This window comes from Peromyscus californicus, unplaced genomic scaffold (genome assembly GCF_007827085.1).
Source record: "Peromyscus californicus insignis strain IS unplaced genomic scaffold, ASM782708v3 Scaffold_6__1_contigs__length_162567912, whole genome shotgun sequence".
NCBI classification, from domain to species: domain Eukaryota; kingdom Metazoa; phylum Chordata; class Mammalia; order Rodentia; family Cricetidae; genus Peromyscus; species Peromyscus californicus.
This window is the reverse complement of record NW_026294584.1, coordinates 97,452,763-97,596,941: the sequence shown is the minus strand read 5'-3', so window position 1 is coordinate 97,596,941 and position 144,179 is coordinate 97,452,763. Positions and strand designations below refer to the sequence as shown.

At 45.6% G+C, this 144,179-nt stretch overlaps 3 protein-coding genes and 1 pseudogene across 3 annotated transcripts; 2 read left to right on the top strand and 2 right to left on the bottom strand.

The window, feature by feature from the left end:
* Nucleotides 1–2,744: 2,744 nt before the first annotated feature.
* On the bottom strand, nt 2,745–4,646 carry LOC128099704 (sperm motility kinase 2B-like). The gene has a single exon (XM_052721538.1). It carries the CDS (start codon nt 4,644–4,646, stop codon nt 2,745–2,747), a length of 1,902 nt encoding a protein of 633 aa, XP_052577498.1.
* A 27,916-nt stretch (nt 4,647–32,562) lies between these two features.
* LOC128099703 (sperm motility kinase 2B-like) lies at nt 32,563–34,464 on the bottom strand. The gene has a single exon (XM_052721537.1). The coding sequence runs from the start codon at nt 34,462–34,464 to the stop codon at nt 32,563–32,565; it is 1,902 nt and encodes a 633-aa protein (XP_052577497.1).
* A 2,223-nt stretch (nt 34,465–36,687) lies between these two features.
* LOC128099702 (uncharacterized) lies at nt 36,688–62,648 on the top strand (annotated as a pseudogene).
* An 8,415-nt stretch (nt 62,649–71,063) lies between these two features.
* Nucleotides 71,064–76,382, top strand: Pole4 (DNA polymerase epsilon 4, accessory subunit). The gene is made up of 4 exons (XM_052721073.1): nt 71,064–71,345; nt 71,793–71,877; nt 72,526–72,567; nt 75,640–76,382. Exons 1-4 carry the CDS (start codon nt 71,130–71,132, stop codon nt 75,651–75,653), a joined length of 357 nt encoding a protein of 118 aa, XP_052577033.1. The 5' UTR covers nt 71,064–71,129; the 3' UTR covers nt 75,654–76,382.
* The last annotated feature ends 67,797 nt before the right edge of the window (nt 76,383–144,179 follow it).

Here is a 144,179-nt window from a genome sequence, read left to right as displayed (position 1 = left end):
TTAATACACCTGTCAGGGAATGAAAGCCAATTTCCATCTTTGGTTGTAGGTGGAGTGTGTTTCCTTAGCATGCTTCTGTGAGACTGTTATTATTAGGGTGGGTCATTCAAGGTTTTATATGTATTATTTTTTGGTTGGTCGGTTTTAATATCATGTATCTCTTTCAATCAATTGCAATTTTTATTTCATGTTTGCATTTTGGGTTTGCTGTTTATAGCAATCTTCAGTGTTTGGTGATTCTCTAGGGGGTCCAAGTTTAAGACAGAACAGCTGACCTGCCTGGAAGTTGTTCGTGTAGAAGAGAGACAGAGAGAGAAAGAGACACACAAAGACAGAGACAGAGACAGAGATACTCACCAGTGCCTTTATATTTCTGGGGATGGGGGCAGGAGAACAATACAGTTGTCTTAGGGGGATCACAATGTGAGAGGACAGATCTCCCTCCCACATTGGCCAGAGTTGCCTGAGAAGTCCTCCTCAGTTTTTTCTGAGCAGATCCAGTGGCTGAGGCCAGCAAAGGATCCTTTGCAATGTACTTTCCCAGAGTTGTTGTCGGTGGGTTGAGAAGCATGGGGTTCTGGGGTGCTCTTCCCACCCCAGAGTGGAATAAGGTTCTCTTTTCTTTTCAGATTGAGCACATTAAAATGTCTGTCCTAGGAGCTTAGTGGTGCTCAGAGGACAGAACAGATGTGGCAGATGTGTTCTCCTAGTGCTGGAACACTATCAAGACACGCTGTTGGACACAGAAGCCAGCAGAGCATGATTATCATCCCAGGACCCTTGTTTCCATGTCACATTAGGGAGACACATAGACAGATGTACCATCCACATCAGTCACACAGACTTTTCTGTGTCTCATGCTGTGGCATGTTGGCACCGTCTAAGCAGAAAGAATAAACGAGATGAGACCTTACCAATGTGACTGTGGGATGGACAGGGGAGGCTTCCAGGAAACTCGCCCAAAGGATGTGCAAAAGCCTGCTTACCTGTATAAGAACAAGTGACCTTAGGGATATGGCCCTCTGAGTGCAGACTTGGGCTGGCACGAGGCAGAGCCCACAGCAGGTTGCTGCCGCCTCATAAGGGTTCCTGTTTCGATCCATATCACGACACCTATCACTGCCTCTTGGTGTGGCACGTGGTGGTGAGTGTGAAATCCAGTTCCCAATGGGAATGGTGGCCTTGAAGGAGCAAGCATGGAGAGGCAGCGGGTGAGTAACTAGAAGGCAGAGTTGGTGGAGAGAGAAGACTCAGCCGGCCCTGGAGTCACTCCCCAGTAGAGATTGTCCCAAGCTTTGCTCTGAGTTGGGTCTGAGGACTCAAGCAATGTACCTTGCTGTGATGACTTTTGGGGGTTCTTGCAAAAGGTTGGCAGGAGGCTACCTGTAGCATGAATCTTAAAGAGTCTTATTAATAAAAACAAACCCAGAGCCAGGTATTGGGGTGAATGCTGGAAGATCAGAGAAGCAGAACAAGCCACAGCTACCTCGCCTTGCCAGTTCCTCAGCTGATCCCGTTTCCTCAGACTGGCAGCCTCTGAGTTCTCATCCAAATAGATCTCAGCTGATCTGTTGCTGAAAAGCCTAAAAGCTTAACCTGCCTAGTTCCTGGCCCTCATGCCTTATATACCTTTTTGCTTTCTGCCATCACTTCCTGGGATTATAGGCTCACTTTCCGGGATTAAAGGCGTGAGTCACCATGCCTGGCTGTTTCCAGTGTGGCTTTAAACTCACAGAGATCCAGATGGCGTGTGCCACCATTTTTTGGGCTCTATGTCTGGTGGCTGTTCTGTTCTCTGACCCAGATAAGTTTATTAGGGTGCACAATATTTTGGGGAACACAATATCGCCACAGCTACCCTCTATTGGAGCCCTACAGGGCTGCTTGCTGGTCACATTCTGAACCTGGGAACCCGTTTTAGGGCAGGTAGTTCAGGCTGACTAGAAATACTCTCCCTGGGGAGAGAAGTCTCACCTCATGGATAAGACCATGTTCTCTGCCCAGAGACAGAGAGCAGAGGACAGTCACTACCCAGAGGGCCATCTCTGATGTTTAGCCAGGCAGGGGGAGAGGGCAAGGGGCTATTGTTCCATGAGACATCTTAGGGCCCCTTTGCACCTCAGCCCTCCCCTCTGAGCAAGACCCTGTGAAAAGTCTGTCCTTCCTGCCTGGGATTTTACCTGGAGAGATCTGCGCTGGGGTGGACAGCTCTCCTTCCGCAGGAGGGGCCTGTGTCCACACTGCCTCCCGGACATCTGGCCTGGCTCCCCATGGGGCTGTCCGATTCTCAGCCAGATGGGTCCCCAACCTGTGGCTCACAAGCCATGGAGCTGGGGCTTGACCTCTTGAGGACTTCAAAGCAGAAAGACACAGGAAGGAGACTCTTAGTGGCTTTGGAACACACAGGACTTACTGTGCTGGCCCTGCAGTGTCTAAGCACCCCACTGGTCCTCCATGGGATCTTTGCCTCCTTTGGCCTTGCCCCGCCTCCTGCTCTCCCTGCTCTCATCAGCATCTCTGCTGTCCACTTGTAGCTCAAAAAGCCTGAGGTCACACTTGAGGGGATTCTCTGGGATTGGTCTCTCTGAGGTGACAGGTTGTTAAGTTCACGAGTGTGCCACGAGTGGGCACAGGCATCATTTATCACAAGGGACAGGAGGAGAAGCACAAATAAAATGAAGTAAGTGTACCCACCTGGTTCTGGGGGCGACTCCATGATCCCTTCCCTTTGGAGCCAGGTTGTTTCAGGAGGCATGGCCTCTCTCTGCAGGAGGCAGGCAGCAGCAGCAGCAGAGGTTTCTGAGGCAGTTCATGATTGTTTTCTTGACCCTCTTCCAGCTGTGGCGCCTCCAGGTTCGGGAAGAAGCTGGGCCTGCATCCTGGGACTGGCCATGGGTGATGGCCACTTCCTGGGTCATGGCCACATCCAGAGTGATAGCCTCTTCCTGGGTCTCAACTTGGGTCATGGTGGCTTCTGGGATGATGTTTGCCTCCCGAATGATGGCCTCTACGATCATGATGTTCATTTCCTGTGATATGGCTTCATCCTGGAACATGGTCCCTTCAAGGTTCATGGTCATTTCCCGGGTCAAGATAGCATCATGGGTGATGGCCTCATTCTGGGTTATGGTCTCTTCCTGCAATGTATCCTGAGAAGAGGAGCCTGTGGGGGTTAAATAGTGAGATGCCTCCTGGGAGCTCCAGAGTTCCTCTTGGGGACTGCAGGAGGACATGTTGTCTGTGTCACCTCTAGTCTCACTCTGGTGTGGCGTAGGAGAGGATGTGTCCAGAAAGAGAGGTGGCTGGACACTGGCCATGTGATCACCGAATGACCTAATCTCGGACTGTGTGAAATACTCAATGCTTTCCAGGCTGCTGCTTGTGAAGGAATCAGTCATAGGACAGAACAGGTGGGATAGATAAGGATAGATCCTCTCTGGCTGGCAGAACAGAGCGGCAGGCATGCTGTGACTTGTGCCACCCTGCCTGACATTCTTCTCATCTTTCTCCTTGGTCTTAGATGGCAAGGTGAAGGTGGGGGGAGCAGGCTCGGTAGCTCTCCCTAAGGACACAGGGAAAGTGCGAAGATCTGCCAGGTTGAGGACAAGGCCTGGCTGCATGGCTCTCACGGTTTTCTCCTGGTGATGGTAGCAGTCTCCCCCAGGTAACTGGTGCTGTAGAATTAGGTAAGTGGCCATCACCTGGTTGTATTTCTGGTCTCTCAGAGACTCAACGATTTCTTCAGATTTGTACCCCATGACTGTCATGGCCTTGACAATGCTAGGGCTCGGGGTGCCTGGGAGAGACTGGGTGGAAGTAGGTGGTGAACGAGCCTCACTCTTCCTGACCATGGGGCGCCTCATGATTTGGCCTATGGTGGGCCTCCTGCTAGGGTTGATGATCAGCAGTTCGACGATGACATTGAAAATGTCGATGGAAACATGTGGAGGCACCTTGAAGTTTGCGGCAAGGATCTGCTGTTTCACCCCTGCAACAGAGCTAGCTCTGAAGGGAAAGTGCCCGGCGACCATGAGGAAGAGGAGCACACCTAAACTCCAAATATCAGTGGCACGGCCATCATAGGCCTCCTCTCCAAAGAGTTCCGGGGCACAGTAATATAGAGTACCACAGAAACCACTAAACTTCTGCTCAGGGATGACCTTAGCCGAAAGGCCAAAATCGCCCAACTTGGCATTACCCCTGCAGTCCAGGAGGATGTTCCCAGCCTTAATGTCTCTGTGAGCAATAGAGTTATCGTGACAGTACTGCACTGCATGCAATATCTGGATAAACAACCTTCGAGCCTCGCTCTCCTCTAAGGACCCCAGTTCCAGGACGTGATGCAGGAGGTCTCCCTCTGATGCATGCTCCATCACCAGGTAGGTGGTCTCCCTGGTCTGGACCACATGAAACAATTTAATGATGTTGGCGTGGGCAAGGGATTTCATGATGTTGACTTCACTGTTGATAAATGAGGCATACTTCTTCTTGTTTCTAAGAATTTTTACAACCACACAGGATACTGTGGGCACGTGAAAGGCCAATTTGACCTCTGAAAACAGTCCTTGGCCCAGGGTCATCATCATCTTATAGTCAGCGGTGAAGGTCTCCTCAGCAGAGCAGTGGGCCTCCCTGCCCTGCTCCATGGTCAGGTCCTCGTTGATATTGCTAGAACCAAACCCTCAATGGGGAATTTTCTACAGTCCAAATCAGGCCCAGACTGTTTATAAATACACATTCCTACATCCAAAAGGAAAAGAAAGTCAGAGATACTTTAGACAACCTCACCGGGACTCAATGCTCAGGAAGAGAAGAAAGCACCTTCCAAAGCAGCAGACAGCAGAATAAGACACAGATTGGATTGTTAGGAATCAGTCAGAAACAGAGAATAAAACAAGGGGTCACAGAAGCTAAGAGCCATTTCTTGGGAAGGATAATCATCCTCTTACCCGAACTCAGCACTCACTGAGAGAGAAGGCACTAATAAAATCAGGTGCAAGAGCAGTTGATATGACAACAGACACCCCCTAACCCAGAGTGCCCGGGTAGGCAGATGGCTCAGGAGTTCAGAAGACCTGTATGTGGTTCTTAGGACCCAAGTCAGGCTGCTCACAACTACCTTAACTCCAGCTCTAGGTGAGCCTACACCTCTGGCCTCTGAGGGCATCCATACATATGCATGCATGTGCCCATGTGGGCAGACTTGCACAGACATATGCACACTCAAGGGTGCCAACACGCACACTCACAGGTAGTACAAATAACTTAAAATACTGATACTTTTTGTATTATTTCTTTTCTATGACCTAGAAGGCCCGAAGTGGTCATCAGATCCCTTGGAAGTGGAGTTTCAGGCAGTTATGGTGTGTCATGGGAGTGCTGGGAGGCAAACCTAGGTCTTCTGTAAGAACAGTACGTGGTCCTATCTGCTGGGCCATCTCTCAAACCTACCCCACCCCAATATTAGTCTGTGTTTTAAACCCAGAGGGTTCTTCTCATTGATTGGAAAATGTGGATGAAATTGAGAAATTTCTAGATACAAATTCAACTTTAGAAGAGATGATAAACAAAAAGGTTGAAGTATTTATGAAAAATGACTCTGCACAGAAAAGCCCAGGACCAGGCACTTACTGATGAGTCATTCCAGCCCCTAAAGAACAACAAATGTCAGCACTTCTCCAAACTGCACAAAACAGAAAGGACTTAACAGTTCCAAACTCATTCATGCCAAAGCCAGGGAAGGACACTATTAAGAAAAAAAAGGCTGTTTCCATGATGAACATGGATGTGAAAGTCCTTAATAATAGTACTAATACTTCTCACCAAATTCCACAACACATTAATAAGGCCATACTTGATGGTTAAAACACACTCACAAGGATCCTTGCAAGGATTGCTCTGCATGCTTAGAGGACAAACGACACAATATAGAAACGGAATGAAGGGCAAGAGTGCCACGGTCAAGCCATGGGAAGCCATCCAGGATGAAACTGGGGCTCTCAACAAGGACAGACTGGGAAAAGCCAGTCGTCCAAATGTGCCGCTTGTTTTCTCTCCTCTGTGGGGTTTGGGAGCAGGAGGGGGTCGTCAACTTAAAAAGGGGCTACTAGGAAAGTGGAGGAGGAAGTGGGAGAAGAAAGCATAACAGCACAGGTTAATCACATGATTAATGTGATCAAAATGCATTACAGGTGTTCCTGTGATTGTCATAACTAAATCGCTTCTATGTGCTGTATTCAGTACCAAGAAAAGATTTGAAATAGGAGAAATAAATCAAGGAAAACATGACAAAAATACATGAAGAGGTAAAGATAAACACCGAGGGGCTGGAAAGATGATTTAGTGTTTCAGAGCACCTCCTGCTCTTTCATAGAACCCCGGTTAGGTGCCCTATGTGAGCCGGTTAGGCTCACAACCACCTGTGACTTGAGTTTCAGTTAATCTGTCTCCTTCTTGTGACCTCCACGGGTACCAGGCTCATGGTGCACAGACGTTCATGGAGACAAAATACTCACACCCATAAAATAAAAGTATCAAAATATTCTACCTCAGTAAACATAGCCTAAAAATGAATAAAAACTGGTGGGCAGTGGTGGCACATGCCTTTATTCCCAGCACTCAGGAGGCAGAGACAGGCAGATCTCTGAGTTCAAAGCCAGTCTGGTTTACAGAGTGAGTTCCAGGAAGGCTAGAGCTACACACAGAAACCCTGTCTTGAATTACCCCATACACACCAAAAAGAATGAAAAGTCAAATAGAAGATAATAAAGAACATGAAAAAGTAAGTGCAAAAATAAAACAAGCCAATAGACAAATTTACTGAGAACAAGAAACCAAATAAAGTCAACAGACTTGGAGAGAAACTCACAATGTCGGGGTCCAACAGCTCCCGAAAGTCCAAGTCGACTCTTTCTTTCACCAGTGCCGAACACCACCTCTCCAACCAACTGACAGCTCCTGCACTGTGAGGACAGGAGGCAGCCTCAGCCAGAGCTGTGAGTGCTCAAGTGTCTGTCATTGTGACATCACAGCAAGAAATGGACCAATGAGGGCTCGGCACAGCTCACTGGTCTGGCCAGTGGGGCAGTAGGGGCCTGAGGAGCCTGGTTACACTCAAATGGCTGTCCTCAGTGTTGCCCAGTGACCCACCTCTTCCTGCTAGGTCACTTCCCGAGATCCAAAAATTCCCCAAATGGTGTCACCTGGTGGGACCAGTGTCCAAACACTCGATTCTTGGTGGGGCATTGACACCCAAACCTTAACAAGGACCCTTCCACTTTAATAATAAAACAAGGAGTCATAAGAATGACAACGGCTCCAGAGCATTGGCCCTGCCTCGGTTACAGACTGATAGTCTCCCCTTAGTAGGTGGAGAGTGTTTTGCTCTTCATTTGGACCCTAGCCTTCGGTGACAAGTTTGTAATAACTCATCATGTCTACTCTCAAAGAATTCAACTTATTTTTCTTTAACTCAGATTGATGGGTCCTATAGGATGACAGCTCCTGACTACATTGGGATATTGTGAGAAAATACTGTTTTCCATGGCACCCCAGGACTTAGGACTAACATCTGTGGGGCTGAGAGAAAGTTGACACCATTTGTCTCATGGTTCCCATTGTTCCTAAAACTTCTCAACAAAGTCCAGGATTCCAGAAGACAGTGGCCTGATATGTTCAATATGGTCAAGAAAGTACTTGTCAGCCAGAACCCTATAGACAACATGTGTAGGAGATGGAGCCCTATCCTGGCACCCCAGTCCTTCTGCTCTCAAACAAAATGTCTTAGTTTGTCCCTTATAAACAACAGAAATCGGTTGCTTGTGTATCTTTTGTTTGGCAAAGCAAGATCAAGATACCAACAGATTGAGTGTGTAACAGGGCTGCTTTCTAACTCTAATTGGTACTTTGTATGTATTCTCACGTGGTCAAGGAAAAGCATGGACTCAGTCTATCAAAGCCCTTTTCTAAAGGCCACATGTTCTGCTGTGTGGCAAGTCTTTAGTGCTTGTGAGTCCCCAGATCTTTTTTTTGTTTTGTTTTGTTTTTTGAGACAGGGTTTCTCTGTGTAGTTTTACACCTTTCCTGGAACTGACTTTGTAGCCCAGGCTGGCCTCGAACTCACAGAGATCCACCTTCCTCTGCCTCCCGAGTGCTGGGATTAAAGGCATGGGCCACCACCGCCCAGCTTTTTTTTTTTTTTTTTTTCCAGGCAGGGTTTCTCTGTGTAGCTTTGTGTCTTTCCTGGAACTCAGTTTGGAGACCAAGCTGGCCTCGAACTCACAGAGATCTGCCTGTACCTCCTGAGTGCTGGGATTAAAGGCGTGCTCCACCACCGCCCGGCCGAGTCATCAGATCTTAATACTTTTGTTTTGTGACTGATGCTTCAACAGAGACTTGGCAGGACACAGACACAGACTCACACTTATATACACACTACACACACACACACACACACACACACACACACACACACACACACAGAGTACACACACACACACACACACACACACACACACACACACACACACCCCTCACAATTAGATATGATACAACTCGCTGTGTCCAGCCTGAGAGGAGTACTTCAGGGTTCTGATGTATATTATATAGGAGCTCAATTGGAAAAAAAGAAACAGGAAAGTATTATGGGATATTTGATAGCACTGAGAAACTTAGAGACTGGTAATAAAATTAACCTTGGGTCACAGGGTGGAGCCAGCAACTAGTTGATAGGAATTAGCCACAGAGAGGAAGGAGGAACCAGGACTATGGATAGAGAGATGCCCAGGAAGGAGGAGGGAGGGACTTAGAGATTTTAGGTCTTTTTGGTTTAGGACAAGTGTAGAGAAACTTTTCTCCTTGGGTCTCTGGTCACAAAGGAAGGTCTTCTGGTTGCTTCTCCGCCTCTCTCATCTAGCAGGTTTTGTCCCCAACATCTGATTCCTGAGTTTTGTAATTGTGGAAAGGGGTAAATCAACGTGAAAATGAGAGATCAAGGAAGAATATAAAATAAAGTGGGAGATTATAAAGAAAAGTAAGAGTAAGGACAATCATTCCTGAAACCAATAAATGAATAAATAAACAGAAAAGCTACAAATGCCATGGCCTCAGAAGGGAACTCACTCTGCTGAGGTTCAACAGATGTGCAGAGTCCTCGTGGAGCTCACCAGTGTGGAGATCCACCAACCGACAGCTACCACACTGTATGGACAGAAACCAGGCCTAGTGCGTTCTGTATATGGCCAGATGTCTATCATTCCTCACAATGGCTTCTTGTGACATCCCAGCAAAAGATGAACTAATCAAGTCTTTGCACAAATCATGCTGATTTCCTCAGTTTCTGCACTCAAGGATAGGGATGGCTTGGTAGCAGGAAAAGCAGGGATCTAGGGCAGTAGGAACCTGAGGAGGCTGGTTACATCCAGTTCTCCCCTGTTGCCAGTGACCGACTTCTTCTGGCAAGACCCCATTCCTAAGATGTACACCTTCCCCAAACAGTGACTCCTGTTCAAACATATGATTCTTTGTGGGATATCTGCCATCAAAACCATAAGAAGGATACTTTCCACTTTAATAATAAAAGAAGGAATGGTGGTCATGCCAGCAACAGGCTCCAGAGTGTTGTCCTTCAGTGGGTTGTGGACACTGATATTCATCTATTAGTGGACAGGCAGCATGGTTCCTTTTCCACTTGCTTCCTAACACTTTAATAACTATCTACTTATAAAGTTCATCATATACACACTCGAGAAAGTCAATTCCCTTCTCATTAGACTCAGACTATTGAGAAATGGATGGTGGTCTCTGGATGACGTTGGGATGCTGTGATGGCTAATCTTGTCAACTTGAGTATATTAGGAATTAACTGGAACCCAGGCAGTTGGGCACACCTGAGAGGAATTTTCCTTGGTTGAATTATTTGAGGTGGAGATTCTCCCTAATTCTGGGTCATATGAGTCAGTAGATCCACCCTACATCCGGCCCACACCTTCAGCCTGCTGAAGGAAGCTTGTGCTTTCTCTGTCTGCTTGCCCTCACTCTCACTAGCAAGTTCATCTAGTCTGAGCCTTCCTTAGCCAGTGTTAGAACCCACTTCTTCTGGATTCCAGTGTGGACTGAAAACTGGAAGCTCTTTAGGATCTTCCTGGGACTCCAGCACCAGACTGGGTCTGCTAAGTCACCCAGTGTCTTGGTTATTGTTCTACTGCTGTGAAGAGACACTATGACCAAGGCAGTTTGTAAAAGAAAAGCATTTAACTGGGGACTTGCTTACAGTTTCAGAGGGTTGGCCCATGACTGTCATGGCAGGGAACATGGCAGCAGGCAGGCATGGAGCTAAGGCAGCAGCTAAGAGCTTACATTCTGATCTGCAGGAAAGGGAGAGAGAGAGAAAGAGAGAGAGAGAGAGAGAGAGAGAGAGAGAGAGAGAGAGAGAGAGAGAGAGAGAGAGAGAGAGAGAAGATATTTAGCCTGGCATGCACTTTTGAAACCTCAAAGCCCATCCTCAGTGACATACCTCCTCCAACAATGCCACACCTCCTAATCCTTACTAAACAATATCTTAGAACCAAATACAAAAACTCAAACATATGAGTCCCTGATGGGCACCTGCGCTCTCGTTCAAATAATCATTCTTATTATCCCAGTGAGTTGATAGTTGATATATTGAAAATGAGCAAGAAAAACAAATTTGCTGAGTGGTTGGTCCCCCCCACTTTAATCCTAGCACTTGGGAGGCAGAGGCTGGCGGATCTCTGAGTTCAAGAATAGCCTGGTCTACAGAGTCAGTTTCAGGACATCCAGGGCTACATAGAGAGACCCTGTCTTGAAAAACAAAAACAAACAAACAAAAAAGTCAACCAGAATTATCTATACAGCAAATCATTCTTCCCAGAGCTGTGGGTGATGGAGCCATATCCAGGCATCTGTTTTCTTCCTTATATCCAAAAATTCCTGAGTTTTGGTAAGTTATAAAAAAAATAGAAATTGATTACTTGTGTTTTTGAAGGTTGGTGAGTCAAGATTAAGGCACCAGCAGATTGTGGGTGGAGTGAGGACTGCTTTCTCCATCTACTGTGGTTCCGTGTTGTATTTTCCCACATGGTTAAGAGAGAAATTAAATTTAGTCCTTCAAGATCTTTTTAAAGACTGCATATTCTATAACTCTTCAAAAACTAGCCTCATGTGAATGTAATGTTTTCCCCTCTAAGTCCCAAATCTCCCTCAAAAGTTCCAATTCCTGTGTCTTAATGCTAACCCCCAACATAGGAGCCTTTCTAGTCACTGCAAGGATGTTCCTTATTTGTCAAGCCAGCCATAAAACAACTGAGGGAAAACTTGGTCATGGAGGAACTTCTGGAATCTGGATTTCCCAGCTTAGCATGGTAGCTAAATTCCTATGTAAGGCCTTGAAGGAACCTGAGGATGAACCATTAGCTGGAACCCCAGAGACTGACACAGGCCATAAACCTCCTAAAACAAGCATATCCCTGCACCCTAGTGTTGGCAACCCTGACTCTACTAAACCCTTTCTAGCACTGGGAGTTTATTGTTTTAGGGGCTATCACTGGAAGTTTATTATTTTAATTTATTTTTATTTTATGTGTGTGAGTTTTCAGGTCCAAGGGAAACTCCATGTCCCCAAATACCGGAAGGGACATATGGCTCTCTGCAGAGCTGGAGTTATGGTGATAAAGCAGTAAGCACTCTTAACCACCGAGTCACCACTACAATACCATAAGACACATTTTCTGCATTAAAATGATGAAAATGGAGTCTAAGTCAAGTAGCCTCTGATGCTGTGCCCTACACAAGCACTGGAAAAGGACCAGCCTGGTGTTCGTGTGCACCCAACATTAATCATCCGTGAAACACAGAGCACTAAAGACAGGAAAAAGTGCAGAGTTTTATTATGAAAAATCCAGGGGAGTCTGTTTCAGAGAGTAACAGGGATTTGTTAAGGTAATAACGGGGGTAGATACAGTCACACACACAGAACCAAGTGAACAGCCGTCGTCCATTCTGCCGGGGAGCAAATGGATCCAGCCTTCTGAATCCACCCCAAGAAGTGTCAGCTCTGCGGTATGACCTGCACCTTGCTGTGTAGACCAGGCTGACAATGAACCTGTGGCAATCCTGCTTATCCTACCAAGAACTTGGAGCACAGGTGTGAGCCACTATAAGCACCTGGATTAGACAGGTGACAGGAGAGCTGAGGAGCTGAGCAATGGGGAGACTGATGAGGTGCTATGCACTTGTGACCCCAGGGCTGGGGAGGCAGACCCGGATGGATCCCTGAAGTTCACTGGTCAGCAGGCTTAGCTTACTCAGCAAGTTCCAGGCCACTGAGAGACCCTGCCTCAGAAAACAAGGTGGACAGCTGAGGAAAGACAGCTAAGATCTGTGTGTGTGTGTGTGTGTGTGTGTGTGTGTGTGTGTGTGTGTGTGTGTGTACGTGTGTGTTTTACAATCTAACTGTACATTGCCTTAAAAATGTAGTAAGTTTGACAAGATAGTTCAGTGGAAAGAAGAGCTGTCATAGTGGTTAAAATGTCTGCTCTTCCAGAGGTCCTGAGTTCAAGCCCACCAACCACATGGTGTCTAACAACCATCCATAATGGGATCTGGTGCCCTCTCCTGGTGTGCAGGCATGTAAGCCGACAGATTACTCACACATAAATATATCTTAGAGAGGAGAGCTTGATAGGCAAGACTGGAGCCCACCATAGAAGAGAACTGACTCTCACAAGTTGTCCTCTGATACACACACACACACACACACACACACACACACACACACACACACACACACACACACACACGGGTGGAGGGGGAATTTGTATCCTACTCTGAATTAGAGTCCAAAATCTAGGTGGGACGGGGTTAGGTTGTTGATGCATGGATCCTGTTTTCCCTTCCTTCCAGCCTTGTTTGGTGAAGTGCATGCCAAACTTCAGGAGTTGAGGATGACCTTGAACTGATCCCCCTGCCTCCACTTCTCCAGTGCAGGAATCCCATGCATGTGCCACCACTCCAGCTCATGAGCCTGTTTGGCTTTACAGAGCAGAGTCTCCACTCTGGGCCTCTGAGTGTTGCATCTGGCTTGGTCCTGTCTGCAATCAGCCATACTGCTCATCACAGTGTGGGCACCTCTCTCCCCAGGTCATTGTGGCCTGTCTGGCAGCATGAGGGAAAAGCTTGTTACTTGTTACTTCCCATGGGGGTTGCAGGGAAGGCTCCAGGGTGGGCACAGACAGCTCCCCACAGATCCTGAAACTGGATGAGTGGGGAGGTTTTACTTTTTTAGCGTAATTTACGGTACATTTCCATGCTGTGAGGCTCTCAGTGTCCCAGCTAGCACATGCTCACCCCTTCCTCAGGCTGCCCCCCTGCCCAGTCCCACATCCTTTATCCCACCCAAGGAAAAATGACTCCTTCAAGCAAGCAGGCTGTCTCTGCTCAAGCTGCTCACAGCTTGGAAGTTTTCTCCTATCCAGACACTTTGGAGTCCTGGAATGCTCTTTCAACCTCCCCTAGGCCAACTGTAACCCTGGCGACCCTAACCATTTTGAGTGTCTCTCCCCAACTTTCCTTCTGCCTAGGCTGAGATCTTTACCGCCGCTCACCTGGAAGACTGCTGGTCTCCTAACTCAACTCTCTGCCTTCCCCTTTGCTCCCTTCACATTTTCCAGTGACACAGTTCTAGCTGCGTCTTTGCCATGCTTCCAGTGGTCACCCCGCCACTCTCCATAGCTTTCACAGTAAAGCACCGACTCTTAGCAAAGTGCTCAAGGCTGGCCTTGAATTTTCAGAGGATTAAATTTCTCATTCCACAAGTAGGACTGGAAGCATGTTATTTTCCCTACCTGATTTCTAAGAGGTAGGTGAATAGAGGCATGTGATCATGCTTCCTTCAGATGGTGGAGGAAGCCTTAACAGGACACTGGGTTCCAGCTCTTTCATTGAAAAGAAGGGTGTGGAATTAGCATGCACACCAACAGCAGAGGTGTAGCTAGAGATTTCCTGCCTGGCCCACAGTCAGGACAAATCTCTCTCACCTGCCAGTCCCACAGCCGCTCAGACCCAACCAAGTAAACACAGAGACTTATATTGCTTACAAACTGTATGGCCGTGGCAGGCTTCTTGCTAACTGTTCTTACAGCTTAAATTAATCCATTTCCATTAATCTATACCTTGCCACATGGCTCGTGGCTTACCGGCATCTTCACATGCTTTTTGTCATCAAGGCGGCTGGCAGTGTCTCTCTGACTCAGCCTTCCACTTCCCAGCTTTATTCTCCTCCTTGTCCCACCTATACTTCCTGCCTAGCCAATGGCCAAACAGTGTTTTATTTATTGACCAATCAGCAACACATTTGCCATACAGAACATCCCACAGCAGCAGAGGTGCAGTCAGGAAGGCCTTGCTGTCCAGTGAGGCCATAGAACCACCTCATCATCAGGTGCTGGTGGGGACTGACCCACAGACGAAGGCTGGGCTCTATACTCCAAAGTTGTTACAGAGCATCTGTCTTTCTCTCTTTTGAAAGATTGATTTTAGTGTGTGTGTCTATGTGTGTATGTGTAGGGGTTCCCACAGAGGCTAGAAGGGGATGTCAGGTCCCTCGGAGTTGGAGTTACAAGAGTTTAGTTACCACCCACTGTTCGTCCTCTGATGGAACAGTAAGCCCTCTTTACCACTAAGCCGGCTCTTCAGCCCAGAACTTCTTCAGGGAGCTAGCTTAGTGAAGTCTTAACTCTTTAAAAATATTTTTAATTTAATTTTACTTTGTGTGTGTGACTGTTTTGTCTGCATCTATATTCGCATGCCACATGTGTGCCTGATGTCCATGGAGGTCAGAAGAGGGTGTCAGATCCCTTGGATCTGGAGTTACAGACAGCTGTGAGCTGCCATGTGGATTCTGGGAATTGCCCAGGTTCTCCTGAGTGCAGCCAGTGCTCTTAACTATTGAGCCATCTCTCCAGACCCTAGTCTTAACTCTCTTAAGAGAGGCTGGGCAGCCAGTAGATGGCTGTCTGATAGAGTTTGAATTGCCCTCAAATACCCATCTATTTGAGAACTACACTCCCAGCCTGTGACATTACTGGGAGGGGAATGGACTCTTGAGGAGTTGGGACCTACTGGAAGGAAGTTAGATCATTGGGGATGTGCCCTTGAAGGAGGATAGTAGGACTCTGGCCCCTCTTGTTTCTTTCCCTGCTTCATGGCTGTCTAGACATAAATAGACTCTTCCTCTGCCATGTACCATTACCATGATGGACTGGTCACCCCTGGCCAACAGCAACAGGACCAAGAGTCCTTTGACTGAAACCTTTGGAGCTGTGAGCCAAAATCAAGCATTCCTTCTTTTTACGTTGATCATCGGGGTGTTTCATCATGTCATGGCAGCTTGCTAATAGTCCACCCTGTAAACACAGACACTGGGCTCATATTTGTATTAAATATAGTGTTAAAGCCCAAGTCCAAACTCTTGTCACACCATTTCAGCGAGATTTATGACCTTTCTGTTCTGACGATTCTGAGGGTGAACCCTCCAGATTCTCTAAGGGTTCCTGTATGGATCAAATGAGACTTTTGTTACACTTTTTTTTTTTTAACAAAAATAAAAGGCAGAATTGCTCAAAGTAAGAATGTCTGAAGGGGAAAGGTCTGGCTAGCTGTGTGATTTCATTTGTTCAATTCTTTAATGAAAATACAGAGAAGCTGCTGAGGCCAGGGGCTGTTCCGGGTACTTGGGAGATACAAAACCAAGCCAAGTGTATAGATCCTTACTGAGAAGGGGATGATGGGAAGCCAGATAGGAAGAATATCAGAACCACAAATGACAAAACACAGTGTGTTCCCAAGGACACACATCTGTCATTCCATGTATGTCAAGTCAGATCTAATCTGGGATGTTAGAGTCACAGTAGAAGTTCTATAGAAGGAGAGACCATGAAGCAGGCTTCTGGAGGCTTCTTGATTCACAACACATGGGCTGTGATCATTTACTGACGCATTCAATAAATAAACACAAAAACATAGAATGTATATACTTTGTTATTGGCATCCTGTGCTTGAATTAAGTTATTTATTTATTTATTTTTTAAAATTAATTTATTTATTTAATGCCGAATGCTGTTTATTGAAGGAGGTAAGAGGTCTTAAATACAGGCTTATAACACAATGGGAGAACCCCGGAGGGCAGAAGTTCGATGCAGATGTTTTACAATCTTGCATCTAAGCTGTTAACGCCCATTATGCAGGATACACAGACAAGGAACTTCCCTTAAGCATTCAGGATTATGGAACCTGGCAGGGAATTAGCATAGGGAGGATATCAAGATCAAGGTCAGCAAGCAAGGCAACAGTTACCCAAAACGGGGGGGCCAGGACCCTATAGGTCCCCCTTTTACTAAAAAATGAGCTTCTGACTTAGGTTGTGTGGGATGTTAGCAGGTCACCTTATCTGTCATGGAGTCGCCTGCCCAGGCCACACAGGCGCTCTGTCTTAGGTTGGTGAGCACACCCCAGATATTACCCGTCTCTGAATGCTCATTATCATACAGGCTCAGTCGAGTGTGAGCTGCAGAGTTAACTGCTGCCAAAGATCTCAAAGTGGCCCTGGGTTTGCAATCTGTGTGTTCGACACAGAAAAGACCAACAGAGGTCCTATCCTACCCATAGCCAGTAGGCTAAAGGCAACTGAGCCATTCCCTTCCTTAACGAGCCTTACTGCAAATTGGAGTCCTTGTAAGATGGTATCCCAAAAGCAAATGGAACTTGAGTTTATAAATTTATAATTTTCAAAGTCAATCGAAATGTATATAACTATTGAATTAAATTTACCATGCCCAATAGAATGAAAGATTAACTAACTGTGGTAGCTACTTTTGCTGCCAGGGTCTCCACTGTGCTAGCTGTAGTAAGCAATTATGAAATGGTAATCCCAGACACAGTAGCAGTGGTGGCCACCACTGCTATAACAGCAACAACAGCAGCAACAATGTCAAATTCTCTTCTGGAGCATGTGGACATCCATTGGCATGGACACAACTCCAGGAACACGAACCACCAAGGCCCATTTTTCTTGATCCCAGCATGACTTAAGCTGGCATTTCTGCAAAAGAATAACTAAGAACCATAAAGAAAAAAACAAGCAGCTCATAAGGAGCATAACTAATGCTCTTATAATGGCTACATTCAGGCTCATAAATTTTAAGGTATCTTCAAAGGGGGGCTAAATGAATTTCAGGAGGCCAATAAGTGTTGCACAGAGCCAATGCTGGAAAGTAGGTACTACACCAGCTTGAAGAGGATTGTGAAAATGAAAAGGCTTAGCTGGCATGCTACTGTTAACAAATGGAGGTCAGTGACCTTCAGGGTTATCCTTAATCTCCAAGGTGTCTGGGTGACACATTCTCAAACATACTTGAAAAAGCAGTTACCATACATGACCTTCTGGAGAATCCAACCACATGGCTACAGTTCCTAGGCTTACATTAATGCTTGCCAAAGCTGGCCATATTGAGCTCTCAATCCCCAATGGCATCAGAAGGGGAGAGTTTTTCATGAAGGCCCAATAGGTCTCTCATGTTGGGCTTCAGCAGCAGCTATAGGGTGCACAGAGCGTTCAGGAACCCAAAGAGGAACCTCATTGTCCTGAGAAAAGATATAAACAGAACCCCGGGCCCATACCAACACCAGATTGGGTCTCCTCCAAGTGCCAGTAGAAAGATCCTTCCATTGCTCCAGAGGGTGATTTGCAACAGGAGACCTCCAGTGCTTATCTGCTGCAGATACTCCAGCAGAATCCACCGATAAAAAATTTTAAATATATAAAACAAGGGAAAGAATAGAATGTGGAGAGGAATGATGAGTCCCTAGTTCCCCCTTTTTTTACTTTAGTAAAATATGTTTGTTTGTTTTTTTTAATAGTTTAAATTTTTCTTTTCTTTTTTCTTTTTAAAAATTAATTAATTAATTTATTTTTCTATTATCAGCTTGATACAGTATGTATTCTTATCTTAAAAGTGAAATGTTTCATTGAGGCTTGCTCAGTAATTGAGTAAAACCAAAACTTATTATAAACCACAGTCGTTCTAGGGTCCCCCATGCTATATATATAGCCTCCACGGTTCTGTGGGTTGTAGTCTGATTGTTCTTTATTTTATATCTAGAATCCACTTATGAATGAGTACATACCATGTTTGTCCTTCTGGGTTTGGGTTACCTCACTCAGGATGATTTTTTTCTAGTTCCATCCATTTGCCTGCAAATTTCATCATATCATTGTTTTTCTCTGCTGAGTAGTACTCCATTGTGTATATGTACTGCATTTTCTTAATCCATTCTTCAGTTGACAGGCACCTAGGTTGTTTCCAGGTTCTGGCTATTACAAATAGTGCTGCTATGAACATAGTTGAGCATGTATCTTTGTGGTATGATTGAGCATTCCTGGGTATATGCCCAAGAGTGGTATGGCTGGGTCTTGAGGTAGATCAATTCCTAATTTTCTGAGAAACTGCCATACTGATTTCCACAGTGGTTGTACAAGCTTGCATTCCCACCAACAGTGGAAGAGTGTTCCCTTTGCTCCGCATCCTCTCCAACATTGACTGTCATTAGTGTATTTGATCATAGCCATTCTGACAGGTGTAAGGTGGTATCTCAGAGTCGTTTTGATTTGCATTTCTCTGATGATTGAGGATGTTGAGCATTTCTTTAAATGTCTTTCAGCCATTTGTGATTCTTGTTTTGTGAATTCTCTGTTTAGCTCTTTAGCCCATTTTTTAATTGGATTGTTTAGTATTTTAATGTCTAGTTTCTTGAGTTCTTTATATACTGTGGAGATCAATCCTCTGTCAGATGTGGGGTTGGTAAAGATCTTTTCCCATTCTGTAGGCTGTCTTTTTGTCTTATTGACGGTATCTTTTGCCCTGCAAAAGCTTCTCAGTTTCAAGAGGTCCCATTTATTAATTGTTGTGTTCAGGGTCTGTGCTGTTGGTGTTATATTTAGGAAGTGGTCTCTGGTGCCAATGCGTTCAAGAGTACTTCCTACTTTCTCTTCTATTAAGTTTAGTGTAACTGGATTTATGTTGAGGTCTTTGATCTACTTGGACTTGAGTTTTGTGCATGGTGATAGATATGGATCTATTTGTAATCTTTTACATTTTGACATCCAGTTATGCCAGCACCATTTGTTGAAGATACTTTCTTTTTTCCATTGTATAGTTTTGGCTTCTTTGTCAAAAATCAGGTGTTCACATGTGCATGGATTAATGTCAGGGTCTTCAACTCGATTCCATTGGTCCGTATGTCGGTTTTTGTACCAGTACCAAGCTGTTTTTATTACTATAGCTCTATAGTAGAGCTTGAGGTCAGGGATGGTGATGCCTCCAGAGGTTGCTTTATTATATAGGATTCTTTTAGCTATCCTGGGTCTTTTGTTTTTCCATATGAAGTTGAGTATTTTTCTTTCCAAGACTGTGAAGAATTGTGTTGGGATTTTGATGGGATTGTATTGAATCTGTAGATTGCTTTTGGTAAGATTGCCATTTTTACTATGTTAATCCTACCTATCCATGAGCATGGGAGATCCTTCCATTTTCTGATATCTTCTTCAAATTCTTTCTTTAGAGATTTAAAGTTCTTATCAAAAAGGTCCTTCACTTGTTTAGATAGTATTGAATTCAAGGTATTGAATTTTTAAAAACAGTAAGAATAGTTATGAAGAATATTTTTTAGATTTTTTTATTTTTATTTATATTTCTCACTCTGTGTGTGCACAAACACATATGTGTGCAGGTGGTCACTGAGGCCAGAAGAGGGTGTCAGATCCCCTGGAGCTGGAGTTATAGGCAGAAGAGGGTACCAGATCCTCTGGAGGTGGAATTATAAGTGACTGTAAACCTCCTGTTGTAGAAGCTTTCAACCAAACTCCAGTTCTCTGAAAGACAGGCAAGTGCTCTACTGATGAGCCATCTCTCCAGCCCTCAGAATAGTTTTTATGCAAATGCAAATTAGTGCTGGATGTGGAGGCATTTTACAAGATAACTCAGGCATGACCCAAACAATCTATCCCTGTGTGTTTCTCAGTGATATTTAAATGCTGTGCTCAAGTCCTTGGTGCGTATGCTCAGCGAGTATAAAATAATTGAATTCTAAGTCAACCAACCAAGCAACCAGTAAGCATCTATTAAGCGACATTGACACCATCTGTTAGGTTCTGTTGGGAGCACACACCAAAACCATGATGTCATTCCAGCCTCAAGGGACTTCATGTTTTGGGGAAGACCCAAGTGAGACATACTACCTAGGATCTCAGGTTCTGCTATGACTTCTAAAAATGAAAAGAATCCAAAGTCACTTGACCGGGAGAAAGTTATGGGGGTCGGGAAAGTGAACAAAACAACTTCTTCAATTCCTGTCCACTAGTATGATTCATTGTTTGGTTTTCCTTATTAAAATCTAGATATATTTTTAAAAAAGCTGAAGAGGGCCTTGAGAGATGGCTTAGTCAGTAGTAGAAACACAAGGTCCTGTGTCTGAGCCCCAGCACCCACATAAAAAAGCCAGATGTGACAGCATGTTCTTGTTATCTCAGCACTGGGGAGACAGGGACAGGTAGATTCCTGAGGTCCATTGGCCAGCCAGCTTAGCCTCATCAGCAAGCTCTAGGTCCCAGTAAAAGCGTCTGTCTTAAAAAACAAGGTGAACGGCTCCTGAAGAACAGTACAAGAGAATGAAACCGAAGCTAAGGTAATGGAGGAACACTGCTTCACGGCTTTGTCTCTCCTGCCCTGCTCAGCCTGCTTTTTTACAGCACCCAGGACCTCCTGCCTAGGGCTGGACCCTCCCATCATGTGTGTACACATTTATCTACACATACACAATGTGAGGGACAGTGGAACCGGTCATCAGGGGATGTAAGTGCGAGGGAAATCAGATAAAGGAAGAACTTGGCAGTTGCCATGGGGAAAGGGATGATTAGGTAAATGATGGTCTAGTACAATGGGTTGACCAGCAGCAATGAGACGCAGGAAGGAGCAATGACTGAAATACTGGAAAGAGCTGTCAAGAAAGCATGCTAGGGGCCCGTGAGATGGCTCAGTAGGTAAAGGTACCTGGTTCAGAGCCTGAAGACCTGAGTTTGATCCCTAGGACCCACACGGTAGAAGGAGAAAATTCTCAGGTCATCCTCTTACCTCCTAAGGGTCCTCATTTCTCCATCTCTACTCCCTGACCACGCCCATGAGGAGTGCTTTAGAGTTTGATAGTCTCAGCCTCCACAGCTTTGGTGGCCTTTTCTCCATATGATACTAGAACCTTCCGAGTCTTCCTGCTCCTGAGAAACTTGGGTTTCAGTCTGGACTTGACTTTGTACTCTAAGAGGAGACAATTATCACAGAGAGAGGGGTTTCTTAGTTAGATTTCCACTGCTGTGACAAAACATGATGACCAACAGCAACTTGGGGAGGAAAGGGTTTGTTTATCTGGCTTACATTTCCACATTGCAGTCCATCATGAAGGAAGTCAACAGGAACTGGAGGCAGAAACTGAAGTGAAGGTAGGACCATCTACCTAGGGGGGAGGGGCACCACCACAATGGCCTGGACCTTCCCACCTCAGTCAGTTATAAAGAAAATGCACTAAAGAACTGGAGAGATGGTTCAGTGGTTAAGAGAACTGGCTGCTCTTCCAGAGGTCCTGAGTTCAATTCCCAGCACCCACATGGTGGGTCATAACCATCTATAATGAGACTTGGTGCCCTCTTCTGTTGTGAAGGCATGCATGTAGACAGAGCAGTCACACATAAAATATAAATAAAATTTATTAAAAAAAAAGGAAATGCACTACAAACTTGCCCTCAGGCAAATCTTTTTTATTTGAAATTGGAAAATATTTTCTCTGTAGAAAATAGTAAAAATGATAACATTCCCAATCAGCCCTTTTAAGCTGAATAATAGCTGAATTATACATATAAATATTGGTTAGATTCTGGAATACAGAAGAAACCTATCTTCATCTGTTCAGAGAGCTATGTTTTACTTAAGTTGTGTAAGTGAGATTCCTATGCATCTTCCCCTTCAGTGTTTGATTTATGACAGACATTTTTCTATAGGCTAATCCATAATCTAAAAAGATTTTAGCCTTTCTTCCTGAAAGTACAGTCAGCATATTCCTTCATCAGCTTGATATAGTACAAATTCTTATCCTAATAGTGAAATGTTTCACTAAAGGTTGCCCAGTGATTGGGCAAAACCAAAACTTACTATAAGCCACAGTCATCATAGGGTTCTTCCTGCTAGGTAGCCTCTCTGGTTCTTTGGGTTACAGTCTAATTGTCCTTTGCTTTATATCTAGTATCCACTTATGAGTGAGTACATACCATGTTTGTCCTTCTGGGTTTGGGTTACCTCACTCAGGATGATACTTTCTAGTTCCATCCATTTTTCTGCAAATGTCATGATGTCATTGTTTTTCTCTGCTGAGTAGTACTCCATTGTGTATATGTACCACATTTTCTTTATCCATTCTTCAGTTGACGGGCATCTAGGTTGTTTCCAGGTTCTGGCTATTACAAATAGTGCTGCTATGAACATAGTTGGGCATGTGTCCTTGTGGTATGATTGAGCATTCCTTGGGTATATGCCCAAGAGTGGTATGCCTGGGTCTTGAGGTAGATTGATTCTCAATTTTCTGAGAAACCAGCCCTTAGGCAACTCTTATGGAGACACTTTCTCGATCTATAGCACCTCTTCCCAAATGACTCTAGCATGTACCAAGTTGACATAAAACTAATGAGGACAGGTGGCAACTATACTATGTAATAACTGAAACTTTTTTAATGTGTGTGTGTGTATGTGTGAACATCCATGTATGTATATGTGTGTGCCAGTTTGTGGGCTTGCAGGTACTTGTGTATGTGAGTGCACATGTGGGCACATGTGTGTGGAGGCCAGAAGACAACCTGGGTATCACCGAAGTGTTTAATTTTTTTTTTTTTTTGACAGAGGCTGTTTTTGGCCCGGACTGGTAGGCTGGCTGACCAGTGAGTCCTGGTGATCCAACTGTGTATGTCTTCCTAGGTCTGGGATTACAAGTGTGTGTGCATCCACACACATGCACACAAAATGCAGGGCAGTGGGGCAGTCCTTTGAGATGTAGGCTGGGCAGGAAATCAGTAGAGCAAGAGCTTAGGTAGTGGCCACAGGGGAAGCTGTGGTTAAGTGGATCACAGACAGCTTTTCCTCATGTGGATTCTGGGGATGGATCTTGGCTCCCCATGCTTGCTGAGCCGTTCTCCCAGCCCTAGGGCAAATTTTCATTAGAATTTCATTTATTTTGAATAATTTGTTCTGTATTTCCACGGGAACATCTTTAAAGGGACATTTTATTTTTAGTCTTGTGGATGAGGGTTTTGCCTGCACACAAGTATGTGTACCATGGGCATGCCCAATGCCCATGGTTGATAACCACCAGTGGGTGCTGTTTCCAAACCCAGGTCCTCTTGCAGGAGCAGCAATTGCTCTAAACCACTGAGCTATCTTTCCAGTACCTAAAGAAAAAAATTAAATGCAAATATTATCTTCTCTAGAGGTATGAGAATTGTTAATGAGATCTTAAGGAGAGAGGTTGCAGTGAGGTTAATATCCATGGAATTCCCACTTCAATGTTCATATTATTCATGTTTCTACCACACACGATGATACATCTCTGCACAAAGTGGCTAATCCATTCAGTGCTGTGGGCTCTGACTTAGAAGAGTAAGAGGCATCTTCAAGGGAACTTGAGATAATTTGCTCTAAGATTTCCTGTTCTCAAGGCCATCAAGTCAGTGGAGTTGGCACAGACTGCTGCCTGTAGAGGTATTTATCTTCTCATTCACTCAGGGCAAGGTCAGCCGTGTTACCCCTCCAGTGACATTATGACAATTCAGCATCCTCCAGCATGTTGGTGTGGTCTGGAAAGAGAGGGGATGTGTTTTGTCTCCATGGTCTTTGACCTGGGTGGGCATATCTACTTACTGGGTGTGTCTTCGGGTACACAAATGCAAAGCGATCCCCGCATTTCTTCATCATGTTTATTATTTGTACGTGGAGGGAGCCACATGCCTCGGTGCATGTGTGGAGGTCTGACAGCTTTGGGAGTCGGTTTTCTCCTTACATCTGTGGGTTCTGGACATCAAACACAGGACCTTGGGCTTGGTGGCATGTGCCTTTATTCACAGAGCCCTGTTGCTATACCTGTCACTCTTTATATATCATCTTGTCTTTAAAATTTTATCATGAAAAAATTTCATTCTTTTTCAAGTTAATTTTATTATTATTTTTAAGGTAATAAAAATGGCATGCATTTACTGTAACCAGAGAGACAGCGCTAAGATCTGTAGAGGAAAATTTAGTAATTCCAGCCTCCCTCAACTCTCTCTGTTCCCATCCCCTTGAAGCTATAACAATTGGGCAGTAGCTTCATGAATAATTTTGTACAATTTTCATATTTCACAGTCATCTCATATACAAAAACTCACATATACACAAACATGTATACACACACACACACACACACACACACACACACACACACACACACACACCACACACCACACCACCCCACCACACACCCATGGGTGAGAAATGACTAAAGGGAAGAGATCTTCTTTAATTCTGTGAGAAAATGGCTACATTTAAAGTCACTCAGTTTTCTGTATCCAAAGATTCCATGGTCTTCTGCTCACATTTTTTAAGTTTTAATTGTTATTTATTCTTCTCTCATATAACATATCCTGACCACAGCTTCTCCTCCCTTTACTCCCCAGGTCCCCCCTCCTTACCTCCCCTCTCCCCCAGATCTGCTGCTCCCTTGTTTCCCTTCAGAAAAGAACAGGCCTCCCAGGGATACCAACCAAACATGGCATAACAAGATGCAATAAGCCTGGGCACAAACGGTCATATCAAGGCTACAGTGTGGCGGCCCAGGTTTGTGATATGAGCATGAAGGAGGCCATATGAGAGGATCAGGAGTTCAGGATAGCCTCTGCTACATAGCAAGTTCGATACCAACCTAAAACACATGTGACCCTATATAAGAGCCATGAAACAAAACCAGGCCTATAAGAAGCAGGCAGTGATGAGGCACACCTGTGATCCCAGCCACTCGGGGAGCCGAGGCACACTGCCTCAAATTTCAGGCCAGCATGGACTACACAGTACCAGGCCAGGCAGAGCTACATAAAGACCCTGTCTTAAAACAACAAAAAGCTCATTTAACAATGCCATTTTATTTCCAACATAGAAAACATATTGCAATGATTTGGGAGAGGGGGCATTAATGTCAGTAGAATTGATCAAGGTGGCCTTTGCTCCCGAGTGCAGGGCCATCCTCCTCAGCTTCTGAGAGGCGCCTCGTCTCGTGCTGCAGAGAGGTGAGACATCCAGGTGACCCACAGTGCTAACAAAGCTGGCATCACCTTGTCAGCCCACCAACTGGATTCTACTCAGCAATAATAAGAGTCTCCAAAGCTTGGCTTGCTGGGCTCCATCAACCATAGAGCATCCAGAGAGGACCACCCCAGTGTTCTCAGCAGCATCACCCTGTCTCATTCTCCTAGGTCTTGCTGACCAGGAGCTCCTGCACAGAAGGTCAGGTTTTCCAAAAAGCTACCTGGTTCTGCAAGTAACTTTGTGCTTCTTTATCACTATTTTTGCTTCAGTGTGTGTGCAGATCACTCACACATTATATGTTTACACTTATGGGCTTGTACATGTGTGTCCTTGAATACATACACGTGTATGCTCCAACTTGTAGGTATGTAGCACATGTATTCCCTCAAATGTCAATTCACAGATGCTGTACAAATTGTGGTTTGGACACAGGCTTTCTCAAGGCCAGCAAGATTGATGCACCTTCATCAAATGGAAGTGGTGGTGGAGCATGCCTTTGATTCCAGCACTCGGGTCAGAGAGGAAGGCAGATATCTGTGAATTCAAGGCCAGCCTGGTCTACAGAGCCAGGGCCAAACAGAGAAACCCTGTCTTTGGGAAAACAAAACCCAAACATAAATCACAACAGCAAAACAAAACAAAAAGGAGATGCACCTCTGTCCATCTCCAAGTGCTGGGGTGACAAGCTTCAGCAAGCCTGCTCGCCCTTTGTCTTGCATCCTGGGGAACGAACTCCTATCTCACAAGGAAAGCAGGTAATGTAAAATCAGACAGTCACTGTCCCGGTCCTCTTGTGCTTCTGAATCTCACCCAGAGTGTCGATTCACACTCTTGACTCGCTGCCCAGTCGTCTAGCCTAATAAAGAACAGGGCTAGGAACAGCAGTGTGTGTCTATGCAATTTCTTCAAGGCCATCTCCTGGTCAGCAGAGCTATGAAGGGTATTTGGTTCCTTTATTATGATAATGGGGAAAAGGAATGAAAGAAGGAAGGACAAAATCATGTTAGATGGGTATAGCGGTGCAAGCCTACCCCCACCCCACCCCACCCACAAACCCACCCAAGCACCCCAGTGGTTGGCACAGGTGAAGCAGGGGTCCTCAGCCAACCAGGTGCACTAACGCAGAACTGGTATAGAAGTGCCACAAGGGGGCAGCACAACACCAGAGTTTCTGACAGGTTGCAGGGACAGCAGCCTTCCTGCCTTTCCTATTGGCACAGGTGGGGGTCTCCATGCTCTCCAAACCTTCCTCCTGACTGCCCCCCACAGGATCAACAGGGAGTACTACTCACACAGCTCCCCAGCGCCTCCCACAGGGCCAGCAGAAAGTATTTGTTGAATAGCTCTTCAGTGCTGTGCACAGGGGATGAACTCAATGCTCAGGCCAGTTCCAGATGTGAGTCACAGGGAAAAAAATTACTGCACTGCACATCTAGATGCCCGACTTTCTTCTCTCTATCAGAAAGGTCTTCTGATTCACACGGAATAGGTGGTTGTTATGGGCTGCCATGTCACTGTTTTCTCAGATTTGGGCATTAAGATTTCGGGTGAGGGGTTGTTTGCTTTTAAAATAGCGTCATTCCTTCTAGACTGACCTCCAACTCTCCATGTTGGAAGATGACCTTGACCACCTGATCCTCTTGTCTCCACCCTCCAATACTGGGATTCCCAGCATGCTCCATCTGGTTTTATTTTATGCTGGGCAAGAACCCAGGGCCAAGAACCAGTGTGCATGCAAGGCACACGGAACACTAGTCCTGTTGTTCACCTTCTGTGTTAGAGAGAGAGAGAGAGAGAGAGAGAGAGAGAGAGAGAGAGAGAGAGAGAGATTGAGAGAGAGAGAGAGAGATCTCACAGTGTCACCAAAGCTAGATAGACTGCTGCTCCTTATATAGCCCAGGCTGGCCTTGAATTTATGGCTAGTCTCCTGACTAAGCCTCCAGAGTCCTGGGATTATAAGCATACACCTTCACCCTGGCTAGTCTTAAGAAAAATGCACAAACTCCCTAGAACTGGCTAAATGTGAGGGGTGTGAGATCTCCCGAGGGGTGAGGGGACTAAACCTTCAAGCAGTGGGGGTGAGGCTCCATCTCATAGTGTCATCAGCTGCAGTTCTGGACATGGGCTGGTTGAGGCTTGTGCCTTCCATCCTGTCCCACGGAGCTGCATAGAGAGTTAGATGAGACCAACTTGAGGGCCGCTAGTCAGAACATCCTTCAAAGCTGCCCGGCTACACAGGGGACAGTCCAGGGACTGCTGCATACTGACCTGAGTGTCCTTGAGAGGGCATGGGGTGGGACAGCCTCCTTTCCCCCCCTCCTGCCCAGATCACAGCTCACCAGCTTCAGAAGAAGAGCAGCATCCGGATACAGCTCATGTTTGTGGCACTCCAAAAGACTCTCAATAAAAAGACTAGGTCATCTAGAAAGGTTAAAAGAAAAAGAGAGCGGAAAAAATTCAGGGTCAATGTTGTAGATCTGTAATTCCATCAGGAGGTCTTCCTCAGCTACATAGTGAGTCCCAGGCTAGCCTGAGCTACAGGTGTGACTCAGCTCTTGCCCGGCATGCAGGGGGCCCTGGGTTTGGTCCCCAGGACCAAATAAACCAGGCTTGGTGGGGAATTCCTGTAGTCCCTACATTTGGTAGGTGGAGGCAGAGGATTAAAAGTTCAAGGTCATCCACCGCTACATAGATAGTTTAAAAAACAAAACCCCTCAAATGCACTAAGACCAGGTGCACACCTGGATCCCCTCCAATCAGTTGGCTGAGGGCAGGAGGGTCTCCAGTCCTTGGCAGCCTGGACTACAGACAGAAAACCAGAGTCAAAACAAGAGGAGAGAAAAAAATGAGAGGATTCCTCATTAGAGGGGACTGGTAGTTATGTCACCGTGGGGTTTAAGAGTCATGTGCTTTGGCAAAGAAAAGAAAAGGCCATGAGTATAAGGAATAGACAGTAGTGAGGGGGAACAGGTAAGGACAGGGTTGGAGAACTCTGCACAAAGAGTGTGTGTGTTTGTGCATGATGCATGCGTGACCACAGGTGTGTGTGTGTGTGTGTGTGTGTGTGTGTGTGTGTGTGTGTGTGTGTGTATGTGTGTGTGTGTGTGTGTGTGTGGATGTGTCTGTCTGTCTGTTCTAACCCTTTGAGCACACATGTAGACCAGGAATACTCATCAGATGCTTTTGCACCTTAATTCTTTTTGTTTGTTTTTGAGACAGGGTTTCTCTGAGTTTACCTGGCTGTCCTGGAGCTGGCTCTCTAGACCAGCTGTCCTTGAACGCACAGAGATCTGCCTGCCTCTGCCTCCCAGCCCTGGGATTAAAGGGGTATTCCACCACCACCGGGCTTTCACCTTCATTTTCGAGACAGGGTGTCTTTTTTTTTTTTTAAGGTTTATTTTATTTTTATTATGTATACAGTGTTCTGCCTGCATGTGTCTTTGCAGGCCAGAAGAGGGCACCAGATCTAATTGCGGGTGGTTGTGAGCCACCTTGTGGTTGCTGGGAATTGAACTCAGGACCTCTGGAAGAGCAGTCAGTGCCCTTAACCTCTGAGCCATCTCTCCAGCCCCGAGACAGGGCGTCTCACTGACCTCAGGCCAGCAAGCTCCCACACTCGCCTCTCTTCAGCACCAGGCCTCAGGTGACATAAGGACACGGCCACATCCTGTTTTCACACAGTCCTTCCTTTCTCTGTGGCGCTTTAGCCATTCCCCCATCTCCCCAGCCCGGGTCCAGCTCTGAGAGTTCAAAATGTTCAGAATTTCCATGTTCTTTTTGAGATGGGATTCCACTCAGCCTGCAACTCACTCCTGCCTATACTGCCCTTGAGCTTTTCATACTTAACAGGGCAGAGTGGCTCAAAACTGGAATTTCTGCCTTGGGGAGTTAGAGACAAGAAGATGAGGATCCTGCTCAAGGTCATCTTTGGCTACAGAGTGGTCTGCCTGGGATATATGAGACTTTGACTGAACCACAAATGCTAACAGTGTTCCAGTGCACCTAAGAGGAACTGAGGCAGCAGGATCCTCAGGAATTTAAAGCCAGTCTGGACTACATACTGAATTCAGTCGAGCCTGAGTTATAGGGCAATACTCTGTATAAACACATAAACCAGCAGAGGAGCTGGGCGGTGGTGGTGCACGCCTTTAATCCCCGAACTTGGGAGGCAGAGCCAGGCAGATCTCTGTGAGTTCAAGGCCAGTCTGGTCTACAGAATGAGATCCAGGACAGGCACCAAAGCTGCATAGAGAAACCCTGTCTCCAAAAACAAACAACACACAGACAAACAAACAAAATAGCAGATGAAAACAGTTTGTAGCAAAGTAGACAGAACCAAATGTCTGAAAATAAAATGGAAGTGTGCGTGTGACACCTTAATACACCTGTCAGGGAATGAAAGCCAATTTCCATCTTTGGTTGTAGGTGGAGTGTGTTTCCTTAGCATGCTTCTGTGAGACTGTTATTATTAGGGTGGGTCATTCAAGGTTTTATATGTATTATTTTTTGGTTGGTCGGTTTTAATATCATGTATCTCTTTCAATCAATTGCAATTTTTATTTCATGTTTGCATTTTGGGTTTGCTGTTTATAGCAATCTTCAGTGTTTGGTGATTCTCTAGGGGGTCCAAGTTTAAGACAGAACAGCTGACCTGCCTGGAAGTTGTTCGTGTAGAAGAGAGACAGAGAGAGAAAGAGACACACAAAGACAGAGACAGAGACAGAGATACTCACCAGTGCCTTTATATTTCTGGGGATGGGGGCAGGAGAACAATACAGTTGTCTTAGGGGGATCACAATGTGAGAGGACAGATCTCCCTCCCACATTGGCCAGAGTTGCCTGAGAAGTCCTCCTCAGTTTTTTCTGAGCAGATCCAGTGGCTGAGGCCAGCAAAGGATCCTTTGCAATGTACTTTCCCAGAGTTGTTGTCGGTGGGTTGAGAAGCATGGGGTTCTGGGGTGCTCTTCCCACCCCAGAGTGGAATAAGGTTCTCTTTTCTTTTCAGATTGAGCACATTAAAATGTCTGTCCTAGGAGCTTAGTGGTGCTCAGAGGACAGAACAGATGTGGCAGATGTGTTCTCCTAGTGCTGGAACACTATCAAGACACGCTGTTGGACACAGAAGCCAGCAGAGCATGATTATCATCCCAGGACCCTTGTTTCCATGTCACATTAGGGAGACACATAGACAGATGTACCATCCACATCAGTCACACAGACTTTTCTGTGTCTCATGCTGTGGCATGTTGGCACCGTCTAAGCAGAAAGAATAAACGAGATGAGACCTTACCAATGTGACTGTGGGATGGACAGGGGAGGCTTCCAGGAAACTCGCCCAAAGGATGTGCAAAAGCCTGCTTACCTGTATAAGAACAAGTGACCTTAGGGATATGGCCCTCTGAGTGCAGACTTGGGCTGGCACGAGGCAGAGCCCACAGCAGGTTGCTGCCGCCTCATAAGGGTTCCTGTTTCGATCCATATCACGACACCTATCACTGCCTCTTGGTGTGGCACGTGGTGGTGAGTGTGAAATCCAGTTCCCAATGGGAATGGTGGCCTTGAAGGAGCAAGCATGGAGAGGCAGCGGGTGAGTAACTAGAAGGCAGAGTTGGTGGAGAGAGAAGACTCAGCCGGCCCTGGAGTCACTCCCCAGTAGAGATTGTCCCAAGCTTTGCTCTGAGTTGGGTCTGAGGACTCAAGCAATGTACCTTGCTGTGATGACTTTTGGGGGTTCTTGCAAAAGGTTGGCAGGAGGCTACCTGTAGCATGAATCTTAAAGAGTCTTATTAATAAAAACAAACCCAGAGCCAGGTATTGGGGTGAATGCTGGAAGATCAGAGAAGCAGAACAAGCCACAGCTACCTCGCCTTGCCAGTTCCTCAGCTGATCCCGTTTCCTCAGACTGGCAGCCTCTGAGTTCTCATCCAAATAGATCTCAGCTGATCTGTTGCTGAAAAGCCTAAAAGCTTAACCTGCCTAGTTCCTGGCCCTCATGCCTTATATACCTTTTTGCTTTCTGCCATCACTTCCTGGGATTATAGGCTCACTTTCCGGGATTAAAGGCGTGAGTCACCATGCCTGGCTGTTTCCAGTGTGGCTTTAAACTCACAGAGATCCAGATGGCGTGTGCCACCATTTTTTGGGCTCTATGTCTGGTGGCTGTTCTGTTCTCTGACCCAGATAAGTTTATTAGGGTGCACAATATTTTGGGGAACACAATATCGCCACAGCTACCCTCTATTGGAGCCCTACAGGGCTGCTTGCTGGTCACATTCTGAACCTGGGAACCCGTTTTAGGGCAGGTAGTTCAGGCTGACTAGAAATACTCTCCCTGGGGAGAGAAGTCTCACCTCATGGATAAGACCATGTTCTCTGCCCAGAGACAGAGAGCAGAGGACAGTCACTACCCAGAGGGCCATCTCTGATGTTTAGCCAGGCAGGGGGAGAGGGCAAGGGGCTATTGTTCCATGAGACATCTTAGGGCCCCTTTGCACCTCAGCCCTCCCCTCTGAGCAAGACCCTGTGAAAAGTCTGTCCTTCCTGCCTGGGATTTTACCTGGAGAGATCTGCGCTGGGGTGGACAGCTCTCCTTCCGCAGGAGGGGCCTGTGTCCACACTGCCTCCCGGACATCTGGCCTGGCTCCCCATGGGGCTGTCCGATTCTCAGCCAGATGGGTCCCCAACCTGTGGCTCACAAGCCATGGAGCTGGGGCTTGACCTCTTGAGGACTTCAAAGCAGAAAGACACAGGAAGGAGACTCTTAGTGGCTTTGGAACACACAGGACTTACTGTGCTGGCCCTGCAGTGTCTAAGCACCCCACTGGTCCTCCATGGGATCTTTGCCTCCTTTGGCCTTGCCCCGCCTCCTGCTCTCCCTGCTCTCATCAGCATCTCTGCTGTCCACTTGTAGCTCAAAAAGCCTGAGGTCACACTTGAGGGGATTCTCTGGGATTGGTCTCTCTGAGGTGACAGGTTGTTAAGTTCACGAGTGTGCCACGAGTGGGCACAGGCATCATTTATCACAAGGGACAGGAGGAGAAGCACAAATAAAATGAAGTAAGTGTACCCACCTGGTTCTGGGGGCGACTCCATGATCCCTTCCCTTTGGAGCCAGGTTGTTTCAGGAGGCATGGCCTCTCTCTGCAGGAGGCAGGCAGCAGCAGCAGCAGAGGTTTCTGAGGCAGTTCATGATTGTTTTCTTGACCCTCTTCCAGCTGTGGCGCCTCCAGGTTCGGGAAGAAGCTGGGCCTGCATCCTGGGACTGGCCATGGGTGATGGCCACTTCCTGGGTCATGGCCACATCCAGAGTGATAGCCTCTTCCTGGGTCTCAACTTGGGTCATGGTGGCTTCTGGGATGATGTTTGCCTCCCGAATGATGGCCTCTACGATCATGATGTTCATTTCCTGTGATATGGCTTCATCCTGGAACATGGTCCCTTCAAGGTTCATGGTCATTTCCCGGGTCAAGATAGCATCATGGGTGATGGCCTCATTCTGGGTTATGGTCTCTTCCTGCAATGTATCCTGAGAAGAGGAGCCTGTGGGGGTTAAATAGTGAGATGCCTCCTGGGAGCTCCAGAGTTCCTCTTGGGGACTGCAGGAGGACATGTTGTCTGTGTCACCTCTAGTCTCACTCTGGTGTGGCGTAGGAGAGGATGTGTCCAGAAAGAGAGGTGGCTGGACACTGGCCATGTGATCACCGAATGACCTAATCTCGGACTGTGTGAAATACTCAATGCTTTCCAGGCTGCTGCTTGTGAAGGAATCAGTCATAGGACAGAACAGGTGGGATAGATAAGGATAGATCCTCTCTGGCTGGCAGAACAGAGCGGCAGGCATGCTGTGACTTGTGCCACCCTGCCTGACATTCTTCTCATCTTTCTCCTTGGTCTTAGATGGCAAGGTGAAGGTGGGGGGAGCAGGCTCGGTAGCTCTCCCTAAGGACACAGGGAAAGTGCGAAGATCTGCCAGGTTGAGGACAAGGCCTGGCTGCATGGCTCTCACGGTTTTCTCCTGGTGATGGTAGCAGTCTCCCCCAGGTAACTGGTGCTGTAGAATTAGGTAAGTGGCCATCACCTGGTTGTATTTCTGGTCTCTCAGAGACTCAACGATTTCTTCAGATTTGTACCCCATGACTGTCATGGCCTTGACAATGCTAGGGCTCGGGGTGCCTGGGAGAGACTGGGTGGAAGTAGGTGGTGAACGAGCCTCACTCTTCCTGACCATGGGGCGCCTCATGATTTGGCCTATGGTGGGCCTCCTGCTAGGGTTGATGATCAGCAGTTCGACGATGACATTGAAAATGTCGATGGAAACATGTGGAGGCACCTTGAAGTTTGCGGCAAGGATCTGCTGTTTCACCCCTGCAACAGAGCTAGCTCTGAAGGGAAAGTGCCCGGCGACCATGAGGAAGAGGAGCACACCTAAACTCCAAATATCAGTGGCACGGCCATCATAGGCCTCCTCTCCAAAGAGTTCCGGGGCACAGTAATATAGAGTACCACAGAAACCACTAAACTTCTGCTCAGGGATGACCTTAGCCGAAAGGCCAAAATCGCCCAACTTGGCATTACCCCTGCAGTCCAGGAGGATGTTCCCAGCCTTAATGTCTCTGTGAGCAATAGAGTTATCGTGACAGTACTGCACTGCATGCAATATCTGGATAAACAACCTTCGAGCCTCGCTCTCCTCTAAGGACCCCAGTTCCAGGACGTGATGCAGGAGGTCTCCCTCTGATGCATGCTCCATCACCAGGTAGGTGGTCTCCCTGGTCTGGACCACATGAAACAATTTAATGATGTTGGCGTGGGCAAGGGATTTCATGATGTTGACTTCACTGTTGATAAATGAGGCATACTTCTTCTTGTTTCTAAGAATTTTTACAACCACACAGGATACTGTGGGCACGTGAAAGGCCAATTTGACCTCTGAAAACAGTCCTTGGCCCAGGGTCATCATCATCTTATAGTCAGCGGTGAAGGTCTCCTCAGCAGAGCAGTGGGCCTCCCTGCCCTGCTCCATGGTCAGGTCCTCGTTGATATTGCTAGAACCAAACCCTCAATGGGGAATTTTCTACAGTCCCAATCAGGCCCAGACTGTTTATAAATACACATTCCTACATCCAAAAGGAAAAGAAAGTCAGAGATACTTTAGACAACCTCACCGGGACTCAATGCTCAGGAAGAGAAGAAAGCACCTTCCAAAGCAGCAGACAGCAGAATAAGACACAGATTGGATTGTTAGGAATCAGTCAGAAACAGAGAATAAAACAAGGGGTCACAGAAGCTAAGAGCCATTTCTTGGGAAGGATAATCATCCTCTTACCCGAACTCAGCACTCACTGAGAGAGAAGGCACTAATAAAATCAGGTGCAAGAGCAGTTGATATGACAACAGACACCCCCTAACCCAGAGTGCCCGGGTAGGCAGATGGCTCAGGAGTTCAGAAGACCTGTATGTGGTTCTTAGGACCCAAGTCAGGCTGCTCACAACTACCTTAACTCCACCTCTAGGTGAGCCTACACCTCTGGCCTCTGAGGGCATCCATACATATGCATGCATGTGCCCATGTGGGCAGACTTGCACAGACATATGCACACTCAAGGGTGCCAACACGCACACTCACAGATAGTACAAATAACTTAAAATACTGATACTTTTTGTATTATTTCTTTTCTATGACCTAGAAGGCCCGAAGTGGTCATCAGATCCCTTGAAAGTGGAGTTTCAGGCAGTTATGGTGTGTCATGGGAGTGCTGGGAGGCAAACCTAGGTCTTCTGTAAGAACAGTACGTGGTCCTATCTGCTGGGCCATCTCTCAAACCTACCCCACCCCAAAACTAGTCTGTTTTTTAAACCCAGGGGGTTCTTCTCATTGATTGGAAAATGTGGATGAAATTGAGAAATTTCTAGATACAAATTCAACTTTAGAAGAGATGATAAACAAAAAGGTTGAAGTATTTATGAAAAATGACTCTGCACAGAAAAGCCCAGGACCAGGCACTTACTGATGAGTCATTCCAGCCCCTAAAGAACAACAAATGTCAGCACTTCTCCAAACTGCACAAAACAGAAAGGACTTAACAGTTCCAAACTCATTCATGCCAAAGCCAGGAAAGGACACTATTAAGAAAAAAAAGGCTGTTTCCATGATGAACATGGATGTGAAAGTCCTTAATAATAGTACTAATACTTCTCACCAAATTCCACAACACATTAATAAGGCCATACTTGATGGTTAAAACACACTCACAAGGATCCTTGCAAGGATTGCTCTGCATGCTTAGAGGACAAACGACACAATATAGAAACGGAATGAAGGGCAAGAGTGCCACGGTCAAGCCATGGGAAGCCATCCAGGATGAAACTGGGGCTCTCAACAAGGACAGACTGGGAAAAGCCAGTCGTCCAAATGTGCCGCTTGTTTTCTCTCCTCTGTGGGGTTTGGGAGCAGGAGGGGGTCGTCAACTTAAAAAGGGGCTACTAGGAAAGTGGAGGAGGAAGTGGGAGAAGAAAGCATAACAGCACAGGTTAATCACATGATTAATGTGATCAAAATGCATTACAGGTGTTCCTGTGATTGTCATAACTAAATCGCTTCTATGTGCTGTATTCAGTACCAAGAAAAGATTTGAAATAGGAGAAATAAATCAAGGAAAACATGACAAAAATACATGAAGAGGTAAAGATAAACACCGAGGGGCTGGAAAGATGATTTAGTGTTTCAGAGCACCTCCTGCTCTTTCATAGAACCCCGGTTAGGTGCCCTATGTGAGCCGGTTAGGCTCACAACCACCTGTGACTTGAGATTCAGTTAATCTGTCTCCTTCTTGTGACCTCCACGGGTACCAGGCTCATGGTGCACAGACGTTCATGGAGACAAAATACTCACACCCATAAAATAAAAGTATCAAAATATTCTACCTCAGTAAACATAGCCTAAAAATGAATAAAAACTGGTGGGCAGTGGTGGCACATGCCTTTATTCCCAGCAATCAGGAGGCAGAGGCAGGCAGATCTCTGAGTTCAAGGCCAGTCTGGTTTACAGAGTGAGTTCCAGGAAGGCTAGAGCTACACACAGAAACCCTGTCTTGAATTACCCCATACACACCAAAAAGAATACAAAGTCAAATAGAAGATAATAAAGAACATGAAAAAGTAAGTGCAAAAATAAAGCAAGCCAAGAGACAAATTCACTGAGAACAAGAAACCAAATAAAGTCAACAGACTTGGAGAGAAACTCACAATGTCGGGGTCCAACAGCTCCCGAAAGTCCAAGTCGACTCTTTCTTTCACCAGTGCCGAACACCACCTCTCCAACCAACCGACAGCTCCTGCACTGTGAGGACAGGAGGCAGCCTCAGCCAGAGCTGTGAGGGCTCAAGTGTCTGTCATTGTGACATCGCAGCAAGAAATGGACCAATGAGGGCTCGGCACAGCTCACTGGTCTGGCCAGTGGGGCAGTAGGGGCCTGAGGAGCCTGGTTACACTCAAATGGCTGTCCTCAGTGTTGCCCAGTGACCCACCTCTTCCTGCTAGGCCACTTCCCGAGATCCAAAAATTCCCCAAATGGTGTCACCTGGTGGGACCAGTGTCCAAACACTCGATTCTTGGTGGGGCATTGACACCCAAACCTTAACAAGGACCCTTCCACTTTAATAATAAAACAAGGAGTCATAAGAATGACAACGGCTCCCGAGCATTGGCCCTGCCTCGGTTACAGACTGATAGTCTCCCCTTAGTAGGTGGAGAGTGTTTTGCTCTTCATTTGGACCCTAGCCTTCGGTGACAAGTTTGTAATAACTCATCATGTCTACTCTCAAAGAATTCAACTTATTTTTCTTTAACTCAGATTGATGGGTCCTATAGGATGACAGCTCCTGACTACATTGGGATGTTGTGAGAAAATACTGTTTTCCATGGCACCCCAGGACTTAGGACTAACTTCTGTGGGGCTGAGAGAAAGTTGACACCATTTGCCTCATGGTCCCTATTGTTCCTGAGAGTCCTCACCAAAGTCCAGGATCCCAGAAGACAGTGGCCTGATATGTTCAAAATGGTCAAGAAAGTACTTGTCAGCCAGAACCCTATAGACAACATGTGTAGGAGATGGAGCCCTATCCTGGCACCCTAGGCCTTCTGCTCTCAAACAAAATGTCTTAGTTTGTCCCTTAAAAACAACAGAAATCGGTTGCTTGTGTATCTGGAGTTTGGCAAAGCAAGATCAAGATACCAACAGATTGAGTGTGTAACAGGGCTGCTTTCTAACTCTAATTGGTACTTTGTATGTATTCTCACGTGGTCAAGGAAAAGCATGAACTCAGTCTATCAAAGCCCTTTTCTAAAGGCCACATGTTCTGTTGTGTGGCAAGTCTTTAGTGCTTGTGAGTCCCCAGATCTTTTTTTTGTTGTTTTGTTTTTCGAGACAGGGTTTCTCTGTGTAGTTTTACACCTTTCCTGGAACTGACTTTGTAGCCCAGGCTGGCCTCGAACTCACAGAGATCCACCTTCCTCTGCCTCCCGAGTGCTGGGATTAAAGGCATGGGCCACCACCGCCCAGCTTTTTTTTTTTTTTTTTTTCCAGGCAGGGTTTCTCTGTGTAGCTTTGTGTCTTTCCTGGAACTCAGTTTGGAGACCAAGCTGGCCTCGAACTCACAGAGATCTGCCTGTACCTCCTGAGTGCTGGGATTAAAGGCGTGCTCCACCACCACCCGGCCGAGTCCTCAGATCTTAATACTTTTGTTTTGTGACTGATGCTTCAACAGAGACTTGGCAGGACACAGACACAGACTCACACTTATATACACACTACACACACACACACACACACACACACACACACACACACACACACACCCCTCACAATTAGATATGATACAACTCGCTGTGTCCAGCCTGAGAGGAGTACTTCAGGGTAGCTGATGTACATTATATAGGAGCTCAATTGGAAAAAAAGAAACAGGAAAGTATTATGGGATATCTGATGGCACTGAGAAACTTAGAGACTGGTAATAAAATTAACCTTGGGTCACAGGGTGGAGCCAGCAACTAGTTGACAGGAATTAGCCACAGAGAGGAAGGAGGAACCAGGACTATGGATAGAGAGATGCCCAGGAAGGAGGAGGGAGGGACTTAGAGATTTTGGGTCTTTTTGGTTTAGGACAAGTGTAGAGAAACTTTTCTCCTTGGGTCTCTGGTCACAAAGGAAGGTCTTCTGGTTGCTTCTCGGCCTCTCTCATCTAGCAGGTTTTCTCCCCAACATCTGATTCCTGAGTTTTGTAATTGTGGAAAGGGAAAATTCAAAGTGAAAATGAGAGATCAAGGAAGAATATAAAATAAAGTGGGAGATTATAAAGAAAAGTAAGAGTAAGGACAATCATTCCTGAAACCAATAGATGAATAAATAAACAGAAAAGCCACAAATGCCATGGGCTCAGAAGGGAACTCACTCTGGTGAGGTTCAACAGATGTGCAGAGTCCTCGTGGAGCTCACCAGTGTGGAGATCCACCAACCGACAGCTACCACACTGTATGGACAGAAACCAGCCCTAGTGCGTTCTGTATATGGCCAGATGTCTATCATTCCTCACAATGGCTTCTTGTGACATCCCAGCAAAAGATAAACTAATCAAGTCTTAGCACAAATCATGCTGATTTCCTCAGTTTCTGCACTCAAGGATAGGGATGGCATGTTAGCAGGAAAAGCAGGGATCTAGGGCAGTAGGAACCTGAGGAGGCTGGTTACATCCAGTTCTCCCCTGTTGCCAGTGACCGACTTCTTCTGGCAAGGCCTCATTCCTAAGATGTACACCTTCCCCAAACAGTGACTCCTTTCAAACATATGATTCTTTGTGGGATATCTGCCATCAAAACCATAAGAAGGATACTTTCCACTTTAATAATAAAAGAAGGAATGGTGGTCATGCCAGCAACAGGCTCCAGAGTGTTGTCCTTCAGTGGGTTGTGGACACTGATATTCATCTATTAGTGGACAGGCAGCATGGTTCCTTTTCCACTTGCTTCCTAACACTTTAATAACTATCTACTTATAAAGCTCATCATATACACACTCAAGAAAGTCAATTCCTTTCTCATTAGACTCAGACTATTCAGAAATGAATGGTGGTCTCTGGTTGACGTTGGTAGGCTGTGATGGCTAATCTTGTCAACTTGAGTATATTAGGAATTAACTGGAACCCAGGCAGTTGGGCACACCTGAGAGGAATTTTCCTTGGTTGAATTATTTGAGGTGGAGTCTCTCCCTAATTCTGGATCATATGAGTCGGTAGATCCACCCTACATCCGGCCCACACCTTCAGCCTGCTGAAGGAAGCTTGTGCTTTCTCTGTCTGCTTGCCCTCACTCTCACTAGCAAGTTCATCTAGTCTGAGCCTTCCTTGGCCAGTGCTGGAACCCACTTCTTCTGGATTCCAGTGTGGACTGAAAACTGGAAGCTCTTTAGGATCTTCCTGGGACTCCAGCACCAGACTGGGTCTGCTAAGTCACCCAGTGTCTTGGTTATTGTTCTACTGCTGTGAAGAGACACTATGACCAAGGCAGTTTGTAAAAGAAAAGCATTTAACTGGGGACTTGCTTACAGTTTCAGAGCGTTGGCCCATGACTGTCATGGCAGGGAACATGGCAGCAGGCAGGCATGGTGCTAATGCGTTAAGAGCTTACTTACACCCTGTTCTTCCGGACAGGGAGAAAAAGAGAAAGAGAAAGAGAGAGAGAGAGAGAGAGAGAGAGAGAGAGAGAGAGAGAGAGAGAGAGAGAGAGATATTTAGCCTGGCATGCACTTTTGAAACCTCAAAGCCCATCCTAAGTGACATAACTCCTCCAACAATGCCACACCTCCTAATCCTTACTAAACAATATCTTAGAACCAAATAAAAAAACTCAAACATATGAGTCCCTGATGGGCACCTGCGCTCTCGTTCAAATAATCATTCTTATTATCCCAGTGAGTTGATAGTTGATATATTGAAAATGAGCAAGAAAAACAAATTTGCTGAGTGGTTGGTCCCCCCTCCCTTTAATCCTAGCACTTGGGAGGCAGAGGCTGGCGGATCTCTGAGTTCAAGAATAGCGTGTTCTACAGAGTCAGTTTCAGGACATCCAGGGCTACACAGAGAGACCCTGTTTTGAAAAACAAAAACAAACAAACAAAAAGTCAACCAGAATTATCTATACAGCAAATCATTCTTCCCAGAGCTGTGGGTGATGGAGCCATATCCAGGCATCTGTTTTCTTCCTTATATCCAAAAATTCATGAGTTTTGGTAAGTTATAAAAAAAATAGAAATTGATTACTTGTGTTTTTGAAGGTTGGTGAGTCAAGATTAAGGCACCAGCAGACTGTGGGTGGAGTGAGGACTGCTTTCTCCATCTACTGTGGTTTTATGTTGTATTTTCCCACATGGTTAAGAGAGAAATTAAATTTAGTCCTTCAAGATCTTTTTAAAGACTGCATATTCTAACTCTTCAAAAACTAGCCTCATGTGAATGTAATGTTTCCCCCTCTAAGTTCCAAATCTCCCTCAAAAGTTCCAATTTCTGTGTCTTAATGCTAACCTCCAACATAGGAGCCTTTCTAGTCACTGCAAGGATGTTCCTTATTTGGAAAGCCAGCCATAAAACAACTGAGGGAAAACTTGGTCATGGAGGAACTTCTGGAATCTGGATTTCCCAGCTTAGCATGGTAGCTAAATTCCTATGTAAGGCCTTGAAGGAACCTGAGGATGAACCATTAGCTGGAACCCCAGAGACTGACACAGGCCATAAACCTCCTAAAACAAGCATATCCCTGCACCCTAGTGTTGGCAACCCTGACTCTACTAAACCCTTTCTAGCACTGGGAGTTTATTGTTTTAGGGGCTATCACTGGGAGTTTATTATTTTAATTTATTTTTATTTTATGTGTGTGAGTTTTCAGGTCCAAGGGAAACTCCATGTCCCCAAATACCGGAAGGGACATATGGCTCTCTGCAGAGCTGGAGTTATGGTGATAAAGCAGTAAGCACTCTTAACCACCGAGTCACCACTACAATACCATAAGACACATTTTCTGCATTAAAATGATGAAAATGGAGTCTAAGTCAAGTAGCCTCTGATGCTGTGCCCTACACAAGCACTGGAAAAGGACCAGCCTGGTGTTCATGTGCACCCAACATTAATCATCCGTGAAACACAGAGCACTAAAGACAGGAAAAAGTGCAGAGTTTTATTATGAAAAATCCAGGGGAGTCTGTTTCAGAGAGTAACAGGGATTTGTTAAGGTAATAACGGGGGTAGATACAGTCACACACACAGAACCAAGTGAACAGCCGTCGTCCATTCTGCCGGGGAGCAAATGGATCCAGCCTTCTGAATCCACCCCAAGAAGTGTCGGCTCTGCGGTATGACCTGCACCTTGCTGTGTAGACCAGGCTGACAATGAACCTGTGGCAATCCTGCTTATCCTACCAAGAACTTGGAGCACAGGTGTGAGCCACTATAAGCACCTGGATTAGACAGGTGACAGGAGAGCTGAGGAGCTGAGCAATGGGGAGACTGATGAGGTGCTATGCACTTGTGACCCCAGGGCTGGGGAGGCAGACCCGGATGGATCCCTGAAGTTCACTGGTCAGCAGGCTTAGCTTACTCAGCAAGTTCCAGGCCACTGAGAGACCCTGCCTCAGAAAACAAGGTGGACAGCTGAGGAAAGACAGCTAAGATCTGTGTGTGTGTGTGTGTGTGTGTGTGTGTGTGTGTGTGTGTGTGTGTGTGTGTGTGTTTTACAATCTAACTGTACATTGCCTTAAAAATGTAGTAAGGTTGACAAGATAGCTCAGTGGAAAGAAGAGCTGGCATAGTGGTTAAAATGTCTGCTCTTCCAGAGGTCCTGAGTTCAAGCCCACCAACCACATGGTGTCTAACAACCATCCATAATGGGATCTGGTGCCCTCTCCTGGTGTGCAGGCATGTAAGCCGACAGATTACTCACACATAAATAAATCTTAGAGAGGAGAGCTTGATAGGCAAGACTGGAGCCCACCATAGAAGAGAACTGACTCTCACAAGTTGTCCTCTGATCCACACACACACACACACACACACACACACACACACACACACACACACACGGGTGGAGGGGGAATTTGTATCCTACTCTGAATCTGAGTCCAAAATCTAGGTGGGACGGGGTTAGGTTGTTGATGCATGGATCCTGTTTTCCCTTCCTTCCAGCCTTGTTTGGTGAAGTGCATGCCAAACTTCAGGAGTTGAGGATGACCTTGAACTGATCCCCCTGCCTCCGCTTCTCCAGTGCGGGAATCCCATGCACGTGCCACCACTCCAGGTCATGAGCCTGTTTGGCTTTCCAGAGCAGAGTCTCCACTCTGGGCCTCTGAGTGTTTCATCTGGCTTGGTCCTGTCTGCAATCAGCCATACTGCTCATCACAGTGTGGGCACCTCTCTCCCCAGGTCACTGTGGTCTGTCTGGCAGCATGAGGGAAAAGCTTGTTACTTGTTACTTCCCATGAGGGTTGCAGGGAAGGCTCCAGGGTGGGCACAGACAGCTCCCCACAGATCCTGACACTGGATGAGTGGGGAGGTTTTACTTTTTTAGCGTAACTTACGGTACATTTCCATGCTGTGAGGCTCTCAGTGTCCCAGCTAGCATATGCTCACCCCTTCCTCAGACTGCCCCCCCTGCCCAGTCCCACATCCTTTATCCCACCCAAGGAAAAATGACTCCTTCAAGCAAGCAGGCTGTCTCTGCTCAAGCTGCTCACAGCTTGGAAGTAGCTTTCCCAGCCTCTGCCTGCTGCCACCCAGCCTCCTTCTATCTCTCTTTGTTGTTTTGTTTTCTGTAGCTGGGCCCCAGGTGCAGAAGGCTGAAATACAGGCACTCCCCCTGCTCAGAGAATTTTCTAGTCTTTGCACAAACCCTTCTTGCTTTTCTGTTTTCTTACTCCCCTTTGAGCCTCTCCTTTCTGGTTCTTCCCTCCCAATTGCCAGTCTTTGCTGCTTGAGGCCAGCTCATTTTTTTTCGCGTCTGGATGAAGCATCATTGTGTTGTGCAGTGTCTGGTTTTCTTTATTTCTTTTTTCTAATGAAATGGGGAAAGGCGGGGTCTTGCACACGCTAGGCATATGCTCTACCCCTAAACTGTCGGCCCTGGGCCCCTTGTGATGCTTTAAAAATGTACAAGACCGTTAGCTAAAAGCCTCTCCTTGCCTACACCCACCAAGCAGGATTCTTTAATGTTTATTATTAAGTGTGTGTGTGTGTGTGTGTGTGTGTGTGTGTGTGTGTGTGTGTGTGTGAAGGTCAGAGGGAAACTTGGAGTCAGTTTCCTCCTTCCATCATGTGGGTCCCAGGATCAAACTCAAGTCATTAGATCCATAGGTAGGTGCCTCTACCCACTGAGCGATCCTGTCAGTCTAACACATCTAAAGGCCCACAGACTTTGTTGTGTTTATATCTATTTCACTGCTTCTAGTAGATACAAGTGTCTCATTTTGTGTACACTCTGTATCCCATCTTTTTTCTCATGGGTGTACTAGGACCCTGACTCACTCAACTGGCTGCACCAACACCATGGCTTTGAGCCCTTGTAATGGCTAATCTTGGTGGTTTCCTCTGCTGTATCTGGAAACAACTAAACCCCAAGATTCTGGGCACTCCTGTGAGGCAGGAAGACCCACCTTCTGGTGCAGCCTACGGGTGAGGGCCGGCAGCAGGCCTTCCTTTTGGCCTGCTGTCCCATTCTCACTGACAAGTTATTTACACTGTTGCTGCAGCCAGAACTAAATCAACTCTTCAGGATTCCAATGTAGACTGAAGATCAGCAGCAGCCCTCCAGGATTCCCCAGGACTCCAGTGTCAGATTGGGACTACTGAGACGTTTAGTCCCGAGGTCAGAACAACTGTCCAGAGCACTGGCCTTTCGGCTGTGTGACAGCCATTGTTGGACCACTGAGACTACAGTCTTTGGAAGTGTGATCTCTCAGCTTCATGGCTGTCTGTTGCCATGCTGTCCCTGTTGTGACGGACTCTAACCCCCTGGAACCATGATGAAGTCCTTGAGAAACCTTTCTTCTGATGGAGGTGCAGGGCAGAGAACTTTATCACAAGCGGAATTCTTAACAAAAGAGGAGGTTCACCAGGAACATACTTGCCCGCTATCAAGATCCGTAATCTATCTTGCTTTTCCAAGACAGGGTTTCTCTGTGTAGCACTGGCTGACCTGGAACTCACTTTGTAGATCAAGCTGGCCTCGAACTCACTGAGATCCATCTGCCTCTGCCTCCCAAGCGCTGGGGTGTAAGGTGTGTGCCACCACTGCCTGGCTTTGTTTTTTATTATTATTATTATTATTATTATTATTATTATTTCGCTTGTTTGCTCCCTTGCTCTTGTCTCACTTTCTCAAACTCACACTGAAAGCTATCTCTGAAGTTACAAATGTCTGGATCCTTGTTGCTTTCTAAGGTCTAGCAATTCTGATTCACACCTATTTATGGAATACACATTTTAGGCTGCTCTAAACATGATTTCCACTATGTTGGCTAAACATGATTTCCACTATGTTGGCTAAACATGATTTCCAGTATGTTGTCTAAACATGATTTCTGGTATGTTGTCTCATCCTCCTTCTTTGTCTTCATTACTATTTTTCTTAAATTTGCTACTCTCTCGTTTTATTTCCAACAGTATGTTCTATTAACTAGCTGTTTGCTATGCATTTGTTCCAAGGAAGCAACCCACATTGACCTCTGGGAGCTAACTGATCAGGTGCTCCTTTGTAGCCTGGTACATAGAATGCATTGCGATCCACTCCCGAAAGACTGATTTTTATTTATGTATGTGTTTGTGTGCATGTCTGTATGTGTGCCACATCTACGTAGAGTGGACTCTTTTGGACCTGTAAAGTCCAAAAGAGGCCATTTGACCCTCTGGAGCTGTTGGGAACAATTGTGACCTGCCCACAGTGGTCCTGGGAACCAGAGTCGGGTCCTCTGCAAGAGCAGCCAATGCTTGTAACTGCTGAGCTCTCCGTAACTGCTGAGCGCTCTCCGGGTCTGTTGTAGGCCTGCTGTGTGCACTTGAAGACCATCCTGGCACTGAGCTAAAGAGAGCGGAAGGGACAAGCCCTGAGGCGGAATGACTGTGGCTATATTCTGGAGTATTAGCAAACTAGTTCTGAGTTTTTGAATGGTGGAATTTCAGGTAATTCATTATATTTTTCCTTTTATTGAAAATAGATTCTTTTCTCACATGATATATCCTGGTTGCCATTTCCCCACCTCTAGTCCCCCCAGATCTTCTCTCCCTCTTCTCTCATCTGGAATGGCTCCCTTTCTGTCATCAGGAAAGAATAGGCTTCTAAGAGACAATAATAAAATATAACAAAATAAAATATAATAAGATTAAAAACTTACTATATTCTTTTTTTGATGGCAGTAGTGTTTTTGTTGCATGTTTTGGTGTGTGGTGTGTCTGTGAGTGTGTTCACATGTGTGTACATGGTGTATGCATGTGCTGGGGTGTTTGAACAGGCACTGTGGAGGCCCTGGCTTGATGTTGGGGTGTCTTTTTTTTTTGAGATAGGGTTTCTCTGTGAACCTGAAGTTCACTGGTTCAGCTAAACTGGCTGACCAGCTCCAAGGATCCTCCTGTCTCCACTCCCCAACACTGGGGTTACAGTGCCTGGCTTTTATAAGGGCTTTGGAGATTTGAACTCAGGTTCTCATGTTTACACAGCATACTCTTTACCCACTGAGCCATCTCCCTGAACTTCATTTACCTACGTTTGCAAACATTTTTGAGAACTATCTCCGAGATTTTGAAAGAGGGATGATTTGGACCAGGGCTAACATTCACCGTTGAAGATCACCTTGGTGGCCATTGTTGTAATGGAGTACCAGAGTCTGGAAACCTCATATAGAGAAAAAGCTTATTTCGCAAACAGTTCTGGCAGCTAGATTGAGTGACCACACCTGCCAAAGGGCTCCGCTGGGTCACAGCTTGGGGATGGCATCATACAGTAGGAGCATATACAAAAGACCAGATGGAGAAAGAGGGAGTAAGGGGCAGGGAGGAGCTGAGCATCTTCTTTTCTGCCAGTCCAGCCCAGAGTGTACTAATCCCTTCTGGGGGTACTTCCCTAATCACCTAATCCCCCTCACTCTTGAAACTCCTCCATTTTTTCTGTGTCGTTTCATTGGGGACCATTAACCATCTCCAAAGCGTCTTCCAAGTCTGTCGTCCTGAGCTATAAAAACAAGGGTGTTTGAGCTCCTCTTCTGCTATTTGTAAGCCCCATCTGCTGTGGGAGTATTTACCTGAAGATTAGGGAATTCTGGGATGTGGTCCAGCTGCTGGGAGCCAGCAGGCAGGAACTATCTATCACAAAGGCTGCTTCAGATGCAGTGTGTGGTGCTGCCCAAGCCTGAGCAAGTAGGGATTGAGACTTTCCCTGTTGGGTGCTCAGGAGCTGACTTGGCCTCTCCCGGGTCAGCAATAACCACAGTTCTCACTCCATGCTCAGTCTTCCAGGCTGAGCGCCCATTTCCAGGGCAAGTGGGCAAGAAACACAATCAGAGCATTGAAATAAATAGAAATTTTGATTCCCCAGCGGCTCCTGGACCTTGGGTCCTGTGAGGGATAAACATCTACTGTGTTTTATCAAATGTTTTCCATCTTAATAAGTACTAGGGAATGCCAGAACCATTTGTAACTTCCTGCTAACCCTGGGAACTGGGAAGGCGGGCACTTGGGGCCTCTGAATAGGTATTTCCCCACTGCTAAGTGGTGCTCGAAATGGCTTTACCCTGAGGCTGCAGAGTCGTTCTAGGAGACCAGCTCTGCAGTCTACTTCCGGCAGCACCAGCTGTCTCCTTTCTTGGCAGTGGTCTACACGTTTCTAAGCCCCAATGCTGCCTGGAGGGCATTTGCTCACGGGCCATAGAGCGAAAATATTGAGAAAGCGCGCATGTTTTATTCTGTTTGTATATATTACCCAGGAGGTGAGTATATGGTTGCTGCACAAACAATCGGATGCAAGGAATGCGACAGAGAAGAGATCGGGTTAAATCTAGTTTTGAGCCCTTACTCACACATTATTCATGATGGAGCGGGAACCCCCAGGGAAGGACATGGACCAGAGGCAGTTGAGAAAGGGGCTCCAGTCCAGAGCCTATTGGGGCCCTACCACTTTCCAAGCCCGGCTGTCGGAGAGGAGAGCACCCCAGGCCTGCCAGCCTGAGTGCCCCATCCTCCCACCCCATCTGCAACCCTTGGCCCAGAGATGTGGAGAGATGGCGCCTCTGCAGGCGGCAAGTGGCGTCACAGTGGCATCGCTGGGATCCTCGGTAGCTCTGTCTCAGAGGCTCCCTCCGATGGCGTCTGGTGGACACTGCATCACTGTCCCTGGTCCCTGACAACCCCTGTGGCTGAGTCACCGGAAGGCAGGAGACCGCCCTAGTCTTGTATACTACGAGATCTTTTTCCATTTAGATTCCTAAAACAAATAGACTGGTTTAAAGCCATGCGTGCTTCCTAAGGTTAGACAATGTTTGAAGGGAAGAGGGATGGAAAAGAGGGAAGTGGAGGGAAGAAAAACTGAAACTAGGAAGGGAAGGGGGGTGGGGACGATGGGACATGGACAAGGCAGGAGAGGAGAGATACAAGTTGTAAGAGAGCTGACTTACCCTTTTAGAGCAGCGGTTCTCAACCTTCCTAACGCTGCCACCCTTTAATACAGTTCCTCATGTTGTGGTGACCCCCGTCTCCCAATCACAAAATTATTTTCGTTGCTACTTCATAACTGTGATTTTTTTTTTTTTACTATTATGAATCGTAATGTAAATATCTGTGTTTTCCCATGGTCGTCGACTCCTGTGAAAGGGTGGTTGAACCCCAGTGGGGTCTCGGCCCCCAGGTTGAGAACCGCTCTTTTAGAGGGAGAGGCAGGAAGCAGTGTGTTGGTGGGTGTCTTCAGTCCACCCCCACCTGTTGGGCTCTCCTGTCACGATATGTAACGGGACTGCTCATGCTGTGTGCCTGCTGTTCAGGTGCTAGGCTGGTTCCCAAAGTTAAAGAATTGAACTCCCAGTGACAAAACCCCCAAAGGCTCAGAAAGGTGAAAATAGGCATTTAACAGGGCCAAAAGCAAAGAGCAGAAACACCCCGTTGGGAAGCTCGGAGTCTCGAGAGCAGGCAGATCACCCAGTGGACTCCAGGCTGATCTTTCACAGGGCCCCTGGACTCTCCTCTCCTTGGACCCCCCCTTTTCTTTCTCAAGTCCCTCCTCCCTGCTCCTGTCACTCCCTCTCCTCGGATGGTGTAGCTCTTGCTTCAGGAAGGTGGGCGAGCTCAGGGAGGTTGTATCCCAGCTACAGAGTTCAGCTGATATGAAGGAACGCCATTTTTCACCGCAGCCTCTTTCCTAGCTGCCTCTTCCCTATATCTCTTCACACTTCTGCATAGATGACCCTCGAAAGCCCCAAATCTACCGGCTAGGAAGATGGCTCAGCTGCTAAAGTGGGTAAAGTGTCTGTCGCACAAGCGTGAGGACCAGAGTTCGGGTCTCCATCACCCATACAAAAGCCAGGTAATTCGAACCTGTATTCCCAGCACTGGAGATGTGGAGATAGGAGGGCGCCTGGGGCATGTTGGCTAGTCTAGCTCAACCAGTGAGCTCCAGGTCAATGGAAGACTTTGTCTAAAAACAAAACAGGTGGAGCTCAATTGAGGATACTTGACATCAGTCTCTGGCCTCCGCATGAACACGTGTCCACATGTGAACACACACAGACAAAGTTCCAATCTACCTCTAGAGGGAGCTCAAGGTCTAAAGAGATGGCCGTAAATTGTCTCTCTGACTGGAGGGAAAGCTGCTGTCCTTCAGGCTCATTGTGAAGCAGTCACTGACTGCCTGTCTGAGCTCTGCATGGGAAGAGGTCGGGCTGGGAGGAAGATGTGCCTGTGCACCTCAGCCCTCTCCTGGATGCTCAGGGGCTTTGCTGGCTGGGACTGGCATCCCTGCCAGTGGCAGGGGCTTCTGAGCTCTGCTGTTTTCTGATGTGACTCATTTCTCATGTCCTCAGGAATAGGTGTTCTTGCCTATGGTTCAGGGCTGACTCCTGCCTGTAAATTGGATGAGGAAGGCTTGCCAGAAGACAAGGAGCAACCACTCACCACAGACTGGGACGGTATATCCCCCCTGGTACCGTCTCTCCAGGTGAATGAGGTCAGAGATCAAAACCACCTTTTGAAGCTAAAAAAGAGTTCTCCAGCCCCCTGACTTCCTGGCAGGCACCCATATTTGGGCAGTGGCCAGTCCAAACAGTTGAACCCAGGCTTCAGACCATTGGGGCCAGCGCCTTGCCCTGCTTAGCATGAGCAGGAAGCCCAGAGGCTTCTTTCTTACAGCATAGGCATCCTCAGATTGAGCTATTTTTTCCCCCACACAGTATCTCATGTAGCCCAGGCTGGCCTTAAACTTACAGTATAGCTGAGGTTAACCTTGAACTCCTGATCCTCCTTCCGCTACCTCTTGAGTCCCAGGATTATAGACATGTATAACCATGTCTGGTTTATGTGGATTGAACCAGGACTTCTTGAGTGCTGGACAAGCAGTGAGTTACCTCACAGCGAATGCTGAGCTTTCTCCCCTGATCTCATCCCACATAACTCTCCTCCCCTCAACCTCCCCCGGGAATGCAACAAACAAACTGCTCTAGAAGCCCAAATCCGCTATGGTGTATCTAAAGTGACCCCTACCACCACCACCCTACCCCAGGCTTGTTGAGCAAAGATACAGCTCTCACCTCACAGGGAATAAGAGATGGTTTATTCTTGAGCCAAGCAGGAGTGACCATGGCTTATGAACATGGATTTGGGTTTTCCCAAATAATGTCCTCCCATGTGGAAAAGGCTTCATTAAGTTTTTATAGTCACGGAGCAAAGAAAGTCACAAATCGAGGCAGCTTTCAAACACACCGGTGGAAATACCAGCTAGGCTAGGGTATTAGTTACTTTTTTGTTGCTGTTGCTGTGTGTGGTCAAATGCCCGATGAGAAGCATCTTCAGGGAGGAGGGTCAGGGTAGGAACTGCTTGCCAGCTTGCTCATGGGCTCTGGCTTAGCTAGCTTTTTATTACAGCCCAGCATCACCTCTCAGGGAATGGTGCTGTCCACAGTGGGCTGGGCCCCCCTATATCAACTAACCATTGAGACGACCCCACAGACATGCCCACAGGCCAATTTGATCTAGGCCTTTTGATCACTCGGTTCAGACCCCTTCTCAAGTGACTCTAGGCTGCATCAAGTTGACAGTTAAAGCTAATTAGGGCAGGATGCATCATGGAGGGGTAGGCATAGGTGGCAGGCGGCTCCAGGTTACAGGAACCTGCCGCTGAGACTGCTCCGTTCATTTTGTGGCAGACAGGAAATAGAAATCGGGCTGGAAGAGGGCCAGGCTGTATGACCTGAGGATGTGTTCCTAAGGTCCTCCTGAGTGCTGGGATCAAAGGAGTGTACCACCACTGTCCGGCTTTGTAGTCTTGCCCTCAACTCTAGCCTCTTCTGCATCAGGTCACTTTTGATCAACAGCGGCTTGCCTCTGGTCAGGCTTGCCTAACTGCTGGTTGGGCCCCTCTGTCCTGCAGGAGGACACTGTCATAGCCCCTGGCTGATTTGGCTTTAACCTATCTAGAATCTGGTGGGAACTTGATGGCTGCCTGCTCCGAAGGAGGCAAGTACGTGACTTAGGCTGTACTGTCTCTTGGTAAAACTGGGCTAATAATTTCTTATCTCCTTGACCCACTTAGAGGACTAAAATAATAGTGGGTGCTGCAGGGTGTGGAGTACATGTCTGCAATCCCAGCCTTTGGAAAGTGGAGGCAGGAGAATTGGGAATTCAAAGTAACCTTATCTGGTTACATACTGAGTTCAAGGACAGCCTGATTCCATAAGACATTGTTTCAAAAAAAAAAAAAAGAAGGAAAAAAATAGTCGGGAGTGGTGAGCCTTTAATCCCAGCACTTGGGAGGCAAAGACAGGAGAGTCTCTGTGAATTTGAGTTCCACCTGGTCTAAATAGTGAGTTCTAGGCCAACCAGGGATACATAGAGAGACTCTGTCTCAAGATAAATAAAGTGGGTGTCAAGTACCCAGCACTACAAAGGTCTCAAGTCTCTACTCTAGACTCCCTAATAGTGTTCCCTATGCTTGTGAACAAGGTCACACTATTACAAAAGTCCACTGATTTCTGTGTGCGTTTGTACTTGTGAACAAGGTCAAACTATTTCAAAAATCCATTGATTTCTGTGTGTGCTTGTGTGTGCGGGGTGTGTATGTGCAGGCATGTTTGTGGGTGTTGGATAAACATGTTGTCAGGAGGGAGGTTGGGGAGTGGGGGCGGGGTGGGGGTGAGGTGAGGGGGGGCGGTGCTGCCACCCACAGGCCCCTTTAAGAGGCAGCTAAATTTCAGCCAACAACTGTGGGAAAACACACATGCCTTTCCTTACGAGCCCTCAACCTCTCGGTCAGCTGGCTCTGCCCTCTCTTGGCATATCCAGGAAGCCTTCAGGAATTCACAGTGGGCAGGTGGTGCCAGGACAGAGACCAGCGTGAAACTAACGCTCAAGGACCTTGATTGAAACATTAACAAATTTTGAGCTGGAGAGATGGCTCAGTGGTTAAGGGCACTTAGGTCACTTGCACAAGACCTAAGTTCACTTTCCAGCACCCACACTGGGTTATAACCACCTGTAACTCCAACTCCAGGGGACCTGACACCTTCTGGATTCTGTCAGGAACTACACACACACACACACACACACACACACACACACACACACACACACACACACACACACACAAATAGACCTTTTAAAAAGATTTTTTTAAATTTTTTTTTATTTTTTGTGTATGAGTGATTTGCCTGTATGTGTGAATGTACATTTGTGTACCAACCACGTGCATGTAGTGCACACAGAGGCCAGAAGAGGGTGTGAGATCCCCTGGAACAAGAGTTAGAGATGTTGTGATCTGCCTTGTGGTCACTGGGAATTGAACCCAAGTCCTCTGGAAGAACAGCAAGTGCTCTTAACTGCTGACTCATCTCTCCAGCTCTAAAAGAAATCTTTAAAAAAAAAAAAGTTTCATAATTCCCATCCTGTTGCAGTGACACATGCTTGTCATCCCAGCACCCTGGAGGTGGAGACAGGTGAATCTTGCGCTCTCCCAGGCTAGCCTTTCTAGCCTGTGGTGTTTCCGAAGCCAGCGAGAGACTCTGTCTCAAAAAGCAAAGCGAGGCCTTGGGGATGGTTCAACAGCTGTTGCCACCAAGCCCGGCAGCCTGAGTTCTGTTCCCAGAACCCCCGTGCTCGAAGGGGAGAACTGACTCCTGCAAGTTGTCCTCTGACCTCTGAGCACATGTGCACACAAGAAATAAATGTAAAGAAAGATTATAAAACAAACAAACAAAACAACAAAACAAAAACAAGGCAGCAAGTAACCGGGGAACACCTGAGGTTGATCTCTGGCATCCACAGCCACATAGTCATGTGCTTGCACATGTGTGCACATGAAACACACACACACACACAACACACACACACACACACACACACACACACACACACACACACACACACACTTTAAGATAATTTCCTGGTGCTGAGAGCCTGTGTGATGGTACAGGTCACACACCCAGGAAGTCTTTGTATCTGATCATACATGGTCTTCTCACAGTGTCCAGGGCTGTCTGGTCACCTTCTGCCCTTTGTGTCACCTCCGTGGACCTGTCACCTCTGCTGTCCTCAGCTCTCTTGGCTTCCCCCGTAGCCTTGCCTGCAATCTGTAGTCTTTCTGGAAGATTGGAGTGCCTGCCCTGTTATGGCTGTCTGGAACATGTGGTGTGGTCGATGGAGTCTCTGATGTGGGAGAGCCCCTCTGTGGGTGCTCCCCCCCTTTTGCTGTGGGTTCTGGGCATCTAACTTAGATTCTCATGCTTGTAAGGAAAGCACTTTCCCAGATGAGCATCTCCCCAGGCCTCTGTTTATCTTGATTTTCCCCTTTGCCTTTCCAGTGCCGGCTTAACCAACAGCCTAGATTAAATCCTTTTTCTTGAAGTAAGCTAGGCCACTCTTGTTTTCCTAGCTACTCCTGACTAACCAGTAGACCTAAGACCAATACGTGCTCTTGAAGGCATGACCTGAGAATCATGCCAGGGTGCAGCTTCCCTCATGGGATGTTTCAAGGAGCCCAGTCTCAGAAATGTTGCTGGAATCTCCAGCACATCAGTTTCCAAGGTAAAGGAAATCCTCGCCCAAGACAGTTCCCCAGTCTGAAACAGTGTATAGGAGCATGGAAGGAATGTTTAATTTGAGAAAGCCAGTAGAGACCCTTTGTCTTTTTATCCCAATCACAGCTGTCAGGGCTAGTTAGCATCAGAACCAGTCAAGTGTCTCCAAAAAAGCTGCTGTGTGTACAGCAGCTATCCGGTCACCAAGGAAACCACGCATCAGTGAAAAGGGCCCCCAGGAACCAGCTAGAAACTCAGCTGCCTGACAAGTCTGTCATTAGCAACCGGGCCCAAGTGTAGAAGGAACAATTCTCTGAAACTTCTCCAGGCCAATCCCTTGCAGTCTTCAGCTTCCCACACTGAAAATCTGCTCACCTCGGAAAGACATGTTCTGGCAGGCATGACCAACAGCAGGAAGAGTGCTTGCTTACTTCCCAACAAATAAGACAGGCTGACTGCTATGTGGGTCTGGGACTAGCATCCTTAGAGCATACCAACCCAGGCCCCGGCATCTTCTGGTCATCTGGCCTCTAACCAGAGCTCACTGAGTCTGCTCAACATCTCTGGGCATCAATAACCAAGAAGCTTGTTTCATAATTACTCATTACCCTTCTTTTTCTCAAAATTGGTTCTCTCTCTCTCTCTCTCTCTCTCTCTCTCTCTCTCTCTCTCTCTCTTTCGAGCGCGCGTGCCTCTCTCTGTTCTGTTTCTTTTTTTTAAAGTGTTATCATTATTTTCATTTTACATGTATGTGTGCATCTGTGTGTATGTTTCTGAGGAGGCCAGAAGAGGATCCTCAGGGGCTGGAGTTACAGGGGGTTGTAAGCCACTGGACATGGGTGCTGGGAACTGAAGTGGGGTGCTTTGCAAGAGCAGCATGTGTTCTAAAGCGCCAAACCATCTCTCTAGTCCCCTCTGTTCTGTTTCTTTGAGATAGGGTCTCATGTAACCTGACTGGCATCACACTTGCTATGTAACCAGGGGTGCTCTTGGATTCCTGATCCTCCTGCCTCTACCTCCCAGGTGTTAGATTACAGGCAGGCACTACCGTATCTGGCTTGAAATGGTGACTGCTACTATCACCGCATTATTAAACAAACTCCCAGCCTATTAATGATGCTAATATGACAAGAGGATTCATTCATTTGTGCAGCCAGTCTACAAATATTCGAGTGCTTCCTGTTTGCCAGGCAGCAGGCTCAGTGCTGAGGTTAACTGAGACAGTAGGTTGTAGCTGAAGCCAGGGAGAAATTAGATAGGATGGTGGGGGAGAGCAGTTCTGAGATGGGGACTCATTGGCTGTGTTCCAGATATTTATTGCTATGTAGCAAACCGCCCCCAAACTTAATGACTTCATTTGACCATGGTGGTTATTTCCTCCATGAATTTTCAACTCAGGCAGGGAGAATGGAGACAGAGTGTCTCTGTGAAAGACCCTAACCCTTCAGGCTTACACCCCCAAGCCCCAGGAGAATAAGGAACTAAAAAGAAAACTAGTTCCAAGGGCAAGCTGACTCAATCATTATTCAACCACCCCTATAACAATATAACAATGTAAAAAGATCTCTGTTAAGAGATGTGCTCAACTGTGACTGGGATAGTTGCAAGTGTTCCAGAAAGGACCACTGTGACCTTTGTGTAAACTCCACTCCCGCCCTGATACCCTGCCCCCCCTTGAGGTTTCAGAAAAAAAATGTACATGCGGACGTGACTGTACTCACTCTGTGATCAGACCATGATTTTGTGAAACGAAATTGTATGTGAATTGTAATCTTATGGCTTTTATGGGTTTTTCCTTTAAAAGCACCCATGTGGCTATAGTAAGATGCGACTCTTGCTCTCAGGACAAGAGTAGCCCGTCTGTACAGTCGCTTCAATAAAAACCTCGTGCTGTTACATCAACTGGACTGGAGTCTGGGTTCTTGGGGCGCCCACTTGAGACCCTAAACTTTGGGGTCTAACATCTGGTCCACCCAGAGTCAACTGAAGGGGCAACGGGAAACATCTGAGGGCTATCCCCTTGTAAGTTTAGTAGTTGGTGTGTGGGAGCCCACAACTGACTCAGTTTCCCAGTTTGAATCTGAAGTCTATTCTGAGTCAATAGAGTTCAAGCTTGTTTGCTCCAGGGCTGTGAGAAAGTCCTGATTAGCACATGGAAAGGAACACACTATCTAGCTAGATGCAGGCTGCTGATGCAGCCGGAGGTACATTGAGCTAGAAAATGAAACTACCTGCTCCTTGACGCAAGGCAGGATAGATAGTGGTTGAATGCCTGCGCTGTGCATTGTTCTACCTCTGTCCTTCAAGACTGTATACAAGCTGACTGTGAAATAAACTCGAGGCTGTCCGGCATTGACCGGCAGACCTCTCGACTCTTTTCTGTCTTCTTCATTGTCTCCACAGTCCGCACACCTCCACCCAGCTGCCCAGCGGACTGTCGGCTGGCTCTGACATTGGTAGTGGCCGGTTGACAGGGTCTCAGGTAGAGAGTGTCAATTGAGACACCGGCAGGCAGCTTTGTGTCTGTGTCACAGCATGGTGGCTGAGTTGTAGGCATGGGTCTTCCAAGAGAGAGCCACATAGAAACCACACAGCACCTTTTAGTCTTAGAAATCACCCGGCATTTTATTTGTGAAGTTACTCAAGATGGGGCACCGTCAAGGGGAGAGGTGCTAGACGATACCTTTTGATAAGATAAATCCAAGGAATGTGAGGGCATATTCCAAAGCCGCTTTTGCCTATGACCTGAAAAGAGGTTGGTGGGACACCATTTCAGGAAGAGATTGCTAAACAAGGTCTCTGAGGGTAGACAACGAGTGACGAGTCTAAGGAAGGAGAGGGCAGCAAGGCTGGGGTACGGCAAGCAAAGAGGAACATCCGAGATGATGTTAGAAGTGGTTGGAAGCCTGGATTTTATTTTGTGTGAAGTGTGTGTGTGTTGGGGGGTGGGGGGCCCGCATTGAGAGATTAAAGGTTTATATTTGTATCTTACTGTTTGTATTTTCATTGTGCATGGTGCTTGTTTTGCATGAGTGTGGAAACACGTGTGTGAGTAGGAAACACACGTGGGCGTATTTGAATGTGGAGGCCCAAGGTTAATGTCTGGAATCATCCTCGGTTGCTCGTCTGTCCACCTTACTTACTGAGGCAGGGTCTTTCAATCAAACCCAGAGCTCACTGATATGGCTTGTCTCATTAGCCAGCTTACTCCAGGATCCCTTGTCTCTGCCTTCCAAGGCTGGAACTGCAGCTGGGCTGTCACATCCACCTGGCATTCAAGTAGGTTCTGGGGGTCCAAATGTAGGTCTTCATTCTTGGGTGGCAAACACTTAATCACTGAGCCTTTCCCCAGCCTGCTATTCATATCTTGAGAGGATTGTTCCAGCTGCTGTGCTTAGACTGACTGGAGATGAGGTAGGAATCCCAATTGGAGCGCTCCAAAAGAGAGTCAGTGATGGCTTGGACAAGAATGTTGGCCTTGGAGATAAAGTAAGGAGGATGGACTGGTATGGTGGTTTGAAAGAAAATGGCCCCGAAGTCTCTTCTGAGATGCCAGGCGATGTCTTAACTGTAGCCCGCTGTAAGATTAACAAAAAAAAAAAAAAAAAAAAAAAAAAAAGCAAATTACATGCTTCCTACCTAAACTTCAGTCTGAATATTTTCTGGGGGAGGGGAGACACAATTCAGTCTACAGCCCCTTGGATTACTATCGCAGAGAAGCTAGGAGAGAGGAGAGAGGGCCCCCAACACCCACAACGGAAGCGCCTTCTGAATGGATAAACAACTCCCACTGAGTAGAAGGAAGGTGCACTTCTTCCAGTCCAGGACACGATGGATTTATTCCGAGGTTCCCCAGACAAGGAATGCAATCAAAACCAAACCAAACCAAAACACCAACCAAACAAGCCAGTTGTCACCAAAGGAGCAATACCTTGCAGCAAGAGCGCAGGTACGCAGGCTCCAGGGACCATGGTTGCCCTGGTTACTCTTTTCAGGGGCCGGCTGGGACACAGCGGAGGCCCCGTGGGTTCTCAAATGAGAAGTTCACGAGCTTCTCCACCGGATGCTCACACGGCAGGAGCTGCTGGGATCAATTTTTTTATCCCAACGGGGAGCTATGCTTCCAGGTTTGGCTGAGAATTAGGTTCATGGGAAAGAATAGACAGTTCAGAAGAACAAATTAAGCAAGTTGGTGGGAGACTGTTCTGCGCCACGCCCGAACTTTGAAAATGGGCCCCACAAAATAACTACAGTGGGCAAAGAACATGGAGGAAATCGCACAGAAGCCAACCGGAAAGAGTGTCCTTTGTCTCCTTTGCAGCTCGGAGCACCTTGTAGTGTATTAATGAATTACCTGCCGCCCCTGCAGCCTGTGGACCCTCTCATTCCAGTTCCTGTGTTGAATCGCCACCCCCCAATGTGACCATACTGGGTGATAAGTTCTACACTTCAGTAATTAAGGTTAGATGAGGCGTTGTGTGGGTAGGACCTCAGTCCTGTAGGATTAGTGGCCTTATATGAAGGGAGAACAAGAGCCCTCTCTATCTCTCTCATTCTCTCTGAGAAAGCATAAAGAAAGGCTCCTGTGAAGGTAAAGTCAGAAAACATGCAGGAAGAGGTCCTCACTTTGAACGAAAAGCAAATCAGCTCGCGTTTTGACTCTAGACTTGCTGGCCTCCAGAACTATTGCTGACACTTCCCAATGGGTGACATTTTGTCATAGTGGCAAAGTACACTCGTGCAATTGATTTCAATTTTGTTTTCCCCCATTAAAAGGCACAAGCCCTTTATTTTTGTGTCCCCAGGTACCACTGTGCCTGTCTTGGTGGCTCTCACGAGGCAGGTGTCCAATCATTATCTGCTAACAAAAAGAGTGATTAGTAAGTCAATGGCAGAGTAGGGACTACTACATTCACTGTAAAGTGGGGAGACAGACAGCTATGAACACATACTTAATCAGCTTAGGACACAAATGGAATTTCCAGGATCAGAGTTAATTGAAAGTGGACCAGGACCAAATACTATCCTCAGCACAGACTACACAAAGAGTTGGCAATCTAACCAGTAGGGGAGCTGCTTCCCCGGATTTATGGCTTTTCCTTCTGTCTAGTTAGGATCAGGGATTTGCCCGTCCACATCATTCCATCTCTATATTATAACACTCTCAGATAGAAAACTTAGAGGAGCCTTATTGCCAAAGGCATCACACAGTGAGTATTTGGCTCCTCTGAGAGACCTCACGGAGTCACACTGCCTCTGCTCAGGGTCTGGGTCTCTGAGTTTAGGAATTGAGTCTGTCAGCACACTGAGTGCAGATCCATCTGTAGCTTTATCTTTAATTAATTAAGCTATGAGAGCCGATTCATGAAACCAGCATGCCAATCTATTGATTCCTAAGAGCACTGGGACTGTGTGTGTCTGGAATACTTGTCTGGGCTCTCACATTCTTCCACTGAGGACAGACCTCCAAGGAAGGCAAATGGGAGAGAGCCACTTAGGGCATGTGGGGTCCAAAGGAAGGGATCCAGGATGTGAAAATGCTTGAGGGCATTGAGCTAGGATAGCCCGACAAAACCATTTTTTATTGTTACCATGTCCCTCACAGTAACAGTAACCATCAGGCTTTCCTTCCCAGAGTTGGAAGCACTGTAAGGTTCTACTCAAGGCTTCAGGGAAGGGAAAAAAAAAAACCCTTCAGCTCTATTAGTATTTTATGGCGTAGGAATCTGGGGTGCAGAGAGAAGAAATGGAAACCACAGGTCAGCTCACAGCCACCATTTTTTCCTTCTTTTTTCTAAAATCTGGGTATTATGTAGCTCAGGCTAGCTCATTATTCACTATGTGGTCAAGGATGACCTTGATTTTCTCACACCCCTGTCTCAACCTTCTGAGTGCTGGGATTGCAGGCATGTGCCACTGTATCTGGCTCAGGCAGTGCTTTGGGATTTCACACATGCTGGGTAAGCACACTCGGCCCTTCAAACCTTCAACCCACACTCAAGCCCTCTATCCCTGACATTTTTCATGTGTCACCTTCAGGGCCTTTGCACATCTACCCTTGACTTTCTAATACTATTCAAGCTTGAACCGGTCCTTACTGTCATTTTTTTTTTTTTAGCGCTCAACTGAATCTTTAATGTTAACAACGTGTCTTCTGCCTATTTGAATACTTAGCATAGTTGTTCTGCATGGCTGCTCGAGAAACTGCCTGGAGTAACAGGCAACCGGTAATTAAAACAACCCGATTTCATCAGTTCAAGATTTGAAGAAACCGAGTCATGCTGTGTCTCACAGAACCTAGGAAAGCCGCTACAGGAGGCAATTTCCTGCCACCTGGGACTGTGGACTTTGCTCTTAGAAGACGGTTGTCTGTCCCTGAGAGTAGAGACTACCGCGATGGGGTTTCTCGCTAACTTTCCTCACCCCTCACCCACACTCAGGCCTTCAGCCTCTGGCCACAGGTGGTGGTTTGTACATCTGTAGCCCCAATCTCATGTCCAAATTCCAGAACTTTCTATTAACATCTGTGCCCTATGCCCTTGGGGGCCTCAGAGAAGTTCAGTCCCCATCACTTTCCCTCTATTGGGGTGATGGCTCAGTGGGTGATGTACTTGCATTAGGACCTCAGTTCACGTGCCCAGAACCCACATAAAAGCCACACATCACAGTGAGTACCCATAGCCCAGAGCGGAGAAGTGCAGACAGGGGAATCTCATAGGCTTGTTGGTTAGCTACTCCAGCTCAAAGAAAGTTTTGCTGAGACCCTATCTCAAAAAATAAGGTGGAGCCCAACCTAAGACAGAGTGCCTGTGTGGCCTGGGCAGGCGTCTCCATGATGGGTAAGGTGACCTGCTGATGTCCCACGCAACCTAAGTCAGAAGCTCATTTTTTAGTAAAAGGGGGACCTGTAGGGCCCTGGCCCCCGTTTTGGGTAACTGTTGTCTTGCTTGCTGACCTTGACCTTGATATCCTCCCTATGCTAATTCCCTGCCGGGTTCCACCCTCCTGAAGGGGGTGTGGGAAGTTCCTTGTCTGTGTATCCTGCATAATGGGCGTTAACAGCTTAGATGCAAGATTGTAAAACATCATTAGCGAACTTCTGGAACTTCTGCCCTCCGGGGTTCTCCCGTTGTGCTGTAAGCCTGTATTTAAGACCTCCTCCCTCCTTCAATAAACTGCATTTGGCATTAAATAAATAAATAAAATAAGGTGGAGAGTGATTGAGGGAGACACTCTGCATTGACCTTTGCATGCACATACATAGGAGTGTGTCTGCATACATGTGTACAAACGTGCTGTTGGGAGCCTTTGGCAGGCCCCTATAGGTGAATCACAGAAGAGAACTTTGGGATTTTGGAGCAAGGCTCTACCATCTTCTGCAGACAACTATTCTCTTTCTGAGAGTCAGCTCTAGAACTGTTATTTGGCCCAAGTGGAAACTGAACATTAGACAATGGGTCACCAGGTTACCATGCTACCTGAGCTGCCCATCAGGAGCTGGGTGTGATCTGACCCACCAAGTCATAAAGTAGAAAGTGGACAGCATCAATGCATTATCAATGGAAGTAGTATACACGTGATTGGGCCTAAGCAGGTCCCAAAGGTACAAGTAAGTTATATGAAGAAGCTGCCTAAATGCCTATGGTTTCTACTCCCCTTGCAATGCTGTCAAGGATGCACCTATAGCCTCATAACCTTTGACTGGTTGACTGAGGAAGAGAAGACTAGGGCCTGGTTTACTGATGGTTCTGCGTGTTACACAGGAACAACCCAGAAGTAGACAACTGCAGCATTAAAACCCCTTTCTGGGACAACCCTGAAGGACACCAGAGAAGGGAAATCTTCATAGTGGGTAGAATGTCAGTCATTTCACATGATCATATGTTTTGTTTGGAAGGAGAAATGGCCAGATGTGTGATTGTTCATTGATTCATGGGCTGTAGCCAATGGATTGGCCGGATGGTCAGGGACTTGGTAAGAGCATGATTGGAAAGTTGGTGAGAAAGATATCTGGGGAAGAAGTTTGAGGATAGATCTCTCCAAATAGGCAAAAGATGTGAAGATCCTTGTGTCCCATGTCAATGCTCATAAAAAGGTGACTTCCACTGAGGAGGAGTTCAATAATCAAGTATATAGGATGACTGTTCTGTCGATAGTAAGCTTCTTCCCCCAGCCATCCCTGTCACTGCCCAATGGGTCCATGAACAAAGTGGCTGTGGTGCCAGAGATGGGGGTTGTACGTGGGCTTAACAACACAGGCTTCCACTCACCAAGGCTGACCTGGCTACAGCTGCTGATGAGTGCCAGATCTGCCAACAGCAGAGACCAACACAGTCCCAAATAGGGCACCCTTCCCCAGGGCGGCCAGCTAGCGATCTGGTAGCAGGCTGACTACATTGGCCCACTTCCTTTGTGGAAAGGACAACGATTTGTTCTTACAGGAGTAGATACTTATTCTGGTTATAGATTTGCCTTTTGGCATGCAAGTCCACCATACAAGAACTTACAGAATGCCTTATTCATTATCATTATATTCCAAATAGTATTGATTTTGACCAAGGAACTCATTTCACAGCCAGAGAAATGTGAGAGTGGGCCCACAATCATGGAATCCACTGGTCTGACCATGTTCCCCCACCATCCTGAAGCAGCTGGCCCTTGGAAGACACAGTTACAATGCTGATTAGGTGGCAGCAGCCTGGAGGGCTAGGGCAGGGTTCTCCAGAAGGCTTTGCATCAGCATCCAATATATGGTATGTTTTCTTCCATAGCCAGTATCCACAGGTCCAGGAATCAAGGGTGGAAAAGGGAATAGTTTCACTCATTATCAACCTCCCGCTAGTGACTCATTAGGAAAATTTTTGCTTCCTGTTCCTATGACCTTAAAAGAACTGACAAAATACATGTAGATGTCAAGAAAGAAAGAGGTTTCATTTAAAGAGAGAGTACAGGAGACACTACAAAGGAGCAGCAGGCTACCCAAGCTGGAGTGCACAGGAGCAGTATGTTACTGTTTGCGGTTTTATGGAATCCTTTCATAGGATTCAAAAGGAGTTAGGTGCTAGAGGTAGCATATGTGTGGTTTTCTGCTTAAGTTATGTAAGCTTTTCTTCATTATGCATGCCATTTTCTATGATGCATCTGATTTTACTCCTATGCATTCATAATTTTGCATAGACATATGATGGTAGATAGGGATTTTTTCCTGAAAAGGTCAGAGAACAGTTTATCTTACTGTGCATGCTCTCCAAGTGGTTTAGGGCTCCTTACCTCCTTTCCTCTAGTTACTGAATGTTTGAATAAAAAACAACTATGGCAATTTGGATGAGAATGTCCCCTATAGGCTCATAAGTTTTAAGACTTAGTGCATACTTGGTTGAACTGTTTGGGAAATATTAGGAGGTATGGCCTTGCTGATGTGCCACTGGAGTGGGTGTAGAGATTTCTTTCTTTTCTTTATTGAAAACAGATTTTTTCATACAATATATTTTGATTATGGTTCCCCTCCCCCCCACTCCTCCCAGATCCTCCCCACCTACCCAAATCCACACCCTTTTCCCTCCATCATTAGAGAACAAATAGACATTGTGATGGTTTGAATAGGAATGGCCCCCCACAGGCTCAAATATTTGAACGCTTGCTCTCAGGGAGTAGTGCTGCTTGAGAGAGATTAGGAGGTGTGGCCTTGGTGGGGTAGGTGTGGCTTTGCTAGAGGAAGTGTGTCATTAGGGGTGGGCTTTAGGGTTTCAAATGCTCAAGCCAGGTTCAGTGTCTCTCTCTTCCTGCTGCCTGCTGATTTGGATGTAGAACTCAGCTACCTCTCCAGCACCATGTCCGTCAGCATGCTGCTTCCTGCCATGACGATAATGGACTACACCTCTGAATGTAAGCAAGCCCCAATCAAATACTTTCTTTTATAAGAGTTGCTGTGATCATGGTGTCTCTTCACAGTCATAAACCACTGACTAAGACAGGCATCTACAAAAATGAAGATAAGATAAAATACAAACAAATAAACAAACAGAAAACAAGAGCCAAAGAAAAAGCACTGGAAATACATACAGTGCAGACATGTTCACATACACAGAAAACACAAAAACAAAACCAGAAACCGTAATACATAAGCAAACGACCTGTAAGGAAAAACAAATGCCCAAATAAAACATTATGAGACAAAAACCCTCCAAAAATACAATGAGTTCATTTTGTGTTGGCCATCTACTGCTGGCGTGGGGCCTGCCCTTAAGTGTGGTCTGTGTACACAATGAGACTCTCTTGGAGAGAACTAACTTTCCTTTTTGAGCAGTTGTCCATTGGAGATAGCTCTGGGTTGGGGTTGGGGGCTTGTGTCCACATCCTCTCTCAGCACTGGGACCCATCTGGCTTAGTTCTGTGCAGCCACTGCACACACTGCCACAGTCTGTGAATTCACACACACATCAATCCCATTGTGTCTAAAGGGCCTTGTTTCATTGGTTCTCACAGTCTTCTTACCCCTCTTCCTTAGAGTTCCCTGAGCCCAGAGGGAAGGGATTTGGTGGAGACATCCCATTCAGAACTGAGTGTTTCAAAGTCTCTCACTCTCTGTACATTGTTCAGTTGTGGGTCTCTGTGTTCCCATTTACTGCAGGAGGAAGCTTCTCTGATGACAGCTGAGGAAGAGTATATGATCTATGAATATTAATAGGATTATTAATATTAATATTAATAGGAGTAATTTTATTGCTCTGTTCCTTTAGCAGAACAGGAGTGTTTGCTTTCTCTCCAGGTCTGAGGCCTATGTGGCCTCAGATTATTGGCTATCTGAGCAGTGTTGGGCATGGGCTCCATCTCAGGGAGTAGGCCTTAATTCCAGTCAGATAGTAGCTGGTTATGCCCACAACTTTCATGCCACTGTTGCATCAGTGTATCTTGCTGGCAGGTCACCATTGTAGATGGAATAGTTTGTAGCTGGATTGGTGGTTACCTTTTGCCTCTGGTAGCGTGCAGAGTACCCTCCAGTACCATGAACACTACTCAGGAATGAAGGTTCCAAGTAGCCACTATGTGCTTGACTTCTCCATGTACAGTGAGTTATGTAGGTGTTGTCTTCAGCAACAGGGCCTTGCTATCCATTTGTGGAGGGCAACTAATAGCCTTAGCAATAGCCTTGGTTGTTCGGGAGTTTCCATGGGGGCCCTTTGTCCAGCAACTTGATTAGATGTAGCCCATTCTCGGCACTGGGGCTTTGAGGTTTCAAAAGTCCACGTCATTCCTGTTGACTCTCTTTCTTCCTCTTCAGCATGTAAGCTCTTAGCTACTGCTCTAGCACCAAGCCTGCCTGCCTGCCTGCCACCACACTCCCCACCATGCTGGTCATGGACTGACCCTCTGAAACTGTGAGCAAGTCCCAAATAAACCTTTTCCCTCTATAAGTTTCCTTGGTCATTGTGTCACTTCACAGCAATAGAAAAAATAACTAAGACAAAGGAAGAAAAATAAAACAAAAAACAAAAAGAAAAAAATAACTAAGACACCAGCAATAAAGTGGAAGTCATCACCAAGCTGTTAGAAAGAGGTAACTTATTCTATGTTTTGAGGTGGGGTGTACATGCAGGTTGGAATCCTAGGTTGCTAGATGCATTGTTAGCGGTATAAGTGCATAGCCCAGGTCAAGTGGAGTCCCAGGTTAAATTATTCGCTATGCTTTCCTGCATGAGAATGACTTCTTGCTAGCCTAAATCAGGAGAAAGACTGGTTTGAACTGGGTTTCCTGACATTATAGAAAATTCAACATGATCAGCCCAACCAACTTCTGAAGTAAAGCTTACTCAGAACAGGTGTGGATTTGCTGCTGCTTATACTTCCCATCCTTCTTTCCTTCTAGAAGTCTCTACCACCTTTTCTTTCTGCAAACACAATGTTCAATAATCCTACTCCCATTTGGTCCCCAAGAGACTGGCTGTTCCATATCCTTCATCTCCTCCTTAGGTCTATTGCTGAGTATTTGGCCTGCATGACGGTTGACTGCCTCCAGAGTCTTTTCACCCTACAGCGTTTGGCAATTTGCATCATCAGTGATGGCAGCTAGCACTATTTTAGTAGCAGTGATCTTCTTTGCTTCACCAAAATCAGTGTGATGTTGACAGTTGGGTGGAAATTCTGCTTCTTCAAGTGGTAAAGCTTCTTATTGCTCTTCCCCAAGTGAGCAGAATGATAGTTATGAAAACTGATGATGCTTGCTACCAACTTCATCTCAGCCTGTCTGGGGATTTCCCATGCTGGCCAAGGCAGTCATGGCTCATAGGACCCTGAATTTCATATTCTTTCTCAGCCTAGACAGCAAGTCCAAAATGGGTGAAACAACGTGAAGTCTCAGCTGGGTGTTATGCTGCCCACCTATAAGTTACAGGATTGCAACACCCATGGGTTATAGGATTACAATACCCATGGGTTATAGGATTATAACACCCATGGGTTATAGGATTACAACACCCATGGGTTATAGGATTACAACACCCATGGGTTATAGGATTATAACACCCATGGGTTATAGGATTACAACACCCATGGGTTATAGGATTACAACACCCATGGGTTATAGGATTATAACACCCATGGGTTATAGGATTTTAACACCCATGGGTTATAGGATTATAACACCCATGGGTTATAAGATTATAACACCTATAGGTTATAGGATTATAACACCATGGGTTATAAGATTATAACACCTATAAGTTATAGGACTATAACATCCATGGGTTATAGAATTATAATCTCAGTATTTAGAAGGTTGAGACAGAAGGATTGCCACTAGTTCCAGGCCAACTCTGTGTCAAAAATAAAAACAAAACCAAACAACATAAAAGAGAACAATGTTAAAATTAATCTTGATGAAAAATATTCGTAAGAGGGGACTGGAGTTTTATATTAAAAAATGTAAATACATAGCTTCATTAAAAAACATTTTAGATACATTAGTATTACCAATCTGTACTGAAATCCATATCGTAGACAAAGCAGGTGATGGGTATCTGTAAAACAGCAGGAGTGGACTCAGACCTTTGAGTCCCAACAAGAACTACAGATTTCGGTTAGAAGCTTGTGCAGTTTCCTTCTGTCCAGAGAGCCAGGTGTAAATTGGACAGAGATTTTTGCCTGATGAGAAGCATTTTTAAGTTTGTAGATGATAATTAAAATAAATCTAAAAAGTTGAGCTTGTGAAAAATAAAAAAAACCAGAGGGGACTGGAGAGATGGCTCAGTGGTTAAGAGTGCTTACCCCAGAAGACCCAGGTTCAATCCCCAGAATCCATATTGGGTGGGTGGTTCTAAGGGGACCCAATTCTCTGACCTCTTAGGTACACACACACACACACACACACACACACACACACACACAGAGAGAGAGAGAGAGAGAGAGAGAGAGAGAGAGAGAGAGAGAGAGAGAGAGAATTAAAAGCAAAAAACAAAAAAACAAAATCCCTTAACAACCCACATCTTCTCTGAGAATTAAATCTAAAATTAAAAATGGTTCAAAAACAAAAAAGGACAGGAAATTGGGACATAAGGAGGGGGAGTTGAGCTGGGAAGAGTTAAGGGGAGGAGCTGGGGTGAATATACTCAAAATATGTATGGAATTTCCAAAGAATTAATGAAGATATTTTAAAAATGCTTCTAATTACAAGTAGTAAAAGACTAATAAATGATCTTTTTTTCCTTTGGAGTTTTTTGAGAGAGAGTTTCTTTGTGTAACAGCCCTATCTATCCTGGAACTCGTTTTGTAGACCAGGCTGGCCTGGAACTCACGGAGATCCTTCTGCCTCTGCCTCCCAAGTGCTGGGATTAAAGGTGTGTCTCACCACTGCCCAGCATAAATGATTCCTAACTGTATGCTTATTTGGTAAATAATTCCAAACATTAGGTTTTGTTTTGTTTGAGGCCATTTCTCACTATATAGCACTGGCTGCTCTGGAATTGAGTGTGCATGTAGATCAAGTTAGCCTCAAAGTTGTGGCCATCTGCTCGCCTGTGCCTTCCGAGTGCTGGGAGTAGAGGTGTGCACCACCAAACTCAGCTCTATATATCACTTTTATTTATGACTGCCATGTTAATGTACCTCTCAGTTATCTATGGCAAGGCCTCGAACCTCAGGCTCTCCTCTTCTCTCTTCTTATAGACTATACACAGTTCTAATTCTTCACATTATTTCTTGAGAATAAGAAAATCTAATATTCCAGACCACTGAACTGAAAAGGAATCTGCTGGAAATGAGTTAGGATAGCCTTCGGTCCTTCATGATTGCTACTCAGAATGGCTCATAAACCATGCCAAGGGCAGCCAGATCCCACAGAAGAGATCGCGGGACAAGCTGAAGGCTGACTTCTGAGCACTGCTGCTGTGTAATGCTGTTTAGAGGCTGAACAGAGGGAGGGTATGATCCAAAGGAGTCATTACACTCTCTAACTGATTCTCAGGTTTTTAAAGTTGTATTTGCCTTTTGTTAAACAAATTACATAAGCAAATGTCAAGTTGATTGCTTGAAGCTGAATGTGAAGGCTTGGGGCCAGCACTTGAGAAGCTGAAGCAGGAGGATTGTCACCATTTCTAGGCCAGCCTGGGCTACAATCTCAAAACACCAGGGGTGGGGAGAAAAAAAATGGATAGCCCAAGACAGTGATTGCAGAAATGACCAGAAACCCTTAGCAGGCATTTTCAAATAATGACTTTTGCCTTCAGATTCTAACACGCCTTCCAACGAGATTTCAATTTCAGATGAGCTATTATTAAGTCATTGACTCCATAAATACTTATTGAATGCCTACTAAATGTCAGGCGCTTTATCCCAGTCTGGAGACTCAATGAATAAAACCAGACAGGGATATCTTCCTTCAGGAGTTTTCAATCTGGGGAAGGTGGGGCCAGCAGGGTTGAATACTGATTAAAAAAAAAAAAAAAGAACCCAACAGGGAGAGACCTGATGCTACTTGGCCCAGTATTCTGAAAGACAGGTATTTAGTGGTATGAATGATTTCACTTCAACTGTGGAACCACGGGCAGGATAAAAGAAGTTTCCACAAGGAAGAGAGGCCGGGACTTGAAGTTGGGGAAAGGCTTTGGGTCAGAACAGAAGAACTAGAGATACAGCCTGCGTGGTCCAGGCGCAGAGAGGGCCTGGTGGGTGTTACAAAATGGAGGGGAGGCTGGCAGGAGCCCAGCTGCAGAGATCATTGTAGGTTACACTGGATTCATAGCATTTAAGTTGGGGTGAAAAGATTAGAAATCTAGGCAATTTCTATGAACAATCAATCAATGAGAATGAAGTTCCTTGGTGTGTTTCTCTTTTCTCAAGTACAAATTAGGGAGGATTCAAGACAAAGGCCCTAAGGAAAGCTCTGGTACCATGACTCATCTCTCCTCCCCTGGAGCTTTTAATTCTGGCCATGATTCATTCTGCTCTAGTGGGGCCTGTGTGTAGATCCGGCCAAAGTTTATTACTTAAATTTGGAAGTGAATGATTTCAGGTTATTACCCAATGCAGTGTGACTGCAGTTTCCCATTCTTCCACAGGTGCACTGTTGTGCCCAGATTGTGACCCCCAGAGAGACCACCAAAGACGAGCATGCCGGAATGCAAAAGCAAGGTTTAATTCTGGATATACAAGCCTAGGCAGGGACTTCGTCCAATACATCCAACACAGTGGAGGCTGGAGGAAGTGCCCACCTGTCTGCAAGCTCAGTTTTTAAAGGGAAAAGTCACAAGGTTACATCATTTAGGGGTGCTAGTACAATTCTGATTGGCTCGCTTCTAGGGGCTTTCTAGAAATCATGGCTTAATCTTACTTCTAAGGGAGTGGTTGCCCGCCACCATTTCTCATTGGCTGCCCTCAGGTGGGGGCATTTTTATGGTCAGTTACCCTGGAAACCAGGGAGAGGACATTCCATAGTCCGGCAGGCATCACCTCGTGACTACCTTGTGACTCTGTACTTTTACACTTCCTGGTTTCTGGAATCTGAACTGACTGGTTTCAGTAACTAATGGCCTATTCCCAAAAGGAGAAATCTTAGACCTTAGTTTTTGGGTGAAAGCATTTTGGTCTTATTTCTAAGATGGCTCATTTTGGTCTCACACACTATTGAGCACTTTGTGGTTCAATCTTAGTTGTAAATAAAATTACTTACCTGCCTCAATAGTACAGGTATTATGACTAAATGTAAATGGTATACACTAGGCACACAGTGTTTTAAAAGTGAGTTTTTATTATGACATATTAAAAATCCCGCGTGTGATGTGTTTTTGTTTGTTTGTTTTGGTTTTTCGAGACAGGGTTTTTCTGTGTAGTTTTGAGCCTTTCCTGGAACTTGCTCTGTAGACCAGGCTGGCCTCGAACTCACAGAGATCTGCCTGCCTCTGCCTCCCGAGTGCTGCACCACCACCGCCCGTCTGTATTTGTTATTTCTTGAGACTGCGTCTGACACAGAACCAGAAGCCTGCTGTTTGGTTAGGCTAGCCAGCTGCAGCAGCCCCACTCCCTTAGTGCAGAGGTTATAGGAGTTAGCTGTCACCCTGGTCTTTTACTTGTCTTCTTGTGCTTTGAGCTCGGGTCCTTGATGTATACAGCAGGCACTCTACTGCCTGAGCATCTCCCTTACCTATTGCAAGTATTAACTGCTCCCCCATCCCAGACCTCAGTGTGGTGTGAGAACCCATGGGGAAGGGGGACGAAGGGGCTTCTTGGAGATCCTTTCTGGAGGCCAAAGCTATTTTCTGTCTTAAAGATGGAGTCTTACTATGTAGTCCTAGCTGGCCTGGAACTCCTCCCTGTAGACCAGGCTGGCCTCGAACTCAGAGATCCACCTGGGATTAAAGGCGTGCGCCACCACCGCCCGGCTCAATTTATTTTTATTTTTATTTTTTTAGGAGTAAGGACATTGGTGTTCTGATGCAATCCATGTTTGAACAACCATAGACACCTCAACTTGCTCTCCAAGTCCGCACGCCTTTTTGTAGTGGTTACCTCACCCTGGCCTGACTTCTCCCATTCCTCCCCCTCAAATGTCCCATTCCACCTAAAACACGGTCACCAACAACGCTGGCCCGGGTGCGGCGTCCCGCAGCGCGGCGCGGCGCTGTGCGGTGGGGACGCCCGTGGCGCCCCTAGGCCAGCCTAGAGTTTAACTCTCAGCGCCAACCCAGGATCGGGCGAGGCATCCGGACTTCCGGCTAGGCCACACCCGGAAGGCAACACCAGACACTCCGGCCAGAGAGGGCGTTTCCGGCGCGCCCCGCTTTGGGAGGGAGGAGCCACGCCCACACCGGAGGGCGTGGCCTCCAGCCGGCGCGGGAAAGGGGCCGGCGCGGCGTGTGCGCGCTCAGCCGGCGATCGCGCGCAGCACGTTCAGGGTGGGGATGGCGGCGGCGGCGGCGGCGGCTGGGAGCGGGACGCCCAGAGAGGAGGAGGCTTCCGGAGGGGAGGCAGCAGCTCCGCAGGCCCAGGCCCCGACGAGTGCACCCGGGGCTCGGCTCTCGAGGCTGCCTCTGGCGAGAGTAAAGGCTTTGGTGAAGGCGGACCCTGACGTAACGCTCGCGGGACAGGAAGCCATCTTTATCCTGGCGCGTGCCGCGGTGCGACGGGAAAGCCAGGGCGCCGGGGTCGGGGGGCGTGGCGTTCTGGGGGCGGGGCGCGGCGGGCGCGAGGGGCGGGGCGCGGCGGGCCCAGGTGTGCTGACTTGCTTGGCAGGAGGCCTAGGGAAGGCTTCTGCAGGGCGCTTTGAGTTTGTTCACGCCACTTTAGTTTGCGGCTCCGGTGGCTCGCACAGAGCTTGAAGGGGTCCCTAGGGAATGAGTGAGGTGGATTTATAAGCATCAGCAGGGGGATGATGAGCTAGCCTGTTGGGGAAAGGAATAGCAGAAGTATCTTCATGAAGCTTAGGGCAACCTTAGCTTCTAGAACTTTCCTGTGTGATAGAGTTCCCCTCACCCTTCTTGCTCCCCTAATACACAGGATCGCCCCCCCCCCCCCCCCAGTGGACTAGAATGAACTGATCTTACCTGTGCTTGTTTGTTTCGCAGGAACTGTTCGTGGAGACTATTGCAAAAGATGCCTACTGCTGTGCTCAACAAGGAAAGAGGAAAACCCTCCAGAGGAGAGATTTGGGTAGAGTCACTGTGGTACCTCGGGGTGGACAAGGGAACCGGGGGCTAGGCTGGCTGGCTTTCTTTTGTTCGTTAGTTCATTTTGGTTTTTTGAGACAGGGTTTCTCTGTGTAATAACGTCTAGCTAGAACTCGATCTGTAGATCAGGCTGACCTGGAACTCACAGAGATACGCCTACCTCTGCCTCCTGAGTACTGGGGGGGATTAAAGGCCTTCAGTCCTCTTCCCACTCCATGCCCCAGGCTTTCTTATAGTTGATTCACAAGGCATCACTGAGGCAAGGGGAAGTTTGGTTTGTGGTTTCTTCATCTAGCTGGTAACACTTGCACGTGTGTAAACCTTTACAGCTGTATCTCTCACCCCCTTCTACGCTGCCAGACTCTTTCTAGTAACCTTAGAGCGGAGAGAAAAGTGAATTTAGGTTTTAAACAGGACTGTAGGAGGTCTTACTGAACAGCATTTGCATGGGATTTTATATGTAAGAATTAATAGTGTACAAATGGATCTCACGACATCAAGGGATACATATTTTATACATGATGTCATTCGCATAAAATCCCATGCCTTGGTACTATGTGGACTGTGCAGTTTTGGGTCTGACGTCCAAATGACAAGAGCTAATCAAGTACCCCTTTTCCTTGTGTTTCAGATAATGCTATAGAAGCTGTGGATGAATTCGCTTTTCTAGAAGGTGAGTTCACCAGCTGCATAAATCATTTCCCTGCAGATGACATGAATTCAAACCTTATAAAAACACACGCCTGGTTCTCCTCTGTGTACATGGGAACAGTTCTCCCTGGTTCTTATTTTTATGGGGGGGGGGAACATTTTCCGTTTTTGGGAATTAGAGTTTCTACTGGGAAACTGCTAGCTTAAAAGGAGAAGGAGGGAGTATAAAAAACACCGGTAGAGTTAGCTGGATTTACAATTTGAATCCTACTTAAATCTCCATCCCAAATATGATGTTAGGAATTAGAAACAATTTGTAAATTTTTTTAGAGATTAATTTTTATTTATGTGTATGTGTTTTTGTGTGAGTATATGATATACCACATGTGTGCAGATACCCACGGGCTAGAAGAGGGCATCCAATCCCCTGGAGCTGGAGTTAGAGGTGGTTGTGAGCTGCTAAACTGGGTGCTGTGAACTGAACTCAGGTCCTCTGGAAGAGCAGCAAGCACTCTTAGTCACCGAGTAGTTTCTCCACCCTCGGTTGCTAACTTATAAAGACAGGGTCTCATGTAGCTAAGCACCTTGAATTCACTGTGTAGCTGAGAGTGACCTTGAATTCCTTCTCTTCCTGCATCATCTCCCAAGTGCCAGTAAATAATAATATAATAATAATATTAATATAATCTTCAGTTACTCTTTTCACTCTGTTCTGCCTCTGTGTGTCAGCCTATGCCCCGGCACTCTTTATATGTTATTTTTGAAAGATGCCTTCCTAATGTCTGCTGCAAGTCTAGGTTTTTGGGTATTGTCTTTAAGTTGTAGATCTTTGTCTTTCCACCTGTCTGTCTTAATAACCGCTTCTGTTAGTCGCCCACCTGGCTTTATAGCTGAGTGTATGGTCACCCTGGGCAGTGTTCTGTGTGTGCTTGAAGAGAGAGTGTTGTAGTTGCTGGTGCAAAGTCAAGGGACACTCTGCAGATTTCCTGTTTTCTTTACTCATTGTTATTAGTTACCAGGTAAGAATTGCCTGTTAAATTCTCCAATCATAGCTGCAGGTTAATTTCACTTATAATTCTGATTCTGTTTATTATGTAAGACCATGTAGTTAGGTATGTAAAAGTTTAATATTATGTTGTTTGTGATAGCCCGAAGTATTTAACTGATAGATTGACTTGTTATTTCTGGTAGTGATTATGAGACTCCCACTTAAAGGGGGTTATTCCACCTTCCCATTTGGACAGACAGAGGTGTGACTGTTGCTTCCCTCAGCCTGCCAAACAGCCCCTCTGACAGGTTGGTTGGCAGATGCCTTCAGGCCACCATAGCTTTGGAGGCTGGCCTTAATTCGTGACTTTGCCCTCTCAAGGTTGTAGATTTGCCTCTTGATTCGTTTTCAATTATTGAGAAATTTTATTCTTATAATAAGCTTAGCTTTATTCCTTTTTCTCAACAGAGATTTGCCCAAGTTGGCAGTCATGGTGGCTCATGCCTGTAAATCGCAGTCCTTAGGGCACTGAGGCAGGAGGATTTTAAGTTTTCAGTTAGCCTCTGCTACAAAAGGAGCTCCAATCCAGCCTGACCAGTGACATACTTCCTCAAACAACAGTACAAAACTCCCAAGAAAGTTATGAGTTTTTAGTTCCAGGTATCTCTCTGGTTTGATTTTTCTAATGTTTAGTCCCCTGAATTATGCTTTATTATAGGATTAAAAACTGCCTTTGGCCTCTCCTTGTACTGTGTAGGCTTCTTCAGTCCAGTGCTGTTCTTCTGTGCAAACGTGAGGGATGATGAGGCTGTTTGGGAAGCCGTGTGTCTGTAAAGTGGTGTGGTTGGTGCTTTGTACCTTCACTTCGGGGTGAACAGGCATGGGAGCAGATATCATACTGAGGCCCCACAGGCCAGAATGCAGAATGCTTCCTGGGCGTGTGGTAGCCGAGGCTGCTTTAGTTTCCCTGGATAGCCAGGTCACTTGGTTATTTTGAAGAAACTCCTGTGATTTTTTTCCTTCTTCTCTATATATGTTTAAGTCCCTGGCTTCTGCATATAGGGAGGGTTGTATGAGGCATGTGGGGAGGCGAGCCTGTGTCCTGTGGGGCATCAGCTCCTTTCCTTTCACTTCCTGTCCTATCAGTCCTGGTAACTAGGTCTAGCGCAGTGGTTCTCAACCTTCCTAATGCAGCGACCCTTTAACACAGTTCCTCATGTGGTGCTGACCCTTTTATAACTTTAACTTTGTACTGTTGTGAGTTGTAATTAAATATATTTGGAGATAGAGATTTGCTGAAGGGTTGTGACCCACAGGTTGAGAACCACTGGTCTAGTGCCTTCTGCTGGTTCTGGGGTGGGGATAGCGCCTCTTCTCTTGCATCCCCTCTATTAGGCTCCAGTCTGTTTTGCTGTGTTTATAAATATGCTTCAGTGAGATGTTGGTGATTCATTCTTTTTCTGTTCTTGGAATTGCCCAACTGTTAGTGGATCTTCATTCTGTATTGTGGATTTATGTCTTTTTAAAAGCTTCCTCTCTTTTGAATAGAATCTTGGAGAGTATGCAAACTTGTGTGCTCAGGTGCCAACATAAACTGGGACTTTCTGAAAAAAGATTTGAGGGACTGGAGAGATGGCTCAACAGTTAAGACTGTAGGATAGTCGAGGAACCCAGTTCAGTTTCAGCACCCACATTAGGTGGCTCACAACCTCTGGAACTCTAGCTCCAGGGGATCTTGATGCCTTCTTCTGGCATCTCTGGGCATGGTATATACACACTCACATACAAAAATACATGTAGAAGGGAATCGTTTTTAAAATTATAAATGCTTTGCTCAGGGAGCCTTTATTATTTTTAATGTTCATTGAGTAATGTATCGATTCTTTAGCTCTTTTCCAGCTCTAGTTCCAATTCTGTGCGTTGTAGGTTTAATTCCCACTGGCTACTTCTTCAGTGACGTCTCCCGCTGGGACTTTTGGATAGGTGTTCCTCAGATTGGAACTGCTGTTACCAGCAACACCCTATGTGCTTTAACTGCCCGGTTTGGCACACGCCCCCAGACTGAGACACCTTGCTTGCTTTACACATTGCCCTTTGTGTTTTTAGGCACTTTGGATTGATTGCGGAGCTGGATGATTTTGTGAGCCTTTGCCGCCCGCACCTTCCCCTTTCCCTGTGCCAGCCTCAGCTTTGGAGAGTCTGCCAGTTACACAGTCCTCTTCTACTTTCCCAAGCTGCACGAAGCAGAGCTCTATGAGAGCATTCTCCACCAACCAAGTCTTCCGTTACTCGAGTCTGTCTTCCACTTCAGGCCTGGATGTAGCTGCTGCTGGACGGAAGGACTTTACACAGTGGCTCACTGAGCAGGAAGACCAGAGTGAAGGTCTCTGCTCAGCTTCGTTCCGTGTTTTCGAGTCCTGCCTTTGCTCTTGCCCTGTGACTGGAGAACCAGGTGGTCAGGTGCAGACTTTCTACCAACCATCCTGAGTCACCTTTTTATTAACTTGGTTCTTTCTCAGCATGTCATTGGAACGTGGGTCTATAATTTAATTTATGGGATCCACTTCTCCTTAGGAGTCAAAGCGATGTCCTAGCAGTTTTATTGAAGTATGGTTCATTTGTCATAAACAATTTAAACTGTAAAATTTGGTGGGATTTTTTTCTTTCGAGATATGCATAGGTATGTGTAGCAAGATTTTGAACATTTTCCTGTGAACAGATTGACATGAGTCTTTGGTGTATGACATAATTTCCATCATGTTATTTAAATTTTATCTGTGCTATGATATGTATTTGTACCCTTTAAGTTGTGAAATAGACATAATATAAAGTTTCCCGTTTTAACCGCTTTTCAGTGTGTTGCTCAGTGGCATTGAATATTTTCAGAGTGTTGCACCACCATCACCATCATTGGCCTCCAGAACTTGGGATAATGTTCTCAGGCTGGAACAGCATGTACATGGGACAGTAACTTCCTTTCCCTTACTCCTCCAGTGCCTGGCTCAATTCATTTTCTTGTGTTTTTTGTGAGAAGGTGTGGGCAGTGTGTTTGGAGAACTTAGAATGTTCAGGAAGGCAACAGAAAGCCTTGGCCAGGGCTTCTTATAGTGTTCTGCAGTGTAGATCTCTTAAGATACAAAGTCTGCAGGATGTTTTCTCCAGAATAGTAAACTCAATCTTGTAACATGTTCAAAATAAACTTTCAGAAAAATACTAGATTTATAGAAAAGTGTTTTTGGGTCCTGCTTATGGGTCCCCCATGACTAACATTTCAGTGTTACCAGGAACTGACATTAATGGGTTGCTGTTTGTTGAGTTCAATGTTTTATTTGAATTTCACTTATTTTTTTCTATTAATATCCTTTGTTTTGAGAGTTAATCCAGAGTATTAAATTATTCTTGCTTCCTGTGTCTCCCCAGTCTTTCCTCAAGTTTCTTAGTTTTGTTTTTCATTTGTGTGTGGTTGCACATGCAGGGATCTGCTTTTATGTGGGTTTCGGGGATCAAACTCGGGTCATCAGGCCCTAATTGCCGGTCCATCTTGCCAGCTCTATTTCCTTGTCTGTCTGTCTGTCTCTGTTTTAATTGTGAGTGTGTATGCTTGTGCCTATGGGTGCCATGGCACAGGAACAGATTTATTGTAAATAAACCAATGTTTATTTACCAAGGTCACCTGATATGGTTTTGAGGAATTAAATGAGGCTGGTTGGAGGGGCCACAGCACAACTGAGGCTGTGACAATTTTATTGAGAGTAATCAGACTTTTTATACCTTTATCAGAAACAGAATATAATGGCAGTTGCCAGGATCAATACAGTTGTATTGCCAAAATACAATGAAATTGGCAAGCTATACAGGGTACACCAGATTAATGTCTGAGACCAATTGTCCTGTCGAGCCTCCATGTTTCCTTGACTTCTGAGGGAACGCTTCACTGCCTGAGGGAGTGTGCCAGCCTCTCAGGAGCTGGAAGGCACATGGTGCCCCAGGAGGTGCCCCAGGAGCCGTGGACCCTAACCTGAAAACCTGTGAGCATGCCTCTCAAGGCAGCTGGGCCAGGCCGGCTCCATGGCTCCTGCAGCAGGTGTGGTTTCTTGTTGAGCCGTCTTGCTGGCCCTTTCCCTGTTTTTGATTGTGTTGACAGCCTTGACTAATGCTGGCCAAGTACCCTGTAGCCTCTTCCCCGGCCTGGTTTGTATTTTTTCTGTGATTAGTTAAACCTGTAACTGAATATAATTTTGAGTGTTACATAGACCCACCAATAGGCCTGTTATTACACATATTTGAATGTGCATACCTTTTTTCAAGAGGAAGTTAAAATTATAGACTTTGGCCAATAGGGAGAGATTAATCAGTGTATGTTATCAGCATTTCTTTATATAACAAGGTTAATGTTTGTGTTTATTTTCATTTGTGTGTGTGTGGCGTGCATGCATGTTCACATATGTGTGTAAGCCAGAGTTTGATGCTGGTTGTTTTCCTCAATTGTCCCACTTTATTGAGGCAGGGTCTTTAAACTCAGCTTGCTAGTTTGGTTGATCTAGCCAGCTTGCTGTGGTCCCAGCAGCCCCATCCTGCCTCTGTGATGGGATTATTGGTGGGTTGCTATGTTCACCCAGCCTTTACATGGATGCCAGGGATCTGAACTCGGCTTCTTGTGTTGGTGTAGCAAATACTTCTACCTGTTGAACCTTCTACTTTGGCCACATTCTTGAAATATAAAAATTCCTTAATGTTGGTGTACTTTTAAAAAATGTAAACAGAAAGGATATTAGATGCTGTCACTAGAAAAATATGAGTTAATACGTTTGAAAATTTTCTGGGCACAGAGATGCATGCCTTTGATCCAGCATTCAGGAGGCAGAGGCAGGTGGATCTCTTGAGTTCGAAGCTAGCCTGCTCTACAGTTCCAGGATAGCCCAGACTACACATAGTAACCCTGTCTCAAAATAAATAGATAAATAAAGATTAGGTAGGTGAAACCATCTCATATTGGACTAGAGAGTTGGCTCAGTGGTTAAGAACACTTGTTGCTCGAACAGAGGACCTGGGTTGGTTCCCAGTTCCCAGTACCCAATTAGTGACTGACAACCATCCCTAACTTTAGTTCTAGGGAATCTGACATGCTCTTCTGACCTCTGTAGGTACCAGGCACTCACATGGTGTGTGTATACACACACACAGGCAAAGCACTCATACACATAAAATAAGTTATGTAAGCAGTGCACATGATTTAAAAAGGTAGTAGTATTGAGCCAGGCATGGTGGCACATCCCTTTATTGTAGCAGGAATATAAAAGTTCTTATTAATAAAATCAAACCCGAGCCAGTTATTGGGGTCAATGCTGGTAGATCAGAGAGACAGAACAAGCCACAGCTACCTCACCGGATCCTCAGCTGGTCTTGTTTCCTCAGACTGGAGGCTTCTGTGTCCTCATCCCAATGGCTCTCCACTGAACTGCTGCTAGAAGCCTGAAAGCTTAACCAGCCAAATGCTTAACCAGGCAAATGCTTAACCAGCCAAATGCTTAACCAGCCAAATGCTTCTAGTTTCTGGTCCTCACGCCTTATATATCGTTCTGCTTTCTGCCTCACTCCCTGGGATTAAAGGCTCGCTTTCTGGGATTAAAGGCGTGAGTCACCATGCTTGGCTGTATCCTTGAACACATGGATTTCTGCCTCTGGAATGCTAGGATTAAAGGCGTGTGCTACCACTGCCTATTCTCATGTTTAATATTGTGGCTGCTCTGTCTCTGACCCCAGATAAGTTTATTAGCATGCATAATATTTGGGGGAATACAATACCACATTTCCTTTCTTTTTGTCTAAAATTTAAAAAAGCTTATAACTAGTACAAGAAAAGTTATATCCAGTAAGTATATACAATATACTTTCAAGATTACATTAATGATGTCTAGTCCATTAACATTTGACAGATTCAGATAAAAACACCATTATATATATTAATAATGTCCAGTCCAGTAACATCTGATAAACTCAGACCAAAAAATTTTCATTACTTATCTTATTTAAAACAAGTAGTTCCTTTTTAAAAGTAGATTCCATAATCTCCTTTTTTATCTTATCATATCTACTTTACTCCCAGCATTCATGAGACAGAGGCAGGTGGATCTCTTGAGTGTGAGGCCAGCCTGGTCTACATAGTGAGACACTGTCCCAAAAGAAAAGAAAGTTAGTATTGAGTTCAGTTAGATTGTGGTGATAATGTGTTCCCCAATATATCGTGCACCCTAATAAATTTATCTGGGGTCAGAGAACAGAACAGCCACTAGATATAGAGACCAGAAAATGGTGGCACTCACACCTTTAATCCTAGCAATCCAGAGGCAAAGATCTGTCTGGATCTCTGTGAGTTTAAAGCCACACTGGAAGCAGCCAGGCATGGTGACTCACGCCTTTAATCCCGGAAAGTGAGCCTATAATCCCAGGAAGTGATGGCAGAAAGCAGAAAGGTATATAAGGCGTGAAAACCAGGAACTAGAGCTGGTTAAGCTTTCAGGCTTTTGAGAAGCAGTTCAGCTGAGATCCATTTGGATGAGGACTCAGTCTGAGGAAACAGGATCAGCTGAGGAACTGGTGAGGCGAGGTAGCTGTGGCTTGTTCTGCTTCTCTGATCTTCCAGCATTCACCCCAATAACTGGCCTCAGGTTTGATTTTATTAATAAGACCTTTTAAGATTCATGTTACAGTTAGAGATTTTGATTTTTGTTTCCTTTCTACTTTTGGGTGCTAGATTGTGGTGTAAAATGCGTGTCGAACTTCCTGCTCTTTAGACTTCTTTTCCCCGGTGACATGACTGTGATGTCATATTACAGGCAAAAACTCAAAAAAAAAAAAAAAAAAAACCCAAAAGAACAAAACAAAAACCAAAAAACCAAGATGTAGATAGAATTTAAGTTGACTAGTCAATTTACATTAAAGTTGGTTATCCTGGGCTGCCTCAGTAAGCTCCAATAATTACACACTCCCTTAAGAGTAGCGCTTTCCGGGTGGAGGGGTGGGGGGCTGGAGGGAGAGTTCAAATCCTAGCAACCACATGGTGGCTCACAACCATCTGTAGTGGGATCTGATGCCGTCTTCTGGCATAAAGTCATACATGCAGATAGTGCACTTACATACATAAAATAAATAAATCATATATATATATGTATATGTATATGTATATGTATATGTATATGTATATGTATATGTATATGTATATATGCAGAGCTTTCTCCTGACCAAGGATAAAAGGATGTCAAATTCAAAGCATGGGAGAAAAGGCCTTTCTTAACTGTTGCTGGCTTTGCAGATACAGGGGCAAAGTGTCCAGAAATGTGGGCAGTGTCTTGAAGCTAAGATCAATGGCGACCTCCGTAGATAGAGCCTCACTCAGTCCCTGTACAGATTCTGCCAGAGTGAGTTTTTCCAGGACTTGATCCTGACCGCTGTAGCCCCAGCATCTGGCTTGGGTGCTAGGCTTTCTCTGCTGATCTCAGTCTCGTGAGTTTGCCACGCCCCTTGCCCACCCGAGCCGTCCTTCCGCGTTCTCTACAGTGATTTGTTAATGGAAGCTGTTGTCTCGTCCCTGCTGCGGGTGACTTTCAAGTTGTATTATTGAAATAAGTGAGCTGGCTCTTGAAAAACGGAAGAAACATTTAGTCACTGTAATGGCTCGCGGCATGTCACTGTGGTTTTTAATTTGCATTTATCAAATGCGTTATGCAAATACTTTGTCCCAGTCCCACCACGTACATATTTTAATGTTTGATGAGTAATTCTTCCTTGTGTTCAGCTCTGTTGGTGAGACAAGTCTAAGGAAGCTCTTGGGCTTCCCAGGACCCTGCCTTTCTGCATGTCCTTCTCAGGCTGTGGAGAAGCAGGACTTCCCTTCTCAGTATCTCCATGCGCTCCTTCCTCAGTGTCAAATCCTGGGCCAGTGGGCCAGAAGGGGTTGGGCATTTCCAGTGTGTCTGGCTGGGTGTGTGCTAGAATAGAGCTGGATGGAGGAGAAAGTGAATTACTGGACCCTGATGCTAACATTATAAAGCCTAATTATTATCTGCAGGCACTTTTTGTATGCATGTGTGTGTCTGTGTACATAAGCACGTTTGCCTGAAGAGGCCAGAGGTGTCAATTAGATCCCCCAGAGCTGATATGGTTCTGGGAATGAAACTCCTGTCTTCTGAAGAGTAGTTTGCTCTCTTAATCTGTATAGAACCAGGGATCTGATGTTTCCACTTCATGCTAAGTATCTCAGAGCAGCTAGAATTTAAGGCATTTTCCCCTTTAAGTTTTCTAACTATTGGTTCGGAATGTTCTCTATCTCATCTTGGGTTTTATATTTCTTCCCTCCTTTCTTATAGAAACTTGTTTTTCTTGGGGAGGTCTTTTTGTTTCATTCTCCGAATTTTGTTAGTTGCAATACTTTTGTTTTGAATTTGAAATGGTATTAGGAGAATTCTATCTTTTTAAAGAGGCAAATACTTCTCTAGGTCAATTCTGGTTTGCTTTCTGTTGCTGTGATAAAACACCGACCAGAGCAATTTAGAGGAGGAAAGGGTTTATTTCATCTTACGTTTCCAGGTCGCAGTCAATCATAAAGGCAGGTCAAGGTGCTTGCAGGCTTGCTTTGGGCGCATGCTTAGCTAGTTCTCTTAAGCTGCCCAGGGCTGCCTGCCTAAAGATGGCACCGCCCACTGTGGGCTGAGCCCCCATAGCAGTTCCTCATCAAAGTAATCTCCAATCTGCTCCTGGCAGTTTCTCAATGGAGGCTTTCTTCTTAGATGACTCTAAATTGTGCCAAGTTACAATCAAGGTTAACCAGGACAAGATTTGTTAGCATCTCTGTGGCTCTTCATGTTGTAAGGATTATCACAACTACAAAGCAAATTTAGTCAGTCTTAGTCATTTAAAAATTTTACAATTTTTGCCGGGCGGTGGTGGTGCATGCCTTTAATCCCAGCACTCGGGAGGCAGAACCAGGCGGATCTCTGTGAGTTCGAGGCCAACCTGGGCTACCAAGTGAGTTCCAGGAAAAGGCGCAAAGCTACACAGAGAAACCCTGTCTCAAAAAACCAAAAAAAAAAAAAAAAAAAAAAAATTTACAATTTTTAAAGTTTTAAACTTTGAAAGAATTTAAGTTTTGTCAGTTTCATTCATGTATACAATATACATGCTCATACCCATTATCCTCTCTTCTCCACCCACCCCTGCAGGTCCCCCTTTTCCCAAGTAATCCCTCACCCATTTCCATGTCTTGTTTTTTTTTTTTTTTATTTGTTTGTTTTGTTTTTTGAGACAGGGTTTCTCTGTGTGGCCCTGGAACTTGCTCTGTAGAGCAGGCTGGTCTTGGCCTTGAACTCACCTGCCTCTGCTGGGGTTAAAGCAGTGGTTCTCAACCCATGGGTCTTGATCCCTCAGAGGGTCATCTAAGACCATCTGCATATCAGATATTTACATTATTTTTCATAACAATAGCATAATTACAGTTATGAAGTAGCAATGAAAATAATTTTATGGTTGGGGGGGTGTGGTGGTTTGAATAGGTATAGTCCCCATAGAATCATGTGTTTGAATGCTGGGCCCATAAGGCATGGCACTATTAGGAGGTATGGCCTTGGAGTAGCTGTAGCTTTGTTGGAGAAAGTATGTCTCTGTGGGGGTGGGCTTTGAGGTTTCATATGCTCAAACTATGCCCAATGTGGGACACAGCCTCTCCTGCTGCCTGAGGATCAAGATGTAGAACGTTCAGCTTCTTCTCCAGTACCATGTCTGCCTGCACACTGTTGCACCCAAAGTCTGATGTCCCCAAAGACCACCAAGAGACTGATCCAAATGCAAAAGCAAAGAGTCTTTTTAATTCACGAGTTCAAACCCGGGCCCCTTGTCCATCTGCCACAGCAGTGGAGTGAGAGGGACCCCAGGCAGAAACAGGATAGAATTTTTATAGTGGTTAGGGGTGGGGGTCTAGGGGAATTCCAACTCTGTAGAGTCACAGGCTCAGGATTGGTGCTTACTTCAGGTTGGAGACGCTTGGTTTGAGCTGATTAGAGTGTTGCAGCTGCAAGGAAATTGCTGTATCCTTTAGCAGTTTATGTCATGCATTTATATCACCGGCAGACCCATTTTCTCTGGCAATTAGACATCCCATTTCTTGTCTGCAGGAAACTTGCTCCCTCTGAGCTGTGGTATATAATCTATCATATCCTTTAGGTTATGGCAGGAAATGTCTGGAATTCATTGTTTTATGTGGCTCTTAATTGTCTGGGTCTAGGGGCAGCCCATCCTCTCACATCCCACCATGTTTCCCACATGACAATAATGGAGTAAACCTCTGAAACTGTAAACCAGCCTCGATTAAATGTTTTCCATTTTTGTTGTTGTTTTTTTTTGGTTTTTCGAGACAGGGTTTCTCTGTGTAGCTTTGAGCCTTTCCTAAAACTCGCTTTGGAGACCAGGCTGGCCTCAAACTCACAGAGATCTGCCTGGCTCTGCCTCCTGAGTGCTGGGATTAAAGGTGTGCGCCACCACCGCCCGGCAAATGTTTTCCTTTTTAAGACTTACCGTGGTCATGGTATCTCTTCACAGCAATAGAAACCCTAACTAAGACAAGGGATTACCACAACATGAGGAACTGTATTCAAGGGTCACAGCATTAGGAAGGTTGAGAAACCCCTGGATTAAAGGCATGAGCCACCACTGCCCGGCTATTTTTTGTGCAGTCAGTCACATTTGCTCTGTGTCTGTGACTATGATGGCCATGTTTATTCGGGAGACAGTATTTCACAGCACTCTTTCCTCTCTCGAGGCCTTAGAGTCCCTCCATCCCCACTTCTGTGTTGTCTCCTGGGCCCTGGAAGGAATGATGCAAATGTCCTAAATAGGACTGAGCACTCAGTAGTCCCCTATTCTGTCCTTTGAGCAGTCGAGTCTCCGCATTAACTGTCTCCCATTGCAGAAGGAAGTTTTTCTGGCTGAGAAGTAGAAAGCAGTTTGGCTGCATGTCCACTTAACATAGTATGTTCTCCCTTAGGGTCTATGGCCTCCTCCTCCCATGGACTTTCAAACAGTTTATAGTCCTGGGTGTATATTCATTTCCAGAGAAAGGGCCTCATGGAGTTGGTTGTCCCCCAGACACCATACCACTACTGCACCTGTGGGAACATCTTGTCTGGCAGGTCAGTGTTGTTAGTATCCAGGGTCCACATCTGGGTAAGACTGTTAATAATGCCTTTTCTCCCACAGCAGTCTGCATAACACCTTCCAGCACTAGGAATGCTAGTCAGAGGGGAGGAAGCTGAAGTTCCAACTTGATTTATCTGTGTGTTTCCAGAGTATGTGGTATCTTTAGCAATGGAGGTCTTTTTATTTAGTTCTGGTGGGTGATCAGGAGCAATGGCAATAGCTTTCGTTTTTACTTGTTTATTTTATTTGTCTATGTAACCTTATTTGTTCTGAAACTCACTATATAGACCAGGCTGGCTTCTAGCTTACAGAGATCCACCTGCCTCTGCCTCCTGAGTTCTGGGATTAAAAGTGTGAGTCATCATGTCCTGCAACTTCCATTGTTATGAAAGCCTCTGGGGTCTCCCTGACTAATACTCATAGGCAGGTATCCCACACCTGGCACTGGGATTTTTGTTTAATGACCTATGGCTTCTGAGAGCAGAGTTATCCATTCATGCAAGTTGCCAGCCAAGTGTTGAAGCTCATACAGCTCTTCAATAAAGAGCTTGCTGCCTCCCGGTGGTATACACCTGCCATCCCAGTACTTGGAAGGTAGAGGTTGGAGAAGTAGGAATTCTAGGCCAGCCTAGGCTACATAGTGAGTTTGAGACCAACCTGGGCTACATGAGACCCTGTTTCAAAACAAACATATAAATTAAATAATGCATGCTGATCTGTGGAAACGAAATGTGTTTGGTTGAGGGGAGTGTATGATATGCAACATGGTCTCTTCTCTAATGCCTATTCTAAAAAATAAGTAATTCCCTCCCTGCAGCTTCATACTAATTAATGAAGTATTCTACTTCAGTAATGAAATGAGTCTAACAGATTGCAGTGCCACACACTTCAAAAGGTAGTGGAAGGCTGGGGATGTAGTTCACTGGGTCACGTGCTTGCCTAGCATGTGTGGAGCCCTGGCCTTCACTACTGGCACTGCATCAAACCAGATGTGGTGGGGCAAGCCTGTAGTCCTAGCACCGAGTAGGTGGAAGCTGCATGATCAGGAGTTTAAAGTTACCCTCAGCTGCATAACAAGCTGGGGGCTAGCTTGGGTTTCATGCAAACAGATGAACCAACCAACCAACCAACCAACCAACCAACCAACCAACCAACCAAGTGACTATAGAATAGCATGGTGTATTTTGGAATAGAGAGGAAATACATCATGACTATTTGCTGGGACAGAAGCAAATGCAGCACTGTAATGGGGCTTTTGTTAACGTGGTCTTTTCTTAATTCACTGAGTATTTCGGACTCTCCTGTTGTGAATGTGGATTGCCTGTGGTAAAGAAGCTCTACATAAGAAATGAGGGGGATTTCTAACTCTCAGAAGGGAAATTCACAAACGATGGCTTGTTGGCACCTCAGACACAGAGTCAGCTAATGAGTGCTCCTTTCTGAGAAAAAGCTCATTTGATGTGCTAATAACCTCCGGTTTCTTAGCCTGAAACACACTTGCAGAGATTATTAATGCCACCCTGAAGGGTCTCTTTGGAGACAACTGGAGAGCTTTTACCTAAGACAGACAACATGTCCCTTACACTCCTGTTCCTAATAGAGTCAAGTGTCACAGAGAAAGACTTGGTTTTAAAAAGACATCTGTGTTGGTCAGCTCATGGCATTTTTCCAATGAGCTGGTAATGAACACATCTCTACCTCATTAGAGAAGATAAATAGAAACTGACCAGGGAGCTGCAGGGCTTGCCATCCTCATCTGAGGGTTGTCATACCCACATGTCATAAAGCAGAGGTCAACATCCAGCCTTTCAGACAGCCCAAGTCACGATAATGAATTCTCTAAAGATGCTCAAGGTGTTTTCAGAAAATGCACATCACTGCAAGACAAGTGAAAATTATTCTGAAAAATTATTTCCAAACAACAGGCCGCTGACAGCACTGCTGACTCCTCTCCCCTGCCCTGAGAGACTCTGTCTTTGGTGCTTTGGAACAGTAAAATACTAGGGGGATGCTGGCTAGGTGTGGAAGGCTTATTTCTGGATTCTTCCTTTTTGCACTGTTAGGACATGGTTGCATGCCAAAAGAGAGGTACAAAATGAGCTTTTTCCTTAAGGTCGCTCTTAATGACTGGAGATGTAAAACAGTGATTTCATCAAGTGGTCTGTGAAAGTAAAAAGTTGAGGGAAGAGGGAGGGCTGGAGGGGGTGAGGGAGGGAAGGAGGCAGGGAGGGAGGAAGAGAGGAGAGAGAGGGAGGGAGGGAGACTGTCTTAAAAACAGAGGTAATTGGACACAAGGCAGGAAGCAGCCCTCCACTGGGGTGACATTGGGGACAGGACCAAGAAAGCAAGCATGTCAGCAGGTGAGAGAAAATTGGTACCTGTGTGCAGCAAGGCCCAGTGGGTTCTGACGGTCGTGTGTACTCATGGCCCAGCAGAACCTGGAATATCTCAATAGACCAGTCCTAGTAGAATCTGACAAGGGCTCTCATGTATATAATGGTACCTCCATTTCTCAGGTACCATTATATTCCTTCTCAGGTCTTTGATGGGATTGAAGACTAGCAGTTATCGTTACAACTTAGCATATATATAATATCTTAGATAGAACATATTAAGTATTAGATTCAGGTTCTTTAGGATAGGACACCTTCTGGAATGATCTTTGTAACATGCCATTTACCTACGCGCTAGACTTTTCTGGATTTTAGTATGTGTTTCTTGCTTGATGTTGTTCGCATTGGTTGTAGTTCCATCTTATCTAGGTCATTATCCCTCATTACTCCTTTGTATTCCTTTGTATACATTCCTTTGTATATAGTCTTGTATTAGGTTAGAACCTTCTTATTTAGACAAAAGGTGGAGATGTAGTGGGTAGCCTTTCCAGCTTTGATCTGGAAGTTCCAACCCACATTGAGGCTTCGGTAACTGTCACGCCTACAAGGCGGGGCCGAGAGAGGACACTGAAGACCTGAGATCTGGATGCGCCGGCTCTCTTGGTTCCTGGACCCTGAACACTGGAGGTAGACTGAGCAGAGTTCTCCAGAGAACACCACTGGACCGTGCCACACCTTTCCCAGACCCTGTTGCCTATCCCTTCACTTGTGAGTTACCCCACAAAATAAACCTCCCTTTTAACTACGTGGAGTTTCCTTAATAATTTCACCAATACTCTTAAGTAAAACTTTGTGTATATGTGTGTGTACACATGTGCATGCGTGCTTTGTGTGTGTGTGTGTGCGCGCGCGCGTGCGTGCGCACGACACATGTGGAGGCCAAAGGACAACCTTGGGTGTCATTCCTCAAGAGCTTGCTTTTTGAGACAAGATCTCTCATTGGCCTGGGACTGGAGACCAGGGAGCCACAGCCACCCTCCTGTCTCTGCCTCCCAGCTTTGGGATTCGAGGCATCGTGCTGACTTTTTGGGAGTGAACTCGGGTTTTTACACTTGTGTGGTGGGCACTGTACTGACGGTGCTGTCTGCCCACTCCTGCGCCCCACTTTTTGAAGGGACTGCACTTACTTCCCTAGCGTTTGTTTCTTCTAGTTTGTTTGCGATAGGTTCTCACTGTGTAGCCCAGGCTAGCCTGGAACTCAACACGTGGGCTAGGCTGACCTCAGATTCACAGAGCTCTGCCTGCCTGTCTCTGCCTCTTTGCTGACATGTAAGGTGTGCACCACCGTGCCTCGCTGATTCTCATAGTTTTGATTAGAATTTAGAAAAATAGTAGATACTCTGCTTTGGGGGTGAGGGTAGTGGGCATGCATCTATTGAGAGCCAGCAGTCAAAAGCTGGGGACAGATGGATGGATGGTCCTCCTTCACCGATCCCCAGGAACACGTTACCAACTGTTCTAAAAGATAAAAAGAGGATTTGGCAGTTTCGGAAGACTGAATGTAATCTGGAGAAGGTGCTGGTGACCGATTGATTATTGTAAAGGACAAGTTGAAAGCCTTCCTTGCTTGATGTCCTGTGGCTGCTATCAGACTCAGCTTGTACTGAAATTGCCCAGTAAGATTGTCCAGGTGTTGGAGGAGATCTATGCCTCCTTTCATGCTAATACACCCCCTGACCCCTCTCGCTCCAGCCACTCTTTCCTTGAGAGTGCCCTGGTCCAGCCAGAAGGCACCTCTGCCTAGTGTGTGTTCCTTCCCTTCCCCACCTGCCACTTCAAGCCCAAGTCTGACACACAGAACCGCTCTCTGCCTTCCCTCTGAGCAGGGTGGCTGTATCGTGGGCCCCCATGTCTGTCTGTTTCCTTATCATAGGGCTCCCCTCACTGATTCATATCTTTTTGTGTAATGATGTGTGTCTCTCTTCACACAGCTGTTTTCATGAGGGTAGCAATGGGTCTGTCTGTTTTGTGATTCTAGCACTGGGGCTCCCCTTAAGGTCTGGTGTGAGGTAAGTGGAGGGTTAGTTTAGAAACTGCAATATATATTAATATATTATATATATTAATGGACTGAGGCTTAGTAAGTAAGGTGCTTGTTTTAAAAGAGTGGGGTCTGGAGTTTGATCCCCAGAACCCACATGAAAAAGCTAGGCATGTTGGCTCTCACTTGCAATCCCAGAGCTGGGGAGTCGGAGACAGGAGGATTCCTGGGACTTGCTTAGCCTGCTTGGCGAGCTCCAGGCCAATGAGAGACTCTGTCTCAGAAAGGGGTGGTGTGGGGCTGAGAGATGACTTAGTAGTTAAGAGCATAGACTGCTCTAGCCAAGGACTCAAGTTCCATTCTCAGCCTTTATGTCAAGTGGCTCACAGTTGCTTGTAACGCCAGCTCCAGTCGATCCAATACCTACTTCTGGTCTCCACAGGCACCTGCACTCATGGGTGCAAACCCACACACAGAGACATTTGAATATATATGATTACAAAGAGTGCAAATAAATCTTAAAAACTAAAGTGGATGGTGCCTGAGCAACAACTAGCAAGGTGATACTCTGGCTTCTGTGCACTTTATGAACACACACACACACACACACACACACACACACACACAGGGGAAAAATCATTTAAACAAGTAGCATTTGAGTCTATGATTACTGTAGGAACTTTGCTTTATTTTATTTGATTTTTCCAGGCTGGCCTTGAAATTGATATGTGGCTGAGGATGGACTTCAACTTCTGATCCTGTTCTCACTCTGGAATGCTGGAGTTACATGTGTGTGCCACCACACCTGGTTTTAGGCAGTGCTGGGGATTGAAACCAGGCCTTTATGTGTGTTAGATGAGCAGTCTCAGATGACCTACAGCCCCGGCCTACTGTAGGGACTTTAAGTACCTCAGCAAACAGGTAAAATAGTGTGAGCTGTCAGCCAGATGTGGTGGCACGTGCATTTAATCACAGCACTTGGGAGGCAGAAGCAAGCAGAGCTCTGTGAGTTCGAGGCCAGCCAGTACATGTGGTATGAAAGTGCTGCTCTCTAGTGGATTAAAAGTTTTCCTAGGGCTAGGGAGATGATTCAGTGTGTAAAGTGCAAGCAAGGACCTGAGTTTGGATCCCCAGCACCCACATCAAAATCCAGTAGCAACAGCACACATTTGTAACCCCAGCCAGGGGATGCAGAGGCAACTATTTTCCTAGAATGTGGTGGCCAGCCAGTCTAGCTGAATGGATGAGCTCCAGGTTCAGTTAGAGACCCCATCTCGAAAACGAGGAAAAGTGATTGAGGAAGACCCCTGAGGTCTGATGCCAGCCTCTGTGCACATGTGCATATTTACACCAAGTGTTTTCTAGCTCTCATTCTTTTTTGTATGGGCTTTATGAACAGTGTGCCACATCCCTCTGCTCTGTTTTCATTTTTATTGAGACAGCATTAAATTTATTGTTCAATTTAGGGGAGAATTGACAATTTAAAATTATTGAGTTTCTCAAGAATGGGGTCTGCTCTTCCACTTATCCAATTATTTTTTTATGTTCCTCAGTAGAATTTTCAAGTTTGCTTCTTGTAGATTTTGCCTGTGTCTTGAATTTTATTCCTTTAGTTGCTTTTGTGAATGAAATCATTCCATCTAATATGCTTTGTAACTTTGTGGCATTTTAATTAACTATTATGTCAGTGAATTCTTTTGAACTTGATATGCTTAAATCTCCCTCAGATCTTAAAATGTATTAACTAGATTTAGTTTGGTTATAAAAGTAATACATGACATTATTAAAATAATTAAAAATATGTAAAAAGTAATGAAATGGAAAGTAAATTTTCTATCCTTCAGGTCCCTCTATCCCCATAGAGTTCATTTCTATAAACTGATTCTTTAAAAAAAATAGATGAATAACATTTATTAAATCAAAACTGTAAAACTGTTTGTTTTTGCTTTTCATTTATTTTTCCAAACTGGTTTTGAAACATGCAATAGGATATATTTTCTTGAACTACAGGCCACTACTCTTTTTTTTTTTAGGTCAAAAATTGTAGATGAGGGTTGGGAACACAGCTCAGTAGGAAAGCATTTGTCTAATGTGAAGCCCTAAATTCAATTCTCAACAACTGGAGAGGAAAAGAAACCAACCTCACAGAGGAATGCAGCCTGTTTTACACAGCTTAGCCGAACATTTCCATCCCATCTTACCCAAGGGCTGCTTCTGACAATTTCCTATGGGAAGCCTAAGTATCTTTACCATTTCTTCTCCTAGAATCTTTCTCCTAGGGATATCAGCTGAACATGGCATAACAAGATACAATAAGACTAGGCATAAACTCTCATGTCAAGGCTTGACAAGGCAACCCAGTAGGAGGAAAAGGGTCCCAAGAGCAGGCAAAAGAGTCAGAGACATGCCCCTCCATTTCCTCTGTTAGGAGTCCCACAAAAGAAAAAAAAAGTCAAGTTAATAACCATAACATCTATGTAGAGGACCCAGCACAGACCCCTGCAGGCTCTGTGATTGCTGCTTCAGTCTCTGTGAACCACTACGAGACCAGCTTAGCTGATTCTATGTGTCTTGTTTTTCTGGTGTTCTCAACCACTCTGGCTCCTACATTTCTTCCTCCATCTCTTCCACAGGGTTTCCCAAATGCCAAGGGGAGTGACCGATGGAAATCTCCAATTTTGGAGATCCCAATGTTTGGCCATGGTTCTCTACATCTGTTCTCATCAGCTGCTGGGGTAGGCCTCTCTGATGAGGATTGGGCTAGGCACCGATACAGCAGAATACCATTAGGAATCATTTGATTGATCTTTTCCTCCTCTATTGTAGGTCTCTGGGCGATCCAGCCTCAGGTTCCTGCTCATCCAGGCAGGTCTGGCAGGGGCTGTATCTCATGGCTTGGACCTCTAGTTAGGCCAGTTATTGGTTGTTCTCTCCTACAAGTTCTGCACCTCCATTACTGGAGCTCATTTTGTAGACTGGATAGATTGTAGGTTGAAGGTTTTGTGGCTGTGTTGGTGTCCCAGTTCCAACACTGGAAGCCTTGCCTAGTTACAGAAGATGGCTGGCTCAGGTACTGTATCCTCTATGACTAGAAATCCGTCACTAGGTCATCCTTGGAGATTCCTGGGAGTTTCTACTGCACTAGGTTTCCACATCACCCCTCAAATGTCCTCCAATTCTGGTTGTCTCTCTCCGTACTCTCTCCCTCCATCCCTCTCCCCCATTGGTCCCTCCTGTTCCCATCCCCATCTGTCTCCAGTCAATCTACAAAATCTATCCTATTTCACTTTCCTAAGGAGAGCCATGCTTCCCCCCTAGAGCCCTCCTTGTTACTTAGCCTTTCTCAGACTATGGATTGTAGCATGGTTATCATTTGCTCAACAGCTACTATCTGCTAAAAGTGAGTACATACATGTTTGTCTCTCTGGGTCTGGGTTGCCTCACTCAGGATGATTTTTTTCTAGTTCCATCCACTTGTCTGGGCACTAATTCTAATACCACAATAACCTGTATTATTCTATTGACCCATCTGTCTTCTTACATATCTCATGTTGGCTATCATTTCCTCTTGATAGAAAGTTTAAACCCAAAAGACAAATAAGATGCTTCTAATACAATTAGACTGAGAAACCTTTTGGAGACTATCAATGACAGCAGAGGTAAATGGGGTGGCTACTTGGCTTTCAGATTTGAAATAAGAAGAAAACCTGCTGCAATAACAGAAGTGAAGCCTTTGACCTTCATGTCTAACTTCCCTAACAAACAGGAGAGAAGCACAGCCCTCCCCATCGTCCCCTCAAGACACTGCTCCTGTCAGCTTGGTTTGCTCAGTACCATTAGGCCAAGAATGTCTTAAGTCTTGCCTTTTTTATCTGATTGAAAATAGATTTTTTTCCATACAATATATTCTAATTAGTTTCCCCTCCCCCAACCCACCCAGTTTCTTCCCTCCCATCCAGATCCACACTGTTTCTGTCTCTCGTTAGAAAAAAAAACAAAAACAAAACAAAACAGCAACAAAATACACAAGCAGACATCTAAGGAATAATAATGATATAAAATAAAACAAGATTAAAAACAAAAACAAACAAGTTGGAATAGGACAAAACAAACAGAAAAGGAGTAAAAGAAAAAGCAGGAGAAACGCATAGATGAAGAGACACACAGGTTTGTACGCACAGGAATACCATGAAAACACAAAAACGGAAGCCATTATATATAGACACAAAGGACCTGTTAGGTTGAAAAAAAAAAAAAAGAATGCTCTGATACAGCATTATGCAACAAAGAACCTCCAAAGATGCCATTGAGTTCCTTTTGTGTTGACCATCCACTGCTGGTCATGGGTCTACACTTTAGATGGTTTGTTTCCCCAGTGAGACTCCTTTGGAGAAAACAAATTTTTTATTTGCAAATGGTTATCAATTGGAGCTACCTGCTGGATCAGGGGTGGGGGCTTGTGTCCACTTCTTCTCTCAGCTTTAGGACCCCATCCAATGCAGACCCGTGCACACTGCTTCTATCTCTGTGAGTTCGCATATGTGTCGGTCCTGCTGTGTGTAGAAGGCCTGGTTTTCTTGATACCCTCTATCCCCTCTGGCTCTCAAAAACCTTTCTGTCTCCCCTTCTGCAGGTTTCCCTGCAGCCCCGAGGGAAGGAGTTAATGGAGACATCCCATTTAGGGCTGAGTGTTCCAAGCTCTCTCACTCTCTGCACATTGTCTGGCTGTGGGTCTCTGTATTTGTTCTCATCTACTGCAGGAGGAAGCTTCTCTGATGATGGCTGAGCAAGGCACTGATCTATGAGTACAGCAGAATGTTGTAAGAGTCATTTTATTGCTACATTCCTTTAGCAGAACAGTAGCATTTGGTTTTCCTCCAGGTCTGTGACCTATCTAGTCTCAGGTTCTTGGCCATTCAGTCGGTGTTGGGTATGGGTTCCATCTTACAGAGTGGGCCTCAAATCAGATCAGATCCTGGTTGGCTGTTCCCACTAGCTTTGTGGCACTACTACATCAGCATGTTTTGCAGGCAGGTCACTCTACATCTAAAAGTTTGTGGCTGGGTTGATGTTTACCTTTCTCCTTTGGTGGCAGGCAAAGTACCTTCCAGGACCCTGAACACTATTCAGTAGGGGTGAAGGCTCTAGGGAGGCACCAGCCTGACTTCTCCATGTTCAATGAGTTGTGTAGGTGTTGTCTTCAGCGATGGGGCCTTACCCTCAGTTTGTGGAGAGCTACCAATAGCCTTGGCAATAGCCTGGGTTGTTTGGGGGTTCCCATGGGACCCCTTTGGCCAACACCTGATTAGATATAAACCATTCTCAGTATTGAAAACTTCATTTGGTGATGAGAGATGTCCTGCTGGTGCTCTGTCTTTCCCATTATTTGGTGATTTCATTTAGATCAACTTCATATGTGTATATATTTTAGGATGTGTCTATTGTATTAGGTTTCCATACAGCCTCTCAAATGGCCCTTAGTTTTAGCTCTCCCTCTTTGTGTTCTCTTCCTCACCCCCTCTTCCCTCCCTCTCTGCATTTGATCCTTCCATTACAGTACCCCCCCGCATTGATAACTATCTATATTATTTCCTCTTCTTAGGGAGATCCATCCCTCATTCCTAGTCCCTTACTCAATGCCTAAGCCTCTGTGGTTATATGAATTATAACTTGCTTATCAATGTCTTAACAGCTAATATCCACATACAAGTGAATACATACCACATTTGTCTTTAAGGTTCTGGGTTACCTCACTCAGGATTATTTTTTTTTTCTAACTCCATCCATTTACCTGTGAATTTCATTTTTTTTTCTAGACAGGGTTTCTCTGTGAAACAATCCTGACCGTCCTGGAACTCACTCTGTAGACTAGGCTGGCCTTGAACTCACAGAGATCTGCCAAATTTCATTTTTTTGGTGGCTGAGTAATATTCTGTTATGTAAATGTGTCACATTTTCTTTATCCATTCATCCATTTATGGACACCTAGGTTGTCCAATTTCTGGTGGATTGTTTCTTGTCTGTCTGTCTGTCTATGTATGTATGTATGTATGTATGTATGTATGTATGTATGTATGCATCTATCTATCTATCTATCTATCTATCTATCTATCTATCTATCTATCATCTATCTATCTAACCATCCATCCATCTGTCTATCCATCTATCTCTGTATCATCTGTTTTTAAGATAGTGTCTCATGTAGCCAGACAGGCCTTGAGCTCACTTTGTAGCTGAGAAAGACACTTGAATTGCTGATTTTCCTGCCACCACCCCTCCTGAGTGCTGGGATTATAGGCGTTCACCACCATGTCTGTTTAATGCTGTGCTAGGGATGAAACTCAGGGCTTCCTGCCTGCCTGGAAAGCACGCTAATCACCGAGCCACACTCCTAGCCCTTCTATGTATTGTTTCTTGTATAATCTGTTCAGAGCAATTGGAGGTTTACACATGCAAAGTGATGCAGAAATGGTGTTCTTTCTCTCTTTTGGGCGAGGCCTAAAGGTCTGCAATGTTCCAGTCAATGCTCTGTTGCTGCAGGTTCAGTCGCTTGCATGGTCTGTGCTGAGCATTTGTAAGTGGACTATTGCACAGGCAGCCTTCTCCCTGGCCAATAAGAGGAAGCCCAAGAGTCTTCTCTAGAGAGTGTTATGGTTCACTTGGGCCAATGAGAGGACTGAGAGGTGGTCTCCCAGGGTGCTGGCCTCTTGCAGTGTCTCCTGGATGATGAAAGGCTGCTTGAGAGTGAAGAGAGGTGGCTACCTTGGGCCTGAGGTGCATTTTCAGCATTGTTTGCTTTACAGGGACTGCATGTGTACCGAAGTTGATTCGGCAGCAAGAGGACCAGCCTACAGCATCCTCACAAGGCTGCTGGGACCACAGTGCAAATGCAGTACCTAGCTGGCAGGGTTCAGAAGACACTGGGCTCAAGTAAGGGGTTGGGCTGGTAGTCAGCAGTCCAACCTTTAATACCTGACTCATAGACTACGGGTGGTGGGAAGTCCAGCCTGGGAGAGAGAATCTGCTTTCGGTAGTTTCCCAGAGGCCTTTGGAGTACTCATGTGATTTCTGTATTGCTGTTGGTTGTTTTTGCCTTTTTCTCTTTTGTTTCTTTGTTCTTTGGGGGCCCACTCCCCAGCTCCCAAATAAATCACACATGGAGGCTTATTCTTGATTATAAATGCCTGGCCTTAGTTTGGCTTGTTTCTTGCCAGATTTTCTTAACTTTAAATTTATCCCATCTACTTTTTGCCTCTGGGCTTTTTCCTTTTCTTACTTCTATATATCTTACTTTCACTCTTACTCTTTGGTTGGCCCCTAGTAGCCTCCTTTCCTTGTTCTCTTGCTCTTCTTTTCCTCCCAAATTTCTCCTTCTATTTATTCTCTCTGCCTGCCAGTCCCACTTATCCTTTCTTTTGTCCTGCTATTGGCTATTCAGTGCTCTATTAGATCATCAGGTGTTTTAGATAGGCAAAGTAACAAAGCTTCACAGAGTTAAATGTAACAGAAAAGAATACAACACATCTTTGCATCATTAAACAAATGTTCCACAGCATAAACAAATATAACACATCTTAAAATAATACTTTACAACACCGTATCTTTCCCTTCTCTAATTTATTCGGTCTTTGCCTCTTGCTCAGAGCTGTCATACAGGCCAAGACTTCTCATTCTGCTTCTGGAGGTGAGGGGCATTGCTATGATCTCTGATACATCAGTCAGAGGGACCTATGATTCTCTCTCCACCAAAATAGCCCAGAGCAGAACAATTCATTGAGAACAGGTAGAATGACAATACAGAAAGAAAAATCTGAGCTAGATTGTGGCAGTAGGTCCCCTGAGCTATTTCAGGGTGTCTCTTTCTTTCTTCAGTCCTTTGACTGAGCTGCCTTTACTTTTTAATTAGTTGGAAATTGTGGTGCAATAAGTAGGACATCAAACTTGAGATTTAACCATTTTAAACAAATGAGATAGTGCTACTAATTATGTTCATAACATTGCATAAACATTCTACTCTCCATTTCCAGAGCTCTCTCATCCCTAACAAATTCTGTTCTCTTTAAATGGGAAACCTCCCCTTTCTTCTGCCCTTGGGCCATGTAACTAGTTACCCTTCTTCATGATCCAGTTATCTCTTTTTCTGAGGATGAGAGCTCTTCCGGGCCTCTACTCCCTCTTGGTATTAGAGAATCAATGTTCTTCTCATTTCTCCAGTGCTAACAACAATGACGACAACAACAACAACAACAAAACCCACCAACACAGAGTTTAGTATATATGTCTATATCTTCTACATGACTATTACAGGCCTGTGACTCTTGTGTATTTTTTGCTGGGGGAGATGTGAACAAATGTCTATGCACACCAGATATGGCACCTACAACAAAACAAATAAACGATTCCCTAAGTCTAGCTTAGTGAACCGATGAGTTTATTGGGGTTACTTACAGGAGCATACGTGACTCACAAAAGCTGAAACCTTAGAACTCTGTGAACAACTTGCAAGCAGCTTCATTGGTGAGTCCCCTCTTCCCCAGCCCCCATTTGCTGCTTTTGTTGCCTTGGGGAGGGCCCTTGTGACTCTTACAACTTCCTGAGTTTTCTCAGCCCTGTAAGTCTCATAAACTTCCTGAGCCTTCTAAGTTTCCTTAGTTTACTGAGCCATATGAGCCCTATCATTCCCTCTGGGAGGAAGTGTTTCAATTGCAAAGAGGTAGATATGCAATGGTGACCTAAGCAGAAGAAACTGAAGTTTAATCATTTTGTGCTTTAGTTGCCAGAAGCTTCTGTTGTAAAACAGAGCAGTTGAGCTGTACCAGGCTTTTTCTTTTGGGCCACCAACCAGCTCCCATATCATAACATGGAGACTTATTATTAGTTTTGAATGCTCAGCCTAAGCTTAGCTCTTTTCTTGCTAGCTCTTGTAACTTAACTGGTTTCTCTTCATCTATGTTTTGCCTCGGTGTTGTTTACCTTCCTTCCTTCCTTCCTTCCTTCCTTCTTTCCTTCCTTCCTTCCTTCCTTCTTTCCTTCCTTCCTTCCTTCCTTCCTTCCTTCCTTCCTTCCTTCCTTCCTTCCTTCCTTCTTTCCTTTCTTCCTATATATCTCACTTTCACTGCTTCTTGTGTCTGTCTATCTGTCTGGTGGCTGGCTGGCTTCTGGCCCTGGGTGTGTCCCTCTCTTTCTACCTCTTTCTCTCCTTCTTCTTCTTGTCTTTTCTTGAGCCTAGAGTTCTCCTCCTATTTATTCTCTCTGCCAGCCTTACCTATCCCTTTCCTGCCTAACTATTGACTGTTCAGCATTTTATTAGACCAATCAGGTGCCCTAGGCAGGCAAGGTGAAATAGCAACACATCTTTTCATAGTTAAACAAATGCAGCATAAACAAATGTAACACACCTTTGTACAGTTAAAGTAATAGTCCACAGCACAAACAAATGTAACACATCTTTACATAGTTAAATATTCCACAATATTGAGCACTACATGAAATGACCTTCAACTATTCCTCAAGTCATCATGTATTTGCTTTTAAGGACTTAATGAATCTTCTATTTTGTTTCTTATTTGCTTTGAACTGGTAAACAGAGTTGTTCAACTTGTTCTTAGGCATATAAGATAAAAACAATGAATACTGGGCTTGGGGTGTGTATGTGTGTGATTCAGTTGGTGTCTCAGCTACTTTTTGATTGCTGAGACAAAACATCATGGCCAAATCAACTTAAAGAAGAAAGTGTTTAATGGGAGCTTATGGTTCCAGAGGGTTAAAGTCCATGACTAGTGTAGCAGGTAGCATAGTAGCATGATGCTCTAGGTATGGTGCTAGAGAAGTAGCTGAGGGCTTATATCTGATCCCACAAACATGAGGCAGAAAGAGACAGAGAGCTACCTGGGAATTGTGTGGTCTTTTGAAACCTCAAAGCCTGTCCCCAGTGACACACCTCCTCTAATAATGCCACACCTCCTAATCCTTCCTAAACAGTTCCACAAACCGGAGACCAAAACATTCAAATAAATGAGCCTATGGGAGCCATTCCATTCAAATCATCACAGGTGATAAAGCACCTTGCCCCACAAGTGTGAGGACCTGAATTTGACCCCCACAACACATGTGAACATGCTGGGTATGGCGGCCAGTGCTGGTTGAATCTTTGTCTTCCTGTGGGAATCCTGTAAGCAGGTCTGTTAGCTCCACCAGGTGAGGATTGTGTCAAGGTTACTTAATTGCCTGGGACCCCGTTATCTTCTACTGTTAGCTGCTTCCAGATATAGTTTCAAACTGTGCTGTCCAATAGAACTTTCTACAAGGATACAAAATTTTGTCTGCCACCAAGAATTTTTCCTAATACCTAACCTGGGTTGGGGGCCATGTGCTACTGTGTGTACCCTTATTCTTATCACCCCTCACTTTCCTTGGAATCTAATCTTCCCAGCTGGCTCTGGAGCTAATGGGCTGATCTGATGCCATGTAACAAACATTCAGTGCATCCCTGATGCCTGTGTTCACAGCCCACATCCTCTATCATTTTGACCCCCCACTTCTTGCCCAGTTCCCAGTCTCCCCCAAATTCTTACTAAGGTCTGTCTTTAAGCTCACTGAGAAGGATCTTGGCAAGTACTACTTTGTAATGTATGTAAAAGTTTTGTTATGGCTTTCCTACCAAGGGTTCATATACTGGGCTCTTGGCCTTCAGTGTGGCAGTGTTGAGGTGATGGGACCTGTCAGAGGTGAAACCTACTGAGATGTGACTGAAAGTATTATCCTCAGAAGGGATTAAGGAGTTCTCTTGGGGCCTCAGTTAGTTCTCATGAGAGTGAGTTGTTATAAAACCAAAAGTCAAGACTGGTCCTTCCTCTCCGGTGTCTTGCCTTGCCATCCTGTCTCTTCTTCTTAAATGTCCTCTCTACACTGTGATACCATTCATCAGAAGATATTCTCTGTTGATGGTGTTCGGTGCCTGAGTCTCCAGAATACGGGTCAAAGAAACCTCTTTTCTTATACATTACCAAGACTCAGGGACCAAATGCTGAATCTATGAAAACAGGGGACACTAGGTGACTGTCCTAGCTAGTTTTATGTCAACTTGACACAAATTATAGTCATCTGAGAGGAAGGAACCTTAACTGAGAAAATGCCTCCATAAGATTGGGTTGTAGGCAAGCCTGTAGGGCGTTTTCTTAATTAGTGATTGATATGAGGGGGCCCAGCCCATAGTGGGTGATGTCACCCCAGGGCTGGTAGTCCTGGTTTCTTTAAGAAAGTAGGCTGAGCAAGCTAGGGGGAGCAAGCCAGTAAGCAGCACTCCTCTATGGTCTCTGCACCAGCTCCTGCCTGGTTCCTGCCCTGCTTGAGTTTTTGCCTTGGCTTCTTGCCTGTCTCTGAACTGGCTGGACACAGTCTGAAAGTCACTCTAATGAATCATATCTATTATTCCAGCTAGAGGAACAGTGCTGACAGGATATTTATCTATGTCATATATATATATGATTTATTAGAACACACACACACACACACACACACACACACACACACACACACACACACTTATCCTATCAGTTCTGTTCCTCCAGAGAACCCTGACTAATACAGATTGTGGTATTAGGAGTGGGATCTTGCCCTGAGGGCACCACTCCCTTTATTCCATTTTTGAATCAGGCTTTTCTTTAAATATTTTATCTCCTTGAGCACAGGACTTGTCTCCAACATTACATTTCTCAGTGTTCTTTTTCTCCTCAAACTGTACATTTTATATTTCTCTTTGCCCAGCCTGCTCCTTTTTATTATAGATATGCATGAAAGTAATCACTAACAATCATGTGACACTGTCAATACTAGGCTGTCTTGAAATCTCTGCCAACTCCATTAATCCAAAACTCTTCAATTTAGGTTCCAGCAAATTTTTCAGACAAGGGTGAGAGAAGCCACATTCTTTAAACAATATTAATTACCAGGATGGTCTCTAGGGCACTTACTATTATTCTTTACCTCTGAAACCTCTTGAGCCGGCTACCCATAGTTCATATCACCCTCAGCACTACTATCTTCCATGTTCCTTCTAGAATGGCCCATCAAGCCCTGCTTAAAGCATTCTACTGCTTTTCTAGTCCAAACTCCCAAAGTCTTCCATATTCCTCCAAACAACAGCATGGTCAGGCTTGTCACAGCAATACCCCAGTCCCTGGTATCAACTTCTGTCTTATTTACTGTTCTATTGATGTAAATAGACACCATGATCAAGGCAACTAAGATAAAAGAGGCATTTAATCGGGGGCTTACTTACAGTTTTAGAGGGTTAGTCCATTATCATCATGGTGGGAAGCAGACAGGCATGGTGCTGGAGCAGTAGCCGAGAGCTTTACATACTGATCTTCAGGCAGTAACACACACACACACACACACACACACACACACACACACACACACACACACACACGGGTGGGGAGGAGGGCTGGAGTGGGTTTTTGAAACCTCAATACCCACCCCTAGTGACACACCTCCAACAAAGTCATACTTCCTAATCCTTCTCAAATAGTTCTACTTCCTGGTGACTAAGCGTTTGAATATATGAACCTATTGGGCCATTCTCATTCAAACCATCACATGCCACTCTCTGGCCCCCATAGGTCTGTAGCCATAATCACAATCCAAAATGAATTTAGTCCAGCTTCAAAAATCTCCATAGTCTTTCAATCTCAACACTGTTTAAAAGTTCAAAGTCTCTTCTGAAACTCAAAACAATCTCTTTAACTGTAACCCTCTGTAAAATCAAAATAAAAAAGCAGATCACATATTCCAACACACAATGATACAGAATATATATTACCTTTCCAAATGGGAGGAAAGGGAGCTAGTGAGAAAACACTGGATCAAAGCAAAAACAAAAATCAACAAGGCTGACTCCAAATTCTGTATCTCTATTTCCATGCCCAAGGGCTTAGATGACTCTATCTCCTGCACTTTGAGTTTTTGTTGACTGTAATACACTTCTTTCTCTTGGGATGGTTCCATAGAGAAGGAAGGAAGAAAGGAAGGAGAGAAGGGAGGAAGGAAGAAAGGAAGGAGAGAAGGAAGAAAGGAAGGAGGGAAGGAAGGAAAGAAGGAAGGAAGGAAGGAAGGAAGGTCTTCAGCAGTCCTCAGCAGGTATCCCATGGCTCTGGCATCTACAACATCTAGGAGTCTCTAACACAATCCAGGCTTCACCTTCATAGCTTCCCACAATGGTCTCTCCTGGCTTCCAAGCAGGGATTCCCCTGACACCCATTTGGTCTCATCAGCTTTCCTTAACCACAGAGGAAGAGTCCACAAGGGTTTCACTCCCATATCCTTGACTCTAAAGCCGGAACTACATGGCTGCAGCCTCCAAGTTCTTCTTCTGCTTGCTGGAGTTGGAGCCTGGCCTTCTCCTTGGATTACATTAGCTTTTGGTTGTTGATGATTTTCTTTGTTGCCTAAGCTTTCCTTTAATTCCTTTTCACAAGGAAGTTTAGCTGGGTGGATTTGTGATGGCTGTTCTTCAGTGTCAACTTTGACTACCTCTGTAATTAACTGAAACCCCAAGTCACTGGGCACACCTAGGAGGGGTTTTTAGTTAATTGGAGCATTTGAGGTAGGAAGATACGCCTTATCCAGATTGCTTGTGGTCAGAAAGACCCACCCTAAATCCGGGCCACACCTCCCACAGCTGTCTTTATAAAGGATAAGGAAGAAAGAGGCTTCTCCTTTTTCTTGCCTGCCCCTTGCTCTTGCTTCACTGGCATGAGAACCGGATTCTCTGGGATTCCAATGGATACTGAAGACCAGCTGAGACATCCAGTCGCATGGCCTGAACAACTGCTGGATTCTTGGACCTTCCCTGGGAGGCAGCCTTTGTTGGATTAGCTGGACCACCGCCTCTAAGCCTGTCGTCATTCTAATACATCCCATTCTATTAGTTCTGTTTCTCTAGAGAACCCTGGCTAATACAGCTTCCCTCAGCACACTGCGATTCAGGATATATATACGCCAAATAAACCCTTTCCTCCCCAAGTGCTTTTGGTCATAGGGTTATAGCAATGGTAACCCTAAGTAAGATAATAATTTTCCAGACATTTATGGCCTTGACCTTGACCTTCATAAAATGGAAATAATAGTAGAGATAATAGCAATTATATGAATAAAACAACATATCTGCTAGATGGATACAAAGAGATAACTGGCTGTGGTGGTACATGCTTAATAAGCGCTTGGGAGGTGGAGGCCAGAGGATCAGGAGTTCAAGGTTATGCTCTTCCACCTAGTGAGTTCAAGACCAACCTGGGATACCTGAGACTCTCTTTCAAAAGAGCCAGTCAGCTGACCAATCAACAAATAAATGAGAAAAACCAAAGAAGCAATATCTATAAAACACATAAAGCTAGAAATGTTATGGAAAATGTGGCCATTGGATCCTTGCCTCTCTCTCAAGCAGACCAGCAATAACTGTTTAGCTACCCTATCTTGCTTTTTCTTTTCTATCTTTTTTTTTCCTTCTGGGTTAAATAAGAACCAGCTGCTCAAAACATAACTTGGACTGAATGGCCTCCCTGCTCCAGGCTTCCATATTGTCTTGTCGTGTCTGAGTCACATTCAGAAACAGCTAATTTTCCAGTTTGTGATTGGAAACATTCCTCAGGGCTTCACTCGGGAAATTTTGGGAGAAGAATCTCACAGGGATTTCTGTATTGAATTGAACTAGAAAGGCCAAAGATAACCAGAAGCAGGGCTTGGGATGTGACTCAGTAGAGTGCGTTCCTAACCTGCATGAAGCCCTGGTTTTGCTCCCTGGGTTTAATTCTCAGCTCCCTGGAAGTCAGGCTTGGTGGCGCAGACTTATGATCCCAGCAGTCAAGAGGTGGAGGCAGGAGAACCAGAAGTTCAAGGTCATCCTCAACTACACAGTGAACTTGAGACCAACCTAGAATACAGAAGACCCCATCTCATTTAAATAATTAAAAAAGATAAGCAGGTTCAGAGCATGCCTCATGGCTTGCTCGGCCTGCCTTCTTATAGAACCCAGAACTATCAGCCCAGGGGTGGCACCACCCACAGTGTGCCGGGCCCTCTCCATCAATCACTAATTAAGAAAATGCCTTACACGCTTGCCTATAGTCTGATCATACAGAGGCACTTTCTCAGTTGAGGTTTCCTCTTCTCAGATGACTATAGCTTGTGTCAAGTTGACATAAAGTAGCCAGCACAGATGCTTTGCCCAGCTTGGGCCAGTTATTAAAAATGTCTTAAGCCCCAGTGCTTACAGTAGAATGGAGGACACATTACCAAGGTGGTGGGGAGAGAAGGAGCGGTGCGGATGCAGGTGCTGATGCAGGTGCGGATGCAGGTGCAGATGCAGGTGAGGATGCAGGTGTGGATGCAGGTGCGGATGCAGGTGCGGATGCAGGTGCGGATGCAGGTGCGGATGCAGGTGAGGATGCAGGTGTGGAACCAGTATCTCTGACTATCGAGTACTCTGAGATTTCTTTCCCAGCTCTTGCTTTTTTTTAAAAAAAAATTTAAGTATATTTTAGAAAATTATGTGTATCTGCGTGACTCTGTAGGTTTGTGCTTATGAGTGCAGTTGCCCATGGGGCCCAGAAGAGGGACTTGGATCCTCTGGAGCTGGAGCTACATGAAGGAGGTTGTGAGCTGCCCAGTGTAGGTTCTGGGAGCCAAACTCAGCCCTGCTGCAAGAGCAGCAAGTGCTCCCAACCACTGAGCCATCTCTTCACCCCTTGCCAGGCATTGCTTTTAATGGGCTAACCACAGTTGTGCTTCGGAAGTATGCAAGATTACTGGCTTCAGGGACAATTAGTGGTTCTGGAAGCAGGGCCCCTGGCATCAGTATCCCCTGAGAATTTGTTAGGAATACCTAGATTCTGTTCTAGACCCAGAGATGCTGGGAGAGGAGCTCATAGTCATGCATTCTGATGCAGGCTTAAGTAGGACAACCCCTGGTACAGATGATCTGAATGACAGACTTCATTATAAAGAATCTTTGGAAATTTCATGCATGTGTACAATGTATCTTGACCATATTCAACCTCCCCTAGAACTTCTATCTCTCTCTGTCCTCTTTTCATAATAATAAATTTTATATTTTTGGTTGTGTGTGTGTGTGTGTATGTGTGTGTGTGTGTGTGTGTGTGTGTGTGTGTGTGTGTGTGCGCGCGCGCGCGCGCGTGCACATGAGTGCAGGTGCCCATGGAGTTCAGAAGAGACTATCAGATTCCCTGGAGCTGCAGTTAGAAGTATCTGCCTAACATGGGTACTGGGAACTAAACTCTGGTCTTCTGGAAGAGAATGAAGTACTCCTAACCACAGCCACCTCTCAAATCCATCTCTGTCAGTCTGTCTGTCCATCTATCCATCCATCCATCCATCCATCCATCCATCCATCCATCTATCTATCTATCTATCTATCTATCTATCTATCTATCTAATCTATCTATCTATCTATTTTGTTTTAAACCACTGAGTCCAGTTAGTGTTGTTCATATGGGAACAGGCATGTAGTCAATCCTTGGGGCATGGGAAACATACCAGTATCCACATTCTAAAGAAAAAATGACTCTCCCCATTCCAGCAACCATCAACTACTGATAGCTCCTTAGCTAGAGGTGGGGCCTCAGGACACCTTTCCCCCTCCATGGTGGCATTTTTAACTGGCTTGATCTTGCACAGGTCTCATGTAGGTAACCACAGCTGTGAGATCATGCGGACAATAGCCCTGCCAGGTCCAGAGGCTAGCTTTCCGCAGCACTTCTCCCCATTCTCTGATTCTTCCACACTTTCTGTGCCCTTCTGTGATATTCCCTGAGCCTCGGTGGGGGTGGGGTGGATGTAGATACTAAATGAAAAAACTTTGAAGATTTTTTTCAAACTGAAAGAGAATTGACTCTATTTCACTTACCCCTTTCCTTACAATATCTGCCTGTGTGGTAATCAGTACTTTTTTTTTCACTTACAAAGTTTTGTCTGTTTACTTAGTCACAAGCATCTGACTGGGCCAAAGTGACTCAGCACCACCACCACCACTGAGAATCCCTCTCACCTCTGATTCATAATTAGTGCTTTGGTTTCCTTCGAGGGCTTTTATTGAGCAAGGTGACATGGCCCAGGGCTGGAATAAATTTGGTATGAAAACTGTGGTCCTTGTTCCTCATCAAGAAAGCACAGAAGCATCTAAAGTCACAATGAATGGGGAACCCAGTGTGCCCAAGTCAACTCTTCCCGGAGCTGAGCTACAGAGTCGTACATTGCTTCAGCATAGCAAAGATAGATTGCTGCCAAGGGTTACCCACAGAAGGATGCTCAGCGTCGGGAACCTTCAGCCTGCTCCTCAGAATATGAGGCTTCCAAAGCAATTCAGTTGAAAAATGGGAGCGAGCCTAGTGGCACGGCATTTCATTCTTTTGAATAGTTTGTAGAAAAAAAATGGGGATGAGAGTATTCTGTTACCATGGCAACCTGGAGAGGCCCTCACTGCCTGATGAGAGAGTGGGACTGCTAAAGCTTGGTCTTGATTCTCCGTGAGAAAAACAGGGCTGCTGTGGGTTGGGGGTTGGGTGGTAAATATTCTTTTATTCACTTAGAGTTCTGCCACCCTGCCTGACTGTGAAACAATGGATTAAATTAAATGCGTGCACAGTGACTATGACAGATGAACAGCTATCTATTTCTGCACCTCTCCACCTGGAAGGCACTCCACTTGGCCACTATAGCTTCTAGTCATCCTTCGCTTTGAATATCCAAGCCTACCTCCCCAGGGGGAGATCCCTCATGGACTGGCCCTCAGCCAACCACAGCCTTTAAATGTCACTCCACCCTTCCACCCTGCAACCTTTCTTACTCACATAAACTGTGCCCTCTGAGTAGGAAAACGGCAGTAAGGTTTGCTTTCCTGTGGAGTCTAACTAGCAAAGCTGCTCACAGCATCCTTTCACAGTTTCTTCTCCCGAGTGCTCACTGGGTCAGGGGGTAAAGCCGAGCAGCAGCAGTGACAGGGGGCATGGCTCAGGGATTGAAAGCACTGGATGCTCTTTAAGAGGACCCAGACTCAGTTCCCATCACCCACATTCACCTACAACTCTAGTTTCAGGGGATCTGGCGCCCTCTTCTGGTACCAGGCACACACATGGTGCCCATACATACACACATGCAAGCAAAACACTCATCTACATAAAATAAAGAAAATAACCCCTCCCCCCCCTACCCCAGCAGCATCAGCACCTCCTGGGAACTTGTGAGGAAATGCAAATATGGGGCTTCACCCCAGACCTGTTCAATCAAAGACAGTATAGGGTGGGGCCTAACATAGTTGTATTTATTATTTATGTACGTGCCTATGTGCACCAGGATGCATTTGGAGGTCAGAGGATGGTGTCTACATATTTTTATTAATATATTTTATTTTTGAGACAGTGTTTCTCACTGGCTAGGCTGGCTGGCCACCAGGCCCAGAGCTCCATCTCTCTTCTTCCACAGCGCTGGGATTCCAAGCCCATCCACCACATCTGGCTTTTTTTCTCATGGTTCTTCTAGAGATTGGACGCAGGCCTGGTGCTGGCAGTGCGGAGGACTTTCTCTTCCAGCCTTGGGAATTTCTTGTCACCTCTCAGGTGACCGGATGCACATCAAGTTGGAGCATCTGTAGGAGATGCATGTGAGTGCTTCCCACTGTTGTCTCCTCTAGCTTTCTCAGAGTTTCCCGTGAAACTGACACATTTGAGCCAGCGGCCACGAGTGACAGCGAGTAAGTGTCGAGGAGGAGCCCTTTCCTTTGCCTAGATTAGGACTTTTCAGAAAGAGCACTCTCTGAGGACATTCCTTGTGCTTTACTTATAGCTGGCACCAAGTAGACAGCTTGCAGAAGGGTGCTGGGCAGCAGCCTGGCACTGTGGCCCTGAGCAGGGCCCACCATTTTTAGGATGCAAGCTAAGCATGCATGAGAATGTTCCTACCCACTGTCTTCAAATCTCTCTCTCTGTCTCTGTCTCTGTCTGTCTGTCTGTCTGTCTGTCTGTCTGTCTATCTTTAGTGTGTGTGTATGTGTTTGTATGTGTATGTGTGTGCATGCATGCAGGCCTGCCTATGTCCCCTCCACATGCAGGTATATATGCACACTGATAATGATAAAATTAAATAAAAAATTAAACATCACAATAGAAAAATCAATGAAACAATCACATTGAAAGAATAAGGGAAAAAAACCCCAGAAATGAAAGGTAATTTCTTCAACTTGATGAATGATATCTTCAACAAACTAATCAAATGACATCTCTTTTCCCCTTGCTCATAGATCCAGGGTGCTGATATGGACAGCTAATGTCTGCTGAATGCTTACCATGTGTTAGCCAAGGGTGCCCAACTTTGGACATTATTATATGACGTTGCCATCTCCCCTTGGATGCATGTTGCCTGTGGGATGAGGTCTGAACTTGCCTGTTAGAAACAATCAAAATTCTACACAGGTGGCATCTCCTTCTGTTCTCTTAATGATTCTATGACATACTTACGAATGCCCTCATTTGGACAAGGGAAAATGACACATGATGACATCCAACAATGTCCCACTGCTTGTGAAGGGAGGTCTAGGATGTTCTGGCAGCAAGGAACACATATTTTCTACTATACCCCTTGCCCATCTTCCCACACGAGGTGTGGCTTTAGAGTTAGCGCAAGGATCAAAGAGTCCAAGCAAGGTGTTTTCAGGAGCTAGGCAGGCTCCTTTTATCATTGAGTCTTTCTTCTACCTTCATATACATGTGAGTATAGACACCAGAGACTGGCATTGGCTGTCTTCCTTGTTAACTCTCCATCTTAAAAAAATTCCATTCCATTTTTTTTATTTATGCACAGGCTCATGGGTGCACACATGTCTGTCTGTGTCTGAGTATATGCACATGTGCCTGTGCAAGTAAATATGCTTATGCATATGTGGAGGCCAGAAGAGGGTGACCCCCTCAGAGCTGAGGTTACAGGCATGTGTGGGACACATGGCTTCTTCTTCTTCTTCTTTTTTTTTTTTTTCCCGAGACAGGGTTTCTCTGTGTAGCTTTGCGCCTTTCCTGGAACTCACTTGGTAGCTCAGGCTGGCCTCGAACTCACAGAGATCTGCCTGGCTCTGCCTCCCGAGTGCTGGGATTAAAGGCGTGCACCACCACCGCCCGGCTGACACATGGCTTGCTATGTGTGTGCTGGGATCTGAATTCAGGCCCCCAAGATTGTACAGGAAGTGCTCTTTTTTAATTTTTAGAAATTAATTCAGACCACAGTTTCTCCTCCCCCTTCTCCTCCCTGTTCCCACCAAGTCCCCTCTACAGGCCCCTCCCTCATCCACTTCTCTGTTCTATTCAGAAAAGGGCGGGCCTTCCATGGGTATCAACGAAGCACGGCTTATCGAGTAGCAGTAAGACTGAGCATCTCCCTTGTATTAAGGCTGGGTAAGCCAACCCAGTGTGAGGAGGAGGGTCCCAAAAGCCAGCACCGGAGTCAGAGATAGCCCTGCTCCCACTGCCAGGAGTCCTACCAAGCCACACAACTGTTACATATATGCAGAGGTCAGTCCCATGCAGGTTCCCTGGTTGTCAGTTCAGACTCTGTGAGCCCTTATGAGCCCAGGTTAGTTGATTCTGTGGGTTTTCTTGTGATGTCCTTGACCCCTGTGGCTCCTACAATCTTTCCTTCCTCTCTTCAGCAGGATTCCCTAAACTTGGCCTAATGTTTGACTGCAGGTCTCTGCAGCAAGCACTCTTTAACTGCTTATGTTTTTTTAAAAAATCTTTTATTTGCATTGGTATTTCGCCTGCATGTGTGTCTGCATGAGGGTGTCAGATCTTGGAGTTAGAGACAGTTGTCATCTGCATGTGGGTGCTGAGAGTTGAACCGGGGTCCTCTGGAAGAGCAGTCAGTGCTCTTACCCACTGAGCCATCTCTCCAGCCCCTGCTTATGTTTTTTGAGCATTTAGCAGGATAATGGAGGAGAGAGGAGGAACGATCCTGTGATTCCACTTGAATTGCTGAACTGCAAACCAGTCCTGAACTTCCTGAAGACCTTGGAGTAGGTCTTACTAATTAGGCTAGGCTGGCCAGCAAGCCCCAGGGGTCTGCTCCAGCTTCCCAAAGCTTGGATTATAAGCACACGTCATCATGCTTTTTTCATAGATGCAGGGCATCAAACGCAGGTCCCCATGCTTAAATAGCTCATGACTGAGCCATGTTTTCAACCCTCTGATGGTTATGTATGTCTCCTGTAGGCATTAGAGTACCTGACTGTGTTGGCTACCAGGGATACCATGGAAAATTAACTAGAGTCTTTTATGAATGTTGTTCATAGTCTGGTTGAGGAGATCGACATTTGAAATTAATAGAAGATGGTGACAGTTTCTGCACAGGGAAGTGCTGGTGTTGGGGAAGGCCAATTCTCAATGGGTGGAGGATAACAATCGAGAGATGTCCAGGTGGATTTAGGGTGCAGTGGCTGGAAGGGCATTCCTGAAGATGGAAGAGAGTGTGTAAGTGCATGGGATTCAAAGGCAGAGAATGCTCAGTCAGCTGAGTACAGTTGACCTGGAGACTTAAGGTGGTATGGAACTAGACTGGGCCCAGCTCCTGCAGGGTCCTATGTGTTATGCTCAGATTGAGGGGACCCCCAAAAGACCACCACAGAGACCAAATCCCATATGTAAAAGCAAAGAGCCTTTATTTCAAGCTTGGAGCTTGGACTCTCTGTCCAACGCAGCTGTGAGAGCAGAGAGTCCTGAGCCCAGGCAGGCTGCGGTTTTTGATTAAAAGCAGAGGGTGAGGTGAGGGGATTTCCAGGGTTCAGGACCCTGATTGGCTGACATTTGTCTAGGGGTATAGGGAACGTTTGGAATGTTAGGTACTTCCCCTTAGATGTAGGCCCTCCCTGGGTGTGGTCAGCTCATGGCTTCTCCTGGATCCAGGTGTTGCCTGCTAGTAAGCCTGTCACAGAAGCTGTGTCTGGGCCTCTAAGCCTGTCATGGTAGTTGTGTGGTCAAGCTGTTTTGCCCCTCCCCCCAACACCATAAACCTTGTTACAAAAAAAGCAAAACCCAAACCAGTCCTACCAGGTGCTTGGCATTGGGAATTAGCAGATTGGTTTATATTTTAAGTGGCTAATAAGGCCTCTGTTTTTATCTTTATCAGTTAATTAGCTAATTAATTAATTATGTGCTGCAGATGCAACCAAGGCTTTTTGTGTGCTAAGCATACATAGCTCTTAGCTAGACCCTCAGGCCCGGACTTTACTATTGTTGTTGTTGTTTTTAGAGACAGGGTCCCACGGAGCCCTGGATGACTCCTAACTTGCTGTGTGCCAAGGATGACCTTAACTGTGCAATCTTTCTGCTTCCATCTCCTGTGTTTTGAGATTAAAGCATGCACTAGTGTGCCAGGTTCATGCAGCGCTAGGGATGGAAGCCATAGCTGTGTGAATGCTTTGCCTCTGGTCCTTTCCTTCTTCCACAGAAGTCTATTATATAAGGATCTGTGATTTGGGGCTATGGAAGCCATCTTAAAGTCAGCAGGATAGCGGAGGAAGGGAAGGGACAATCCTGTGATTCCACTTGAATTGCTGAACTGCAAACCAGTCCTGAACTTTCTACATAAGGGCTCTAGTCCTGTGAGATGATTAAATGTCTTCATCATTTAAGCCATGATCAGTTATGGGTTTGTTTTTTTTTTTTTATCTTATTTATATTTTAAGATTTATTTTTATTTTTAATTGCGTGTGCGGGTATGTGCATATGCATGTGTGCCCCTGTACATGACAGCCAGAAAGCGTCAGATCCCGGGAGCTGGAGTTATAGGTGGTCGTGAGCTGCCCCATGACATGAATGCTGGGGACCACACTAGGGTTCTCTGCAAGAGCAACAAATGCTCTTAATTCCCGAGCCACCTCTTTAGCCTCCTGTCTGTTTTTTTTTGTTTGTTTATTTTTATTTGCAACCAAATGCACTTGAACTGATATAATATCACAGTGTCTCGAACACGGTGGAAAAAAAAGTCTCATGAGCAAATTTATCAGTTGACAAGTGTGTTCTTGCTACAACCCAGGGATATCCTTCAAAAAGAAAGCACACAGAATGTCTCCGACTTATTTATTAATGTACTTTTTTTTTTTTGCACGGCAATCCAAATTTATTGAACTACGGATGCTAAGTTATACAAAAATTGCACCACTTTAATTAAGGCTTTTAGTTTACATTTGGCCACTTCAAAGTCATTGTAACATCAGGTTGGTCAATTTCAATACTGTGGCTCCCTGTTGGATGGACACACAGTCTTTACACCCAAACGTTAAAGAATACAAAGCAACAAGGCGTTGTTAAATAAAACCGCAATAGTTACTGCAATTCGGCCTTGAGGGATGGCTCAGCTGTTAAACGCTAGGCTCACAACCAAAAACGTACTTGTTTTTATGATGTGCTGCCATGCTAAGTCCTGGAGTTCTAGAAAGCAGCCCAAGACCCCCGGGATAGATGAGCAGTCTCCATTGTTGTTGATGCTTACCAGGTAGAGGAGGATGATTGCGTCATGGCTGACTTGAGTGGCTTGAAGCTAATTGTCGAGTCTAAGTGCTAAGTGCTTCTTCTCAGCTGATTAGCTTTCTCTGCCCAGTTCCCACTGCGTGTGCACCAGCTGGGGACCAGGCGCCATCTGCTGAGTGTCAAACCAGCAGAGAGACATGGGGCCTGGGGAGATTTCTCAGTTAGTCAAATGCTCGCCTTACAAGCGTGAAGACCCAAGTTTAATCCCCAGAACCCACATTAAAAAAAAAAAATCCAGACATGGCGGTGCACACCTGTGATCCCAGCACATCGGAGGAAGAGACAGACAGATCCTTGGGGCCTGCTGGCCAACTAGCTTAGCTTACCCTGCAAGTTCCAGATTAGTGAAAGACCCTTTCATTTAAAACAAAAAACAAAAACAAACAAAACCAAGGTGGATGACACCTGAAGAATGAAGTCATCCTCTGAATTCCACATGCTCTGCACACGTGTACACACATGTATGCACATCTGCTCACACACCCAGACAGAGACAAAGAGACAGAGAGATAAAGAGTCAAAGACACGAAGAAAGAGACGTGGGACAACTTGTTTCTGGGATATTTCCCAGCTAAGTTCTTATAGCTATAGAATTAAGAGGGCCTTGGAGGACACCTAAAGTGCCTCAGAACCCACACAGTGGGTCCCAGGTCTTGGGGGGCCACCAGTGGATACAGGTGCCTGTGGGAAGCAGGCTGAGTAAGTAGTTCCATAGGCTGGTCATTGAGACTCACACCTATATGCTTAACCCAGATCCCAATGGAAGTGTGGCTTCTCAACCCACTGCAAACGCTACCTCTCCTCTGACACCAGGACTCTGCTCACCTTGATTTCTGCTTCCAGCTTGAAGCCAGGCCAAGACAACTTAAGGAATGGTTTATCAATATTCTAGAATATCAGCTTACCTAGACATCATGGTTATTCTCCTTTTGTCTTCTTAGAGTTATGGTCACATGCTTGTCTTGGTGGGGAGGTGCCCCTGGAAGGGGTTTCTCTCCCTCATTCATAGGGTTATGCCACTCTGTTCATCTGCACCATGTTTCCCTCATGTGAATCTCAACCAGGACCTGTCCAGGCTTTGCTCTTGGTGCCAACCTCTTCCTGCCTCCAGACAAAGCCAGAGGCAGCACACTGCCTGGCCACTAGAGGGAGGCACAGCCAAGGTTACAGATTCCTTGTGTGTCTTCAGCTTCAAGGTCTCTTCTCTGATACTCAGCCCCTCCTCTGCATGTCCCTCATACACCAGGCAAGTTCCTCACACTATCTTCCCTTCCCTCCCTACTTGTTTCATTCCTCGTCTTTAGCTTTCTGCTTTCGCCATCTTATCAATCTATCAAGTGAAAGCTTCTATTCTCGTTCTCTTACGATGGGATGACCCCTCCTTCTCTTATGATGGGATGACCCGGTGGTGGATGGTCCCTCTCTTCTATGATGCATTTGGGAGCTGGATTTGTCAATGTTGCACATTCTCTTCACACTAATGGTTAATAAAACAATCACTCTCTCCATATTTGGCTGGGGCAAGGCCACCCCTTGATGACCATCTGCTAGGGCAGGAAATCAGACTGAACACACTCCCGAGGCCCTCCCAGAGGTATCAGTGTGGAAGGCTGTCCGCCTGCTCCTTCTCGTGTCTTTCCATCCCTGGAAACTGAGCTCAGCAGAAATGCATCTGAATTATGAGCAACCAGAGAAGTCATAAAACTGAAGTGATGCCCAAAGCCATCCCGTTCAGCTGATTAACAAGACAGCCTGTGCCCAGATATAGGGGGAATTCAGGATTGGTGTGGAAAGACAGGCTAGCAATAAAGAGAAGCACGTTGTGCAGAATGAGGGGTTTAAAGGGGGTACGATGAGAAAGCCGAGCGCTAGGCTCACTCCCTTCCCCTTCTAGTCAAGCAGCCTGCGAGAGTTGGCCATTTCGTTCTGATTCCTTTAGATAATGGAGTACTTAGGACAGGGGAATAGCAAGTGTTCTTTACAAAGTGTCAGGGCTCCCACTCAGGTGCCTCCTGAGGCAGCAGTGACAAGTGGGAACGCTTGGGGAGGCAACTTGGCAGAAATCACCAGCAGTTCTGAAAATATGAACATTTTTGACACTGAGATCCCACTTCTAGGAATAAGGCTGAAGGAATAACCCTGAATGAGGGGAAAAAGAAACATAAAAATGTTCATTGCCATACCATTCTGTAACAGGGAAACATTAGAACCAAATTAACTATTCAAAAATAAGAGGATGATTAATTAAATCCCACTAAATTCCCTTGATAAAATAATTGTGTAGTCATGAAAATTTTAATTATAGAAATGATAGCAATGTAGGAACATAATGATGTGAAATTTTATGCATGGTCTTAATTGCAATGCCCTAAGATACATATACTTATATAACCAAAGAATATAAGGAAACACGCAAAATATGACTAGTTGTGTTAAGGTGGTAGAATTATTGATGATTTAAATTTTTTCCAGTTCAGGGTTACTATAAACTTTTCCCTCTTTTAAAAAAATTTATTTATTCTTATTTTATGTGTGTGTGTGTGTGTGTGTGTGTGTGTGTGTGTATCTGCATGTATGTATGTGCACTGCATGCATGAAGTGTCTGTGGAGGCCAGAAGAGGGCATCAGATCTTCCTGCAGCTGGAGTTACATAAGGCTGTGAGCCACCATGTGGGTGTTAGGAGCCAAACCCAGGCCCTCTGCAAGAGCAACCAGTGCTCTTAACCTCTGAGCTATGTTTCCAGTGCGCACTCCCCATTCAGTCTTTATAAACATACACAGTGAGTACATGGGATGCAAATACTCTAAGGAGAGAGGAGAAGCAGGACATTAGTGAACATTTACTGAGGGTCTGTAGTGTTTAAGCTACTGGGCTAGCTATAACTTTATATGTTCGCTAATATAACTTTCATCTGTTTCCTAACTGGTATTTCTCTTTTAATTTTTGTGCAATGTGGAAGTTGAGGCTGAGAGATGCTGACTGAAGATAAATAGAAGGTAGGAGGGGTCAGATAAACCTTTAGTGTGATTCAGAGTTTGTCCAGCAGCTGGACAAATAAGGACCACCAGGAACAGGACTATTCCCTAAACTGAACAGTTGTGCCCAGTTGGAACATATTCCAGCTAGGCTTGTTGACTGTTCCTCTCAAAGAGGAGTGGGAAGGGTCACAAGATCCTCACTAGAGTATCCAGCCCCTCCCTACCACCTGCTGTACTCAGTGCTGCCTTAACTAAGTATGCCTTCAGGGAGGGGCTAGAGTGTATAGCTGGGGAGGGGACTAGGGGAGAAGACTCCATCCATGAAGCCATGGGGACGCCATCATCCCTGCTGGATAAAGACTTTCTGGTGGGACCTTTTTGGTGGGGAGGGGGAGAGAGAAACCACATCCCTTGCCCATGCTCTGTAAGTAAGACCAGAGAACTCACTGGTTCCCAGAGTGAACTCTGGTGTAATTGTGCCTTGTCTGCCAGTTGGACCTGACGGGGAGGCGGGGACTGCTGAGGTCCAGCCTCAGCTTGGGTTCAGGTCCTGAGGTGGGGAAGGGGTGTTGGTGGAAGGAAAACTTCTGACCACCAAGTGGATTGCACTCAAGTGGTCCCAAATAACTCAGGCCATCTTTATTTATACTTACACAGAGGTGGTTTTTCTTTTCTTCTTTCTTTCTTTCTTTCTTTCTTTCTTTCTTTCTTTCTTTCTTTCTTTCTTTCTTTCTTTCTTTCTTTCTTTCTCTTTCTTTCTTTCTTTCTTTCTTTCTTTCTCTTGCTTTCTTTCTTTCTTTTTTTCTTTCTTTCTCTCTCTCTCTCCCTTTTTTTTTAAAATCAGTGTTACATGAACAGCTTTATTATTGGCTTCTATTTTTGACTTTAAGAAAAACACCACAATTTAAGGAATACATCGTGATCATTATGAAAGCCCCCATTGTTCCCCTTTCTGTTTCTCCAAACACATCCCTCCTCCTGCATAACCTTATTCTAGACATAGAGTTCAGCATTTTTGCAGGCTTCACTAAGTATCAAGCCAGACACATGCTGCTCTTGCAGCACTTATATCAGCTGGCAGCTACTTGTGGTTACAAAGTTAAAAAGTATTAGACATGGGCACAATGCTTTAAGGACAACAATATTCAAACCCAGACAATTCTTTCATGCCTGCAAGATATGCTTTTATACAGTTCCTTTTTCTACAAGAGGGTCCCATGTCTCAATCTCTCTGTAAAAGGCAGACTTTGACAAAACACTCTTTTCCCATCTCACTATCCCATAGTTCTTCCATCAATACAAGCTCCTATGTATGCTAAAGATGGATCTATTTATCACATTTTTTTTTTGCATTGTATTTTTTTCTAATTAGAGCATACCAGATCCTACCAATGATTCTATGCTTGGTGTCCAGGGAACTTACTCTCAGCTGTTGGCATTATATGTGTATTCCTGAGGCTTTCCCCCTCTTTTGTGTGTGCATGCTTTATTTTCCTTTCCAGAACTGTGAGACATGGTTAATGTTCCAAGTGTTGTTTTCTCAAATGCACCTAACTATCTCCATTGAGTCAGAAAAGTTCCCAGGGTTGGGAATTGTAGTTAGTAATTCCAGAGAAGATATCTAAGAAGCCTTATCCCCCTGTTGAATCTGAGGGGAAAATATTCGAGAAAGAACAGAATTTCCAGGGAAAATTACAGCTATTGCATGTGTGACTGGCAAAGAAAAACTAAAAAAACACCCAAAGAATCACTCATATAATGAGAGAGAAACGAGCCTGTAAGCTACATAAATTTCGCAGATTCCTATGCTGTTCCATGGACTACTGGTCCTTGCCAAGTGAGAGTCCATTTCCACAGGTGCCTTGCCCTGAGGAAACCCACTGGACAGGTAGTCATATGCTGATCTGAGACTAGGCTGCATGCCTCCCAACAGTAGTCATTGTTTATGTCTCCCTGAAGGGATTTGAACCTCTCTCCTGATGAGAGTGGAGGAATCAGGAACATTAGGATGTAGACAGTGAGTGACACCACCAGAGGGACCCATGCGGCTGCATTTGGAGGCAGAGTCTTTAAGGAGCTGACCAAGGTCAAGTGAGGTTGTGAGGTTGTGTGTGGCCGGAATAGAACAGGGCTCTTATTGGATTGCAAAATTCTAAGATGAAGAGGAAGAAACATCAGAGAACCCCCTCTTTCTGTAAACAGAGAGAGAGAGAGAGAGAGAGAGAGAGAGAGAGAGAGAGAGAGAGCGAGAGAGCGAGAGAGAGTCATGTGAAGACACAGTGAGAAGAAAGCAGAGGCTGGGGGTGTGGTGGTAACCCCCTTTGATCCCAGCACCAGGGCGGCAGAGGGAGGCAAATCTCTGTGAGTCGGAGGCCAGCTAGGTCTGCATAGTGAGTCCCAGGCCAGCCAGGGCTATCAAGTGAGACCCTATTTCAAAGACAAAACAAAACTAGCAGGGCAGCTGACTGCAAGCTAAGAAGGGAGCCCTCACCAGGAATTCAGTTTGCACCTTGACTGTGGACTTTAATGTCTGACACTTGAGGAATTAAATGTCGCTTGTTTAAGACGCCCTTCTGTGGTGTTTTGTGGTGGCAGGCTGATTGGAGTGGCGTGGGAGAACTAAGTAGCTGTCATGTGTGGAATGGTTCATGACTGTGGACGGTTAAACACCCTCATGAAGCCACTCATAAAATGAATCATAACATTAGATAATGCTCTGGGCACTTAAGGGCCAGGAAATACGATTACTTTATGTGCACCAATCCATCTACTCTTCTGCTGGTCCCGCTAGATAAGCCTGTGACTTCATCCTCATACCTGTGAAGGCACCGGGGTGCAGAGAGGTGAACTAGCACCGTAAAGATCACACAGCTAGTCACAGAGGTGGGGCTGGAAGCATGCACGGGGCGGGGTAGGGTGTAGTTTCCATGCCCCTAAAAACCATTCTGGGTTGGAGTGTGGAGAATGCTATGAACGAGGGGCAAAAAATGAAGGGAAAAATGTTGGGCAGACCGATGAGCTAGATCATTTGGATAAATCTGGGTGACCAGTGAGTGACGGAAGAAGTTGGTCTCATTGCCTTTCAGTGGCAGGGAGAGCAAAGCTGATGGTGTGAGTCTTGCTGAGGTTGAAAGAGGGATGCTGTAAAATCAAGAATGGGACATTGGTCAAAGCTCATGCTACCTTCAGGCTTCCTCCACTTGAGAGGGTATGACATGGCAGAAGCTTCCTCCTAATGTGCAGTCTGGGAAGGGTGCCCATAGAGATTTCCTGGAGTCACTGTGGCACACGACTGGTTTTGTCTCCTGACCCAGGGATAGCATTTGTCTCTATTTCTTTAGCTTCTAAAATTTGTAGGAAGCCACAGAAGAGCAGACTAGACAAACAACTTAAGTAAGATCAGTACTGGGGCAGTCATGCTCCCTGATTTTAAAACATAACATAGTGATAAAAAACAGCAAGTTAAAGGCAAAAGCCAGATGCACAACCCAAGGAACAGAATAGGAAGCTCAGGAGTAAATCTATATACTGTGCTCAATTCACCTTCAACAGAAGTGCCAGAAAGCGCACAAGGGAGAACGGGTAGCATCTTTAGTCAATGGTGCTGAGAAGAGTAGATATTCGTGTGCAGAAGGATGAATTTGGAACCTATCTCACACCTATAAAGAAACCAACCTCATGTGTATCATAATAAAGATGTAAACATACGATCTCAAACTATAAAAGTACTAGAAGAAAATGAAATTGAGAAGTTTCTTGGCACGGATCTTACAAGTCTCTTGGCTATAACCTTGTGAAAGGTAGCATTCTATCACTGTGATGAAGCACCCGATAAACCAATTTTGCAAAAAAGAAAGGTTTATTTTGACTCATGGTTTTGGAGCTTCCAGCTTATATTGCTTTGGGGCCGACAGTGAGGGTTTGCTTTATGCTGGGAGAGCGTTGGTGGGCACAGGGAGGGAGGGGTGACTCATTTCTTTGTGGCTAAGAAGAATGAGATAAGACATAGAGGTAGACTCAGAGAAAGGAGGGAGGGAGGGAGGGAGGGAAGGAGGGAGGGAGGGAGGGAGAGAAAGACAGAGACAGAGACAGAGAGGCCACATGCCAGGGTCTCAATATCCACTTTAACAGAATGTCCCTATGTCTTAAGAATGTCCCTATGTCTTAACTTCCTTCCACCTCATGGTTTGGGGAATATTCAAGTTTCAAACTAAAGCAGACCCTAAAAGCACTAAAAGAACTGAGGACATAGAGGCTTGGATCTTGTTTGGCATGCATGAGGTCCTGGAGTCATTTGGGATGTAGAGGCTTGGCTCTCATCTAGTATGTATGAGGTCCTGGAGTCAATGGGGACGTAGAGGCTTGACTCTCGTCTGGCATGCATGAGGTCCTAGAGTCACTTTCCAGCACTGGAGAACCCTCACAGACAAATGCCACCACCAACCCAACACAGCAAACAGAGGTACGTGGAATGGCACCAAACTAAAATTTCCGTGCAGGAAATGAAACATTCCATGGAGAAAGAAAGTAACCTTTGGGGCAGGAGATGCTTGCAAACCATACCTTCAACAAGGGGCTAATAATCAAAATCCATACAGGGCTCACACAGCTACACAGGAAAGAAACAAATAAGCTAATTGAAAGCTGTGGTGGAAGGTTTTCAGAGGCCACAGAAAGATGCTGAGATCTGGACAAATTGTGAATGAGGGTTTCGTGGTTTTTTTTTTTTTTGGCACATCCTGATTGATACTTTGTCCCTTTGATGGAAGCTTTCCTCACAGGATCACGAGCTGATGTCTCACTGTACTTTTGATTTTTTTTTTTTATTTTGATTAGTGATATAGTCAACACTAGATATTTTCCGATATTTGCCTATTTATTAGCCATTTTTATGTCTTTAGGGAAGAGAAAAACCAAGTGTGGGCTGAGGAGACAGCTCAGTCAGTGAATTGAGAGCCCGAGTCAGATCCCCAGAACTCATATCAAAAAGCTGGGCATAGTAGCGTGAGCTTGCAATCCCAATGCCGGGGAAGCAGAGACAAGAGGATCATTTGGATTTGCTGACCAGCCAATTTAGCCTACTTGGTGAGCTCCAAGGCTCAAAAAAGTAGATGGAACCTGAGAAATGTCAGCTGAGGCTCGGTATACATGCATAGACATATTGTAGTGGTTTGAATGAGAGTGGATCCCATAGGCTCGCATGTTTGAATGCTTGGTCTACACTTGGTGGAACTGTTTGGGAAGGATTAGGAGGTGTGGTCCTGTTAGAGGGTGCATCACTGAGGGTTGGCTTTGAGGTTTCAAAGGACCATGCTATTCCTAATTAGTTCCCTGCTCCATGCTTATGGATGAAAGTGCTCAGCTCTTCTCCAGAGCCATGCCTGCTTGCCTGTTGCTCTGCTCCCTGACATTATGGTCATGGAGTCTAGCCCTCCGGAACCATGAGTCTCTTCATTAAATGATTAAAAAAAATAAGTTGCCTTAGTCATGGTGCTTTGTTACAGTAGTAGAAAAGTAACTAAAAGACATATATGTAACTGTACCCCCTTGCCCCCACACAAACACAATCTCCAACTAGCCCTACTGTTATAAAAAAGGGTGAGAGGCTACCATCTAGCTCCACATCTCATTGTCACTGGTCAGATCCCCATGGGGTACTCCATTCTGCTTTTGTGCTGTGTCACCTGGCCGTGGTGGCAGCAGCAATGGCGGGTCCCAATGACCTAGGTGAGATATTTTCCATAGAGAAAAAGTGTTTGACACTATCTACTCAGAGTTCCACGCAGTAAGATGAAAACCTGGATGAATGGGGACAGCTGTACCATTGGCTGTAATGAGTGTTCGATAGGATTCAGTGAATGAGTGAATGAGAGCATGTTTATTAGAAGGACGCAGCATTAATGGGACCATGTTTTAATTCTCCAAGTGTCACTTTGGAGAGTAGATCCATCAGGGTAGAAGAGTTGACTGTGGAACCCAGATTTGATTATTTTCCACTCTAGGGAAATTGGCTATGAAAAAAAAATGGGTCAAATCCTTTTAATTTACGTTGCATTTACACCACGCTTTGCAGAATAGATTGCTGTGCTAATGAAGCCGGGTGAATTCTTGTGAGAACTGCTTGCTTTTATTAGCAGGCACTTATTAATCAAGAGGCTTTCTGTATGTCCAATCAGCCATAAAAGCCACCCTCGGGATGAAGCCTCTTTTCCAGCCTTCCTGGTTCAGAGGTGAAGGAATTGACGCCAGGTCTCCCTGGTGTAGGAAAGAGGAGTGTTTTCTTAGCTACTGTGATTTGAAGACTCTGTGAAAGAAAGGCATAATAATTAAGATGCTAAAATTGTCTTAAAGGACACAGTTCATACCTCCTGCCCTGTTTGTCCCCCCTTTCATCCCAGTCACTTGAGATCTGAGTCCCATTAGCCGCTGATGTGGCCTCTCATGGCTGATCAGGGTTCTCTCAGCTCCCATACAGCTTCCATGGACCCAACCCTGGCCTCTCTGCTGCATTCCAGAGGGTGCTTCCCCAACCAGGAACTAACCCTATCAACACATCCCTTAGGAAGAGAGGCAGCTTCCAGAACTAAGAACCAGGTGAGGTGCCGATAGCTGGGCAAAGTTCTTCTGGTGGCTGCCACAGCACTTACCAGCTCTGGCTCTCCACTGCTGGCGTTTCTGCTTGGTTTATCACTAAGTTCAGGCTGGTTTGACTCCTGACTGCCAGCACCAGCATTTCTTCAACCAAGGACTTTCCCTGGGCAAGCTACATAGCCAGCCACACCCCCATGCTTGACTTCCCGCTGACCTTAAATTCCCCCTTCTCCTCAAAATACTGGATGACTGTGTGTGTATGCGTGTTTGTATCTCTCTGTGTGTATAGATGTGTGGATGATGTGTGTGTGTGTGTGTGTGTGTGTGTAGCATCAAATGATGGGTAGGTATTGTCGTGTCTTCTTCTGTCTACATTTGATTGATTCTTCATTAAGAGTCCCTTAATACAGCAATTTTCCATTTTCCATGTGAAAAGGGAAGAATCCTCTTAGTCCCACCTTACAACTTCTGGGTCCCTGTAAATTTGCTGGGGATGAGAAGGGAGGGTGTTTTCTCGAGATTATTATTATTTTTTTTCATATAGAGACAGTGGTTGGTAGGTTCTCTCTGAGAGTTTGTGCTGGCATAGAAGAGAAACAGGACCCCGGATGCCTTCATTTTCTAAGCTGCTTTGTCTGTGTGAGGATGGAGAACAGCTGTGGTGGCTCCTTCTCCCTCCTGCGTCTCGTCTCTCTCTTGCTCTTTGTTATTTGAGACAGGGTTTCTCTGTGTAGCCTTGGCTGGCCTGGAACTTACTTTGCAGACCAGGCTGGCCTCGAACTCAGAGATCTGCCTTCGAGTCATTGTTAATTGCTCTTTCACCTTATTCAAGGAGTCAGAGTCTCTCAGCCAAACCCAGAGCTTGTCACGGACGGGCTGGTCTTGCTAGTCTCTATCTTCTGAGGTTGGAATTACAGGTGGGCTTCCACAACCCCTGGGATTTCTGTGGATTTTCAAGATCTATCCTCAGGTCCTCACGCTAGTGCAGCAAGCGCTTAACCACTGAGCCATCTCTAGCTCATTACCAAGTAGTCCCTTGCTCCATAGGCTACCTGAGAACCACGTGGTCTGATAAACTACATTTTTCATTGCTCTGTGTAATAGAGGCAGGAACATTCAGTACTTCTGTTGGGTAGAGAGTCCTTGAATAGAGATGGACGAGAAGGGATAGTACAGGGAGGAAGTGGGGGTTGGCCCTGGACATCCAGGGGCTGGTGGAAATTCCTCACCATGGACAGTGATACTTAACATTCATCTTTAAGCTATTGGTCCTGTGCTGTGTGACCGTCCCCACCAGTATTCCTAATGTGTAAGAGGCTACATGTAACAGTTCTTAGTCAGTGTTTTCGGAGGTGGGAATATATGGGGGACAGACACAGGATGTGGGGCGATGGGTCCTTGTTTCTAGGCTTTGGTCAGGAGCAAAGCATGCTGATAAGAAACACAGAAGTGGAGGGGGCTCCAAACTCAGAGTCAGAGACAGCAGAGAAGACCTGGCTTAGGATACTGCAAAAGTAGACATAACAGACCCAGAACAATTCTAGGGAAAAGCAAGGTGCCTAATAATGCTGGGGAAGGCGAGCAAGATCCTGTCTTTACACAGTTGGCTGAGAGAGATTTTGTTTTACTTCATCTGGATTAATCCCTGTGTTTCTATAGCGTTGCTGATTTTGTTAGCCTTACTGAGACTGTCATGGAGAAGTGGTATAGAATAGTAGACATAGAGACTTTGGAACCAGATGCTCTGCACAGAGAGTCCAGCTCTAAACAAATCCAATTCTTGCAAGACGCAGTGTTTCCAGCTGTCACACAGGGAAGGCAAGCAGCTCTTTTCCCTTGTGGATGTGGGGGCTGATTGCAGTGGTGATGTCCGAGCTTTGTGTGGGAGCAGAGGCAGTACAGGCACTCAATAAATGCCAGCCATGGCATATTATTCCTATATTCCCTTCCCTTTTGTCTCTTATGGTATCATTCTCATCCTTTAGGCTCAGCTCCAACACTGGCTTTAAAGTTTTCTCCTCTCTTTTCACTTCCTTTATGTTTTCATATTCCCTCTAAAATACTATCTACTTTATGATGCTCTTCACTTATTCTTCCATGTCCTCTAACCGCCTCATGCCTCAGTTCAGATAGGGTTGCTTCCATGTGCATGCATGTGAGGCTATTTACTGGATCATGGGCAACTTACCAGCGGCCACACTGCTGAAGAAAAATGGCGTCCCTTCCCCCAGTGGCCATTAACTGCCGACCCTTCTTCAGTTGGGGTGGGGCCTCACAAACCCCTGCACTACTTTTGATGGGCTGGCTAGTGTGCAGGACTTGTGCAGGCAACCACAGCTGCTATGTGTTCATGGGCACAACAACCATGTCATGTCCAGAAGGCGGCATTTCCATCCCTCCTCCCCATGCTCCAGCTCTAACTTTCTCTTCTGTGATAGTCTTTGATGTTCATACACATAGATGAAGACACATGCACATAAATAAAAGTACAATAAAATTTTAAGATGAGAAAAAAGAAACTTAAAAACCATGTACTTGGGCTTTGTACTCTAGAGACTCCATTTACTCTTGATTTTTGATCAGCAGCTCTGCCCTGGTGATTTTCAGGCCTCAATCTGTAGTCAGGATTGGTGACACATGTCCCCTGCCAGCTCTGATTAGTTAAGGGTGACTGCTGGAGGACTGTGTGGAGAGGTGTTGCCACTGATTGGACTTGGCAACAGCAGTGGACAGACTCCAGTTCTACCGGGAACAGAGCATTGGTTGGCCTGTGCCCAGTGGCAGCTGACGCTGTGACAGTGTGGTCACATACTAGCTAGTTTCTGTTTCATAAAACAGACACAGCTCCCCCAAAATGACACCCCCATTCTAGCACTGGAGGGGTCTGGCAACAGCTCCCAGAATGACAGGTACTTACCAGCTTATCATCCCTGCAGCCAGCAGCCTTAGCCTGGGGGGCAACTAGAAGCCAACAATGGTGCCACAGTGATAATGACAGCTTGGTGAGCCCAGAGGAAAGCAGTGGGATGTCTACTGCTGTGTGAGCCACCATAACGTCCTTACAATGGATGGGGATGCCCATCTATTCCTTCTTTTTGTCCTTCAAACACGTGCCATTTTCTTTAGTCATGCAGCCAGCTGCTCTCTCAAGTAAATGACCTCCCACCTATGTGCAGGCAAGAAACCCCAAGTTCAGGGGACCACACACAAAAGAAGGCATGAAAGCAGGTGGGGGGACTTGTCTGGAAGAGAGAGGAGGGGAAGAAAGGGGAGGAGAATGTATTGGATGGTTTTGTGTGTCAGCTTGACACAAGCTAGAGTCATCAGAGGATGGAGTCTCAGTTGAGGAAATGCCTCCATGAGATCCAGCTGTAAGATATTTCCTCATTTAGTGACCAACTGTGGAGGGACCAGCCCATGGTGGGTGGTGCCATCCCTGGGCTGCTGGTTCTGGGTTCTATAAAAAGGTGGCCTGAGCAAGCCATGGAAAGCAAGCCAGTAAGCAGCTCCCCTCTGTGGCCTTAGCATCAGCTCCTGCCCTTTTTGAGTTCCTGCCCTGACTTCCTTCAGTGATGAACAACACTACTGAAGTGTAAGTCCAATATACCCTTTCCTCCCGAACTTGTTGTTTGGTCGTGGTGTTTCATTGCAGCAATAGAAATTCTAACTAAGACAGAGGGGGAGGAGGTAAAGGAGGACTAAGAGGAGAGGAGAGGGAGAAGGAGAGAATGAGGAGAAGGGGGAGGAGAAGGAGAGGATGATGAAGAGAAGGGGGAAGGGAAGGATGAGAGGAGGAGGAGGAGGAGGAAGAGAGGAGAAAGAGGGGGAGGAGAAGGAAGAGGAGGGGCTTGCTTCCCTTTCTGTGGTTTGCTTGTTTTTCACTTCCTGTTCGGCTGCTGATGTGTGAGATATTCTGCACATGGCCAGCTCTTTCTCTGCACTTAGATTTTAGCTTTAACGTCGCTTCTTTAGAGAGGTCGTCATCGTCGTTGTGTGCTCACTCCTAGCCATCCGTTTTCTTACTCCTCTGTTCAGTGCATGTTTACTGAACACCTTAGTGTTGCTTGCTGCTCTCGGTGCAATGGGATACATACTGTTCCCATCTGAACCGTAATATGGTGGAGGAAATAAGAAATTGTAAGAAGTAAGTAAATACACATTGTATTAGGTGGTAACAGATATTATGAAGGACACAAAGGGAGACTAAGGGAGCCGGAGAGATGGCTCTGTAGGCCAAGTGCTTGCTGCACAAGCATGAGGACCTGAATTCAGACCCCCAAACCCTTATAAAAAGCCAGGTACGATGGTACATACCTACAACCCCAACACTAGGGAGACTGGGGAGACAGGCAGATCCCTGAGGTTCTTTGGTCAGCTAGCCTAGCCAAATCAATGAGCTTCAGGTTCAAGGAGAGACCCTGCCTCAAAAAATAAAGGTGGAGAGCTAGCCAGGAAAGATACCTGGCATTAACCTCTGGCCTCCACACACATGTGCACATACCCATGCTAACAAGTACATAACACACACACACACACACACACACGAATGTTGACTAAGGAGAAAGAAGGGAGAGACAGTGAGAGCAGAGGCTGGAGGTGGTGGTATTTAAGTAGAATTATTAGGGAAAGCCATGTTATTGAGGCGACAGGTGAGCAAGAAGTGGGAATGTCTGGAAATGATGCCCTGAGTGGAAGGGACGGAGTGCAAAGGAGCAGAGAAAGGAACTCGCCTCTTCTTCCTTCCTTCCCCCTCCCCTCTTCTCTTCTCCCCTCCCTGTCTTCTGTCCCCTCCCCTTGCCTTCCCTCCCTTCAGATTTCTTCTATCCTCTTACCCCATTTATCTTCCTCCTGGTGCCTTTAGCTCTTCCTCAGTGTGTTTACTTACTGACTTCCTGTTGGTGTCAAGCTAAGGTTTGTTAACTTCCCATGTCAATCAAGATGCTTTAGTACAAACCACAGACACTTATAAGGAAAACAAAACAGGACCAAAAAGGAATTTTCCCAAGGAGATGAGCACTCGCGGTATAACAGGTAAATCTGGAGAATGGGAAGGAAAACGGAGAAGCTGGGCTCTCCTGAGGATTCAGAGCCTGGAGGGACATCCCTGCAGATCACTTCCAAGGACAACACTCAGCCTGCCCATTTGTCCCTGTGTGCTTCTCCTCTCAAGGAGCCAATGGGGGCACTGGAGAGATGGCTTGGTGTTAAGAGCTCTTTGTTGCTCTTTCAGAGGACTAGAGTTTGGTATCTAGCACCCATGTTGGGTGGCTCATAATTGTCTATAACTCCTGTTCCAGGGGATCTGATGCCCTCTCCTGGACTTTGTGGATACCTACATGCATGTGAACACACACACACACACACACACACACACACACACACACACACACAGAGCCAATCAAGGCCGGCTTCATGGGCCTGCAGGCATTCCTCAAAAAGGGCCTCTGCTTTTTAGTGTTCCACCACCGCATCTTAAAATTTTTAATATTGTTGAATGAAAGTCACTGAATTTTTGTTCTACACAAATTGTGTTCTGAGGCCAACTTGGATGGTGTAGCCACTAAGCCCATCCCATCCTTGGTCAAGGGTGAGGGGCAAGGGCACTATGCCTCATGGTCCCTGCCTTAGTTACTGTTCTATTGCTGTAAAGAGACACCATGACCATGGCAACTTATAAGAGAAAGCATTTAATTGGGTGCTTGCTTACAGGTTCAGGGGGTGAGCCCATGACCATCATGGTGAGAACATGGCAGGAGGCAGGCATGGTGCTGGAGTAGAGGCCAAGAGCTTACATTTTATTAGCAAGTTGGAGGAACAGAGAGGTGGGGAAAGGAAGAGAGAGAGAAAGACAGACAGACACACACACACACACACACACACACACACACACACACACACACACACAGAGAGAGAGAGAGAGAGAGAGAGAGAGAGAGAGACAGACAGACAGACAGACAGACAGACAGACAGACTATGCCTGGCATGGGCTTTTGAAACCTCTGAGCCCACCCCCAATGACACACCTCCTCTGACAAGGCCACACTCTCCCCAATAAGGCCACACCTTTGAATCCTTCCTAAACAGTCCACTCACTGGAAACCCATTCAAATATATGAGCCTATCAAACCACCACAGCCCCCCCTCCCCCCCACAACTTAGCTCCAAGGAAGAAGGAGAGGGTTGGCTGGATTGGAGCAGATAAACTAAACTAGATGTCTAGGCACTGGCGGATGGAGATGGAGGAAGTGGGATGAGCCTCCGTTTCTAACCCAAGAGCCAGATTCCCAGCCTGCTTCTACCTTCCCCCATCCATGCTGATTTCCCCATACCCAGATAGCCTTGGAAGCCTGCCACCTGCCCCCAGTGTCAGCAATGGTTTCCTGGTTGTTCTATGTAAGATGTTGAAAGAGAAGGGGTGTCCCTGGTTGCATGGACATGTAATTCATAGTTGTAAATTATACGTAATGTAAAAAGTAGTATTTTCTCAATCAAATGCAGCCCTTTGTTTAATGAAAATCAAATAGAACTCGGCATAAAAAGGAACCTTGGTTGTGTGCATAATTAATTGTATGTTATTCTAACTCCTCCAGTGATCGTATCCCCACTTCTCTCCTGTGAACATTTACATCTCCAAAAGCGCATTCCTGAGGTCTCTTTTGTATGCGGCCCACTTGTTACCCACTTACTGCCACTTGAGAAAAAGCATGGTACTTCTTATTGTTCTTCACAGGCAGGTTAGGGGTAATTGCACAGTTCGGCTTTTATTACTGCATTTGCATGCGTTTTCAAAGATATGCCCAGCTGGGCCCCTGAGCCTTTGAAAACGCTCTCCCAGTCTCACTGTTCAGTGATATGCTTACTGCTTGGTCCAGTGTGATCAGTGGAGTTCATGTGTTTACCCATCTGCCCTCCTGCATCGTGCTTTGCAAATAAGATATAAAAAAATAGGCACAGTAAATATATGCTAAGAAAAATATCTGAAAGAAAAGAAATACATGCAGTTAAAAGATATGCATATTAGTTACCTTTCCATGGCAGTGGTAAAACACCATCACCAAAAATCAAAGTAAGGAAGACTTTATGCTGGCTTATGGATCCAGAGGGCTAGATGTTCATAATGGTGGTGGTTTGACTGAAAATGGCTCATATGTCTGAATACTTGGTCTCCAGTTGGTGGAATTGTTGGAGAAAGATTAGATGGTCTGGCCTTGTTGGAGGAGATGTGTTACTGGGTCAGGCCTTGAGGTTTCAAAAGATTCTAGGCATTCCTGATATGTCTTTCTCTTTGCCTCCTACTTGTGGGTCAGGATGTAAGTTCTTAACTCTTCCTGAGGCTATGCCTTTGCTCCACCATCATGCACTCTAACCCATGGAAATCATAAGCCCACATTAAACAGTTCCTTTCAAACACTTCCTGGTCATGGTGTCTTATCACAGCAATAGGAAAGTAATTAAGACAGTGGCAGGAGAAGAAAGCTGGGAATCACATCTTAGCTGCATACAGGAAGCAGCGAGAGCAGGAAGTGGGAAAGACTGTCAACTCTTAAAGCCCACCCCAGTGATGTACGTCCTCCAGCAACTTTACACTTCCTAAGGTTTTATAAACTCCCCAGACTTTTAGGGATAAATGAAGAAGCCACAGGGACCAAGTGTCCAAATGCATGACCCTATGGGGACATTTATTATCAAACCACAGCAATGCTAATACAAATTTAAAGAGAGAAAGCACGCATTGGCAAAAGCATTGCCCATTAGACAAAACCAGATGTGTTCAGGGTTTTAAGACTGTAGACCAAAAGCATTTTGTTTTAGAGATTTTTGAGGTTGAGGCTAGGAAGGGCTTGGTCGGCTAAGTGCTTGCCTTGTAAGCATAAATACCTGAGTTCAATCCCGGCACCAGTGCAAGGGAAGTGGGACAGGCAGACAGGCAGATACCTGGGTCTTGCTGTCTGGCTAGCTCAGACTACTTGGCTACTTGGCAAGTTCCAGGCCACTGAGGGACCCTGTCTCAAAGACCCAAATCTCAAGGTAGATGGTGTCTGTTCTACACACACTTGCACACACACACACACACACACACACACACACACACACACACACACACACACAGAGAGAGAGAGAGAGAGAGAGAGAGAGAGAAGCAATAACAAAAATCAAAATCCCTTAACAACCTACATATTTACAGAAGTGAGAACCACAAAACAAGTGAAGGAAGAGCAAAGAACAGGAAACTGTTCTTCAGAGAAAAAGCACATTAAAAACAGTGCAGAAAGAAAACCGGCTAAACAACAAGAAAATGTGGACAACTTTGAAACTGGGTGTGGCCATTGGGTGTGGGATTAATTGACTGTAATCCCAGTACTGCGTAGGTTGAGGCAAGAGGATCCTGCATTTGAGGGCAACCTCAACTTCATAGATAGTTCAAGTCTATCCTGGGATATATGAGACCTTGTCTTAACTAAATATTTGGATGTGGTGGCATGTACTTGGAACCCCAACACTCCACAGGGTGAGGCAGGAGGATCTTGAGTTAGAGGCCAACTTCAGGTACTTAGGTAGTTTGAGGCCAGCCTGGATTACAAGAGAACTTGACTCAAAATATGTATCCATTTTTGTACTTTACCGTTAATCAAAATATTGCAAATTGAAACTAAACAGAGACACAACCTTTTACTAAACAAATGTGTTAATCAGGATTCTCAAGGACAGTAGGGGTGACTCTCTCTCTCTCTCTCTCTCTCTCTCTCTCTCTCTCTCTCTCTCTCTCTTTGTATTTAAAATGCACTGGTATGAGTCGGGCATAGTGGCACATGTCTTTAGCCCCAGCACTCAGGATGCAGAAGCCAGTCTGGTCTACAGAGTGGATTCCAGGATGTCCAGGGCCATTATACAGAGAAACCCTGTCTCTAAAAAACAACAAAAATGCAGTGCTGTGGAGGCTGACACGTTGGTAATCCACTGGGCATGGGAGCCTGCTGGGAGGGGTCAATGCTGAAGCACAAGTCTAAAGGGAATTTGGAAGCTGAATGCTGTCTCTGGGGCCCGTGGTCTTTTTCTCTTAAGGTTTTCAAATGATTGGATGAAGCACACACGTTAAAGGCCACGCACATCTGCTTTCTTCTAGATCTACAGATTCAAATATTAATCTCACCTTTCAAACATGTTTATATTTAGGTTGCTGCTCAGCTTAGCCAAACTGAGAAACAAAGTTAGCAATGGACAATTTTTAAAAAAAGATTGATCATATCCATTGTTTATGAGAGAAATTGATACTTTCCTATATCCTTGGTGGGAGAATAAGTAGGATAGACTCAAGGATAAATGAAACAACAATATGGGAACTTTTACAGAACTTTAAAGTATGCATCACTTTCAGTCCAGGAATTCGACTTTTAGGTGTCCCATTCTAGACACAGAGTCACACAGATGTACAGCAAGGATATGACATATATACATATCTATGATATCTATATCTATATCTATCCATAGGGAGTTGAATTAACTCCTGGACCACAATGCCATGAACTAACTGAAAAATGAAAGACTTGTGTGGACTGGTCAAACTCTTTGTCCTCTTTGCCTCTACCTTCCAGGTGCTAGGATTGCAGGTATCAGTCACCACGTCCCATGGTACCGTGGACTGAGTCCAGAGCCTTGCACATGCATGCTACATAAGTGCCTTAGTACAGAACTCTAGCTCCAGTTTTGGAAGCAAGCACTGTTGAGGAAAAAAATTGAAACTCCATTGGAATTGCAACTAAGCTTGAGACCCCGAGTGGGCACCTGTCAGTTTCCAGGCACCACTGCTGAGGCTGCTTGGAGCCGTTGCCGTGACCATGGAGTTGAGCTGTCTGGGGTTCTAGAGGGATTTCATAGAACTGCAGCATTGACCAGTCTAGAAATCCCAAGGATATTCTCCCCTCTCCCCTCCAGAAATCAGTACACAAACAGCCTTCTAGTTCTTTTTCCTCATTATATTTTTACAATATATTATTTCTGGTGAAATTTGGATGATAAATGTGCCTTGTTACCAAACTTAAAAAGATTTATTTATTTTTATGTATATGGCTGTGTCTTAATTAGGACTTCTATTTCAGTGACTAAACACCATGACCAAATCAACTTGGGGAGGAAAGGGTTCATTTGGCTTACACTTTCCACATCACTGTTCATCACTGAAGGAAGTCAGGACAGGAACGCAAACAGGGAAGGAACCTGGAGGCAGGAGCTGATGCAGAGGCCATAGAGGAGTGCTGCTTACTGGCTTGCTTAGCCTGCTTTCTTGTAGAACCCAGGACTACCAGCACAGAGGTGGTCAACCCACAGTGGGATGAGCCCTCCCACATCAATCCCTAATTAAGAAAATGCCCCACAGGCTTGCCTACAGTCCATTTTAGGGTGGCATGTTCTTAACTGAAGCTCCCTTCTTGCTGATGACTTCAGCTTGTGTCAAGTTGACATTAAAACTAGCCAGAGCAGTATGAGTGTAGTAGAATATTATTTTAAGGTGTGTTACTTTTGTTTATGTTGCATTTTTTAACTCTGTGAAGTTGTGTTACTGTGCCTGCCTAAAAAACCTGATGGTCTAATAAAGAACTGAATGGCCAATAGCAAGGCAGGAGAGAGAGACAGGTGGGGCTGTCAGGCAGAGAGAATATATGGCAGGAGAAATCTGGGAAAAGGAGGAGGAAGAAAAGAGATGAGAAGGAGGGGGACTCCAGGGGCCAGCCACCCAGCTATACAGCAAGCCATGGAGTAAGAGTAAGATTTACAGAAGTAAGAGAATGGGAAAAGCCCAGAGGCAAAAGATAGATGGGATAATTAAAGCTAAGAAAAGCTGGCTAGAAACAAGCTAAGCTAGGACTGGGCATTTATAAGTAAAAATAAGCCTCTGTGTGTGATTTATTTGGGAGCTGGTGGCAGGCCCCCCAAAAGGGTAAAAGAGCAAAAATCCCCAGCAACATATGAATGCCTGGTTGTCTGTATGTACACCCACAATGTGCATGCCTGGTGCCAGTGGAGGCCAGAATATGGTGTTGGATCCCCTGAAACTGGAGTTGCAGGTGGTTGTGATCTGCTGTGTAGGTGCTGGGGGGACTTCAACCTAGGTCCTCTGCAACAGCAGTCAGTGATTCCAACCACTGAGCCATCTCTCCACCTCGTGTTATTAGACTTTATAGTGCACCTTCCAAGGTAATCTGGGTATGCCATGGAGACAGCGATGTTGTGTTTGCACCACAGCTGTTGAAGCAAAGCGCTTGGCATTTCTAGATCTCCAGCTTGAGAACAGCTGACGGTACCAATCCCCTTAGGTGAAGGGAGGGTTACAGTGTAGCTTGCTTATTCTGAATGCAGTTCAAGGTTTTGCTCATCTGTTGACCCTTGTGGGCAGCTGGACTCATTTGCCAGGAGAAACAAGTACAATAGTGACATCGTCCCTTGCTCTCTTGACCCCAAACATACATGCCCGTCTAAATTCAAATCATTTAATAGAGAAATTATTTTTCTTCAAACAACGATATGTCCATATTATGGTAAGGATTACACAATAACTGATTTCAGCACAATTCTGTGATATTCTGTAATAGGGGAATTTCACATCCTTTAGGAACTCCATCGGCTTTAGATATATGAACATTATAAGGTATGGCGGCACAAACTTCTCATCCCAGCTTTTGGAAGGCAGAGGCAGGAAGATCACTAACCCTGGGCCAGTCTGGGATACACACATAGTGAATGAGACTGTCTTAAAAAAAGATTTCTAACTCATCCAGAGTGGTGGGTGTTGTTCCTAATCCCTACCACGGACTCCTCAGCCCAGGACTCTTAGAATAAGCTCACGGTGTACTTTCATTTGTTTAATTGTATCTAGTTCTGTTTTGACTCTTTCCCAAGAGTTCTGAGAGAGTCGATAGCAAGGTTCAGTGTAACGCAGCAAGTAAAGTGGAGATGGGAAGTAAGGACAAAGGTAAGTAAGTGGATTCTGGTTCACTGATGATTAGATGCTGCAGCTGGGTGAGGGCCAGCATCTCCTGTGCACTTCCTAGAATCCAGGGATGAAAGGCAAGCAATCAGCAGCACAGAACTCTGGACCAGGAAAGTGGAAGCTGACTACTTCCCCCAAGAGAGTCAGAAAGTTTCTGGCACTACATGACAGAAGAAATTCTCATGCAGAAGTTATTTAAGGAGTGTGGAACAAAACCTTGGGAAGAAATGGGTTAATAATACCCCCTTCCTCCCTAGGGGCTAGTGAACATAAATGAGGCCAAGTGGGCTGAGCCCTTCAAAGGGTGATTGGTGTTTAGTAGATGAAATGGATATCAACTCTCATCAGGATTCAGATTATGTAAAAGTCACATACAGATTACATAATGATACGCAGCATAGTACCTGCAGTGGTTATAGCTAATGCAGAAGTGGATTTTGTTTATCTGAAGCCAAGAGCATGGGCACAACTCCATGAAAGTGACCAACAGGAGCCAGTCAGTGTGACCCAGCATGGGACTGTCTGATACCCTTATTGGATTAAAAGATAGAGCAGAGGGGACTTTGGAATGACTGGACTGCACACTTTTTAGAGTGCCCATCTTAGGTAAGTTTCTTGGACATCCAGTAAGACATGAGGATATATCCTGTGAACAGGGAACACATAATAAAAAGTAAAACTCAAGCTCGTATAGGCAAGTACTTTGTTTACTAACTACTAAGTGAATTATCAAGAGTTAATAAAATTTGGTACCCAAAAATTCACATTAGAGTTTTCTAAAGATTCCAACAGCCCTGTACCAAGATGTCTGGCTAGGCTGCCATGTACAAGAATGCTATAAAGATCAAGTTGTGAGCTAGCCTGTTAGTGATCAACCATTAGCAATATGCAGGGTTTATTGGGCTCTTCAGTGGAAGTTGTTCGTGTGTGTGTGTGTGTGTGTGTGTGTGTGTGTGTGTGTGTGTGTGTGTGTGTTTTGTGGTGTCCTCATGTGTGTATGTTCCTGTTTGTATTCACCAGCATGCCCACATTTGCATGTGTGTGTGCACTCCGTCGCCAGAGGTGAACATTAAGTGTCTCCTTCTGTTCCTGGTCTCCTGGTTGTTTTGAGACAGGGTCTCTCACTGAATCAGGAATTCAGTGGTTCGGGTTGATTGATTGGCCAGAAAGCATCAGTGATCATCCAGCCTCTGCCTCCCAGTCCCGGGATCACAGACACACATGACCACACGTGGCTTTGTATGTAGGTGCTGGGGAATTGAATGTTTACCTGCTGAGCCATCTCCCTAGCCCTGGTTCTTGATTTTTAAAATATTTGTTGTATTTTTCTGAAAGTTGTTTCGTGAGTTCAGACGGATATTCTGATTGTTCACAACAACATCTGTACAGCCCCTGCTCGCTCTGGCATGCTAGTCCCACGACTCCTCATCTCACGCAGCAGCCTTTCTCGGACAACAGCAGCCCCAGACATACCCTTAAGATCCAGAAGCTTCAAGACTTCTTCAGCGGAAAAGGACTGAATAAGAACACCTTCCCTGGAGTGACAGGGGCTTACAGTACACCTGCCCAGGCAGCCATTCTGCTTGGAGACAAATCACTGCTCTTGTTCACTCAGTCCCCACGTTAATCAGGCTTTTCACCACTGTGACTAAGAGCAAAGCCATCTAGAAGGATTTAGAAAGCCTTCTTCAGCTCAGTCTCAGAGGTTTCATTCAGTGGTCGACTGGTTCTGTTGCTGTGACCTTAGGTGAGGCTGATCATCATGGGATCGTGGCAGATAGCATTCCAGAGAGCAAACCAGCTCATCTCATGGGACAGGAAGCAGAGGGAGAGGCAGGAAGTGGCCAGGGACAAGCGTTCTTAGGACCCACTGCCTGGTGACCCACTTCCTTCTAGCTAGGTCTTTCTTCCCCAAGTTGCCTTTGCTTCCCAAAATGCCACGGGAGGTAAGGACTGGGCTTTCAGACTCAGACCTTACCTTTCTCGTTTCCTTGGTGTTGAGATTGCCGGTGGGGTCATCACTGTCGTCAGTAGCCACAACATTCCATCCCCACCGTGAAGACGCTTACCTGCTCTGACAACCAGACTTCTGTGCCCATGCAGCCACATGATGGTGACCCAGTCACGGCCGAGCTTGTTACACACCTCCATTATGTGGCTAAGATCGAAGCCACTTTTGATAACTAATGCCAATGGCATCCTCAATGCCTTTCGCTGAGGATGAGAGAGTATAAAGAGGAGGACCAGTTTACTATGAGATGTGAGAAGATACTGAGCACAATCAAAATCAAAAGTGATGCTAGAGAAGAAAAAATCAGAACATCAGCAGAGAGCTCTGGGTTAAGTCTGCAGCTCTGTAGCATCACGTGGGAGGTGTGCCAGGAGAATGCCTGGGCCTTCCCTACAGGTTGGGGACCGGGGCTCTGCCTGCTGATGGTGCTTCCTCAGGTCCCACTGTTAAGAGGTCAATTAAGCCAATGCAAACACAGATGCAGCATCGTCCCCCAACAAAACATGGAAGGTTCCAATTTTGTAGCCAATTATGGGCAGTTTTCAGGTTAAGCTGTTAGAGCAAATTGCTGGCAAGTTTCAAGACTCGAATATGAAACGTTTGCAGAGGAAAGGAAGTAATGTTGCATCCAAAATCCCTATGTTGTGAGTGGAAAGGTGCAATGTCTTTAAAGGAGCCCATTTAACACTGGGAACGAAAAAGATTCACTAACTCTCCCCAGAAGGTCAGGGATAGTTGCTCCTGAGCTATCTAATCAAACAGACCCCAGGGAGAGGCGACTATGTGGGGACATAGTACCACAAAGACTACTGTGTGCGCTATTACAACATCCTTGGGAGCTTTTATTTTATTTCAGACATAGTCTGGTGTAGCCCAGGTTGGCCTCCAGCTTTCTCTGTAGCCACAGATGACCTCAAACTCTTGATCCTTCTGGCTTCCTCTCCAGGGTGGTGGTAAGTGTTCACTGCAAAGCCCAGCTTATGAGGGGCTAGAATTTGAAGTCAGGGTTTTGTGATGCTAGGCAAGCACTCTGGCGGTTGAGATACACCCTAAATACACACACACACACACACACACACACACACACACACACACGCCACAGTGCATGTGTGGTGGTCTGAGACCAGCTTGAAGGAGTTGGTTTTGTTTCCACAGTGTGGTTTCTGGGGATTGAATTCAGATGGTCAGTCTTGGTGGTAGGTGCTACCTGGGGACCCCCCAGCCCTTATTCCATTCTTTATAGTGGGTTTCAGGTGGGGTCAGAAAATGGCTATCTTCATAGCTGGGGCCTGTGTTTCTCAAAGCCTGGTCCCATAATCAGAATCAGTAGTGTTTGTCAGGGTTTGGAGGCACCTCTCTGAACCTGCTGACTCACACTGTCTAGAGATTTGCAGTAGTCTCCGCTCGTAGCGTGCGGCATAACCTCTGACCACGTCCATGATAGACCTCACTTTCTGCTTCTCAGAGGAAATTGAAACAATCATCTAGGGGAGCTTTTCTGAGAGTCTGCCATTGAGACACCTTCACCCTTTGTCCCCTCCGTTCCTCCGTGCTCAGCATAATGACATCCTGCTTTCCCAGAAGTGGTTTGCTGAGAGTTCTTACCTTTCCCTCCTGTAAACCGAGCTGCTCTGTCTCAAAAGAGTCATCTCCACGGGCAAGGAAGTAAGTTCAAGTCTTCTGTTGAATAACAGATGCCAATTGAAAACCCTTCCGTGGCTCCATGCTTTCTCTTGCTACTGAGTTATTTTTTAAAATTCTTATATTTATTTTTACTTATTTGTTGTTAAGATGTGGCCTCAGTACTATAGCTCTGGCTGTCCTAGAACTCACTATAGACTAGGCTGGCTTCAAACTAACAGAGATCTACCCATGGAGAGCCCTCCAGGTGTTGGGATTAAAGGTGTATACCACCACACCCAACTGTATTCTTTCTTTTTAAAACTTACATGTTTTTATTCTTCTCTCATATATATTACATCCCGACCCCAGTTACCTGTCCCTCCCCTCCCCCAGTCTCCCCCTACCTTCCCCAGATCTACCCCCCTCTGTCTCCCCTCAGAAAAGAACAGGCCTCCCAGGGACATGAACCAAACACGGCATATTACGGAGCCTGTAGGGGTCTGACCTAGATCCTCTACATATATGTTGTGGATGAGTAGCTTGGTGTCTTGTGGGAGCTGGGGGCTGTCTCTGACTCTTTTACCTGCTTGTGGGACCTTTTCCCTCCTTCTGGGTCACCTCGTCCAGCCTTGATATGATGGTATATGCCTGGTCTTATTGTAGCATATTCTTTTTAAGGTTTAATTTTAATTCTTAAAAAATGTTGAAGTTGTACTTTAATTTCAACATTTTCCCCTTTCCTTCCCTCCCTCCAAACCCTCCCATATACCTCTTCCTGCTTTCCTTCAAATTTGTGGCCTCTTTTTCATCAATTGTTATTACATGACCATATGTATTTGTATATACATCTATATTCCTAAATATAGCCTGTTGAGTCCATATAATGTTACTTGTGTGTATGTTTTCAGGGCTGGCTGTTTGACACTGGGCAACTAGTTGATGTGCTCTTCCCTGGGGAGGACCACCTCTTTTGCTCTCAGATTTACTCAGTTGCCTGTAGTTCTTTGAGTAGTGTTGGGGCATCATGGGATTTTCCCTGACCAGTATAAGATGTTCATTGGTGTCCTCCTTGTTCAGCTCATGTTTGTGGTCATGTTGGTGAGACATGTATGGGTGCAGCTTCTGTTGTTACTAGGGAACTAACCTCACAGCAAACTCCCTGATCCTCTGGCCCTTACAATCTACTCCCTGCTCCCTCTTCTGAAATGCTCCCTGGTGTGAGAGTGTTTTGTAGATGTATCCATTGGGACTGAGCTCCACAACTCTAAATATTGATTGGTTGTGGTCTTCTGTAGTTATGCCTGTCTGTTGCAAAGAGAAGTTTCCCTGATGAAGGGTGAAGACTACACTTATGAGGCTAGACCCTGGAGGAAGATGTGGGAAGTCTGGAGGCCGATTTTATTTTAATTTTAAGAATTATATGTAGATGTGTGTAGGTGTGTAGGCACATGACTGCAGTGTCTATGGAGGTCAGGGAGAGAGTGCCCGATTTCCTCTGGAGCTGGAGTTACCCACCATGAGGAACTGCCTGACAATAGGTGCTGGGAACTGAACATGTGTCCTTTGCAAGAGCAACACACTCTTAAGCACTGAGCCATCTCTTCATCCCTAGACACCATGTTGTCCATTCTCTCCTAAATTAGGAGCTCTGTATGTTTGAGTCTGCATTTCTGTCTTTTTGTTTACATATATTTATTTTTATTTTATGTGTATAAGTGTATTGCACCACATGCATTCATTGCCTGTGGAGGCCAGAAGAGGATAGATATTAGATCCTTTGGTACCAGGGTTACAGATGTCTATGAGTTGTCATATGGGTGCTTGAATTGAACCCAGTTTGTCTGCAAGAGCAGCTAGTGCTCTTAACCACCAAGCCATCTCTCCAGCCCCGGGTCTGTATTTCTTTATCAGGCATTCTTTCTTCACTGTCTGTGATCTGCTCTATCTCCTGATTCCATTCCCACAGCCCTTGTTAAGTCTAGCACCGATCTCTCCATCACTAGACTTCCTGGGCACTTAGTGTTTCCCTGCTGGCTCTAGCTGTTGGTCCTCATACCCCAGAGCTCTTCACCTTTCATTGACTTGGAAGACACCAAATTCCCTTGGTTTGCTTCTCCTCTCTTTAGTGACTCTGACTCTTCTATACAGCTGTTGGGATTTGCTGGTGATTTCCTTACTTATGCTCAGAGCATCAGATGCCATCTATAATTGACTCGTAGATTGCTGTTCATAGTCAGACTGCTCACTGAACTGCAGGCCGGCATATCCAATGTCTTCCTTGGCATTTCCTTGGATGTCTTTATCATTATCTTACATCCAGCATGCTTGAGATCAAGCTTATGTTTCCCAGCCTTCCCCCATGATTAGTGTCCTAATGGTCTTTGTTCCCAAGAATGGCTCTATCATTCAACAGCCTACACAAGAAATGTTAAATTTCCTTCTGGAATCTCCCTCTTCCCCACAGTGTAATCCAGTGGTGGAACACCAAAGCAAACTGCTTAAGTCCATCTGCTTCCCTCCACCACCCTCACTCTTTTAGTTTGAGATTCTGATGTAGTGAAAACAGATTTAGGGTTAAAAGATTAGGTGAGGCAAAAACCAAGGCCTGGAACACTGAGGAAGGTAAATTAGGAGGGATGGCAGCTGTGTATGAGATCATGAAGGTGGCTAGATAAGAGGGCTGGCCTCCAAGGAAAACAAGCCAATCTCTGCAGGTTCCTACTGGCTCCCATTGAGCCTACCTTGAGGATCACACATACGACACTGTCACGCTTTCCCATATCCCTGTACCTAATGTTGCTAATGACAGCAGACTAAATTGTAAGCAGAGAAGGAGGACTTCTAAAATGCCCTCACTTATTCCAGTAAAGAAACCACTTCAGGTTGCCTAAGTGAACAGGGAACTAAAGATGAGGTAACCAAGGAATGCTACAGATGCATCTTGGGAGCTGTGGTAGGGCTTAGCTCCTGCTACACAGGCAGTAAAGACAAGGCACATGGTAAAAGACAGGCTATTCCTATACGTGTGAAAAGAGCGAGCATGGTTTAGTTACCAGCTAGTGAACCCAGCTGCACTTGGTATTAGCAGATCTAGCCAAGGCCAATGGCTGGCAAACCAAGCCAAGCTTAAGAAATAGTGAGCAGGGGCACTTGACCATTCCACTCTGATCATCTCCCCAGTTGGGTAAGGGGACATGCATAGAGTGTATAGATTCTTCTTTGGCATGTAATATTTCCAGAGAATGAATCAATCTCAATAAAAATTACCCTGATCTTTGTCCAGTTTCTGTTAGAAGTCCCAGGGAAAGTCCCCAGGGACCGTAACTGAATATGGGAGTCTGTGCTGGTTAGTTTTTATTATTTATTTATTTATTTATTTATTTATTTATTTATTTATTTATTTATTTATTTATTTATTTATTTATCTATTTATTTATTTATTTATTTTGGGGGTAATTTGACACAAATGAGAGTGATTTAGGAAGAGGAAACCACAGTTAAGGGATTGCCACCACCAGATTGGCTTGTGGGCATGTCTGTGGGTTATTTTCTTGATTGGTAATTAATGTGAGAGGGCTCCGCTCACTGTGGGCGATACCACCCCAGGTCAGGTGGGCCAGGGTTGTATAAGAAAGGAGGCTGAGCAAGCTGTGGGGAGCAAGTCAATGTTCCAGCCTTGCTTGAGTTCCTACCTTGGCTTCCCTCAGTGATGGACTGTGGTCAAGATGTATGTATGAGTCAAATAAACTCCCCCCCCCCCCCCAAGTTGCTTCTGGTTGTGGTCTTATCACAGTAATGGAAATCTATTGAGGATAGTGTCTTAGTATGTACGTCAGAAGACGACTTACAGGTATCAATTCTTGCTTACTATGTTGGTTCCAGAAATTGAACTCAGGTTGGCCTTGATGGCAAGCATCATCCACTGATACATCTTATGGACCCTTTCCTGCTTTTTAGTAAATTTACTTTTACTTGCTCAGGTCTCCTCTGTCTGCATCTTTACTTCAGCCCCTCTCTTAGATTGACTTTTGATGACAGTTGATTGGTCCACATCTTAGTTCCTAGGTCAATCCCATCTGGGCCTAGAGATGCCTATCACTCTCAGAGGTCAGCATCATCCTATCTCTCCCCCGACCTCCAAATAGACCACAGCAATTGCCTCCTAATTGGTCTCTATGCCACCATCATGCCCTTTTCTAAAATTAGATTGCTGCTGTCAGCTCCCGAGTCCTTTGGTAGTATCCTTTGCTCTAAGACTAAAGACCCAAATTGTTTTCAGGGCTTACAAGGGTCTCTGACTCATTTCCCCTCTCTCTCTTTTCAGCCTCACCTCCCCCTACTCCCCCTAGCCTCTTCCACACAGACATTGGTCTTGTTTGGTGGTTTGGTTGTTTTCCAGTAGCTCAAATACGCCATTGTCCTGGTCACACAGCTTTCCATCTCTTGTGCTTGGGATGTTCTCTACCTCTTCTCATTGACGCCCACTCTTCCCCAGGATCTCACTTTCTCAGAGCTCACTTCTCTGACCTCAAATCCAACATCCAAATCTTTTTCTCTAAGCTCAAATAAATGGCCATTTCTTCTTTTAAACACTCCCTATATCAGATTTTAGTTACATTCTTATCATCGGGCTGCTAGGCTGACATACCCATTAGCCTGCAAGCTGTTTTCTGTGGGAACCTGGGCTCTTTTCATGCCTTCTTCAGCCTGATGCTCAGCACACATCTTGCTGCACTGTGGGTCCAAGAATGAAAGAGTGAAGGCCAGGCGTCCTTAGGCTAAAAGGAAGATTCATATTTCCAGTCACAATGACTATTGGAGGTTATTTCTATAGTGTAGAAGCACCAATGTGCCCTTCTGCAAGTCGTGATCTGTGAGGGACCATTTCTAGAGATTTGTTAAGTGTTTGTTGGAAGGGTGAGTTTCAGGACATGTTGCAATTATCCCTGTTGTCATTGGGTAGCCAAGTCCTGAAGCATGCCTCTGACGTTATTCTTGTCATGAGGGGACTTAGCAATGTTACCTGAAGAGGGCTGAGACCAGGGACTGTTGAAGTTTACAGTCTTTTTTATTTACTTGTAAAAAGGAAATGTGTCCCACCTCAACAGCATTTGCCTTGGTTATTTTTTGCTTTATATTTTTCACTGTCCACATAAGCAACATTCCTATGATATATAGACTTTGCTCTTGCTTGGACACACATCTAAGTTTAGTGTCGGTGGAAAGCTCTAAATAACTGACATGGCCATGAAACTGGGTGTAGTGTTAGAATGAAACAAAAATGAAACACCTGTGGAGGTTTTCATAAGGAGTATCCCCCTAGGCTCACATCCTCAAACACTGGTTCCCAGGTTGCTGATGCTCTCTGGGACTGTGGAGCCTTGAGGAGCTGGAGCCTTGCTGGAGGGGGCACATCTGGGGGTGGGCTTGGAGAGTTTACAACCTTGCCCACTTCCTGTTCACTGTTTGCGTGTGTGTGGTTGAAGATATGATCTTTCGGCTGCCTGCCTGCTGCCATGGTTCCCCAACGGTCATGGACTCTCCCTCTGGAGCCTGAAGCCAGAATCAACTCCTCCTTCTCTAAGTTGCTTTTGGTCATGGTGTTTTATTACAGCCACAAAAATAAGCGGCACACCTTCCTATAAAAGGCACTGAGAATTGTTACAGAATTTGGGGAAGCCAGACAATTCCCTTCTGAGTTGGACATAGTTTAAAGACTGGATAAAGTTTAAAGGTCTATCATAGTTCATGGCTATCGTGTCTGCCTGGGAATCTAGACAGTGGAGATAACCACATCTGTTTTGATTTTGCAAACTTTCAGAAAGGAAGACTAAAATAGGGTAGGGGGCAGGTGGGCGATATGGAGGTTTCTTGTATCAGAGGAATAATATTGAAATGCTAGAAGAAAACATTAAAAATTTGGCCACATGGGATAGAGGAGGACTGAGTTGTAACCCCACCTCCCCATGTCTGCTCCTATTGTACCCCTCTCTCTTGTGGGGTTGAACCTGAAACCTTGCTCCTAACCAAATCCACATGCCAGACTTTGGTCTTCTGCTTTTGCTCAGAGAGGCAAGCCTGTGTATTGGGAAAATAGTGGTCCATTTCCTTGGTTACAATCCACCCTTCGCTTTGAATCCCATCCCTGCCGACCTCTAAAGCATTTTCTGTTTCAATTCAGCCACTCTAGCAGTCCCACGGTCATCTGCACAGTAGTTACTCATGTGCTGACTAAATGCAGTTCCGGGGCTTAGTGGTGACTTACTACATCCAACACTCTGAGGATGAGGCTAGGAACCTGGACTATGGG

Excerpts from the sequence above, each read along its gene's own strand:
- LOC128099704 (XM_052721538.1), bottom strand. The coding sequence starts at position 4,646 with ATGGAGCAGGGCAGGGAGGCCCACTGCTCTGCTGAGGAGACCTTCACC.
- Pole4 (XM_052721073.1), top strand. The coding sequence starts at position 71,130 with ATGGCGGCGGCGGCGGCGGCGGCTGGGAGCGGGACGCCCAGAGAGGAG. Across the intron at positions 71,346-71,792 it reads TTATCCTGGCGCGTGCCGCG|GAACTGTTCGTGGAGACTAT; the intron begins GTGCGACGGGAA and ends TTTGTTTCGCAG. Across the intron at positions 71,878-72,525 it reads CCTCCAGAGGAGAGATTTGG|ATAATGCTATAGAAGCTGTG; the intron begins GTAGAGTCACTG and ends CTTGTGTTTCAG.
- LOC128099703 (XM_052721537.1), bottom strand. The coding sequence starts at position 34,464 with ATGGAGCAGGGCAGGGAGGCCCACTGCTCTGCTGAGGAGACCTTCACC.